A 144,179-nucleotide genomic window follows, 5' to 3' on the forward strand; every position below is an offset into this window, starting at 1 on the left:
CCAAGGGAGAGGCATGTTGAGTCCATGGAACATTTTATTTTTTGTCACAAATTTTTGAAAATTTTTTTGGTTTCCAAATGAGATGCAAAAGCTGCTCTCATCTGAAAAGAGGACTTTGGACCACTGAGCAACAGTGGTCCAACTTTTAGCCCAGGTAAGACGCTTCTGACGTTGTTTGTTGTTCAGGAGTGGCTTGACAAGAGGAATACGACATTTGAAGCCCATGTCCAGGATCCGTCTGTGTGTGGTGGCTCTTGATGCACTGACTCCAGCCTCAGTCCACTCCTTGTGAAAGTCCACAACACTTTTGAATGGCCTTTTCCTGACAATCCTCTCCAGGCTGCGGTCATCCCTGCTGCTTGTGCACGTTGGGAACATCAAACTTCTTTTGCAATTAGCTTTTGAGTCTTTCCCTCCTTATGAAGGGTGTTAATGATGGTTTTCTGCACAACTGTCAAGTCAGCAGTCTCCCATGATTGTGATTCCTACTGAACCAGACTAAGAGACCATTTAAAGGCTCAGGAACACTTTGCAGGTGTTATGGCTTAATTAGCTGATTAGAGTGGGACACTTTGAGCCTAGAATATTGCACCTTTTCACAATATTCTAATTTTCTGAGATTGTGGATTTGGGGTTTTCATGAGCTGTAAGCCATATTCATCACAATTATGACAAATCACGGCTTGAACTATCTTGCATGTAATGAGTCTATCTCATATATTAGTTTCACCTTTTAAGTTGCATTACTAAAATAAATTAACTTTTGCACGATATTCGAATTTTTCGAGTTTCACCTGTAGTTCTGTTCGTGATCAATATATTGATCTGTACAAATACTGACCCTGTACTAATGGCACTGGCTAGGTGATGGGGTGATCATAGGGTTAATAGGGTTGATCAAAGAGTTAAGTGTGCTAATCTAAAGTGTGTGTAAAATGTAGTGCTTTTACTCAGTGTAATGTTCGTTCTCTCCCTGGATGTCATAGAGGGCAGCGGGGGGCGCATGCATACCTGGAAATAGAAAGCAACATAATATTACATTGCCGTGCCCAGAGCCACCGCTTGCCCGCACATTGTTACCATAGTAATATTGTACTACTCTGGGGGGAGGGGGGGTGATCAGGGTTTTCTTTCTTCTTACACTTTGCATTACATGAGCAATGAAGAACTTTGCTATGCAATGTGTTACGTTCATGACAGTTCAATATAATAGTGATCTGTTACTGGCTCCAGCTGGTCATATGGTACAGGGTGCTGTGATTCGCCCCATGTGTCACATGAGAGCTGTGGACCAATAACAGCTCTTCAGGAGCAGAAGCAAAGCTTTTATGAATCAGATAAAAGCTTTGTTGTCATTGTGATCATGTGATCACATAGCGATCACATGATCACCGGATGACGTTTGCTGGGATACTCATTCCACTGTGTCCGGTGGGCACAGCGGATGTGGGAGAGGAGGGTTGCGCGCCTGCTGGGTCATGCAGTGACGTACGGGTACATCGTTGGCCCTGTAGCTGCAGTACATTGCGGATGGGCGGCATTAAAGTGGTTATAATTCAGTAATACACTGTCTCACCCTGCTCTGCACATGCTCAGTTGCTCTCTATTTTCAAACACTATGCTGAATTTGTAGAGAAGATCTGCTGGCAGTCTTAAAGCGTAATTAAACCCTCCTGTTCTTTACAGCCAAGGAAGTTGCTTCTGTTTGATCTGCAACTGCCATGATGCCACTCATGTGATCAGTTATGACACCAGCCATTTGATGGTTTCACAGTTTGGTTGAGGACACAAGCAAATGTGACAGTTAGCAATCCTGGCATTCCAAGAATGTTACTGTTTTTTGAAACCGTTAAACCGATGGCTTTAGTTTCCGCTTTATGGTTTACTGATGTTCAGGGGCTCTGGGCTTCAGCAAAATGGCAGCTTCCAGCAAGAAGAAACAGAAGCAATGCTGGAGGCTTTTTACAGTACACACTTATTTTGGTGGCATAATTATAATAATATTAATATATATTGTGGAATATATGTTGTACAATCCAACATTATTTTTATATCAAGTTGTTATGGGTAAAGTTCCACTTTAAAAAATATTATTATTATACAAGATTTATATAGCGCCAACAGTTTGCATGCGATTGTCAGCAAACACTGACGGGGAGGAAGGCTGCATTGTTTTCAATGCAGCTCTACTCCCTGTCAGTTTGATCACACTGTTCCGGGATCGCTGCAGACAATACCGCGGGTGTCAATCACCGGGTCCCAGCAGGTGATTACCCGCTGGAGCCTGGCGATTGTCAGCAAACACTGACAGGGAGGAAGGCTGCATTGTTTTCAGTGCAGCTCTCTTCCCTGTTAGTTTGAGCACACTGTTCCAGGATCGCTGAGCTCAGCCTTCCAGAACAGTGTGTAACAGAGAGGCACACACCCCTCGCCCCCTAGTGAAACATACCCCTCACACAGTTAACCCTTTGATTGCCTCCATATGTTAACCCCTTCCTCCCCAGTGCCATTAGTACAGTGTCAGTGTTTTTGTTTTTTTTTTGCACTGATCACTGTATTGGTGTCACTGAGGATGTCAGTGACCCCAAGTCAGTTCATAAATCGCTGATTGCCACCATAAGTCGCTGATTGCCGCCATAAGTCGCTGATCGCCACTATTATTAGTATACAAAATAAAAAAATCCCATTATCTGTACCGCCATTTGTAAACGCTATAACTTTCACGTAAACCAATTAATTTACACGTATTGGAATTTTTTTTAGCAAAGACATGTCGCAGAATACATTTTGGCCTAAATTTATGTCAAAATTTGATTTTTAAATTTTTTTACTGGACATGTTTTATAGCAAAAAGTCAAAAATATTATTTTTTTTCCTCAAAATTGTCAGTCTTTTTTTTTAAGGGCAAAAAATAAAAAATGCACAGGCTATCAAATACCACCAAAAGAAAGCCCAATTCCTGGGGAAAAAAGGCCGTAAATTTCATTTTGGTGCAGCGTTGCATGACCGTGCAATTGTCAGTTAAAATGACGCAGCGCCATAACACAAACCACTTATGTAACCGTTTCCTGACCGCCCTATAGCAGAAATACTGCTACATGGTGGGACAGGTGCACAAAATCACATATATATACGTAATTCATGATCCCGCGGTGTTCACGCCGCTCCCAGATGGCGTCAGATTGGCCGTCAGTATACCAGTAATCACATTTCACCCCTTGATTGCCAGGAACATGCTCAGACACAGTAAACCTCCATTGCTAGTATAGTGTCTGATCAGCACTATACCAGCATTCACAGAAGTATAGCGTCCCCAAAAATGCAGGGTTATCGGAATCAGTCCTGGCACCTGCCAGCACCTGTGTTTAGACCCTACGTTTACACCCCCCAGCAAGTGCAGTGTCAGTAGGTCACTGTCACTTGATACATTGCACACAAAACCACAGTGTTCGCAGAATCAGGCCTGATCTCTGTTAGCACTTGTGGGTAAATTTTGATGACTCTCATATGCAGCAGAGTGCCAGTACTAGTGCCGCACTACCTTTTGGTGAACTGGCGAATACCAGCGGCCTAGTACATCCTGGTCTTTCACATACCTCTTAGATTGTAAACTCCCAGGATCAAGCTGTATTGTCTCCCGTTATATTGTAAAGCACTGAGTAAACTGTTGGCACTATATAAATCCTGTATAATAATAATAATAGTAATACCAGCACTGCAGTATGACTTGGTGATGTGGCGAGTCCCATAAGTGCAGTACAAGCTGGTGCGGTGGCGAGCACAAGTATTGTCTGCAGCCACGAAGAATTCGCACACAGGCTCGTAGAGCCCCTAGTATCCTTTCAGATGTGCTTGCAAATCCTGATAGGCAGCCCACAAATTCTGCAGCACCCATATTTCCCACATTCACTGCCCAACCCTGAATTCAGGTGAAAACAGCAAATTTAACTACTCCCCTTTATTTTATGGAGCTGTTTTTCACGGAAGATCTGTATGCATTGTTTGTGGATCAAAGCAATTTATATGCACAACAATTTATCACCGCCAACCCAAATTCAAACCTTGCCAGAACATTCGCATGGAAACTCATTACGGTTTCTGAATTAAATTTTTTTTGGACCTAACCCTCAAAAACAAAATGAATTGCGGTTGTATTGGTCCGCAGACCCAATTCATAATATCACGTGTTCTCTGCTGCCATGCCCAGGCATAGATATGAGAGTATAATGTGTTTTATGCATTTCAACGACAAAGCACTCTGCCGTCCTCTGGGTGACCCTTAATTTGACCGGCTCCACAAAATTCAGGCCCTCGCAAATCACCTTAACCAAAAATTTGGAGATGTCTATACTCCCCAGCAAAACATCTGCATTGATGAGTCCCTCATTAATTTTTTCTGGCCGCCTTGCATTCAAACAATTTCTCCCCAGCAAGCGTGCCAGATATGGGGTCAAGATGTAGAAGACCTGTGAGAAGGCAACAGGCTATACATATAAGTTTCGGATTTACGAGGGAAAAGATAGTCACGTGGAGTAGTGCTCTGATCCCTTATTTAATATAATATTTTATTGAGGCTTTTTCTATTAAATTTATATGTCAGTCTTTTCCACTGTTATGAATGGCCATTATCGACGTGTCACCTGTACCATAGACAGGTTATGTTTTTAAAATATACGTTTGTGGCCAGGGCATATAAGGTGGCTAATGTGGGTAGATTGCCTGTTTGCTAGCCGAGTTGAACCTGGAACATAAGGGTATATATATCTGGTTTCCAGAATGTAAGATGGCCGCGGCTTGGGTTTTCGTTTCTCCAGTCAGTGGGTATTTATAGCGAGTTAGCACACACGTCCGTATCCCTGTTGAAAAAGTCCGGATGTGACGAAACGCGTCCGGGGCACGTGACGTGGTGACGTACTGACGTTTTTTCCGGAAGTATCGTGGCGGCCATTTTTGGGTTCCGAGACACGCCGCTGTTCTCACCCTGGAAACTTCCATCTACCACCTGGCTCTCCTTCAGAGTGGTATGGATTTGACCATATAGCTACCGCTGAGGAATCATGACATGTTGTGCTCATTATATGGAAGCTGTTCTCATCAAATTTTAATGTAAGTTGCTACAATAAAAATTATTGGTTATTTAATATATATATTGATCCCTGGTCTATCCATTGAGGTCTATGGGAAGTCTTTGGAGAAGAGGGTAGACTAAAGCTTGGAAGCCATTTCATCTGTATTATGGACCCTATGCTGATTTTGTCTATGTTAGGGTAATTATGCACTTCTTATATTGTGTACAGTGGATTCATTAATCGAGTTGTTGGAGTTCTGACATTTCACGATTGCTGTGGCACTTCAGTTTGTTGCATGTGACACGTGTGGCACTATATCATAATACCTTGGATAATACATTATGTCGAGAATTTTTTTTTTTTGTGGTATATGAAGATTTTCTGGAGTATTCCATCAATCTTATTCGGGGATATCAATGATTGTGAAATCACCTGCAAGAATTTTTCTTTGGACTTAAACTGACTTTAATTTGATTGTGGGTGTATTGATACTGTATATGGGTTTGTTTCAATTAAGTCTACTTATCACTATTTTTGTAACACTCAGGTGATCAAATACCACCAAAAGAAAGCTCTATTTGTGTGAAACAAAGGACGTAAATTTTGTTTGGATACAGCATTGCATGACTGCGCAATTATCAGTTGAATTAGTGCAGCGCCGAGTAGCAAAAAGAGGCCTGGTGGAAGGGGGGTAAATCCTCCAGAGGGCAAGTGGTTAATATCACTTTAACCGCTTCCCATCCACCCTATAGCAGAAGGACTGCTACAGGGTGGCACGGATGTGCAAAATCACACATATATATATATATATGTGTGTGATTTTGCAGTTCCATTTGTGGCCTGAGCTGTCAGTCACCGGGTCCCAGACAGTGATTACTCGCCGGCTCCCGGTGATTGCCGAGCATCTCCAACAGAGGGGAGAACTGTTTGTAAACAATACAGTTCTCTCCCCTGTCAGCTCCTGCACACTGCTTTGCATAGCTCTGCATAGCAGAGTCATATAAAGCAGTGTGCTTACAGTGAAGCACACACACAGCAGACTATGTAAAATGGCACAAAACACACAGTTAACCCTTTGATTGCCCCATATGTTAACCCCTTCCTGCCCAGTGCCATTAGTACAATGTCAGTACTTTTTATTAGAATGGCAGTGACACCAAGTCAATTCCCCCCAGTGTCAGAATGCCCATCACAGTTCCGCAATCCCGCTATAAGTCGCTGGTCGCTGCCATTACTAGTAAAAATAAAAAATAAAATAAAAAATTCCCAGTATATATACTGCCATTGCTACACTGCTATAACTTTCACATAAACAAATTAATTTACACATATTGGGATTTTTTTTAGCAAAAATAAATTTTGGCCTAAATTTATGCTGAAATTTGATTTTTAAAATTTTTTTATTGGACATGTTTAATAGCAAAAAGTCAAAAATATTGTTTTATTTTTCAAAATTGTCGGCCTTTTTTTTTATAGCGTAAAAAATAAAATAACACAGGTGATCATATACCACCGAAAGAAAGCTCTATTTGTGGGAAAAAAAGACATCAATTTCATTTGGGTGCAGAGTCCGAGTGGTATTTGATTGCCTGTGCATTTTTTATTTTTTGCGCTATAAACAAAAAAAGACTGACAATTTTGAAAAAAAAACAATATTTTTGACTTTTTGCTATAAACATATCCAGTAAAAACATTTTAAAAATCTAATTTCATCATAAATGTAGACCAAAATGTATTCTGCTACATGTCTTTGCTAAATGCGGTGGGCATTCTGACACTGGGGGGGGGGGGGGACTAACTGCAACTGACATCCCCAGTGATAAATATTAACTATATCAAATGTATAATTCGACACTTATATTAATGGCAAGCTTGCAAAATATTTGGTTTTTATGATAAATCATAATTAATATTAAAATGTGTGAATGGTCGCCTTAAGCCAGTGAGAGTGTTAATTTCTTCAGTAAAGCTGAGATAGGAGTTATAAGCTGAGCTAGCTAACCAGCTGAGAGCTGAGTATTCTATAATAGGGCATAGCTGGTTAGAAGACTCTAGTGTAGAATGTCATGGAGTAACCAAAATAGTATAAGTATTACATAATGTATTCTAACAATATCTGTGTGTATTTAGTTTGATTTATAAGTTGGTAATATTGTTACGTACGTAGATTTGTGGTTATACAACATTATTGAGATGTTGTAAAGATACATTCTTAATTTATATTATCATTTAAATATGAGCAAGCTGATGTTAGATCACCAGCTTATTATGGTCACTACATATGTGCCTGTCAATCAAAAGACCATATATGTAGCGTCCCCTCCATTCAATAAAATTGCTCTGCTAAGCAGCATTGTTTGTTTCATAAAATGGCTGTAAGGGACAGTCTCACAGACACACACTCACACACACTCACACACACACGTCTGTCCATACAGACACGCATAAGAACATTCTGAGAAGCTGGAACAGGTGCTGTAAGACAAGAATTAGTCACTTCCGTCTACTTCCGGCTTTTTCTCAAAGACCCTGAAGGACAAACTGAACATGGAAGAAGGACATGAGGTAATGGACATAAGGGTTACACATATTTAAACTTCCGCTATGATATTTCTGGTTTTATCTACATGAAACTGTTCATGATACGCTTTACATTGTTATTTTAAGCCATTGTGTGATAAAATAAAATCACACTTTATTTTTTACCTTTCCGGCTCTTTCATTTGCAAAATTGCCTATAGACACTAAAGAAGTACTATATGTGTCTCAGAAAATCCAACACTCAGTGACACTTATACAGTGATCAGTGCTAATAAAAAGCACTGACACTGTACTAATGACACTGGGCAGGAAGGGGTTAACATCTGGGGCAATCAAAGGCTTAACTGTGTGCTGTGTGTGTTTTACTGTGTGTGTTTTACTGTGTGCTGTTTTACTAGGTGTGCTGTGTGTGTTTTACTTGGGACACATACTGCTTTGTATTGCCCTGCTATGCAGAGCTATACAAAGTAGCATGTCGGTGCTGACAGAGGAGAGATCTGTGTTGTTTACACACTGTTTCACTGTTCCTCGGGGATCACTGGGTGCCGGTGGGGGATCTCCGGCTGGGACCCAGTGATTGACAGCTGTAGCCGCCAATGTGTGAGTGTATACATGATTTTGCGCAACCCTACCGCCCTGTAGCAGTAGTTCTGCTATATGGAGGCTGAACTGGTTAACACTCCAGCCCGGCCTCAACTTCCTAGGCGAGCACTCTTCTAAGGCCTCCTGGGATGTGCACATGAGATATTCCAGGAGGTCTCAGATTCTACACATTGGTGGAGGAGGATGGAGCTGGCAGTGTCTCAGGGGTAACTTTCTGAACCTGGAAGCAACATCAGTCTCTTGATGACATCAGAGATGAAGATGGTGATGCAGGACCCAGCATGTGGCAGTAGAGTGGCAGATCAAATCAGGACAACGCTAGTTTTGCTGTGCAGTTATATTAGTTCAGCACAACAGTTAACTAAAAAAAAAAAGAGATACTCTTGGGGACACAGGAGAGGGGAAGTTCCCGTTTAAACTTTGCATTGCCATAATAATATAAGAGGCACATGTAGGTGACTTTTAGATTATGAATTAAATCATGCACTGCTTCTTGCAGGAAAAAAATAAACATCTGATTTTCTAGCAGAAAAAAAAATGTACGAATGTTTGGAAATGTCAAGCAAATCCATCGCAAATATGTTTTTATAAGAACATGATCACAAAGAGTTACATGACCTCTGCATATAACCTCAGTTCTGAAAAGAACATCTGGACCTATGTCAGTTAAAATTCTTTCTTGTGGTCAGTGGAAAGGCTTGGTTGAAGAAAGCAGGAATGACCATTTTGGTGTTCCCAAAATGGAGCAATAAGTCAATATAAACATGTAACCTTTCACTCAGAGGTCTTTCAGCCATTGTAAAACACATCTTCCTACCAGGTGTACTACCCACATCTTCTGCTATTTAATCCCTTATAATAACAGAAGGGTCATTTTTAATAGCAGAGATTATATAGAGTTTGGAATTGACTTCATGGGTCACCAGCTATAATTACTGGTAGTGGATTAATGCTTTTCCTCTTTTTTTTTTGGAGGATACAAATATGTGTCAAAATATGTCATATGGTTAGAGCAATTTTGCTTCATAATAATGATATGATAATAAATCCTCTAAATGTGCATGCAGTTCATACAAAGCATACACCATGGAAAAAATGCACTCCAGTGAAGATCCTTGCATACAGTTTATTGTCAAAAGCAGTTAAAATCCAGTCCTAGTAAAGATGCTAACTTGCCAGTAAGACCTTAATCATAGTTCATATTGCATTGTTTCATTAAAAAGGCTCCTCAAAGAAAAAAAATAAACTATAAGTCAGGGGGGGACTGACAACTCATGGGGCCCCCGGCAGTAAGAGATAATCGGGCCCCCTGTGCCCCCGCCTACACTCAAGCCACACACAACACCCTACCTACATATTGCAGCTCAGCTCTATAGAAGGGGCATTTAAATATTTACTGCAGCAAAGACTGCATAAATGTGCCTGACTTCTTTCCGTAGAAGCCACTGGGCACTGCCAGGTTTAACTATGGCTGCCATGTGGGGGAAGTGAAAGAGAGAGGGGAGTGAGAGGGTGAAAAAGAGGAGGGGTGAGAGAGAGAGAGGAGGGGATGATAGAGGAGGGGTGTGTTTTAAATTGCGCTAAGAATTGGGCACGGCTTAAAAGGGGTGTGGTTAAATAGTGTCTGCAGAATAAGGTAATGTTAAATAGGAAATGTGTGTGGAGTGTATGACAGTGGATAGTATGTGTAGGATGGTGTCAGTAGTTTTTCATTTTTATTAGTATTATTTTTTTTTACAATTTTATGATTTTTTAAAAAAATGTATGTTTTATTATTTTTATCGTTTTTTTTTCAAAATGCTTTTGGGTGGCCAGTGGATGGTGTCAGTAGAGCAATGGTGTGGGTGTCAGAATTTTTTTTAATTTTTATTATCTAAATTTTTATTATCAGTGTCAGTAGGGAGTGAACAGGGAGCACTAGTATATGTTGGGCTGTCATTAGATTGGGATGAATAAACAGAACCTGTACCCCCTTATATCGGAAGGAAGGGAATAGATGGAGGGAAGAAAGAAAAGGGAGGGAGGGAATGGATGGAGGAAGGGAGGGGAGAGAAGGAAGGAGGGGTGGGAGGAAAGAATGAAGGGAGGGGATGGAGGAAGGAAGTTAATGAAGAAAAGGAAGGGAGAAAGTAAAGGAATGGAGGGAATAGATGGAGGAAGGAAGAAAGGGGAGGGAGTGAAGGGAGGGAGGAAGGAAGGAAAAAAAGAAGGAAAAAGGAGGGAGGAAAGGAAGGAGGGGTGGGAGGAAAGAATGAAGGGGGGGATGGAGGAAGGAAGTTAAAGAAGAAAAGGAAGGGAGGAAGAAAGGAATGAAGGAAGGAAAAGAAGAAAGGGAATAGATGGAGGGAGGAAGAAAGGGGAGGGAGGGAAGGGAGGGAGGGAGGAAGGAAGAAAGGAAGAAAAAAGGAGGGAGGGAAGGAGGGAGGGTGGGAGGAAAGAATGAAGGGAGGGGATGGAGAAAGGAAGGGAAGGAAGGAAGAAAAGGGAGGGAATAGATGGAGGAAGGAAGGAATGAAGGAAGGAAAGAAAATGGATGGACAAAGTAATGAAGGGGAAGGAAGGAAGGAAGGAAGGAAGGAAGGAAGGAAGGAAGGAAGGAAGGAAGGAAGGAAGGAAGGGGAGGGAATAGATGGAGGGAGGGAGGACGGAATGGTAGGGAGGGAGAGAGGAAGGAAGGGGAGGGAGGGAAAGAGAGAGGAAAGAAGGGGAGGGAAAGAGAGAGGAAAGAAGGGGAGGGAAGGAGGAAGGAAGGAAATTAAATGAAAGGAGGGGAGGGAGGAAAGGATGAAGGGAGGGGATGGAGGAAGGAAGAAAAGGGAGGGAGGGAGGGAATGGATGGAGGAAGGAAAGAAATGGATGGAGGAAGGAAAGAAGGAAGGAATGATTGAAGGACGAGGAAGGAGGGAGGAAAAAAATGAAGGGAGGGGATAGAGGAAGGAATGAAGGTAAGGAAGAAAAGGGAGGGAATGGAGGAAGGAAGGAAGACAATGAATGGAGGAAGGAAGGGGAGGGAAGGAAGGAGGGGAGGGAGGGAGGAAGGAAGGAAGGAAGGAAGGAAGGAAGGAAGGAAGGAAGGAAGGAAGGAAGGAAGAAAAAGGAGGGATGAAATGGATGAAGGAAGGAAGGAAGGAAGGAAGGAAAGAAGGGGATGGAGGGAGAGCGAAAGGACAGGAGGGAGAGTGAGGGAGGGAAGGAAGGAAAGAATGAAGGGAGGGGATGGATGAAGGAAGAAAAGGGAGGAAGGGAATGGATGGGGGAAGGAATGAAATGGATGGAGGAAGGAATGAAGGAAGGGGAGGGAAAGAAAGGGAGGAAGGAAGAAAAGGGAAGGAGAGAATGGATGAAGGAGGGGGCGGGAAGGAGGAAGGAAGAAATGAAGGAAGGGAGGAAGGAGGGGAGGGAGGAAAGAATGAAGGAAGAAAGGAAGGAGGAGAGGGAGGGAGAGGGGGAGGGGAGAGAGAGAGAGAGAGAGAGAGAGAGAGAGACAGGGGGAGGGAGAGAAAGAGAGAGGGGGGGGAGGGGGTAGAGAGAGGGGGGGAGAGAGGGGAGAGAGGGGGGAGAGGGAGGGAGGGGGAGGGAGAGAGAGAGAGGGTAAAGAGAGAGGGGGAGAGAGAGAGGGAAAGGGGGAAAGAGAGTGTACATTCAGAAGCATCATAGAGCTGCCGACTGATCTGGACAGGAGAGGCAGAGCAGATCCTCTCTCCTCTGCCATGGAGGATGGGGAGAGGGGCTGGACACTGTCAGAGAAGATGAGGTATGAGACCTGTGCTGGAGAAGGGGGGCTAAGGAGCAAGGGGGGGAGTGGAAGAAGGCAAATCCGATGGACAGTCAGGGATGATCGGTGCAGTGGAGGGACAGTGATAGCACCGATCTCTCTGCATGGATTTCAACGAGGCAGCTGGAAGCATCTCTCTCCCGCTTTTCAGATGCTTCTTTGAAATCCATGCAGGGAGATAGGTGCTGTCACTGTCCCTCCACTGCACCGATCACCTCCAACTTTGTTCCTGATACGTATCATCTATGGGGGGGGGGTGCAGGGTTTGTGCGGTAAACACCCCGCACCCAGCACAGTGTCCGGACCTGTCACCCGACTCACTCTGCCCCCACGTGAAGTGACAGGTGAGCTACTTCTGGGTTGGAATCTGAGGCTGCCTCCTCCTCCGCTCCCCACACTGTCACTGGACAGTGATCCTCTTACAGGCCCCCTATGGACCCCGGGCCCTCGGCAAATGCCCGAATGGTCAGTCCACCCCTGCTATAAGTAATGCTGACTGTTTAAGGGATGTAGTTGAGTGCACTTTTATTCACCATGTTCAGATGCAGGCATAGACCACTGTAACTACTTTTTCCACTACTCCCTGGGTTCATCGGCAGGCCTAGTGAGTATAAATTTTTCATATTCCTGAGTGAGGCAGAGGTAGCTGGGCAAGTTATCTATAACCAGGTGAGAGGCTCTCTGCTGCCAGCCAGAGGCTGTCCAACCAGCGTGCAGGTAGCCAAGCCAGAGCCTATTAGCTTTTAAAAAAGACCCAGCTACTATGGGGAGCCCCTCCCAAATTACAACCAGAGCAATCCAGCTCGAATGTGTTGAAACTTTGTCACCCTAGCTACCATAGAATTCACCAAGAAGGACACTGTTTATGAGGATGGCCACAAGTAGCTATGTTCTAAACTGTTTGACTTAAGTGGTGATTCTCAGACTTTCTGTTGTTAAAGAGTCTTACAAAGGCTGGTGCTAGACTGTTTTGTGCCCTAGGCAAGGCCAGCTACTTGCACTAACCCCCCGACAATAAATAAATAAATAAATAAAACACCTGTAGTTCTTCTTCCCCCCTCCTATCACACATCTGCTTTCTTCTCAAATTTTCAACCCAAGCACAAATCTTCTCTCCTAAATCCCCCCTCCTAGTCTAAATCCCCCCAATCCCGCTTCCTAGCACAAATTCCCCTAAATCCCTCCTTCTAGAAATTCCCCCTCTAAATTACCCTTCCCAGCACAAATCCTTCATCCCCACCCAAATCTCCCTTCCTAGCAAAATTCCTCCCAAGGCAAGCACTGTACTGCCCAGCTTTGCTTGAAATACAGTCAGCAAACAGATTTTGCTCTTCTGGTGATATAAGTGCAAGTCTACTGGAATTCTTTGGAATGCCTGGGGCCCATTAACACCAGGCTGATTACATTGTGATGGCACCACAACATACAGTTTGCGGTGCACTATGCTGAAAAAAAAATGCAGCAAGCCATATTTTTCTTGCATTGAAGTGCATTGCAGCCTATTAACCAGTTCCCTGCTGGCCAATAGCAAAATGTCAGCCAACCGGGACTCTTGTCGATCCAGGTGAACATCATATGATGTCCTCCCGGATATCCGCCATGCACCAATCACAGCAGGTCACATGACAATTGTAAACAATGGATGGCTTCCTTTCATGTCATCTATTGTATACAATTGTGTTGCTAGTTGTGATTGATCACAGTGATCACATGGTACAGACTAGGCCAATCACAGCCCATCTGTGACATATGATTAGCACATATTAGCCAATCACAGCTAATCACAACAAAAAACAGTGAATGAATCGATTTCATTCATTTAAATGATTGCCTACAGCAGTGAAATTCACTGCTATAGGCAATCATGTGTAAAAAAAAAAAATACTGATCATTTCCTCAAAGTAGTACAGTGTTACTATGGTAACATTTTATTAAGTGTTCTTGCATGGCATCTGTTATCTCACATATATATTCTTATTAATATAGCCAAATTTACCACCCTGACTCCTCCCACAGTTTTTACACTACATAGACAGTAACATACCGAAACGTGCGGATTGTTCCCGATTGGTGTGCTATTACTTTGTGGAACGTTTCGCCGAATGGTTCACGAAATATCGCCATTTTTGTGGGGAAATTGGACCCATAGGAATGAATGGGGGAATGTTCAAAACTAGAGTGGGAGCTGACAAAAGCTAGAGTGTGAGCTGAAAAATCAGGACATGATTTCTAAACTGCCATCACTCCCTCATTTTCAAGCCCACCTACACAAATCTTATATCAAAACGTTCAGCTATCCCTGCTGCCACTAAAAATGCCCACGGCTAAGTCATAGTCCTGATAGTTTTCACAATATGACCATTTGTTTGCAACTCACGCCGCCCATTGACATTCATTGAAACTCCACTCTAGCCACCTCAAATTTGAAGGACAATTTCTAAACTGCGACTGTGCCTTCATTTTTAATATTTCAGAGACATACTATGCATCAACATGTAGGTCTGGGTCTTGTGATTCTCACAATATAAAGCTCTTCGGTGTAGGATTTATCATTTTTAAACTAAAACTGTTTGAAGATGGCAATCGCCAGTGAAGTGAGCAAGTTGAAGCAGTTTGTTTTTAACTGCTCTTCTCTGCCCTTGCTGTAGAGTGAGTTGCCATAGGAACCAAGGTGTGTGAGCAGGCAGCAGAGTGACAAGCCACTCCACCCAGTTACTCCACCCACTCCAGTTGTAGACTACTGGTGGAGGCAAGAACACTTCACACAATTTCCCCAGAAATTGTAGCTTTTCTAGTTACTTATATTACTCTGGTCACAGTGCTTTCTAAAACAAAATCTAAAAAAAAGAATAAAAAATGCAATAAAAAATAAAAATACCATTTTTTTTCCATACTGTTACCAGTCAGTGTCCCTGATCACTGTTACACCAGTTATATGATGACGCTGTACTGCACTGGTAACACTATAAAAAAATAAAAAAAAAAAGGTGAAAAAATGTTTTTTTTAATTTCTTTATTTTCCAAATATTATGACAAAAAAATTACAACTTCAAAAAAACTTGCCATGCCTCTTACTAAATACCGCAGACTGTCTACTTTCCAAAAGGGGGTAATTTGGGGGATATCTGTACTGTCCTGACATTTTTGGGCCTCAGGAAATTAGATTGACTGTCAGTACAGCAGCATTGATTGATATACTGTACGTATACCAGTTTGTGGACTCTAGAACTTTCCTACCGACTAAATAATATACACTATCTTGGGTTATTTTCATCAAAGAAATGTAGCAGTATACATTTTGGCCTACATTTCTGAATTATTTATTTGCAAAATCTTATAACAGAAATGAGGAAAAACTTGTTTAACTGCCCCTAAACCCTGCTGCTGCTAAACTCTGATAAAAGCTTATGTGCGCATGGACACATAGGTTTTATAGAGTTGAATTTAAGGGTTTTGGCAAAAAATGCAAAAAGTTCCTAAATTCACGTTTAGGAGCAAAATTGTACATGGGGCCTAAATATAGATTTTCTGCCTTTATACAATTTGTCCGTTACATTCCAAGTACAAGTACAGCCTGTGAAGAATAGATAATGAAGCAAACAGTACACATTGGGTATTACCGATAAATCACCTTTAAAAACAGAATGTAGATAAAATTGCACTTTCAGTTAAAGGAGACGTACAGCCAAAGCTCTTTTGGCTGAAATTCTCCTGTGGATCACAGGAGTGCAGTTCTTTCTGCACTCCTGTGACTCGTTCTCAGCTGACAGTGGGCTGTTGGCTCATATCACTCAGCCGGTCCAAGCTAGGGAAAGATCCCGACTTTAAAGTCAGGATCCACCCCAGAGTCTGGAGCGGCACCTTGCTCAGCCTGTCAGCGATTTTCTGAGAGCCTGAGCTCGCCACTCCCTCCCTCCCCACAGCCCTGCGCTCCAGCGAGGGCAGGGGGCTGAGTTCTCACACTTAGAGCCGGTGGGGGACAGATGCAGCATTGGACCGATTCTGCATCCACCTAGGAAAATATAAGTTTGAGGAAAAAAAATCCCATTCTTCTCTTTTAAAATTACTTAATCAGAGCATATCACAGATGAAACAGCCACCATCAGGTCATGCATACAAGTACCGGGCTATCTCATTAATCAAGCTGGCAGAGGTATAGATAGAATACAGAGGTAGTACTGCTGTACTGAACACTTAATATACCAGAGGACGCTGTTCCAAAACTCATCCAGAAGTGGTAATCCTAAAGGTGACTGAGTTGGCAGCCTGTAAAGAAATTCACTTCCACTTACATGTTTCATTTCAGACCTGTCCCTTGATTTTGACATCTGCCAGCTTGCTTTATAAGATAACCTTGCACCTATATTCATGATCTGAAATTGGGCAAGAGTTGTGAAATGAGAAATGTTAATCCCGTGCTATGTGCAAAATTCTATGACTAATGTGCATCCAATAAAACAACCTGTGTATGTCTACAACAATGTAAGAGATCTAGAGCTGCTGCTGTCTAAAAAGACCCTTCAAATTCCATAACACAAATAATTTGACAGCACTGCTCTTATATATAGATTTTTTACATGAAATCAACTATCCAAGTGCTTAAAGATTCAATAAAGTGAAATAAGTGCAGTTCATAAATACGTTGCAATCCAATGACAAAAGTGCAACCATGCAAACAACTCTTTGTTGGTGCAGCAATTGTGCTGTGCTCCCCTTCTTTGTATCCCCACTCACTGACTGATGTGGACTCTCGATTGCCAAGGGTCAATACTGTTAGGATAAAAAACTTTTCTGGATGTGGATTCTCCTCTCTTCCATTTCTCCAGTACTCCACCAAATTCCCAGGTGTTAGTATGTAAAAGGCTCAGAAAGCATACATAGTGTAATTCCGTATTATTTTATTAAATGAATAAAAACAAATAACACTCACAAAGTAGAGTAATAATAAAGCCTGTATATAAGCCAGTGTGTTCTGATTGTTTCATCTTCCACTGTCAATTATTTTGCCTTCAGTTATACACGGAGGTGGCAAGGAGTAGTTTGCCTAGGCACTAGTGAAACATGCTACATTTGAAGATTTCAGCCCACAAAGAATGTACTACAACATGTATTGTATCTACAGCATAATTAAGATGGACTGTTACATACATTTAGTTGTCTTTATTTGTAAAAGCGTAAAAGACATGTGGTCTTGCTTGTTTGGCAATGTTTTCGAGACAGAGAAACTCATAAGAGCACATGTCCTGTTTGTTGGGAATAATAAAGAACATATCCTACAATCTGACAATGAGTTTATCCTCTAATTTATGCTGCAAATGTTTCCCTGGCTGCACACGAGATGGGTACTTGACATCCTGGGCTCAATGGAAGTGGGTTAAAAGAACCTTGGTGTAATTTAATCCAGAAGAGGGCTGGCATTGGACCATAGAGCATTGATTCTGTTGGGAACAGTGCTGGTAAGAAAATGGATATTTCAGTGAAAGCTGCATTTTTAATTTTAGTGCTTGGCTACCCACTGGAGTTGGGCATTAAGCCTCCTCATCTCTTACTCTTCAGAGTTTCTCTAACCATTTTCTCCATTTTAAGTGTGGATACCAGAGACCTGGCTTGATTGATTTACATACTCAATGACTCCTATTTGAGGGCTTCCAGGGCACTCAGGAAGATTTTCTCACTCTGCTAGGAAATCTCTTCCCTCCCAGGATTCTGTCCTAGAAGCATGAGACCTCACCAGTATCCATAAGAAAGGACTGTGTTTTCAGTAGACATATGCATGCCGGAAATTTTTCATTTTTTTCATTGAAGAATTTTGTTTCGTCATATTCAATATGTTGAACTAATTCATTTTTGGAGTTTGTTTCATGTCTTCAGAATTCGTTTCCTATATTCATTGGTCTGGTGGATTCAAAAAAATTTGCAGTTTTCCAGAATATTTCTATATATTAGATAAGTAATAAAATTGAACAGTTTAGAATCAGAAGGATTCAATATTTTTTGACGCTAGTCCAACCCACCAAGAAAAACGACATGAGCTGATTGAAAAATATCGACTGGCATTGTGTGCATCCAAATTTACAAATGGAATGAAATTCCATTCTTTATCTGAATCCAATTTATCAAACGGATTTGCCTGGGTCTGAACTACTATAGTATCATGTGACATCATCTGAATGAAATGAATGAAACAAATACATTCATTAACCACTTCTGCACTGCCGTATAGCAGAAATACTGCTACAGGGCAGCACGGGTGCACAAAATCACCTATACATACGTGATTTTGCAGTTCCAGGTAGGGGGGCGCCATTGGTGGGCTCTGCTGCCAATCACCAGGTTCCGGCCGGTGATTCCATCTCAGGCACCCAGCGATCTCCGACGGGGGGGAGCGTCCTGTATGTAAACAATATAGATCTCTCCCATGTCAGCTACTGCACACTGCGTTGTATGGCTCTGCATAGCAGAGCCATACAAAGCAGTGTGCGTATAGTGAAACACACACACAGCCCATGTTTGATCACCCCACATGTTAACCTCTTCCTGCCTAGTGCCATTAGTACAGTGCCATTGCTTTTGATTAGCACTGATTACTGTACTGGTGTCACTGGGGATGTCAGTGACACCAAGTCAGTTCCCCCCAGTGTCAGAATGCCTGCTGCAGTCCCTCTATAGTCGCTGATCACCGCCAATACTAGTAGAAAAAAAATTCCAGTATATATAATGTCATTTGTAAACGCTATAACTTTCACGTAAACCAATAGCAAAAAGTAAAAAATAGTTTTTTTTTCAAAATTGACAGTCTTTTTTTGTTTATAGTGCAAAAAATAAAAAATGCACAGGCGATCAAATACCACCAAAAGAAAGCTCTATTTTTAGGAAAAAAAGGACATAAATCTCATTTGGGTGCAGCGTTGCATGACCGCGCATTTGTCAGTTAAAGTAAAGCAGAGCCGTATCTCAAAAAATGGCCAGGTCAGCAAGGGGGGTATGTTCTCTGGAGGACAAGTGGTTAATTTTGGTATAACTTTATTTCGGATTCCTTGACATTCATTACTATGTCCATTAGGAGATTTACATCCGAAACATCTAGTTTCCAGGTGTTTTGACAAGCAAAAAGTTAGTACTTACTGATCCTTTACATTCTGTCCCCTCCACATTTCTTTGCCAGTGAAGAAACTCTTTGTAGCTAAAATTATTGTTTCAGATTTGATTGCCACACTAACATGACTGTATTAAAAAATATTTCATTTCATCCAATACATCTTATTCCTTTCATTTTCAAAGCAACTGAGAAATTGGGATGTCATTGCTACATTCTATCAGAATTTTGATGTGATTGCCTAAAGCCCAACTCCAGGATACTCCAGGTTGATCCTTAGCTCTTCTAAAGTTTGCTTCCTGGGGTCTTTCTTCAGGCGTCCACATCACTGCTTACATGATGTAGACACCTACTATTGGTGGAAACTACACTTTCAGTGACTGTGTCCTCTCTCATAGGCTCCAGAGACAGAAGAACTCATAGGAGCTATGAAGGAACCAGTGCCCAAGAAGAAAATGAAAAATTCCTGGTCCCCAGGGTGGGATATCAGCTTGACTCATAAAGGAAATTGTGATTTTGATCCATTACGCTTGCAGGATGACTTAGGAAGAGATGTTTGGATTCAAAACTGAGGAGTAAGGTAATTGATATACAATGTGCTATTTAAATTTCTTTTTTTCCTGAAGTTGGGCTTTAAAGTAAGGGAACCATTGGTGCAGTTACACGGGTTTCCCTGCCTCCAACCCCATCTGCAAGTCTTTAACCCATCAGCCATACAGCATGATATCTCTCACAAAGCGGCAGAGCCACTATGCAGTTTCTGTCTGTTTACTCATTTCTCATTGATGTGAGGCCTATAACAATTTAATCGGAGATATCCAGGATGTGTGACATGTCCTGGAAAACATTTTTAACCTTTTTTAGAAGGTTGTTCAGAAAATCAGGGAAACACATTTATACCTTTAAATACTACATTTATAATTTCTTTTCTACTTCTACTAATCCCTGCTCAGCAATCTTTATTGGTTAGCTCTTTAAATGTGCAAATATATTTTTGAACATTTGCAAAAATTCCAAATCTCTTTTGCTGTTATTCATTGCACTGTCTATGGTAAATTTTTTGATGATGCTTTAACCAGCAATGGATCCAAAATCTTCCTGCTACTCATTATATGCACTATCTACTGACACAGATAATATTTACTCTTCATTCTTTAGTAATCATTATTTAAACAAAATGGTTGGCTTGCAGTACTTCCTTTCTACTGTCATAGCACAGATAAAATTCCTAGAACACCACTTGAAATTTGTTGTACAAAAGGTGTATGATCCGTAATTATTAAACTATTAGTCCTGTATGGATTTCATTTTTTCTTTCTATTTTTTTTTCTTTGACCGGTATTAAGTGGCATGACCTGTCTTTTTATCCTTCTTTCATTATTGAGTATAATGATAACGTTTGACCTCTCTTTTTCCCTTTTTCCAAACCCTGCTGCTTTTTTTTCTTCCCACCCACACAAAGTTCAAAGCAAGTATCAAACAGATGTACTTTCTAACATATTCTATAGAGTGTAAATGAAGCAATGTAAGGATATTGTTTCAGCATTGTAGCTACTAGGAAAGAGATGATTTATGTTGGTTTTAGGAGTATTTCAAGATAAATGGCTACAAAGCAAAACTGTGTGAAACGCTTAATAAAATGTCAATCTCTATGTTAAACAAATTTTTGTATTATATTATCATTATTATAAAATATATTTATTCTCATCTTGTGCTTGCAATATACAACATTACTACTGGGATATTGATTATTACTTATATAAATAAATCTAAACAAGTTTATCCTTTTGAACTGTGAATAAAATTGTAAAATTAAACTGCACATTTAGAACATTCATGCATGCATGCCCATTTTTTATGGAGAGCTCATAGCATGCGATTTGGCAGCCCTTTCTGAATTATTATACAGGGTTTATATAGCGCCAACAGTTTGCTCAGTGCTTTACAATATAAATAAGTTATACCTAAAAATAACAAGTGTTACATTATTATTTAACTATTTAACAATATCAGTTTGTCCCAGTGCCAGTTTTGCCACCAGGAATGAATCAAGGGGAAATCCATCTTCTCTCCTTTCGTGTCACTTCATACCGAATTGCTCACACTGGCACACATTTGCTAATCATATTCATTACCATGAGGCTATTTTCCATCTATTGTGCTGCAACTCAGTATCTATTGTGAATTAATTTGCTCACAACTAGTGAACAGAACTAGTACATGCTGAGATATGGCAAAGAAAAGAAATATTATTTGGCAATCCAGAGGTAGAACTATGGGCAAAACATTTCTTCATTTTGGCTAGAGCAAGGAAAGGTTATAACCCCTGTCATATTTATTTTCACCATCTGTGTCCCATTGTGGTAAATTCCCTTCATTTTCTGTCCCATAGCCAAACAGGAAGTTGGAAGAAATTCCTACAAATTAATGGAATTCATTGGGGACCCCCACATCGCCAGAACTAGTGTCCCCATTGGAAGATTTCCCCTTTATTACTTTTATAGGGACAACCCAAAATTTGGGATTTTCTTTTACTTTCACTTTCAATGATAATGGTAAACAGGACAGATAAAGAGGGTGAATCTCCTTAACGGGGACACAGACTACAATAAAAACTACAGGTGTTCTAATCCCTCTCCACTCTACCCAAAACTAAAAAAAAAAGTTTTGCCTTTCCATCTGGATTTAATAATGTATTTAGAGTTTAAATGGCTTGAGAGCGACCTCTGTCAGTATTGTGGTTGGGTGATGCTTAGACCCGATGCACAATACTCTTGCAGTTTATGACTCGGTGCTCTATAGTCTGGTCTACGGCAAAACATGGCAGCTTGTCAGTGTGAACTGGCTGCCATCGCGACCGAACTGACAGTTATAAATAGTGTGATGCAGGTCACCAGCTGTACCCTTTGAGAAAACCTTGATGGTGCAACGTGTGAGTGTAGCATTGAGGTCATCGTGGTGAGCGAGTCTGGATGCCATGTATTGGAATATAGATGTGGCATGCCTTGTTTAATCTTCTTAAATGTGAGGGGTTTTTTTTCCATTTTCAATAAAAATTGTGAGCACAATCTGCACTATCAGTGTTTTTTTGCTTCCCACATATTATTTTGCTATTGAGAGACAGTCTGTGAGGAAAGAGGAAGACTGGAGAGGAGTTACGTTTGTACACATGTAAATAAAGTGCAGTTGGCCTCCTTTTATCAATAGGGGGTCCTACAATTAAAGTGAGCTGATACCCATGAGATGGGGTGAAGAGCACTATGGTGTGCATGGTGTGGAAACTGGAGCTTCTTTGCACTGTCCAAAGATCGACTTAATTGCTTAATTCAATAGGAGAATGCATGAAAATTGACTGGTGTGTGGGACTCACATTATTTACAGATTTTTTTTTTAATAGATTTTTTTCTACCACTGTTGCACTTTATATTGATTTTGGAATTAATATATTTAATATCACTGTGACATACTGTAGGCATTGATTATAATATTGTTTATTTAATGATTTACATGATTCAGTGCACATAATTTTCACGTTTTCATGGTTCCTTTTAGATGTATTGAGTTTTGATCCACTCATTGATTTATCATACTTTAACAGACATATATATATATATATATATATATATATATATACATACAGGTGAAACTCGAAAAATTAGAATATCGTGCAAAAGTTCATTTATTTCAGTAATGCAACTTAAAAGGTGAAAATAATATATGAGATAGACTCATTACATACAAAGCAAGATAGTTCAAGCTGTGATTTTTCATAATTGTGATGATTATGGCTTACAGCTCATGAAAACCCCAAATCCACAATCTCACAAAATTTGAATATTACATGCAATCAATAAAACAAGGATTGTACATATCGGACCTCTGAAAAGTATAAGCATGCATATGTACTCAGTACTTGGTTTGGGCCCCTTTTGCAGCAATTACTGCCTCAATGCGGCGTGGCATGAAAGCTATCAGCCTGTGGCACTGCTGAGGTGTTATGGAAGACCAGGATGCTTCAATAGCGGCCTTCAGCTCTTCTGCATTGTTCGGTCTCATGTCTCTCATCTTTCTCTTGGCAAACGCCCCATAGATTCTCTATGGGGTTCAGGTCAGGCGAGTTTGCTGGCCAATCAAGCACAGTAATCCCACGGTCATTGAACCAGGTTTTGGTGTTTTTGGCAGTGTGGGCAGGTGCCAAGTCCTGCTGGAAAATGAAGTCAGCATCCCCATAAAGCTCATCTGCATGAAGTGCTCCAAAATCTCCTGGTAGACGGCTGCGTTGACCCTGGACTTAATGAAGCACAGTGGACCAACACCAGCAGACGACATGGCTCCCCAAATCAACACAGACTGTGGAAACTTCACACTGGACTTCAAGCATCTTGCAGTGTGTGCCTCTCCATTCTTCCTCCATACTCTGGGTCCTTGGTTTCCAAATGAGATGCAAAAGCATCTCTCATCAGAAAAGAGGACTTTGGACCACTGAGCAACAGTGGTCCAACTTTTAGCCCAGGTAAGACGCTTCTGACGTTGTTTGTTGTTCAGGAGTGGCTTGACAAGAGGAATACGACTTTTGAAGCCCATGTCCAGTATCCGTCTGTGTGTGGTGGCTCTTGATGCACTGACTCCAGCCTCAGTCCACTCCTTGTGAAAGTCCCCAACACTTTGGAATGGCCTTTTCCTGACAATCCTCTCTCTTTCCTGACAATCATCCCTGCTGCTTGTGCACCATATTCTTCCACACTTTTCCCTTCCACATAACTTTCTATTAATGTGCTTTGATACAGCACTTTGGGAACATCCAACTTCTTTTGCAATTACCTTTTGAGGCTTTCCCTCCTTATGGAGGGTGTCAATGATGGTTTTCTGCACAACTGTCAAGTCAGCAGTCTTTCCCATGATTGTGATTCCTACTGAACCAGACTGAGAGACCATTTAAAGGCTCAGGAACCCTTTGCAGGTGTTATGACTTAATTAGCTGATTAGAGTGGGACACTTAGAGGCTAGAATATTGCGCCTTTTCACAATATTCTAATTTTCTGAGATTGTGGATTTGGGGTTTTCATGAGCTGTAAGCCATAATCATCACAATTATGACAAATCACGGCTTGAACTATCTTGCTTTGCATGCAATGAGTTGTTCTCATATATTAGTTTCACCTTTTGAGTTGCATTACTGAAATAAATGAACTTTTGCACGATAGTCTAATTTTTCGAGTTTCACCTGTATATAGTGAAGGAAATAAGTATTTGATCCCCTGCTGATTTTGAATGTTTGCCCACTCACAAAGAAATGATCAGTCTAAAAATCGAATGGTAGGTGTATTGTAACACTGAGAGACAGAATAGCAACAAGAAATTAAAAAGAAATGCATGTCTAACAAATTATGCACTGATTTTCATGTTAATGAGGGAAATAAGTATTTGATCCCCTTCACAAAACATGACTTAGTACTCGGTGACAAATCCCTTGCTAGCAATCACAGAGGTCAGATGTTTCCTGTAGTTGGCCACCAGGTTTGCACACATCTCAGGAGGGATTTTGGCCCACTCCTCTTGGCAGATCCTCTCCAAGTCGTTAAGGTTTGGTGGCTGACGTTTGGCAACTCGAACTTTCAGCTCTCTCCACAGATTTTCAATTGGATTAAGGTCTGAAGATTGGCTAGGCCACTCCAGGACCTTAATGTGCTTCTTCTTGAGCCACTCCTTTGTTGCCTTTGCCGTGTGTTTTGAGTCATATATATATATATATATATATATATATATACTGTATATATATACAGTGGGGCAAAAAAGTATTTAGTCAGCCACCAATTGTGCAAGTTCTCCCACTTAAAAAGATGAGAGAGGCCTGTAATTGGCATCATAGGTAGACCTCAACTATGAGAGACAAAATGAGAAAAAAAATCCAGACAATCACATTGTCTGATTTGGAAAGAATTTATTTGCAAATTATGGTGGAAAATAAGTATTTGGTCACCTACAAACAAGCAAGATTTCTGGCTCTCACAGACCTGTACCTTCTTCTTTAAGAGGCTCCTCTGTCCTGCACTCATTACCTGTATCAATGGCACCTGTTTGAACTTGTTATCAGTGTAAAAGACACCTGTCCACAACCTCAAACAGTCACACTCCAAACTCCACTACGGTGAAGACCAAACAGCTGTCGAAGGACACCAGAAACAAAATTGTAGACCTGCACCAGGCTGGGAAGACTGAATCTGCAATAGGCAAGCAGCTTGGTGTGAACAAATCAAATGTGGGAGCAATAATTAGAAAATGGAAGAAATACAAGACCACTGATAATCTCCCTTGATCTGGGGCTCCACGCGAGATCTCACCACGTGGGGTCAAAATGATCACAAGTATGGTGAGCAAAAATCCCAGGACCACACGGGGGGACCTAGTGAATGACCTGCAGAGAGCTGGGACCAACGTACAAAGGCTACCATCAGTACCACACTACGCCGCCAGGGACTCAGATCCTGCAGTGCCAGACGTGTTCCCCTGCTTAAGCCAGTACATGTCCGGGCCCGTCTGAAATTTGCTAGAGAGCATTTGGAAGATCCAAAAGAGGATTGGGAGAATGTCATATGGTCAGATGAAACCAAAATAGAACTGTTTGGTAGAATCACAACTCGTCGTGTTTGGAGGTAACAACTTTAGATTTACACAGGAGGTCTAGTGCTAGAATTACTGCCCTCAATCTGGCATTCGCAGTGATACCTCACATGCATGGTGCGATCTCTGTTTACATACCGCCACGGGACCGCCGCTTACATTTGCCTTTGCGCGCGAGCATGGGGGATGGGGGTAATTTTTTAAAATTATTATTTATTTTGCTTTTTTAATTATTTTTACACTGTCCCTTTCATTTTCTTTTTTTTCGATCACTATTATTGTTATCACAGGGAATGTAAATATCCACTGTGATAGCAATAGGCAGTGACAGGTATTCTTTTCTGAGAAATCTGGTGGCTATTAGACTCTAGATCTATCCTCTGCCCTTAAAGCATCTGATCACACCAAGGATGATGTGATCAGATGCTTTCACAATTTTAAAATGGCACTGTGTATATCTGGCAAAAGCTTCCGGTCTCTTAGACCAGGGGTCTCCAAAATTTCTGAACAAAGGGCTGGTTTACTGTCCTTCAGACTTTGAGGGGGCTGGACTGTGGCCAGTGTGAGTAGAAAATGTGCCAACGTCAATGGGAATAAACAATGTCTCATCATTGGTATTAGTGAGAAGATTAGTGATCCATTGTTGGTAATAAGGGAAAAAATAGTGCCCCATCATTGGGATCAGGGAAAGGGATAGTGCTCTGTAGTTGGTATCAAGGAAATAAATAGTGTCCTATCATTGGTGTCAGTGGAAAGAATAGTTCCATAATATTGGTGTCAGTGGTAGGAATAGTGCCCCATCATTGGTGTCAGTTGTAGGATTAGTGCCCTATTATTGGTATCAGTAACAGTAATTATACCCCTTTGTTGGTGTCATTAGAAGGAATACACCGTTCCAAATTATTATGCAAATTATATTTTTCTCATTTACCTAAATAATTGATGTAAATAACAGTCAGCATAATTCTCATGTTATCAACTATTAAGAGTACAATACAAATTTTATTGAACAAACCTCCTAATGATAACAGTATTTTTTTTAAACATAAAAAACTTACAATGCACTGTTCCAAATTATTACTCACAGTAAGTTTCAAAACACTTTATAGGTTGTAAAGAACTGAAAATTGTCATTTGTTGTGTTTGCAGCATATTTACTGAAATCAAAAGCTATTTCAATCAAACTTTTAACAACATTTTAACTTTGTAAACATTTTAACTGGTCACGTTACATTTTAACATAGGACCCCTTATTTGATAGCAGCTTCACAAGTCTTGCATCCATTGAACTTGTGAGTTTACGGACAGTTTCTGCTTGTTTGCAAGATGTCAGAATAGCCTCCCAGAGCTGCTGTTTGGATGTAAACTACCTCCCACCCTCATAGATCTTTTGCTTGAGGATGCTCCAAAGGTTCTCAATAGGATTGAGGTCAGGGGAGGATGGAGGCCACACCATGACTTTCTCTCCTTTTATCCCCATAGCAGCCATTGATGCAGAGGTATTCTTTGCAGCATGAGATGGTGCATTGTCATGCATGAAGATGATTTTATTACAGAAAGCATAGTTCTTCCTTTTGTACCAGGGAAGAAAGTGGTCAGTCATAAACTCCACAAACTTTGCAGAGGTCATCTTTACACCTTCGGGGACCCTAAAGGGGCCGACCTGCTATGTTCCCATGATTCCGGCCCAAAACATGACTCCACCACCGCCTTGCTGATGTCACAGCCTTGTTGGAACAGGGTGGCCGTCCACAAACCATCCACTACTCCATCCATCTGGACCATCCAGGGTTGCATGGCACTCATCAGTGAACAGGACTGTTTGAAAATGAGTCTTCATGTATTTTTCTGCCCAATGCAGCCGTTTCTGCTTGTGAGCATTGGTTAGTGGTGGCCGAATAGAAGGTTTATGCACAGTTGCAAGACTCTGGAGGACTCTACACCTTGATGTCCGTGGGACTCCAGAGGCACCAGCAGCTTCAAATATCTGATAAATATAAATAAACAGCGCAAACATAGACCTCTCTATCAAATCAAATATATAAAGTGCAAACATATATAGAAAATTATATTAGTAGTGAAAGTCCATCATGATAATAGACAACAAAAGTTCAGAAAATTCGTGCAAAAAGATCAAAAATTCTTCTAATGAAAAGAAAAACTTCCACCTTCCACCCGTGCAAACCAACATCAAATGCACTCACCAGATATAGGTGAATGAAACGCCTTTTAGGAATTTTTATGGGATCCTAAACCCTCTTTCGTGTCCACTCTATAGGAATCCTCACCTTCAGTATAGGCTCCACCATACAACCGGGGAGAGAAAATCTCAGATAGTGTGATATTGCAAACTACCGTTTTTAAATAAAATCAAGGATTAAGGCCACTCACATTTAAATCACTTTAAAAAGGCATATTTATTAGGACAAGCTTCTTCCAGATGGACAATGAATGTCAGACAACCTCCTCAGGAACGCGTCAACGCGTTTCGCCCCTCCCATCGGGCGTTCTCAAGGAACGCCCGATGGGAGGGGCGAAACGCGTTGACGCATTTCCGGTCTTTACCCCGTACGTCTGACGTCACTTCCGGTGAGTGGAGCGCACGCTGAGCGGTACGTTCCAGCGGCCATCTTTTGGGATCTGTGCATGTTTGGTCTCTGTGGAGCTTCTACTGTATCCTGGAGCTGTGATATGAGATTCCTGAGGAGGTTGTCTGACATTCATTGTCCATCTGGAAGAAGCTTGTCCTAATAAATATGCCTTTTTAAAGTGATTTAAATGTGAGTGGCCTTAATCCTTGATTTTATTTAAAAACGGTAGTTTGCAATATTACACTATCTGAGATTTTCTCTCCCCGGTTGTATGGTGGAGCCTATACTGAAGGTGAGGATTCCTATAGAGTGGACACGAAAGAGGGTTTAGGATCCCATAAAAATTCCTAAAAGGCGTTTCATTCACCTATATCTGGTGAGTGCATTTGATGTTGGTTTGCACGGGTGGAAGGTGGAAGTTTTTCTTTTCATTAGAAGAATTTTTGATCTTTTTGCACGAATTTTCTGAACTTTTGTTGTCTATTATCATGATGGACTTTCACTACTAATATAATTTCCTATATATGTTTGCACTTTATATATTTGATTTGATAGAGAGGTCTATGTTTGCGCTGTTTATTTATATTTATCACATTTTGTGTTCATCACATTGCACAGCAGCAGGATAGATCCTGTAGTAGTGTTTTTCACTTGGCGCAGGAAGAATTTTTAGCTTCAAATATCTGTTTGCTGCTATATAATGGTATTTTAGCAGCTGCCCTCTTGATCCGATGCATGGATCTGGCAGAAATCTTCCTCAATGTGCCTTTATCTGCATGAACCCATCTGTGCTCTGAATCAGCCACAAGTCTCTTAATAGTGCAATGATCACACTTAAGTTTTTGTGAAATATCTAATGTTTTCATACCTCGTCCAAGGCATTGAACTATTTCACTCTTTTCGGCAGCAGAGAGATCCTTTTTCTTCCCCATATTGCTTGAAAATGGTGCTCTGCTTAATAATGTGGAACACCCTCCTTTAGTAGTTTTTCCTTAAATTGGGCTCACCTGCCAATCTAATTATCACAGGTGTCCGAGATTGTTTTCAGTGATCAAAAGAGCCCTGAGACACAATGCCATCCATGAATTAAACTGAAAAACAAAATATTTAATCTTTGTGACACTTAAATGGAATTTGCATAATAATTTGGAACGGGGTGTGGTGCCTTGTATCAGTGGGTGGAATAGTGCACCAAGGGCCTGATAAAGGCAAGCAAAGTGCCACATCCAACCCCGAGCCGCAGTTTGGAGAACACTGTCTTAGACCATAGAGAGAATTGAAGGCATTCCAGTTTACAGTCAACTCTATTGTCAGCCAGCGGAACTCCAGGCTGCATTTTTGGGTTCCCCTGTGGGATGAGAGAGCCCAAGAAAACCTTGAAAGGCGGCGGGAGGGGTGGGGGAGTCCCTTCCCGCTGCTTTTAAAAGCAATCCAGCAGCTAATTAGTGGCTAGGCTTGTTTTTACATGAAAGCCAACCACCAGCTGAAAAAAACGATACCAAGATGATGCCTGTAGCTGCACTATAACCACTCAATCCCCAGCGACGTACCAGTACGTTACTGGTCCATGAAGGGCATACATGTAACAGCAGAGAACCATACGTCACTTTGCCCAGAGCTGCTGCTCACCCGCACATTGTTGGCAGGCGGGCGGAAAGTAGTCTAAAAAAAAAAAATTATCTCAATAATTTTTTAAACATTATTTATTTTTTTAAACACAATTTTTCTTTTTTTTACTATTTTTTAATAAAACTTTTATCAGAGTAATGCAATGTTACCGTAGTAACATTGTACTACTCTGGGGTGGGGGTGATTAGGGTTTTTTTTTTCACATTTTGCATTGCATGAGCAATGAAGATTTTTGCTCTGCAATGCAAACCTTTCTTTGAACTGTCATGAATGTGTTAAGTTCATATCAGTTCAATATAATAGTGATCTGTGATTGGCTCCAGCTGCTCACATGGTACAGAGTGCTGTGATTGGCCCCATGTGTCATGTGAGAGCTGTGGACCAATCACAGCTCTCAAGGAACAGAAGCAAAGCTTTTATGAATCCCCTGTGTTGGCAAAAGACCAGCGATGTACAGGTACGTCACTGATCCTGTAGCTGCCGCCTGTCCACAGTACATTGTGGGTGAGCGGCCTGAAAGTGGATAAAGGTGAACTTATCCTTTAAACATATGATGGGGTATTGTTTACTCTGATGCAGGGGCATTTTCTACTCCCACTGGGCACAATCCGGCCACCAGAAAGTCTGAAGGATGGTAAACTGTCCCTTTGTTTAGAAAGTTTGGAGACCCCTGCAGTAGATGATAGTTTCTGTCCTCCTCTCAGACCTTCATTGACAGGTAAGAGGGTAAATATGTCTGACAAATGTTTAATGTTCTCCACCATCACAACATAATGTTTACCTCTAGTCTAGTCAGCAATTTGGTATTTCTTTTTCTCTTTTCAGTAATCTAGAGTTTGGAAACATGCCATGCATGCCAGAGGTGCCCAAAAGACACTAACATATACTTTATGGATTACTCAGTGGATTGCTTTAAAAAAGGCCTGGATTGTTTCTTAGATACACAGAATATAACTGGATACTAACATTTATAGGTAAATTTGATCCAAGGAATACCCGATTGCCTCTCGGGGGATCAGGAAGGAATTTTTTCCCCTGCAGGAGCAAATTGGATGATGCTTTGCTGTTTTTTTTTGCCTTCCTCTGGATCAACTGTGGGTATAGGATTATAATTTTTTTTTTTTAATGGTTGAACTGGATGGACTTTTGTCTTTTTTCAGCCAGACTGACTATGTAATTTATGGAATGAAATGATGAGGACCAGAATGAAAGTGCGAGTAGCTTTTCCCTCCCAAGTTCTTATTCCAGAAACACTCTCTGCTGCTTCTGGATCATCACAAAGGGGTTAATTTACTAAAGGCAAATAGACTGTGCACTGCAATTGCACAGAAAGCGCAGTTGCTGTAGATCGTAGAGAAACATGCAAGGAGAATAAAAAGAGAGCATTTTTGCTTGCACAAGATTGGATGAAAGAAATCATCAGAACTTTGCCTCATTTCAGAGCTTCCCCTCGGATCTAAAGCAACTGCACTTGCAGGGGCACTTGTGGTGCTCTTGCAGTGCACAGTGTATTTTTCCTTAGTAAATCAACCCCATGGTGTTTCTTCACCAGCAGCATCTTCAAGTGAGGAAGTGTTGCAAACCACTGCCTCCCAACAATACACAGTCCCTTCATTTACAGAAAAAATTACACCTGAAATCAGGAAAACATTGATCAAGCTCTTGCAAGAGCAATATATGCATCTGAATCAGCATTGTCAATAACTGAAAATGTATATTGGTAGAAAGCTGGTAAATTGTTATGAGGGAGAGGGGGTGGTCATCTGTTCTCATGTATAGCTGAAATGTCCTTAACATATACTGTACAGTCCTTGTTATTCCATGTGTAATAACAAAATACAATTTTAAAAAGCAAGTTTGGTTTACTGAATAAGCTGTACATTTATTTCAAGCATAATTCTTTTATATACACTGTATTTCACCTTCCCAGTGTAACAAATTAACTTACAATTTGTAAAACTACTCCACACGGAATTTCTTTTTCACTTTTTCAGAAAATGTTAATTTTTTCCAGGAAAAAAAGGAGAATTTTTTTTTCCCCATGGCTTCACAATTTCCAGAAATGTTATATCTCTAAGCTAGACTGTCCCTGGCCCACCCCTTTCATTCTTTGAACTTCAGTTCTTTCAATCATGAAGGCTCAGCATTCAATATGGGTGTTACCTAGAGTGGTTGGCATGCAAATGCAGCCTGTCCAGGGGTGGACTGACAACTCATGGGGCCCCCGGGCAATAGGGGATCATGGGACCCCTGTGTCCTTGTGAACAGATGACAAGGCATATCTAAACCCAAAAACGAAAATGTGTTTTATTCAAGCTTTTTTTTTTGCTTTATTTTGACCCGCTTATCCGTGAATAACACTTTTCTCCTTTAAAGGCTGGCCAAGGACATTGACAAGGACACTGCAATTCTGGTAAAATCAATATATTTTTTGTACTTGCTTTAAAGGCATATTATATTTGCATATTTATTCATGGCAAATTAATGCCTAGAGTTTTCTGTAAGTCATTCCAGTATAACTACTAGCATGTGATGGCGCTGACCAATCAGAATCTATCTGGAAAGAGGAGAGGCAGCGGTGGGGAATTGCAATCCCCCAACCAGTTAGGCAGATGTAGGAGTCCTGACAGCTTAGGATTGCTGGCGGTAAGTACAGTAGGGATGGGGGGTGGGGTAAGGTGGAGAGGAGTTCCGTTGTTAGGTCACCTTTACAGTTTCTCTGCATATAAAGCTTATATTATGGTCGCAGTATATTTATTTATTATTTATTATATTTTTTTGTTAATGTGTACCAAGGGCTACTATCATTCATGTACGGGAGAAGATGGATATTTGGGTGCCCTTTTATTTTTAAAGGGCTTAAAGATTCAGATAAGTCCCCCCACAGACTACCACATCCATTGAGCCAGGGACCCCCGGGCAAGGTACCCTCCCAATAGTTAGAGCATGTGACCTGGTGTGATGCAGGAGAGTAGGTGCATGCTTACTGCCCCTACCTTTCTTAGCCAGCCAGGCTGCATACTTGGATAAGGGTCTAGTATAGATTTGGAGTGGGACCCAACACAATTTCTTTTTGTTTTTAAGGTTTTGTATATTTTGAGTGGTGCCCTTTGTATTGTAATAAGATACTTGCTCCCCACTGAATTACATTTTTTAAACATTTTTTGGCACATGCCTCCCATGGCAGACCTAGATACCCATCACTCTTTTTACAAAAAGCTGGCAAAATGGTCTTGAAAAAGGTCAACAAACAATGACAAGATTTGGCTACCATTGACTTCAATGGGTTCAGACACTATGGGGTAGATTTACTAAAACTGGAGCACTCAGAATTCCTTGGTGCAGTGCGTGGTAGCCAATCATCTTCTAACTTCAGTTTGTTCCATTAAGTGTTGGCAATAAAACATGAAAGCTGATTGGTTTTTATGCTGAGCTGCACCAGATTTAGCATTCTCCAGTTTTAGTATGTAACCCCTTGTGTTTGGGATTTGTGGATTTTCTGCTGGGTTTGGAGAACCAAACTTTGCTCTCTTCACTCTACCTGTTGACAACAGCTACCCTATCATCGGTCTTCACTACTGGAAGAGATGGCACATGAAACTGGATTTAAAAAATAGTTTTTATGTGTTTTTATTTTATTTTTGCCTGATGTTTAGCTTGAATTACAATGTGCTTCTGCTTCTTCATTGTCCAACCTGCAGACTGGTAGGTGTACTGAGCAAGTTTGTACTGTACTTTCCAGAAGCTAGCAATGCAGAAAAGTGTGTTTGATTAAACTGTTCACAAACATTACAATCCAGTTGTTCAATCTTCAATCTGCTTAAGGTTTTCCAGAAATGTTCTATGTAGTTGAAAACAATATCTGACAAATCCATTTAGTTTGTACCCAGTCAGCTAAGCCCTTACACGTAATTGTCAGTAATCATAAAGGAATTAGTACAATGTATTGTGTGTGATCAACGTTTGACCAAGTCAAATAAAATAATAATGCCTGTAATGCAGTCTTATTTTTCCCTATGCTGTTGCAGCATAATGTTGCAGTTAGAATAGTGGATCTAGGTGTCCTTTTATGAAACAGATCAGCGGCGATCCTGAGGTTCGTTGCTGATCTCCAATCATTAGTGGTTTAGGAAACAGAGATGATCAGTGGAGAACATGTTCTCCGCTGATCATCTCAGCACACAGACAGTGAGTGTATGAAGGTGCGATGTCAGCCCTTCACTGTCGATCTGTGTTCTCCCTCCAGATTCTCCATCCCAGAGCTGGAGAATCTGGGGAACCGCAAACGAAGCAGCGGTAATTTACCGTTGCTTAGTAAACAGTGTTTGACTGATCTCTTACTGTAATATCACGAGATTATAGTGAAAGCAGCCATTTTCCAGCATTCAAAGCGTTTGTAGATCTCTTCTCCCTTCATTCGGAGAAGCAATCTACACTGCTTCATAAAAAAGGCATTCAGAGGAGAACTATCTCCTCTGAGAATGCCAGAGAACTGAGCAGCTGTCATTTACTGCTGCATGATAAAAGGACACCTTAGTGGTGTACTGGTGTTCAAGACTTGAGAGTGACTAAGCTGCTTTGCTCCATAGTAGATAAAAGCACTTCTTACCCACAGGAACTAACCAGCTATCTACAGCCTTGATGTGAAATTATCAAATTGATTTGTTGGTAGAGATAGCAAGAACTTTTATGCCTAGTACACACAATGAGAAAATCGGATAATCCGATTATTAGTACACAGCTTTCTAGAGCCGATCATGACAGTTCATATGAAAATATCTAAATGGGCAAGCACAAAAATATTTCTTGTAAGGTAACAGAAGGAATGATTGTCATGTAATTAGTATAGTATTTGTACTAACGAAATTAAGTGACCGTGCATGCTTGGAAATGAAATTGGACATTACATTACATTATATCACTTCCGAAGTTGTATTCTGTCTTATGAGAATTTTCATAACTTTTGTAGCTTATTCAGTTTCAACATAAGACTGACATCCATAGAAAAAACGGACAATCATTCGTCCGATATTCTCATTGTGTGTACTAGGCTTTATTTTTTGTGCTATTTATGCATTCAACTGTATTTTCCCTTCCAAGACTAAAGCAGGCCACTCACATTACAATCTCATTGTTTAGATTGACCAACAGCTATGTAGAGCAAAGTCCTGCTTTAATAGTTACCAACTGAATGGATTGATTATGTAGTTCCTTACATTGCATGATTTTGGTATGTCCAAAGGGGGTTGTACAGCCATTGCCAGGTTAACCAGTTGAGCTCCTGTACCCATTTACCCCTTACAGATCAAAGCATTTCTTTTTTTACATTTCAGCAATGGGTTTGCTGATCCAGCAATAATTTTGTCATTACTTATAAAACCATGTATAACATATATTATTTGGGAGTGGGGGCAGACAATACTTTCTTTAGGCAGTATTATTTTACCAATATCTTATTTTCTATATATTCAAAAATTAAAAAGATAATTTTTTTTTCATTTTACCCAGTAAGTGTTACCAAACAGCTAGTGTAAAAATCATATTCAGTGATGCGTGTCTATTTTAATGACACTATAATTACATTGCTGATATGAAGCATGGCAACATTATTTCCATAAATTAAAAATATTTCTCAAAATATGTGTATTTTTTTTCAATGAAACACTTCAAAAACAAACAAGCAAATGGATAAAGTATGCACAATTGCATTTTTTTTATATAAATGGGGGATATTAGCCAATAGGAGTGTGCATGTTTATGCAAGTATCAATAGTGAGAGGGATCATTAGGTGGCCAGATTGGTGTAGTGACAATTCGTTTCTCAAGTAAAGTCCGCAGCCTGCTTTAGACTAGGTAAACTGTCCACTTCAATGACTTTATTCACCAACATCACTTTAGTAAGGGAGCATATAGCTAAGGATTCATACACACAGAATGACAGCTATTGGTAGGTACCTACACAGACACCCTGTGAACTGGGTGAAAACTTCTCTAAGATATACAGTATTTTATTATTAATTTGTATGTGGATTGTTTATTCTTGGTTTTAACATACACTTTGAGAAGCTGTCATACAGCTCAGGCATTCCACTGCTGTATATATCAGAGGTCATTTAGACCTAAATCTGATGAAGATGAGGTCACCAAAAATGTGGTCAAGCTGTCAGATCGTCTAATTATTTGTCACATTTGCTCATTCTAATAACTAAACTCATTTGACCTGGTTATAATTACTTAATATCTTCTCTTAGTCAAGGTTCAGACTAATGCAGTGTGGGAAACGTATACCATAGTAACACTGCACTACCCTAGGGAAGCTATTGGTATTTATTTTGTTTGCTCTGTGCTTGCTTATACAGCCATGATGGTTGTATAAATATGTTTCTGCTAGTACTCAGCTGCTTTCTTGCAGCCATTGAGAACACTGATGAGCTGTGATTGGCTACAGCTGTCACATGGTACAGGAAGGCTGTGCTTGGCACTGTACCATGTGATCACTGTAACCAATCATAGAGCTCACAGTAGTTCTGAATGGCTGCATGAATGACAGCCATCTTTACTGCTGGACGTGTGATCACTGTGATTGGTCACAGCAATCATATGGTCAATCCTATAGAGTGGTGGTGTTGTAGAGCCGATCCAGCGACGTTTGTGCAGGAAGGAGCCTAGTAACCAGCATGGAACACACCGGCAGGATGTGACATCACAGGAAGAGGCAGAGGGTCAGTAGGGAGGAAGAGCACAGATGTGGGAAAGTCAGGCTATGTGCTCAGAGCCTCTAGCTCCTTCTATTGGCCAATCGGCTCTACAACACCACCACTCTGTAGGATTGACCACTATAATGTCTCTCACCATCTCCATCAGCCCAGCTGCTATTGCAGCAACCACGGGTGGTGCCTGCACGATGTTTTGAGGAACGGTCATCTCTCATATACACAGATGAGCTTGTTTTATTACTTCCTTTGTGAGTGCTTTTAATCCTTTGCTTCTAAATACAGTGTTATTACTACACTTAGACGGGGGTCTCCTGTCTCTTTTCTTCTGTCCCTGCATACAGAGCTGGCTTGCACCGAGGATGGCTGCCATCTTTTTGTGCTAAAAAGATTCCAGGCAAATTGCCTGAAAGACACTTATAAGGACTTATTGTACACCAATGCATTTACATACTCTGTTTTAAGTACTTGTATGCCAATATTGCCATTATCATCTTTTACTTTATAAATTTTATAATTTTTATCCTTATCACCCTTACACTACTTTACTCCTGTGCGCCAGAGTTACTCGTTTTTATCATATAGTACCAAGGTGGTGCACCACAACTTGGTACCCTGATTGGTGCTTGTCCCACCCAGCCATTAATGTATAGTGGCCAGGTGGGAAGCTGTTCAAGTGAATCTTTAGTCAGGAAATTAAGTCCTAGTAGATCATTTCAAGCTGGCCCATTTTGCAGGTATAGCTATGTAAAACATTAATAGGTGCCTATACTGTTTAAAATCCAGTAATACTCTGTAGCACCCATGCTCTGCACTCTGGGCTTCAACAAAATGGCAGCCTCCAGCAAGAAGAAACAGGAGCAATGCTGGAGGCAATTTACAGCATTAATTTTGGTTGCATAATTATTAATTTTTATCAAGTTGCTAGGGTAAAATTCTGCTTTAAATGGTTTGGGTGCCTAATGTAGACAGGTGGCTCTCACTTGAGAAAGGGGTTTTACTCCAGAATGTTGTGATTCCCACCTCCACCAGATTCTGAGTAACCCCATGACAGCTGAAAGTTTTTTCTGGGATCTATCCATGTGTATTGATGTTTGTTAATTGCAATACTTTTAGCCTGGCTCTCCTCCATGTTCAAATGAAAATGTATTTTACATGATGGTTATAGCTAAGAATTTGCCTTTTGCCTAGATAGAGGGGCTGTGGGGAGATCTTGTCCATGTACTACAATTTAGTGTCTTTATATGATGTTTCCTTTCATAAATATATGAAACTTGAAAAGATAGCTGTTTGGAGGGCTGCCTATTATTTATTTAGAGTGTATTATTCCTGGGTCTTTCTTGAGAAAACTCAATCTACGATTTCAGCTCTCTCCTGGCAGCGTCTACTTACTGTCTGTGCTGGCCGAGCTCCACCACCGCTCCCCTCCGTACATTACATTTTTGAAGCTTCCAGGGGAGGAGCAAAGGAAAATACTCTAGAGAGTCACTTAAGGCAACACTAGACTCCATGGACTTTAAAAGTCAGCAGCTACAGCACTTGTTATTACTTACAGCAATACTTACTTAAGTATATACAGTACTTAAAGTGGAGTTCGGCTCCGCCCCCCCACCCCCCCCCAAAAAAAATCAGCAGCTACAGGTACTGTAGATACTGACTTTTAATATTAGGGCACTTACCTGTCCAGGCATCCAGCGGTATCCTCATCCCAAGCCAATTTTTCAATCGGCTGTCGGGTGCTGGAGCTGACTTCTTGACTAAGGGAAACTGGCAGTGAAGCTCTGCGTATTCACAGCTGGTTTCCTACTGTGTATGTGCAAAGTGTGGTGCACTTTGTGAATGGATGAACTGTTAAGTTTCCCAGAGAGCCGCAGGGAACTGTTCACTGTGGTGAAATGAGCCAGAAGTGGGAGCTGGTACCTGTCAAAACCAGGTACCTGCTCCCCTCTCCCCCCCAAAAGGTTCCAAATGTCACAGTGGAGGGAGGGAGTAGGCAGATAAGTGGAGCATCCATGTTTTGGTGGAACTCTGCTTTAAGTTATTACATACAGTGCTTCCAGACAGTATTCACAGCGCTTAACTTTTGCCACATTTTGTTGTTACAGCCTTATACCAAAATTGATTAAATTCATATTTTTCCTCAACATTCTACAAAAAAAGAAGTTCGTTTTGAAATCTTTACAATTTCTTAAAATTAAAAAACAAAAAAAACCCCCCACATGTACATAAGTATTCACAGCCTTTGCCATGACACTCAAAATTGAGCTCTGGTGCATCGTATTCCCACTGATCATCCTTGAGATGTTTCCACAACTTGATTGGAGTCCACCTGTGGTAAATTCAGTTGATTGGACATGATTAGGAAAGGCATAAACCTGTCTATATAAGGTCCCACAGTTAACAGTGCATGTCAGATCACAAACCAAACCATAAAGTCCAAGGAATTGTCTGTAGACCTCTGAGACAGGATTGTATCAAGGCACAGATCTGGGGAAGGGTACAGGAAAATTTCTGCAGCATTGAAGGTCCCAATGAGTGCAGTGGCCTCCATCATCCATAAATGGAAGAAGTTTGGAACCACCAGGAATCTTCCTAGAACGGGTCGCCCGGCAAAAATGAGTGATCGAGGGAGAAGAGCCTTAGCCAGGGATGTAACCAAGCAACCGATGGTCACTCTGAAAGAGCTCCAGCGTTTCTCTGTGGAGAGAGGAGAACCTTCCAGAAGAACAATCATTTCTACAGCACTCCACCAATCAGGCCTGTATGGTAGAGTGGCCAGACGGAAGCCACTCCTCAGTAAAAGGCAAATGGCAGCCCGCCTGGAGTTTGCCAAAAGGCACCTGAGGGACTCTCAGACCATGAGAAACAAAACTCTCTGGTCTGATGAAACAAAAATTTAACTGTTTGGCCTGAATGACAAGCATCATATCTGGAGGAAACCAGTCACCGCTCACCACATGGCCAATACCATCCCTACAGTGAAGCATGGTGGTGGCAGCATCATGCTGTGGGGATGTTTTTCAGTGGCAGGAACTGGGAGACTAATCAGGATTGAAGGAAAGATGAATGCAGCAGTGTACAGAGACATCCTTGATGAAAACCTGTTCCAGAGCGCTCTGGACCTTAGACTGGGGCGACGGTTCATCTTTCACCAGGACAACGACCCGAAGCACACAGCCCACATAACAAAGGAGTGGCTATGGGCCAACTCTGTGAATGTCCTGGAGTGGCTCAGACTTGAACCGGATTGAACATCTCTGGAGAGATCTAAAAATGGCTGAGCACCGACGCTCCCCATCCAACCTGATAGAGCTTGAGAGGTACTACAAAGAAGAATGGGAGAAATTGCCCAAAAATAGGTGTGCCAAGCTTGTAGCATCATACTCAAAACAACTTGAGGCTGTAATTGGTGCTAAAGGGGCTTCAACAAAGTATTGAGCAAAGGCTGTGAATACTTATGTACATGTGGTTTATTTTGTTTTTATTTTTAATAAATTGCAAAGATTTTAAAACACACTTCTGTCACGTTGTCATTATGGGGTATTATTTGTAGAATGTTGAGGTAAAAAATGAATTTAATCCATTTTGGAAAAAGGCTGTAACATAACAAAATGTGGCAAAAGTTAAGCTCTGTGAATAATTTCTGGATGTACTATATTTTTATTTCAATACCAAATAAATATTTCTCTTCAATATTCAATTAAAAAATATAAAAACAGCATAAATAATGGTATTATTTATTTTACATATTCAAAATATAAATGGCCAAACAGCCTGGTAATCACGCATTTGTACACAAATAGAAAATACAAAAAGAAAGAGACAACAATGAAAATATGAAATTATTTAAAACAAAATGACAACTGTACAAACAATACTCAAAAAGATCACTTCATGAATCAAAAATACACATCTGATGGCAAAACTGACAAGCACGTGATTTAAGACCTTACATCCACAAGCTTCTAAGGCAAGGAACATCTCTCCATGTCCATGTCATTATGCTGGCCATGTTGACATTCTGTATCTTTTCAGTCTTATATACAGCAAAAAAACAAAAAACAAAAAAAAAAAAAAAGGGAACAAGAGTTGTGTTGTAACTAGAGAATCAACTGACTATTAGATGAAAGCATTAATTCTAGGTAAAACTAGTTGTTGTATGCTACTGCATATTGTTACCCTTTACACACTCTTAATTAAAACACATCTTAAAGCCATAACTATTATGTATGTATAAAGATGTCCTTAATACTCATTTGAGCTAATCTCTTGTTGGGTGGGATTTTCACTGTAATATTCTCTTACTTTTGCAAATATAAGAAAACCCTGTATTCTATTGTCTTCAGGGCTGAACTACATGGGATATTTTAGTTACACCCAATGGTGATATCACCACATGTACAGGGCATTGGGACTATTATATAGTGCGGTGTGAACTGAATTGAGTTTGCAGTGCCTTGACTTGCCTTGCTAATATTGTTAGTGAAATTGCCCAGCATTTTCCCATGTAATTAGAAAGCAGCCATCTACAGACAGGTAAACTGGAAAAACAGGGAAGTGGCTTTCTTATAGGTTGATAAAAAAATCGCAATAGTCATACTCGATTTTTTCTCAAATTTGCCACCTTTATAAATTTTATTTCAGCAAAACAAAGAGAGGTAAAATATCAATAAAGGTTCATGAAGACTTTATAAATGGATCAACTTGCTGAATAAAAAAAATGCAGCAGAATGATTATGGAGAAGCTGTATCCACTTCAATCATCCAATCACGTGCAAGCAAAAATACTGATTTTTTTTTTTAATTGTAACATATTTAAAGGGAACTGAGCTTCAGTTTATTTACTAAGCTCAGTGAACATCCTTAACTTATTGTGCTCCATTAATTTAGTAAATCAACCCCAAGAGTTACAAAGGACATGATGGGCGACAAGAGGTTAAATTGTTGAGTAGCGTGACATTAAAATCCCCTGAGAAGTTTAGCCCGTAGGTATCATTCACCTGCATTATAATTTGTGCTGTGACTATGTGGCATCCACAACATTCTGCATCTCGCCTTGTATTTACACAACATCTGGCGAAATTATTTTTGTTGAGTGATAAAACGTTAACACTGACAAAAAAAGTCTGTCTCAATGCTGCCTTTACAAAGTATTACAATGCCTTCCATTAATAACATTTTGTCATCCTAACACCACCTTGAAAAAGCTGCAACTTTTCGTTTTGCTTGTGGATTAAACTACAAAGTACTGTCAGTTATTGTCTGTTTCATCTTTCCTTTAATGCTGCTGATTCACAATACTGGGTGGCCCTTTTTAAAGTCATTCACAAAAAGAGTGTCTGCTGGCTTATATGCTTTGTTTGTTCCTTACTTTACTACCCTTTCTTGCTACACAAATCTCCTTTAACTTTATACTGTAATTATATATATCTTTATATAACTATAATATATCTTATATATCTTTATATATTTTGCACACATAAAACACTAAAAACAAGTTAACAACTTGTTTACAGACAACAGTCACTCTTTCTGATATAGTATTTTAGACAACAAGTAAGCAAAAGAAATATATAATTTTATACTTTCAATTTTTTATGTACAGGAATATATGCTTGACAACTTTATACATACAATACATATTTAAAAAATAAACCAGTCTAGTAGGAATGTACAATAGGCAAAGAATTAAGAAGAATAAAGATAGGTCCAGTTAATACTTAGTATTTGATCTGTATTAGGTAAGGAATGATTTTGTAGTTTACATACAACATAAACATTTCAGACAAGACTTTATAAAATAATTTACACATAGTCTATCATTTCTAGATTGTATTGTGCGAGCATGAATGGAACCAGGGGACTTGCCTTGGCCATGTATTTAGTAAAATAATTTAGAGGCAGTTCATGCACTGTGTGACACTACCAAAGTTGTCCTTCGTACGTTTGTATCCTTTACCACTGTTACTTCATCTACCGTGTGTGTCTGATATCAGGTCTCAGACCTATAACAAGTATATACGTCTTTCAGTTCTGGAGAAGCAGCAGGATTACCATTTAGAAGCAACCACTTTGATATGTAAACAGAAGTATACGAGTTGATACCTTTCTACACTGTTACAGGTACTGTGTACAAGTCACAACCGCTTGACTGCACAAGTAGTTAGTAAGTATGCTCCTTGTAGGATATGTTTGTCATACAAGTTCACAGGAACTCTAACAGAACTTTCTTGTTTTTACGAGTTTGCTTTGATATTTGACTGAATGGCCTCCGTGACCCATGACATAGACATCCAGGACGTAAGACTTCCCAGCTTCAAGTCCTTTGATTGTCTCTGTGGTGACTGCTTTATGCAGGTTTTGACTGTGGAAATATTTGCAGAGAACTTTCTCTGATTTCTTTCTGATGTCAGGCCCCAAACATTGGTTTTGTTCTCGTTTCTTCTGGTCTTCGTTGTAGTCATCATCCACTTCTTTTTTGTAAACGCAATATTTATTTCTCTCCTGCGTTCCCAGCCATGCTATTGTAACAGAAGTGCATGTGCGCAGTTTGTCAAAGGCTTTGATTCTTGTGTCTTCTGGCAGTGAAGGGAAAGGCTGCTTGTTAAATTTCGATGTTGCCAGGATTTTGAGCATAGAGGCACCCTTTTTGCTTCCCTTTAGCCTGATCAGGTATTTAGCCTTTGGTTTTCCTCTCAGTTGAAACTGGCGCACACCTTCTACACTTTGTGACAGAAGAAGTTTGCCATCTCTTCTGACTTGGATTTGAATAGTGTCCAGGCAAGAGTGAACTGAAAAAGTGACTTTTTGATGGGAAGAGACTGGAGCAAATCTTAAAAACTTAGTGCCCTTCCTCTTTATGAACACATCAGTAACTTTTCCATCCTTCAACTCTACTGTTTTCTGCTTTGCTTCTTCTTTGGTTCGAGCAAATGTTCCGACATAAGCAGTGCTCATATTTGTGGCTGAGTTTATTGCAAACACATCAAAGTAGTACTGGGTGTCAGGCTTCAGATCAGAAACTGTAAATATGTTTTTGTTCCCAATGCATACCTTTTGAAGGTCAGGCTTTGGTTTGGCAGTTATTTGACGTACTATTTTAGAGGATAAGGTTTTTGACATGAAATTGCGATCTTTACCAGCATCATTTTCTGATGAAAATCCAAAGTGGGCAAAGTCAAAGGGGCTGAAGTCTAAACCAGGCTTAGGAGCTACCATAAAAGCATCATCTGCATTGATCTTGGCTTCGACTGCACACATGCTTTTAAAATTGTGTTCCTTGTTGATAACAACACAATATTGGATTGGTTGTTTTAAAACAGAGGATGTAGGAGTTGGTTTCCATGCTAATGTAACTGTTGTGCGTCCTAGAGATGTCACATCAACTCTTGGATCATATGGTAACTCTGGGTAAGGCTGGTCAGACTCAGGAGTTGTAGTAGCATAAACTTTAAAATGGGTGTCCTTTTCTGTTGAAATTAATTCCAGCTGGTACAAACCAGAAGGAGAGCTTGTAGACACAAAGTACTCCACATCATTCCCTTTATATGAAAACAGCTCGGTGCCCTCTTCATTCATAATCTGTTGTTTTTGCTGCTCCAAAGGTTCAGGCTCACCTGCAAAATCCAACATTAAAAAAAATACATCAACATGTGTGTTATTACAGCAGAAATGCAAGTCTGCACTTTGAGTACCTGACCTTGCTTAATTATCAGACCATTTGAGCTCAACATCTGCTTAGATGTGGGAATCAGCAGTGGAAACAAAAACAAGAACGCATGTTACGCAAATAGAAAAAAAAAATGTACAAAACGTACTAATAGATATATATGGGTGTCACTAAAAGTGAGGCAATGTCAAAAGAATTAATAGAGAAGAAGCATTTATTCTAAAATTTCAGATACTCCTGTTAAAATGAGAACTCAGTACAGCTGGCTCCACATTAACTTGGCAGACAAAATATGTTGCTATATATGTTAAATTTAACAAACTGTTATATTGAAAAAAAAACCTCTAAAAATCAGTTGCTGTTGTTTTGATATTATAGAGCTTTTTTGTGGCAGTTAGTCTGCAATTTACAAAGGGAGGTCATGATTTACAAATTTAAGCAGAAGCGATACAGTGGTGTGCAAGTATATTGGGAGCAGCTCCTTTAAAGAGCAATTCCAGATACTTAAAAGCATCAAGCCAGCTATCCAGGAACATAGCCACCATGTAAAATATTAAAGTACACAAACCACTATACAGAATCAGAGGCAGCAGTAGGAGTGTACTTCCAGAAGTTACAAGAGGGAATTGTGGTAGGTGCTAGAAATGACAGTAGAGATATTTAGAGATATTGATAAATAACATTGGAATTTTTTCTTCTTAAAGAATCACTTCACATTTATTTGTATTTTGTCACTTATTCAAGGTCATGTTTCACTTATACTTGTGGAATGAGATATTTATTTGTTTGCAATAATCTGTCACTGAGCACTAATGTGTGTGCACGGCTAGTAATATATTATATTTATCTTTATTTAATAGATAGGCTTTGATTTATAGCGCTTCACTATTTACAGTTATTTTACTTCCAGAAGTTGTTGCTGTGTAACCTTTTCTCTCGGCTTCCTACGTTGACAATCGCATTAAAATTTTCTAGGCAGGTTTGGTAATTTAGAAAATCTTTTTAGTACTAGCAAGTTTTTTTTAAAAACAAGCCTCCTCTGTGTGAGAGGCAGGAAGGAGAATTAGGTGAGTGTTCCAGCACCATGAGCTGCTGAGTTCCAGGATCACAAGGATATAGACAAAAGGGAATGCGATGGTCTGATGCATTACAGTTTTGTCTGGATGAAAATAGAGCTATTTGTAAAGCTATACTGGGCTCCCTGTATGTATCTTAGGGTGCCTTCACACTGATCCATTGTTCTTTGGCTGCAGTGCTGTGTTTTTTTGCAGGTTAGCTGAACTTTAGGGGGTACACTGCACAGCAGATCAGTGATAAGCTGCTCTTATAGTTTAAAGCCCATCTCTGGGCAAAAATTTTTTTTTTCCCAAGCGGTGGGTCTGTGCCTTCACTGCATGGGTCAACTGCTTGGTGTTGTCTAGGGGAGTGGAGAAATAAGATATACTTACCTAATCATCTGATCCTCCCAGCACAAGATCGGTCCCTGTGGCTCCTGTGTCCCCACCCCCTGCAGTCAAGAGGTCTTGTGTGGTGGACTGTTCCTGATATAATCAAGCCCAGAGCAGGTTCCATAGGCCAGGATCAGTCCACCATTGGACCGTGGGAGAGAGCTGTTTTATGGTGGAACAAAGGATCGGGTGAGTATAAGCTTTTTCTCACCCCTAGATGAATAGAGCAGTTGACATGTGCATTGTGGGCACAGCCCGCACTGCATGGGCAAACATTTTTTTGCCCTGAGTCAAGCTCTATTATCTATCTTGAATGCAACTGGCTTAACAGAACTAAACACCCTCTAGTGTGGACAGGTGACAGGTGCATTAAAAAATATTTCTAAAAAGGAGTAGTAATGGCTACATTAATGAAGGGGCAGAGCTTACACCTGAAATGCTGTCTTAGTCTGCAGGAAGGCGTGGAAAGCATACATCCAACTACTCCTGCCTGCCTACACAGTCTGACACATAGAAGTGTACTACTAATATTGTTTAAAAGCTTTTACCTGCTGTTGATTATTAGCGTTCTTAATATTTATAAGATTTATATCTGAGCCTATAGCACTTGCCTGATTGTTTATGTACACAGGTATTTCTGGGCTTCTCTTTGACTAGACACCTGACTTCCTGTTCCATTGTTCTTTTTGTGTGCAAAGCTGTTGGTTTGATTGTTCTATTTGTACTTCTGCAATCTTTTAATAAAAATATTGGTATATAAAAGCTGGTTCTCACTTTCATATTCTTTACACTGTCTAACTTATAAAATTGTGAAAATGGTTATAACTTAAGTGTATATTTTAATGGTGTACTCTGTTTAACCTCTTGGCACCGGCCGCATGCAAATGTGCAGCCTCCCAGCGTCTGGGCCTTGAAGCCGGGCGGCCTCAAATTTGCGTGCAATTAAAAAAAAAAAAAAAGGTGCAGAGAGCGCGTGCGCGCTCCCAGCACACATGTCTGGTACTCACAGAAAGGTCCCGATCTCCTCTTGCGATTAGGACCTTTCCCGATCATGTGATCGCCGTGACAGCAAATCACAGCAGTCACATGACCCTAAAACCCCGCCCCGCCTCCCGGCTTCTGAAACCCTTAAACGGCCGAGAGGCACCGGCGCCAAGGGGTTAAGCTGACACCAATATTTGAGACCTGTTGCTAGCCATATGGCCAAAGTTTATTGCTAACACATACAGCATACATGTGCAAACACTGTGTTGTATGATGGGGAGATATAATTTCCCCTGCAAGATAATACCAGATTCCTAAACTCCTAATTAAAAACCTGCTAAATGTTTCTATTGCACTCCAGTGGGACCAGTCAAGTCACCCCATAGCCATAGGGGTGATATTTACAACAACACAATGCACAGCTGATTTCACTAACTGCAACAAAAAGAAAACACATTCCCTTCTCTCAGTGCTGACCCTCATCTGTTAAAACATGGAGTGGCCTGGAGCACTTTTGTCCTCTAGTCCCCTGGATAGCATCCTGTGTATACAAGGCTTCTTTTTCAGCAAATAAATGTCTACTTGAACACACTTAACCAGAAGGTAAACGTCAGTTAAAATCGTCTCCAAAGTGAATAGTGTATAAGGCAAACCACAAGTAACTTTATTGAAAAAATAAAAGCATGGCATAATAAGGTTGATAGAGTTTATCAACCTTATTATACCATGTTTTTTTTTTATAAACTGTAATGTGGCTATTTATATCATGTAAACCCAAACTATGCACTTTAGGGGGTCAACTCTACCATATCATGTTGCTTGGTCTCAAGTAACTTAGAATGTTGTGAATAATTAAAAAAGTAGTTTGTACTGGACAGCTTACTGCTGATTTTGAGTGTATAAAAAAAAGGAAAAAATATGAATTAAATGTATCATTAAGTGTTTAGTGACTAGTTAGCCATTTGGCATAATACAAACCTTGTTCTTTTTCAAATCAAAAAAGAGGTTACAACTGTTTAAAATAAACATTTCAGAACAGAAATATGGTAAGTGAAGTGAAGTGAAAAAGCATAAAGCTGTTCATGCTGATTACCAAACATTTAGGCTCTGTCAACCACTTTGTAGTGCAGGAGACTGCCTGACTAGATGGCTTAGGATGTCCCTCATAATATAATGTTTTAAAAGGTTTAAAACAAATTATGTAGAAATGTCTACGAGTACTTTTAGTCTAGGAGTACTTTTTCATTGTATATGTTTTATGGCAGAAAGTAAACAATATTGTTATTTTTTGTTAATTTTTGATCTTTTTTCATTTATAGTGTAAAAAATAAAAAAAAAGCCAGTGGTGACCAATTACCACCAAAAGAAAGCTCTATTTGTGTGAAAAAAAAAAATAAATTTCAATTGTGTACAGCATTGCATGACTGTGCAATTGCCAGTTAAATAATGCAGTGGCAAAAAGCAAAAAATGGTCTGGTCATGAGGGGGGGGGGGGGGGGGGGAGTTTAATCTTCCGAAGATCAATTGGTTAAGAATGATACAACAGCATTGTCAGATACCCTTCTGTTTCTAGCCTGACACTTTATTCTATCTCTCCTTCCCAGTTTTAACATCTAATTCTCCTCCTAATTTTGTAAAGCACCATAGTTTTTCAGTGCTTTCCACTCCAGCAAGATATCTACATTGTTATGCAGGTCAAATCAAGGAGTTTGTGTGAATGCTGGACAGCTTATTTCTGGCTTAGTTTCACCTGCAGTAAAAAAAAATATTTTTTCAGCTTTTTTTACCCCATAACAAGAAGGGGCAAATTGAAGTTTGCACAAGAAAGTGCAACTGCAATTCAAGTAAGAGTCTATAAAATTTGCAGACGGTATGATATAATTTCAGGACACACAAATGTGCTCCCATAACCTATTTTCTAAATACTTCCGCTATATGGTTACCAGGAGTGAATCTATAGCATACTTTGGCACCACGTTTTGTGTAATGGACCCTAAATTGCTTAGCATCACAATCTTTGTCTTTAAGAAATTATTTAATTTATTCACCAGTAAGTGACCACTGTTATGGAACTGTCAAATTAGAAGAACTTTTAAGCACAGAAAATCGTACTGATGCAGATATAATTCATATGTAAAATATCCAGGAAGCATCAGAATAAATTCACCTTTCTTCAGGAGGTACCACCAACCTGCCCCTCATTAAATGACGAGACGTTGTAAGGTGTAGGTGACTCCTCTCTGTCAGTTGAAACCCAGACAATAAAGTAAACTAATAAGTAAACTAATAATGATTTAAAGTGTATTTATAAACCAATATAAAAAAAATCCCAATCGGCAGATCCTAATATATATCAATTATTATAGTACAACTGGTACTTTAGATTAACCCTACTAGTAGTGGTCATTAACAATAGACTTAACTTTCAAAAGGGCCAGGCTTCTGTCATCTTTATACATTGCATAAAATATAGAATATGGTTCAATATATAGGACTACATTATTACCTGATCCTTCCCCACTGGCTTCCTCAGGAAGTTCCTGTAAAGTCAGTTTCCATTCCAGAGGGGCATCACAGGGTGTAACAATAACAGACAGAGGTGTATTATCTTCTTCTACTACAAAGAAGTACCTGGAACGGAAATATTAACATTTGATGTGTTAATCACAATATTTACAATGCAGAACTCACAAAATAAAGTTCCTGGGGTTAAACTAAAATACACGCTCTTAAAATTGTAGCCTAAGTTTATGAGAGGGTCATGTCCACAATTTCAAGAAGAACACATCAGCCAGTCCCATACAAAAAACAGTTAACCACACTGACATGAACTTGAGAAAGGAGTTAAGTCCAATACATTGCTTAGGATAAGTCTCCACGGGAGCTGGATGCAGAGGCAGAGCACCCAGTGTCTGTCCTTGAATTGTGCTTTCCTATCTTCAGTATGCTTTCCTAATGGAGCAATCAATGTGAGTTAAAGTCAATCGAGTGGTGCAGCATGATTGTCAAATACAGTATTTGTTGGGAAGTGATTCAAAGCTTGACAAACAAGACATTATGTACTGAGCCAACTGCTCAGTGGACACTGTTACACCCATGATTTTGGGTGTTTACCAGTGATCAGGAATGCTCATTAAAATTGAGTGATTGTGTACAAGCCCTTAGAAAAAGCTTGGAACCTTGCAATAAGCTACTGCGTAACAGAAACCCACACGTGTACTGTATATGTAGACACCCATAGATCCTTATTTTTTATTTTTGTTTGCACATATTCACATATAAAATACCTTTTAGGATTGTCTCTGAACAGGTAGCCACCAATCTCTGCTCCATCAGGTACTATGGATGAATCGTGGAAAACTGATTTCTCTTTAATCTGCATTTGGAACAATTCTTCATCTCTAGTGGGCAGTTTCTGGGACTTTAAACAAACTGGTAATAGAACCAATATTGTGTACCAATGCGATAACATCCTGTAATCCTGTACAAGAAAAGAGACATTACAATAAAATTATACAATAAAGACACAAACATTTTGAATTAAGCATTTACATTAAAAATGGATGAAATTGCCTTAAAGAGATGTAGTAGTATAGAGAAAACATAGAGTAGTGGGCCATTTTTCTTTTTGAGCTGCTATTGTTTTATTTTTTTCTAAAGTCGTTAGTTCAACTACGTACATGAATTCATGGGCAATTTATAGATCAATCACACCTTTAAAATTGCTACCGATTAATTGCTAGTGATTAATCACTAAGAAGATGGAACAAATGGCTTCCTCTTGTATAAACTACATAAGCAGGATGCAGTAGCTCTTAATATCACATGAATGCACAGCGCTTCAATTGTATGCGATTGATTACTTCTCCAATACTAAAAGATGGTTCAAGCTTAAGGGATCTGCTTAGTCCATATGCCTATGCTTAGAAAATCTAAAGCTACACACATCTACACGTATCATCTGATAAAATGACTAGTATTCAGATGTCTGATTGCCATCTTATGTCTATGCCTATTTGGATACCTCAAATACCGAGTGCAGACAAAGTTGACACTGTGTGACCTGGCTGTAACTCAAGAACCTCATGACGGCTGCTTGAGTACCAGCAGCTTCTTGCACCCTTGGGCTACTTGAATTTAGGCAGGCAGCCTGCACAGATCCAGTTTGGCGAAGGCATTAATAAGAATATACATAATACTAATTTGTCTGGGTCTCATTCAGACAGAAGCTCAGATACTCAAACACACTCCTATCCCCTTTCATTATGCTAGGAATCTAAGAGGACTGTTGTAAAAGTCATTGATGAAAGCAGAAGGCTATCCCATATCTTATACCTATGTCCCAGTTACTTCTAATTTCCTCACCATTCCTACTATGACCGCTCAAACAAAGAGACTCCAAATCTGATCCTGCCGAAAATTAGCTGTATTAATGACCTTATAATCATAAACCACAAAGAAATCAGGAAAGGTGATATACAGTATTCGTTTCTCCAGCACTAACAGTTAATTAGCACATCAAATATTTGCCAGCAACTTTGCAGCTAAAAAGGGGTTAAAATAAAGAATGCAAGAGGGACTGCTGTTTGGCTGAGTTCTGATCATGGCAGTGATGATGAGTATGGCAATCAAAGACTTAATAAAGTCTTTAAGTAAAGTGTGTCACAGAGATCTCTCTGCTGATTGGTATTAGCTAACATGTGCTTCTGTGCTCTCAGGAGAAGCTGGGACACCTGCATGTCAACATGTGAAAGCTCTCTAGATGTCACCTAATATAATATGGTATGGAAGTATTGCAGTTGAGCACTACACCCCTCACCAAAAATTTGCAAATCTTCACTTCAAGTTGACTGGCATGAGCCAGGTCAAACCATAGCAGATTAGTTCGGTCTTCTCTATTTGTGATACTGTATATTTATTCTGTATCCAAAGCCATTTTTTTGGTATGAATAGAACAATAATGATTAGATGCCAGGTTTTTATTGGTGCCGTGTTCCAATTGGGGAGGTTAAAGCATTTGTAAATTCAAAATGTTTTTTTTTCTTTTAAAATAATAAACATGTCATACTTACCTTGTTCTGTGCAATGGTATTGCACAGAACAGCCCTGATCTTCCTTTGCTGTGGCGCCCCGCCGGAGCACCTGGCTCCTCCCTCAGTGTGCTACCATAGGCACCTGCTTCCTATTGTGGCACACCTGCAGGCTCACTCCTGAGCTGTGCTGCCTGTGTCTGTAGACATAGACAGCGAGGCTTGACCTCACCACCTCATCTGAGAGTGAGTTGCTGCAGATGGGCACTACAATGGATCGAGTGAGAACTTGGGTAAGTATCCTAGGACAGAGGGGGCAATACACACACTCAAACAGTTCTTTACCTTAACGCAGGGAATGCATTAAGGTAAAAAATGTTTAGGCTTTAACACCACTTTAATCCTCCTCATTTGGCCTGGTGACCATTGTCACTGGGACAAAGAGAGAGAGGGGAAATCAACCATTTTGAGTTGTCAGTAGACCAGGAACAGAGGTGAAGTTTTCCAATAGGGACAATTGTTTCTATGCAGCAAGAAGGAAAGTAAAAAAAAGTAGAAAAGCCTTTTAGGCATTTCATGCCAACTAATAACATATAGATTCTGTAGAGCAGTATTTCTTTCTGTTGATTTTATTCCTAATACACACGTATGAATACAGACTGTAACCCTTTGACATGCTAATATAACAAACAGTTGGGCTTTAAAGTGAATCTAAAGTTTTTTTTTTTTTTTTTATTTCTTTATGGCAAATTCACACATACAGTAAAATGACTGGCATTTTCCTGCATCGTAAAATGCCTGTAACTGCAGGGACACAGAAAACAATTGTTTTCTGTGCGTCCCATTCACACTGCAATGCAGCCCAGAGCAGTAATTAAATGCAGCATACTACAGAACTGTAAGGCACTGCACAGCAGAGAAGCTTGACATGAATGGAGTGTACTTCAGTACATTTCAAATAAAGTTTGTACAAAAAAAAGGGAGCTGTGTGATGCTCTGAATTGCACACCACACTGCCCCCTAGCGCAGTCGGGAATGGACAGCTGTCCGAGTGATAAGCTCTCCAGTTTGAATTCACCCTTAAACTGGCAATAGATTGATCAAATCTCAGCTGGTTCAGCAGGGTCCGGCCAAGATTCAATCCATCTATGGGGAGGCAGGTTGTACTGAAGTCGATTCATCCATTGACTTGGATACAACCAGCCTGTTGGATTTTTTACAATGCTGGTGGCTATAGCCGCTTGTCGTAATCATTGTGTTCTACCAACTGGAAAGGCTCCCTGCTGGCAGAACACAATAGCTCTATGGGATGCATTTACCCATGGGCTGCAAATCAAATCATCGATGACTTGCCTTAGATAGAATGAAGTGGCCGCAGCGGCCTGAGATCTTTTTGTCTAAGGCAGAGTGAGGTGCTGCTCAATTCCATGGTCACTTAGCCGCCCGTACGTGGGTTACATGTGAGAAGGAAGATTCACCCGTTCTGTCTGGCCTGGTGACCATAATCACTGGGGCACAAAGTTAGCATGTCATTTTCATTTTCTTTTAAAACAGAACTGCAATATTTGAACATGAAATGTCTTGCGGTCCTCTTCACTTCTCACCCAAAGAAGATTACATATTCCTACTTACTAGAAGCTGGTGGATCTTAACAGCACCAATGGGTGCTGCTGTATTCCCTAAAGCAAATTTGCCTTTTAAAATATGCCATAAGATTTATCGACACAATGTATTGTGTCATATTACTTAAAAGATGAAAGGATGCTTTCCCCTTATTATTATTTGAGCTCTGAACATTATGAAAATGGAAGCAGGTCATTTGTACTGTGGGAATATTTTAAGAGATAGATGAAGCAAAGCAAAGCTAATCCACTCACTCTTACTGTTCCTTTTAAATAATCAAAGACATATTTCAAGTACTGAAGCAGAACTGCATGACCGTAATAAAGCTTTCTCTTGTCATGCTGAAGTGACTCGTGATATTTCGTATAAAAACTTAAAACTTTGTGATTCGGCCATGATGTTCTTTATAGGCATTTCTTTCCACAGTGCGCCCTCTGCAATGTCATATGTCCTTAAAGTTAGCTTCTATATGACAACGTTCCATAATCCTCTTTCATGTGGGAGGACTAATTAATAGAATGAAGAAAAACACTCAGCGTCTGGCTGGTCATTATGTATTAGGAATTTTCTCTCAGTTTTTGATCCGGATTAAATAAAGGAGGAAAAACAGAAAGAAGATTTGAACAGGTCTCATCTACAAGACACAAAATTACTACTGACATGCCAGAACACACAAAATATAATCAAAGTTCTTATTTTTTCTATATTTGAAATGCCATGCTTTTGTTAGTGCTATGTAAAAATCTTACATACAGAGATATATGAAATATTTCAGCCTTAGGTGAACATGGATTAACAGAATATAACACATTATATGGTTATTTTTTAAATTATAGATCTATTTTTTCTCTGCACTTATTTATATTCGTAAAATATGCAATACATATTTTTAATAAAAAGTTCTCATTTTTTCTATATTTGAAATGCCATGCTTTTGTTAGTGCTATGTAAAAATCTTAGTGCTATGTAAAAATCTTACATACAGAGACATGAAATATTTCATGTCTCTGTATGTAAGATTTTTACATAGCACTAAGATTTTTACATAGCTCTAACAAAAGCATGGCATTTCAAATATAGAAAAAATGAGAACTTTTTATTAAAAATATGTATTGCATATTTTACGAATATAAATAAGTGCAGAGAAAAAATAGATCTATAATTTAAAAAATAACCATATAATGTGTTATATTCTGTTAATCCATGTTCACCTAAGGCTGAAATATTTCATATATCTCTGTATGTAAGAGATGGATTAACAGAATATAACAAATTCTGGTTATTTTTTAAATTATAGATCTATTTTTTCTCTGCACTTATTTATATTCCTAAAATATGCAATACATATTTTTAATAAAAAGTTCTCATTTTTTCTATATATGAAATGCCATGCTTTTGTTAGTGCTATGTAAAAATCTTACTTGCAGAGATATATGAAATATTTCAGCCTTAGGTGAACATGGATTAACAGAATATAACACATTATATGGTTATTTTTTGAATTATAGATCTATTTTTTCTCTGCACTTATTTATATTCCTAAAATATGCAATACATATTTTTAATAACTGGAATTTGGAACATTAATAGTGGAAATAAAATGTGTCTAATCAAAACATTTTCTCCATAAAACTATTTACAGTTTAATTTTTTGCTCTCAGAATGGAGACTATTGTAACAGTAGATGATGCAACGCATGCATTGTTTTCAATCTATATATTTACTGAATAAGAAAAAAAAAATTAAAGGAACCTGTTTTGATGGCCCAGGTGAGGCCCCCAACCAAGGCAGAAAGATACCACTGCCCAGTCCTGTAAGCAGTGCTATTACCAGGGGTGGACTGACCATTTGGAAACTCAGGCACTGCCCGAGGGCCCGGGGTCAGTAGGAGGCCCCATGAGATGCCCCTGGTACCTTTTTCATAGGCTTTTTTGAGTTTGGGCAAGGACACAGGGGCCCCATGATCCCCTGTTGCCCAGGGGCCCCATGAGTTGTCAGTCCGCCCCTGGCTATTTTTTTTTTTTTTAAGTCCGCAAACGTGCAAACTACAACGAAAAACCCATAAGTGATCACAAAAAAAGTGCAAGTGCGAACACCACACGAAAAAGTGCACTTAGGGGTGTGCTTTTGTCCTACCCCTAAAGGGGCTGGACCACTACCCTGATCCCCCGGGGCACGAAGCTCCTGACAGGGACAAGGTTCCCATTTGGTCCTCCTGGCCAAAAGGCCTGGTGGACCACCGTTTCTTGTGTCCAGCCGAAGCCAGACACCCAGTACTTGGTCAGGGGGCTCTCCCAAAGAGAAAACCCCCTAGGGATCAGGGGAGGAAGGAACCAAAAGGCCACACATCCTCCCCCTAGACTTCAGGGAAGGCCCGAGGACCCACACCCTCCATCCTGTGAAAAACACACACAAAAGCAGAAAAAAGTGACAAAACGTGGGAGTGATTAAATTAAATAGATAAAAAATAAAAAAGTGGTACCGTGCCAAATTGTGCACAGACCAGGCCCTGAGGCCTGTAGCAAAAATTGCCCTGAACTTAGCCAAAAGGCCTGGTCCTTAGGGCGCTGTGCAAAAAGAGTGTAAAAACAGTTACCTTGTGCCATCTTCACACAGTGGGGTCCCACACCCAGGTTTTACTAGTGGCACCCCTGAGGCGACTACTCAGGGGGCACTGAGTTTGCGGACTTTCTGCCTTCTCAGCCCCTGGCCAGACAAGGTAGATCCGTCCAAATCAGGAGGTACTGGGTCCTTCCGGTCTCCTCGGGGGAATTACTCCCAGGACCCCAGCTTAACTCGTGGCGCTCCCCGGTTTCTGTCCCCCCGGTACTAGCCGTCCAGACCCCCATCATACCAGTGAGGGTACTATACAACAGCCATCCCCGCAAAGCTAGAATGGCCGGGAGCACCCCCACTGGACACTGATAAGAACAGATACTACACTTGATCTTAGCCAAAAGGCCGAGAAGCCAGTCCGCCCCTGGCTATTACTGAAGTTGACATTTAACTATCAGTCAAGCTGTATGCTTTACCACAGAAATAGCACTGGTGGCCTCCAATACTGCCTGGGAGGTTCACTTATGGCATGTAAGAGCCATTGTAAAAGAATGATTCCTTTATAACGGTCTTTTACCTTTATTGATACAGTTGTACTCTTTCTGTTTAATGTAAAATGATTAGGCTCTGTTTGTTGAGTATTTCATTAGACTGTGACCTAGAACCCCATGGCACTGAATTGGCTGGTATTCTCCTGCCTAACTATACCTTTATTGGCACAGCTTATATTAATAAACATAACTAGAATGCAATCTACAGTCCTCGCTGTGTTACACTCATACCCAATGCTTTCTGCTCATTTATTTTCCTTTGTGTTGCAATACTGTAAGCTCAGCAGTCTTCACTGCCTAGCACATACTAAGAGTTTGGTCACAAAAAAACAAGAACTATTGAACGGATCATCTTACATAATAAAAGAAAGCCGAAGCACTATAATCCCTTTTATGGGTTCCTTTTGTATTTCTCCATAAATTTAAAGGATCCAGTATTCCTTGTTGCTCTCCCATCCATCTGCAGTTAAATTTAGTATTTTGAAGGATGCCAAAGCCATTGCTCCAATAATAAAAATCTAATGAAATTAAAGTTAACAAAATTATCCTCGCTGCCTTGATCTGGGTAAAACATTCACCTCAACGCTACACTGTCATCAAGTTAAAGAGTCATGATTGCAATTTACTGCCTCCAATTAATCTGGTATAGTTAAAACAATGCATCTGGAACAGATAAAATCCAGTGCATAATTACAGGGAGCGAAAGACCATGATTGGAAGTTAGCAAGCAGGAGTTAAGGAACGTTGTGTTCATTTTTGCTGGCACAAGCACGTGTGTGGGTCACGATTAAGTATGTATTTTGTCAGACATATTATACTCTAATCTTAAAGATTTATACTGTTGGGCTGCTTGTTTCTAGAGAAATTTAAAAGCTCATTTTACTGCCGCTACTACAGGGAAATAAATAAATGTTTTCAATTTAGAAAAAAAATTCTAGAGCTCTAGACAGTTTTTTAAAAGTGGCAAATAGTTGGAATAACTATTATCATTAGGGGTGTAACTACAGATCATGGGACCCCATAGCAAAATTTTGATGGGGCCCTACTGTCATTGATCTTAAAGTGTCAGTATAGCTCACATTTCTATTTAGCCGTAATCAGTTTATTTTTTTTGTTGTCTGTGTCCAATTGGGGAGATTTCGCTTAACTCCCTGAAACCTCCAGAAACACGAGAGGAAGTTAGAGGAAATCTCCAAAAGTGAATAATATTTCACTCCTATCCACTTTATCCAAAACTGAAAAAGAGAAACACTTTAACATAAAGTAATTCTAAGATTTTTATAGCCTGAGAAAGAGGGGTTCATTTCAGTGCTGGTGGGGATGACCAACAGCTCCAAGGGCTATGAATATACACTATTAACCACTTCCCGTCCGGCCTATGGTAAAATGATGGCTGGGCAAGCCTCTCGTTCCTCCGGGAGGGCGTCATATAACATCCTTCCTGGATTGCGCCTGGCATGTACCCGCAGGGCCGCGCTGTGGCGGGATCTGTCACTGGCTGTGTACCTTGGACATGACCAATGACAGATCTCTGTACCGGCCCCGTTGCCAGTACCAATCACAGCAGGTCACATGACAGTTGTAAACAGTGGATGGCTTCTTTTCATGCCATCCATTGCACACAAGTGTGTCTAGCTGTGAATGGTCACAGTGATCACATGCACAGGCTGGGCCAATCACAGCCCATCTGTGTCATGTGATTAGCCGTGGCCAATCACAGCTAATCACAACAAAAAAACTTGAATGAATCGATTTCATTCAGTTAAATGCTTCTTATAGCAAAGAAATTATTTGCTATAACGAATCAAATTGTGTAAAAAAAAAATAAAATACTGATCATTTCCCTAATGTTGTACAATGTTACTACTGTAACATCATACTACTTTGGTCATAGTGTAATATGAAAAAAAAATCTTAAAAAAGTGAAAAAAATGTAATACAAAACAAAAAAATAATAAAAAAAAAATTGAAAAAAAATTATGAATTTTTTTTTCCGTACTGTCACCAGTCAGTGTCCTTGATCACCGCCACACCAGTTATATGATGACACTGTACTGCACTGGTGACAGTATGTAAAAAAAAAATTGTGAAAATAATTTTTTAAATTTCTTAATTTTCCGAAAAATTAGGACAAAAAAATTACAACTTCAAATTAAAAAAACTTGCCATGCCTCTTATGAAATACGTCGGACTGTAAAAAGGAGTAATTTGGGGGAAATCTTTTCTATTCTGACATTTTTGGGCCTTAAGAAATTAGATTGGCTGTCAGTACTTCAGAATTGATAAATTTCACCAAAGAAATGTAGCAGAATACAAAACATCTTGGCCTAAATTTATGAAGAACAATTATTTATTTGCAAACTTTCGGTCTTTTTTGTTAATTTAGCAGAAAATAAGAAACCCCAGTGGTGATTAAATACCACCAAAAGAAAGCTCTAGTTGTGTGAACAAAATTATAAAAATTTTGTTTGGGAACAGTGTTGCATGACCGTGCAATTGTCATTTAAAGTGTGAGAGTGCTGAAACATGAAAATTGGCCTGGGCAGGAAGGGGGTAAAAGTGGCCGATATGGAAGTGGTTAAGACAATTAAACAAATACTCCTTACTGCACAGACTGTAGTGAGGAATCTGTGACTAGTGAATACTTTTCAATAGTTCCCTCATGTACATCTGACAACAGCTCTTCTTGATTGCAAATGTCACAGGGGATACAGGGTCATTTTCAACAACTTTAATAATGCAGTACTGGATTTGTGCAATCTTCACATAAACACAGATTTTCTATTTGCAAATTGCCTGAACAGCCCCACTAATGAGGCCTCTTCCCACCCCCAGGCACTAAAAGAGCCATAGGGGCTGCTATGGCTATTGTTATGTCAATGATTGTGATTTTTATTATTGCTTGTGACCCCTCCACAGAAATTTCCCTTCCTTTCCTTTGTGGCTTGGTAATGCAATAAAAGTACTTTGGCAAAGGGGTCAGCGTCTCTGTTTCAGTTTTGCAGTGCTGTTTGTGTCCACATTGGACAGATTTCCCTAATTTCCTGTGTAGAGTCTGGGACAGGAAGAAAGGGGAAATTTTACGAACCAGGACTCAATAATAAAAAAAACTGACAGAAATTCTAAGCCTTTCCCACTCTAATTAAAGCTTTTAAAAAGTTTCACTTGGTTTTTGGTAAAACCATGTTTTTCATAATTAAACAAAACCTTTTCTATTATACAGATATTTACAAAATCATTAATTCAGTTAGGGTTCAGTTAGAATTAAGCCTAAAGCCAGGTGTTATTTTCTACAAAGGTATTAAAAAAACACAGATTAAAGCAATATTTGCTGTTCAAATGTCTAAACATTCTCACAGCCATCACGAATAACCCTTGTAATGTGTCCAATATGTTTATTTCCTATGATCATTAACTCGATCAACTGGCCATAATGCTATACTTTCCTGATTGAGGCATTTCAGGTAAGTACCGTATTTTTCGCTCCATAAGATGCACCTGACCATAAGACGCACCTAGATTTTAGAGGCGGAAAACAAGAAAAAAATATTTTGAATCAATGGACTGCAGACATAGTACAGGAGATGACCAGAGACTGCAGACTTACTACAGGAGATGACCAGAGACTGCAGACATGGTACAGGAGATGACCAGAGACTGCAGACTTACTACAGGAGATGACCAGAGACTGCAGACATGGTACAGGAGATGACCAGAGACTGCGGACACGGTACAGGAGATACCAGAGACTGCAGACATAGTACAGGAGATGACCAGAGACTGCGGACACGGTACAGGAGATACCAGAGACTGCAGACATAGTACAGGAGATGACCAGAGACTGCAGACATGGTACAGGAGATGACCAGAGACTGCGGACATACTACAGGAGATGACCAGAGCCTGCGGACACAGTACAGGAGATGACCAGAGACTGCAGACACAGTACAGGGGATGACCAGAGACTGTGGACACAGTACAGGAGATGACCAGAGACTGCGGACACAGTACAGGGGATGACCAGAGACTGCGGACACAGTACAGGAGATGACCAGAGACTGCAGACATAGTACAGGAGATGACCAGAGACTGCAGACATGGTACAGGAGATGACCAGAGCCTGCGGACACAGTACAGGAGATGACCAGAGACTGCGGACACAGTACAGGAGATGACCAGAGACTGCGGACATAGTACAGGAGATGACCAGAGACTGCGGACACAGTAGAGGAGATGATCAGAGACTGTGGACATAGTATAGGACAGGGGTTAAAATTTCGAGTCCAGACCTACTAGCGGGTCACAAAACTTACTCTCCACCAGTTGCCCCACCCAACCTTGCCCAGGTCCACCCCCAACCCCACCCCCAGCCCGTATCCAAAGCCCACCCCCAGCCCGCCCCAACCACGCCCCCTTAAAACTTATTTAATTACATTTTTCTTTAGAATAAGTCCAAAATATAAAACTGTATACAGTAATGTATATCCCAGCTCCCCTGTACCCCATTATAGTGATATGACATGTATACAGTAATGTATATCCCAGCTCCCCTGTACTCCATTATAGTGATATGACATGTATACAGTAATGTATATCCCAGCTCCCCTGTACCCCATTATAGTGATATGACATGTATACAGCAATGTATATCCCAGCTCCCCTGTACTCCATTATAGTGATATGACATGTATACAGTAATGTATATCCCAGCTCCCCTGTACTCCATTATAGTGATATGACATGTATACAGCAATGTATATCCCAGCTCTCCTGTACTCCATTATAGTGATATGACATGTATACAGTAATGTATATCCCAGCTCCCCTGTACTCCATTATAGTGATATGACATGTATACAGTAATGTATATCCCCCCCTCCCCTGTACTCCATTATAGTGATATGACATGTATACAGTAATGTATATCCCAGCTCTCCTGTACTCCATTATAGTGATATGACATGTATACAGTAATGTATATCCCAGCTCCCCTGTACTCCATTATAGTAATATGACATGTATACAGTAATGTATATCCCAGCTCCCCTGTACCCCATTATAGTGATATGACATGTATACAGTAATGTATATCCCAGCTCCCCTGCACCCCATTATAGTGATATGACATGTATACAGCAATGTATATCCCAGCTCCCCTGTACTCCATTATAGTGATATGACATGTATACAGTAATGTATATCCCAGCTCCCCTGTACTCCATTATAGTGATATGACATGTATACAGCAATGTATATCCCAGCTCTCCTGTACTCCATTATAGTGATATGACATGTATACAGTAATGTATATCCCAGCTCTCCTGTACTCCATTATAGTGATATGACATGTATACAGCAATGTATATCCCAGCTCCCCTGTACTCCATTATAGTGATATGACATGTATACAGTAATGTATATCCCAGCTCCCCTGTACTCCATTATAGTGATATGACATGTATACAGTAATGTATATCCCCCCTCCCCTGTACTCCATTATAGTGATATGACATGTATACAGTAATGTATATCCCAGCTCTCCTGTACTCCATTATAGTGATATGACATGTATACAGTAATGTATATCCCAGCTCCCCTGTACTCCATTATAGTGATATGACATGTATACAGTAATGTATATCCCAGCTCCCCTGTACTCCATTATAGTGATATGACATGTATACAGTAATGTATATCCCAGCTCCCCTGTACTCCATTATAGTGATATGACATGTATACAGTATGTATATCCCAGCTCCCCTGTACTCCATTATAGTGATATGACATGTATACAGTAATGTATATCCCAGCTCCCCTGTACTCTATTATAGTGATATGACATGTATACAGTAATGTATATCCCAGCTCCCCTGTACTCCATTATAGTGATATGACATGTATACAGTATGTGTATCCCAGCTCCCCTGTACTCCAATTATAGTAATATGACATGTATACAGTATGCATATCCCAGCTCCCCTGTACTCCATTATAGTGATATGACATGTATACAGTAATGTATATCCCAGCTCCCCTGTACTCCATTATAGTGATATGACATGTATACAGTAATGTATATCCCAGCTCCCCTGTACTCCATTATAGTGATATGACATGTATACAGTATGTATATCCCAGCTCCCCTGTACTCCATTATAGTGATATGACATGTATACAGTATTTATATCCCAGCTCCCCTGTACTCCATTATAGTGATATGACATGTATACAGTATGTATATCCCCCTCCCCTGTACTCCATTATAGTGATATGACATGTATACAGTAATGTATATCCCAGCTCTCCTGTACTCCATTATAGTAATATGACATGTATACAGTAATGTATATCCCAGCTCCCCTGTACTCCATTATAGTGATATGGCATGTATACAGTATGTATATCCCAGCTCTCCTGTACTCCATTATAGTGATATGACATGTATACAGTAATGTATATCCCAGCTCCCCTGTACTCCATTATAGTGATATGACATGTATACAGTATGTATATCCCAGCTCCCCTGTACTCCATTATAGTGATATGACATGTATACAGTATGTATATCCCCCTCCCCTGTACTCCATTATAGTGATATGACATGTATACAGTAATGTATATCCCAGCTCTCCTGTACTCCATTATAGTGATATGACATGTATACAGTATGTATATCCCAGCTCCCCTGTACTCCATTATAGTGATATGACATGTATACAGTAATGTATATCCCAGCTCCCTGTACTCCATTATAGTGATATGACATGTATACAGTAATGTATATCCCAGCTCCCCTGTACTCCATTATAGTGATATGACATGTATACAGTATGTATATCCCAGCTCCCCTGTACTCCATTATAGTGATATGACATGTACACAGTAATGTATATCCCAGCTCCCCTGTACTCCATTATAGTGATATGACATGTATACAGTAATGTATATCCCAGCTCCCTGTACTCCATTATAGTGATATGACATGTATACAGTATGTATATCCCAGCTCCCCTGTACTCCATTATAGTGATATGACATGTATACAGTAATGTATATTCCAGCTCCCCTGTACCCCATTATAGTGATATGACATGTATACAGTAATGTATATCCCAGCTCCCCTGTACTCCATTATAGTGATATGACATGTATACAGTAATGTATATCCCAGCTCCCCTGTACTCCATTATAGTGATATGACATGTATACAGTATGTATATCCCCCTCCCCTGTACTCCATTAGTGATATGACATGTACACAGTAATGTATATCCCAGCTCCCCTGTACTCCATTATAGTGATATGACATGTATACAGTAATCATTACTGTATACATGTCATATCACTATAATGGAGTACAGGGGAGCTGGGATATACATTACGTGACAGGTGGCCATTCACAAAGTGTAGCGCTTCTCGCGCATGCACAGTGGGCACCCGGCTGTGAATCCGTAAGCTGTCACAGCCGGGTGCCCACACTGAAGATGCCAGCGCCAGGGAGAGAAGACGGCCAGTGAAAGCAGGACACCGCTAGACCGAGGAACAGGTAGGACCGAACAGTAGGTTCTTCTGCACAGTAGAGCCGAGTGGCTGGCCCAGTATTCTAACACGACAGCGGCGGGAATACAGGGCCGGCTGCTCCATATTTGCTCCATAAGATGCACTGACATTTCCCCCAATTTTTTGGAGGGAAAAAAGTGCGTCTTATGTTGTGAAAAATATGGTACTCATTAGGAATACTACATGAAACTGATCACAGGAAATAAACATATTGGACAGATTACTGGGACTATTCTAGACAGTTGTGTGAATGCTGGGACATTCCTACAGCAACATTTTTAATAAATAGACCCCTTTGTATTAGGGGTTACTTTTCAGTTGTAAGTTAAGTGTTAAGTTTGGGTGTTGGAAGAGAGGTCAAGTGTTAATGCTTAATTTCTGAAAGGGTTGCTGAAATTGTAACAATAAAGTGTGAGAGGGACAGGTTTAGGAAGTGATTATGTGCTAGTGATATGTGACAGTTTAGGAGGCATTGGGTAATTTTGTTCCCAGTGCCCAAACCTTCACACCCTAATCTGCATTAGATTTTGGCATCAAAAACAAGCATACTACTGTTTTGAAAGTTGCTACTATATTGACTTATCTAAATCCTGTTGGGTTAAGCTTTACTAAAATTAAGGAACACTAGTTTGTTTCATTACAGTTTATTTAATGTACTAGATTACATTTAGCTAAATAATTCAATATTCTTTATTATACTTATTTTTTTTAGTAGATTACTACAAATTTTCCCTGATACCCATTGGCAAGCTGCAAAGCACTACTACCATATACTGTAGCTTAAAACTTGTTAGTGTAAGATATGGCATCATGATTTTTTATCAAATAAGGCTTTGATTTCTGTCTTGTGCTGGTAAAAGCTAACAAACAAAACAGCAGTATGTAAGTGCCAAGTATGACTCTCTGAGGCCATATCTCTGCTATAAACCACCAGTTCTGGACACAAAGCTGGGACAAAGGCATAAAGGCTATACCTGGCAATTTTACCCACTGTTTTCTACACTACTGTATACTTTCTGCAGATGATTTTTATTGCCCTGCCATGGAGTTGGTTGAACGTTCACAAGAAAACATGAAAACACTGCAGTCAACTTTTAAGAAGAGTTTTTCTCCAAAGTCCTGCCAAGCAAGATGTACAATATTTTCAGCATGATAAGGCCACAAAACACTGCCTAGCTGGACATAGTTGAAAATTTCCAGTATAGAGTATTTAAAAACTGTTAGATCTAACTTCACCGTTTAAAGGATAAACACCAAGAACCAGAAGTTATGTCTGGTAGCTTAGTCAAATTCAAATAACAGAAAAATAACAAACATGTCTATATTTACCTGTTGTGTGCAGTGCTTTTGCACAGAGCAGCCTGGATCCTCCTCTTCTCGGGTTCCCCGCCATCGCTTCTGGCCCCTACCTCCTGTCAGGTGCCCCTACAGTAAGCTGCTTGCTATGGGGGCACCAGCTGCTTCATGTGTCCAATCACACACAGAGCTGTGGCTTGGTCCCACCCCCTCTCTCTTCTCATTGGCTCACTGGCTGTGATTGACAGCAGTGGGAGCCAATGGATCCCGCTTCTGTCTCAGCCAATGAGGAGAGGGAGTCCTGGGATAGCCAAGACAGTGCACTTCGCTGGATCGAGAGGGAGCTTAGGTGAGTTTTAGGGGGGGCTGGGGGGATGCTGCACAGAGAAGGTTTTTTTATCTACATGCATAGAATGCATGAAGGTAAAAAGACCTTGAGCCTTTATAACCACTTTACGGCAGTAAGTTATAGCAGCCCCTACCAGCACGCACTACTGTTGTTAAGACCCGTTCTCTAACCAAATATGGTCTTGGCTGTTGTATGCAATAGGGACACTAATGAAATTGTACCAAAATGCAGCTTTTGCATCTTTTTCCTGTTTCCTTAGAGTCTATTGCAACAGCAAGCATCCACAACCCTGCAAGGCAAGGTGAGGACTTTCACACATGGCTCCCCCAACAGAGCCACTGTTCTATTAAAAAAATGGCCCTACTCCACACAATCTTTACAATAGTTGAACTGTCAATGTAAGTTCAGATATGTATTCGCTTCTAAGCATTCAGTCCCAATATATGTAAATGCTATCAAACGCATTCGCACTTTTCTTAATCATTGAACATGTTTTGGCTATACAGAAGTTTTCTTTCCCAAAGCTGATTCTGGCACTTTTTGAATGGATGGTAGTTTAGCTATCTGGGTATTAAAAATGCATTATTTGTGCTTTTTTGAAGCTCATATTTCACATCATCAGGGACTACAATAATGTATTTCAGGACTGATTGTGAAGGTTAGTATTCTACAAAAACTCCTTTATTTTAAAAGATGCAACACCCTTTCATCTCACAAAGGCAATGGATATGAAAGCCACTAGCAACTACTTTCATGTAAGAACTTAAAAGACAACAAGAATTTTGTTACCATAGTTCACAATGGTTTTCACAATGATTTACTAACATGGGGGGAAAAACCCAAGACAACTAGCCACAGGTAGAATAGAAATACATAGACAAGTGATTGACTTACTATTAAATGTGCCTAATTAATATGAATGTATAATTACACAAAACATTAACTGATAATTGTTATTGGTTTAAATAACTTCTAAACAGACTGCAATGGACTAACGGAGTGGACAGTAGTTAATTTAATATGCTTTGTCATATACATTTTTTTAAGACTGCAAACCTAGTGATACTGTGATTTAAAGAAATAAAATTAACCTAGTTTCGAAGTTTAGGTGCACTTTATAATATGTTGAGGCAGTTGGGAAGGTGTAAATTGAAGGCACTTACTTTCTCATGAGGTAAGTGCTCACTCTGCAGAGCTGTTGAAGGTCATATTACATAATGCTGGCTTTAAGTCAGGTGACCCTTTGCTGGAGCGCCAAAGTACTGGGCAGTAGGCATGATCTGATTTATACAGTATACATTTGTGAATGCCATGAGATCAAGACGTCAATAAAAAAAAACACACTTTATGAAAGTAAAATATGATAGTTACAGGAACCAATCAGTTCACCAGTTCTAGCAAGCCTTAGAAAAACTACAGCTTGAAATAAATGGTTATCAACAGGTTTTTAGCAAAAGCCCCTAAAAGGCCCTTTTAAACAAATAACCTAAATTATGTACAAAAACCCAATTCAAATTTGAAAAACATATATCAACTGTGGCCAAACAGGTAGTTGCTTGTGTGTTGAAAACTCATTCTGTTTCCCTGATGGAAGTCAAGCACCGGGTTATATTCTTTGAAAAACTTACTGCTGATGATAATATGGAGAAACTCAAGAAGTTATGGGAATCATGGATGAAGTTCTATTTTTCTTCTCTTGTTAGCTTAGACTCCCTGACCCTGTCAACATTGATACTCCATGACAGCAAGACAGCCTAGATCATTCTGCACACCTTTTTTTTTTTGTCTGTTCTTTGTCACTCGAGTCAGTGTTGGAGTGCCCTGGGTTTGGGGCAATGCCCTGGCACAATGGTACCTCCTAGGCCCTTTACTCCGCTTCCCTACCTCCTTCTCTTTTCCCTCTCCTGGGGGTTTTGGTGGTCCATAGCCAATATTTGTACATCCCCCTCTCATTTTTTTTTACACTTTCAAGTTGCTGCAGTTGCAGACTTTGGTTGCTCTTGCTCCCACTGAATGTTTGTGTTACTGTAGTTGCTATAGTTATGTGTCTGTATCTGTTTGTTAACGACATATGCTGTACATTATCAAGCACCTTCTGCTTTATGAAATAACTTATTCAGTGCTTGAATACTCTGTATGCGGTAATTTTTTCTGAAACTATACATAGATACCTATTACCAAAGATAACTAATAAAATTTGGCAAATGATAAAAATTACACCTTGAACCTCCTGGTTGCTAGAGGCTACACTTCCAATTGTCATTCAGTTTTTATATATAAAACAAAAGTACTGAAGCAGGTCATATACAGGCCATCCCTGAAAATTCCCAACTTGACCACACACATAGGAGAGAATGCCCCTGTTGCTTCTAACATGACTACAGATTGGAAGGGTCAATAGGTGAACGCACATGGAGGACAATAGTGGTCATTTGTGGCCAATAATTCTGGCCCTTTGTGAGGAAAACAGGCCTTTGCAATGACCAACACAGTCGATAATGGTCACATCAGTCTTGCTGATTGCCAGGAAATCAGCCAACCTTGAACAAATAATTCTCTGTAATGGTGCTGTTATTGGTGATAAATTTGCAGCACGTGTATACTAAATCAATCATATATTTAGAGGATGAACTTGTAAGATCTAAGATGTATCCTTATTCTAAGCACTGAATTGTTAAAGTATAACTAAAAGCAAAACTTTTTTTCAGTTTTGAAGTGGAGATGGATTATAACACCTATTAGATTATTATTGCTACATGCCCCTGTTAGGGAGATTCACCCTCTCTATTTGTCCTGTTTACCATTGTCATTGAAAGTCAAAGTGAAAGAAATTCCCAAATTTTGGGTTGTTCCCAGAAGAGTAATAGAGGAGAAATCTTCCAATGGGGACACTCGTTTTGGTGACCTGGGGAGCCCCAAGGGATTCCCTAAATTTGCAGGGATTTATTCCCACTTCCTCTTTTGACTATGGGATGGGAAGTGACAGTATTTCACCCCAAGGAGGCAGAGTAACCCTCCCTTACTCTTTCTAAACTGAAAAAAAAATTGCCTTTGGTTCTACTTTAAAACTAATAACCACAGTATACATAGAGTATACACACAATTAACCCACCAAGCATACACAAATATGCAATTCCACTGGACTGGGCTTTTTTCTGTGGGGCCACATATTTGCGTATCTGTCTTTGTGCTGGGAGCGCGCCGTGCAGCGAAACCCCAGCACAGAGACCGGGATCTCACTGAAAGCCCTGGGTCCCGTACTAATGATTGGCACCCCGAACTCCCAATTGTGGGTCACCTGTTCGCTGTGGTAACCTTATTTTGGCTATCATAATGATCAGTCACTGTGAAGCCTGCCCTCGTGTTTGTCTATCTCTCTTTCTCTCTCTCTCTCTTTCTCTCACAATGTGTTAAAAAATAAAATAATAATAATTAAAAAAAAAAAAAAATTGAAAAAATACCTAGATCAAGATCAGTGCCAGGGTTAGTGTTTGGGTCAAGTTCAGGGTCAAAGGCCAAGGTCAGGGTCAAAGGCCAGCGTTAGTATTTTTTGGGCAGGATTTTTTTTAAAAATTTGTATCAGTGTATTTTAGGTAGGGTAAAAAAAAAAGAAGCAAAATGAGCACTGTTGGTTCTGGGCTATACTACGGGTAGAGACAACTAACATACACATATGTGGTATTGTTGAGATTGTCAGGAGCAGAATTTATTTTGGGTTGTTCTTTGGAGGTAGGCTATGGTAGTAGCAAGAAATATACAGCTATATTTAAAAAAATTGTTTTTTTTTTTTTACTTTTTTTGGGCCAGTTTTCCTTTGATAAGAAAAAAAAATCAGGAGATACTCATTACCAATGACCACCAAATGAAAGTCCATATTATCCTGAAAAAAACAAGGTATAATCCACCTGGATGCACAAAGCAGTTATAATATGTACGGTTTTACTAACACATGTCAAAGTTGCAAAAGTGTGCTTAGGCATTAACATTTGTTTTACCCTTACATGTGGAGTTAATCAATAATCAAATCCATTAATTTCTTCCCTGGCTTTTAAAACAGCAGTAAACTGCAGTAAAGGAAACAAAAAAAGTCCCCTGCAAGGTAATGTCATAATGTGCTAGTATGCATCGCATACTAGCACATTATGTAAAACGTACCTTACAACAAAGTCCTCCAACGGCGCTCTGTCACCGCTGCAGAGGCATCCATCTTCATCCAGTCTTCCTTCCGGGTTCACAAGCTCATGCGAATGCACACGGGAGTCCCGGTCCATGGCACACAGCTCTGAAGGAATGGTACTGTTCCTTCAGAGCATATGCGCCAGCTTTAAAAAAGAGAAAATATCTCCTAAAGAGTGCACGTTTGGGAGATATTAATTTTACCTACAGGTAAGCTTTATTATAAGTTTACCTGTAGATAAAATAAAAAATAAATAAACGAGTTTACTACCACTTTAAAGTGAATTTCATATTTCAGCAAAAATAAATATAATTGGTGTTGTTTTCAATTTTATACAGATAATGAAAATGTAATTATAGATGAACTAAATCATTTTTAAGTCAGCTAATTTTTTTCAGTTAACTATTTAAAATGAAAATGCATATTCCCAAAGCACACTTTCCTGCAAGAAATGGCTGTATGAATAGGTGGGTGTTGCAACAACCGTCGGCTGGAACTTGCCTGATGAAGGGCTCCTACGAGACTCCGAACCGTTGCCTTGCTGTAACTATGTAAACCTTCATTAAACCCCATTTGGACCCATGTTGGAGATCCTAGGTGTGCCGGTGACATTTCTCTCTGTTAACTATTTAAAAGATGCAAATTCAGCCACGCACTTCAATAATACTGTTGGACACTTTCTAAATTGTGTACCCTCTGAAATGTTTCTTGTATCTTGTTCTGTTACAGTGTTCTGTGTTTTAACTGTGGTGATGGCCTTCCTGTACTTGCTTGTATCCGCATGAACTGACACCCTCAGTTTAGTTAGCAGTGTCTGTAAAAGTTAGTGTTCTGGAGAGCACAGATCTATGCTCTCCACAGACTTGGCACTCTACAAATCAAATCAGGCTTTTGATGTCAGTTCATTTATGTAGCAGGCTGGAAATGAGCTGTACTCCATTAAAGACATAATTCCTCCAAATACGACAGCTGTAGAGGTTACCGAAAAGCAAAAGCACTCAGCCATGGAGCTGTTTATTTATGGATTTCAGTGTTTCTCTCACTATTGATAGAGAACAGTTGAAGATAGTCCTCAAACTGCAACAAGCTCAACAATCAACTATTGTAAAAGGCACAAAAATTGTATTTTAACAAGTTAAAAGTTTCAAGAGAAAAACCCCTCCATGTATTTGTAAGTACCAGATGTATATTTTATAAAATAAGTAAAAATTATATTAAATATTCACATTGGGTATGATAATCTTTTGTTAAGCAATCTTCTGCAGGAATTCTTCAATATAGTACTTTGGCTATGTAGCTATGTTCATCACGTCAGTCACTCCTGAATTGCATTGGCCATGGTGCACAGCACACATTGGGGTTGATTTACTAAAACTGGGGAGTGCAAAATCTGGTGCAGCTGTCCACAGAAACCAATCACCTTCCAGTTTTTATTATCAAAGCGTAATTGAAGAATCTGAAGTTAGAAGCAGACTGCCTTCCATGCACAGCAGCACCAGATTGTTCACTCTCCCGCTTTAGTAAATCAACCCCATGTATTGCTTTCTGATTTTAAAGGGTTCCCCATTTTCACTGAAAAAGCAGAAAACCCATTCAGTCCCGTAGCCATATGTATTTTAAATACGGGTTAGAATTTCACTTTCAGTTTTGTTTATTGGCTATTCTTTCTGAAATAATCAGGATCAATATCTAAGCACAGAAGGAAATGTAATCTGATCCTACTATGGATCTTACATTATTGGGCCATATGTTTCATATGGTGTCTGCTTCAAAAAGTGGTGATCAAAGAAAATAGTGATAAGGAATTTTCAGATTCAGAGCCCTAGTCTGGCCATTTTTTTAGTTTTGGTTAATGTAAGGAAAGGCTTATGATCTCTTTCAGGTTTTTATTGCCATTTGGATCCTTTTTGGGAGATTTTTCTGTGTCCTTAAAATTATATTAACCTCCCTGGCGGTATGATTATTTCAGATTTTTGGTGCTGAAAGCGGTACCATTATTTTGCATGGAAATTTGGCGTTTTATATTGTAGGCCTGTAATCCTTAGGAATAACTCACTGAAATCTGTCTGAACAAGAGTTTAGTAAACATCCCGGGTATGATAAAACTTGAAACACAAAATCATAAATTATAATTTAATAAATAATCATAAAAAATAATAAAATAATAATAATAAATTTACTTCAATAATATAATCAAACCAAAAACAGTGAAATTTGAAATATAGCGCCAAGTTCGCGCATCGCTGAACTCAGTCCCAAAATCGTTTTCAGTGTCTGATGACGAATTTCCCCACGAATCATTATCACTCAATTCTGCAAGTAGTTCTAATTTACTATTGCTGTTCTCTAGCTGGTCTAAAACCGCTTTTGACCTAAAGGGACGCTTTTTGGATGCCATGGACTTTTCTCAGTTTCCAGGCAGAAAGAACAGTAAAAATGAAGGCAGGGCACAGGACAAAGCACTAGGGACAAAATGTATGTGAAATGGTTTTGTACAGTAATGTTTTACTATGTGATTTTAGTGATTTTTGTGAATGTCACTTTTTGTCATTTTCAAATTTCCCGCCGTTCCGTCCCCGTACGTCCCGATGCTTGCAGAGGACGGAACCCAGATGACAGATGCCGGCAGCTGCCGGATTACATTGCCAGGGACACTGCAGGAGGGACATCGCGGGAGCACAGGACAAGGTAAGTGACCGAGGGATCGCGGAGCAGCTCCGCATGGAGTGTAGCTCGGGGTTACCGCTTGTGGTGCTGAAACTTTACCCCAAGCTACACTCGGGAATACCGCCAGGGAGGCTACAGGTCATATTTACCTGCTCTGTGCAATGGTTTTTGCACAAAGTAGCCTCAATCCTTCTCTTTTGGGTCCCCTCTGATGCTTCTGCCTCCTCCTCTCCACAGTACGCCCACCATAGGAAGCCGCTTCCTATGGAGGCACGCGTACAGGCTAGACACACAGCCGTGCCTAGCCTTGCCCCCCGTGCTCATTTTTTGACTGACAGCAGCAGGAGCGAATGGCTCTCAGCCAAGCCAATGAGAGACGTGATAGCAGAGAAGGGCTGCTGCAGAGTGCACAGCACTGGACCAAGATTGGGGGGAGGGGCTCGCAGGGGGGAGCTGCACTTAAAAGGTTTTTTAACTTAATGCATTCTATGCATTAAAAACCTTTTACCTTTACAACCACTATATTACTGAGACAAGAAACGAAGGCAAGTTTCTTGAACTGAGACACAACAGCAATAAAATAACCATTTTTAGTAAAGGGTGTTTCACATTATAAATGAGACAAACAGTAAGAGGAGGTCTCTTTAATGAATACACGGACAGCAGTAAAACCCAACAGATGTTCTACCTCTCTTCTACTCTATCCAAAACAAAAAAAAAGAAAAACCAATGGTGGCCATAGATGGATCAAAAATCAGCCAGTACAGCAAGGACTGGACACATTTTGATCCAACTATGACCATTCCCACTACAGAGAACTTGGTCTAAAGATCTTCTTCTCTTGAATGGGACTGTTGGAAAATTCTCGTGCTATCAGTGCTGATCAGTGTATTCTGAAAGAGGAGGAGTCTCTGCTGTCAAAATTCAATAGCGCAGCATGGAGGATTCCTCCATCCACCTTGATTGTGTGGATAGGGAAAACTGTTTGTTTTTTTCTATCACTCCGCCAGCTGATTAAAAAAAATAAACAAAACAAAAAAAAAAGCAATCCATCTATGGCAAGCTTAGGAACATTTTGCCTGGAGTTAGTAATAATTGTAACAATGCTAACAATTTTTATGGTCACTTCATTTTCCACACCACTACTTCCATTAAAAAAAGGTTTGGTAAATTTTGAAGGCTTTCCCGAAATACTCTGGATGACTCTGTTCTTTTTGCACTTTTTGACTCTGTTCTATATTAGTGTATCATTGCTATTGCTGATAAGAATGATGGCATCTGAACAAGCTGACTATAGGTCAGCAGACTGATGGAGCCAGTTGATTGCTCTTATTTTATTTAATACAATGGAGTCCCTGAGAGATGTGAGAAACCATTAGGTGATTTAACTCTACAGAATGCACCCAAAACTATTGAGAGGGATGACCCTAACCTCTAGTAATTTCATGAAAACTTTTTTTTTTTGTTTGTAAAACCCATTAAGTTGGTTGGATGTTGCAGATTATGATATAATTGAAGCTGAATTGTAGGCAGATAAAAAACACATGCAAGGAGGTTGGTTTACTAGAGATTATTCAATTGAATTGGGTCTTTCACTTTAAAAGCATTTTTCCTTAGTTAAGTGAATGTGGTGAAAATTCACTTTGGAAAGAATACTCAATTAGACGCAAGGAAAAAAAAAAGAAAGTTTTTTTGCAGACACATAATTGGATGATTGATATCAGAGATCTTCACCTCATTCGCTAAACTAAGAGAAAATCCCCTTGCAAATTTGCCTTTAGTAAATCAACCCCAGTTCTGTGTTTATTAATATATAATTTTTTTTTTTATACAATCAGTGTAAGTACCTCAATTTGTCTTGATATCAGTGTGCTGCAGTCCATGTAGAAGAAAGTTTGAAGTGGTAGAGGAAGAAAAAGAACAATGAGTCAAACATTTCATGCTGGTAGGAGGAGACAGCAGGATGACAAAAAGATGTGCTTGCCACTGATCTGCTCCTTCTTCACTGTCCTATTGCAGACACTTGGTGGGTTCAGAACACCCTGGAAGAGGGTATAATGATGATGGCTGAGGGCATCTAGTGGCTCAAAAGAGGTACTGTGTAGAACAGTCCAGATTGAAGCAAAAACTGCTTTTAATTTTTTTATTTGTGACTAGAAATCTGCTTTAAAGTATAGCTAAAGCCAACACTTTATTTTTTAGATTTGGATAGAGTGGAGGGGGATTAGAACACCTGTCAGGTTTTTATTGCTTCCTGTGCCCCTGTTAGGAAGAAGCACTCTTTCTATTAGTCCTCTTAACCATTATCTTAGAGTGAAAGTAAAAAAATCCCAAACTTTGAGTTGTCCCCAGAACAGAAAGAGTGAGGATATTTTCCAATGGGGATACAAATTTTGAGGACCTTGATGACAACTAGGGATTCCATCACTTTAGAGGGATTTTCTCTCACTTCCTGTTTTGGGTATTGGACAGAAAGAGAAGGGAAATCTCTTCAATGGGACACAGATGGCAAAGTGAAAAATTGCCTCCTGGGATTGTCATTGTTCTCTACATACACTATATTGCCAAAAGTATTGGGACACCTCCCTTTACACGCACATGAACTTTAGTGGCATCCCAGTCTTAGTATGCAGGGTTTAATACTGAGTTGACCCACCCTTTGCAGCTTTAACAGCTTTAACTATTCTGGGAAGTCTGTCCACAAAGTTTAGGAGTGTGTCTATGGAAATGCTTGACCATTCTTCCACAAACGCATTTGTGAAGTCAGGCACTGATATCGGACTGGCTCGCAGTCTCCACTCTAATTCATCCCAAAGGTGTTCTACTGGGTTGAGGTCAGGACTCTGTGCAGGCCAGTCAAGTACCTCCACCCCAGACTCGCTCATTCATGTCTTCCCCTCCACCAAACTTTACACTTGGCACAATGCAAGGCAAGTACTGTTCTCCTGGCAACCACCAAACCCAGACACATCGATTGGATTACCAAACAGAGAAGTGTGATTAATCACTCCAGAGAACACGTCTCCATTGCTCTAGAGTCCAGTGGCGGCGTGCTTCACACCACTGCATATGACACTTTGCATTGCACTTGGTGATGTAAGGCTTGGATGCAGCTGCTCAGCCATGGAAACCCATTCCATGAAGCTCTCTATGCTCTCTGTTGTTGTGTTAATTTGAAGGCCACATGAAGTTTGCAGATCTTTAGCTATTGACTCTGCTGACAATTGCCGACTTCTGCGCACTGTGTGCTTCAGCATGCGCTGACCCTGTTCTGTCATTTTACATGGCCTACCACTTCCCGGATGAGTTGCTGTTGTTCCCAGTTGCTTCCACTTTGTTATAATACCACTAACAGGGGACCGTGGAATATTTAGTAGCAAGGAAATTTCACGGATGGACTTATTGCACAGTTGGCAACCTATCACGGTACCACGCTTGAATTCACTGAGCTCCTGAGAGCGACCCATTCTTTCACAAATGTTTGTAGAAGCAGTCTGCATGCCTGGGACCTCAGGGATGTTTAATTTGAATCGCCCAACACCCAGGACATGTAGTTCTGGGCATCAGGCAGGTAGCTTTTCTCAACCTTTAGCCCTGCTGTGGGCAAGCAGCAGGGTTCACCTGTCAGGTGGAAGCATTCGGGTGGCAGCGCGCTGCCGCCCGATTGCTTCCACACAGTCCACAATGCCAGCCTCCACCCCCCCCCCCACGTGTGAACTTCCCTTGGGCCCAGGACTGGCTCAGTGTGTGCCAGCATCTAGAGGGTAGGGAGGAAAGAGAACACGTTCGTTCCCCTTCCCTTCTTGTCCTGACCCGGAAGTGACATCATCATTTCCAGTTTCCCTTTCACAGATTCACGGCCTTACTCATGAAAACATTGATTGCGATACACACGTTACATATCGTCGCACACGCCAGAATGAGAGCAATAATTATAGCACCAGATCTCCTCCATAATGCTAAACTGATGACCTATAAGGGTCTTTAAAAGGGTCGCCTATAAAAAAATATAGGGTACTGAAGTTTGTCTCCATTTCACGAGCGCACACAAATTTAAGGTTTGACATGTTGGATATATATTTACTCAGTGGGACCTCAACTTTTATATTTTACAAAAAAATAGGGCAACGAATTGATTTTTTGTGCCCTACAATTAATTTTGTGAATTTTTTACTGAAATTTTGTGTTTTCTAGACTTTTGCGGTAATATCATGCAACATAAAAAATTTTAACTACCACTATTTTATTCTCTAGGTTCTCTGATTTAAGAAAATATATAATGTTTGGGGATTTTGTGTAATCTTCAAGCCCAAAATAATTTTTTAAACGTATGCAAAAAATGCAAAAATGGCTCTGGCAGCAAAAAGGATGCAGGATAAGCCCGGCACTCCCCTTTCCTGACAAGCACCCAATCAGCTCATCACACTGCAAGGTCTCTCTCCCCCCTGCTAGTTCCTGGGGGCGGTCCTGGAGATAGGCAGGGAGTGGAGGAGGAGATAAAGCGGCGTGATGTTAAAAAAAATTATACGTTTAAGTCGGCATAAAGCCCCTTTTGATTTTAAAAGCCAGACATTCCTAACAGCACCAAATTGATTTTTTTTTTTTGATCAGGACAAGTAGATTGTCATGAAGAACAAGTAGACTGGGACACCGATTTAGTCCCTGGAGAAGTAGTTTTTTCAAAAATGTCCACACCCCTGTAGGTGCTTGATTTTATACACCTGTGGCCATGGAGGTGATTGGAACACCTGAGTCCAATGATTTGGAAGGGTGTTCCAACACTTTTGGCAATATAGTGTAGTTACAAGTTCTGCAGTAAATAAACTTGTTTATATCCCAGTCATAGAATAAATTACACAGGAGATTTTTCATTTTTGAGCAGCTTGACCTTTACTTCCTATTTATGACAGATTGGCTATAAAGTGCTGCAGATTAAATATTTGACAGTAAGGCCTTAATCTCAAGCTGTTTAGTAACACTTTAAATATATTATGTGTAGTTTTTTTTAATGACTTTGAGTTTGTTGCTTCCATACAGCAAAGAAGAACTTCATATGAGCTTACTTCCTGCAATGCAAAAAACACATCAAATCTCTGTTTTTTTCTTTGGCTGATTATTACCAAGTGTGAAAGTGAAATACAGCTAATAGATCTCCACTTTCTAGCTCTGCTCTGCAGATTGTGGCAGATGGGGACATAGAGTGAATCCATCTATCACAGGTTGTATCTAGCTCAGAAACATATCACAGCTGCTCTGAAAACATATGAAATGCAACCACCGAAACTGTTGACAAAAAATCATGATGACAATATTATTTAAAACATTTTAGGTGTTTACTTTGGTTTAATGTGCACCCACAGACTGTTCCTAACTTGAACAATTCCAAGTAATGGGCTGTGTGGTCTGGGAAATATCAGCTAATTAAAAGGTTAACAAAAATAAGCACATGGTACAAACCACTGAACATTCTAATTCTGTTTATTTAGCATACAAAGTTCATTTGATCTGTCGGTAATGTCCCATGTCTAATTGGGTGAGGCCAACTCGTCTATTTATAGTCATAATAGACGAAAATTACACTAACTACTTACATTTCTTAATACAGTTCAGTTTACTACTATCATATATTAAATACAATATAATATTTGTATCAGAAGCTTCTATAAATCACATTTTATTATCAAATCTAGGTTTAGAATAAACAATATCAAATCTAGGTTTAGAATAAACAATATATTACTTTTACATTTTACTTAAAAAGAACTGTTATTTTAAAAAAAAAACAATGTTATTTTTAATAACTATTAAGTACTTCTTATAGCCTATTAAGAATAATATTATAATGATGATGATTATGATTATTCATAATACATATTTTATAATAAAAATAAAAGTGTACTTACAATACAAACATTATTACTAAGAAGACACCAGACTCACAATGATTAGGCATAAAAAGAGAATTTAAAAATCTTCTATATGTGTTTAAAGAAAAAACATTGAAGGACACTGAAGGAGTGTGATTTTATAAATACTAATCACAACTCAAAAACATTGTATACACTTTGTAGGTTTGGCTTGTAACATTGTTTATCAGACCTTTTTTCTCTCTATAAAATATAATAATTTTTGCAGCACTTATGAACAATCAGAGATTGTGTGATAATACTACTTCCAAACAAATAATAATAATAATAATCATCATCATTATCATATTCATCATCATCCACATTGACAGTTGCTGACAAACCAAATAAACCCGAAAGGGCTGACACAAATATTTCTTGAATGTGGTGATAATGTTCTAAGCAGAGCACGAAGGAATTTAAGCACAGTTCATCTAAAGAATTCCTTTTACTAAATAATCCGCTTAAGAACTGAATTTTGTTAAGTTTGAAACGCCTTAACATCCCAGCTCAAACGAACGTTTTAAACTGTGCAGAACACTGTCTGTAATGCCGGCATTCCTCACATGCAAGCAGCACATGGGACATGTCTTGTATGTGCAGTACACATGAATTAAGTAGATGATCCATAACCAAGCGCTATAGCAGCCGTTGCTCCCACTCCACACCAGTAAAAGTCTAAAAAAGATCAAGAGAAAGGAACCAATCTGCAAAAAAAACTAAAATATTCTTTTCAAAACAATATCCACACCTGTTATTTTACTAAGATATGTTGGTTTTCTCAGTGCAGCTTCTCTGTATGTTGAATATTGAAGGTTACAAAATTGCTGTCTGCACTGCATGACTTCAGGGGCAATGAGGGGCATGAGAGATCTAGTACAAATGTAAGCATCCAATCATGATGTTTCATTAGTTCAGTTTGGATGCTTATTGACTGACTGCTATTGCGTCTCAAAGTTTCCCATGTAAAGAATGTTTTTTTAATGTTCCTTTATGAATGAGAAGACCTATGATAAACAAAATCTGTTTTATGATGCAGTCTATTAATTATAAAGTCACTATTGCGACAGTCAAAATTGAGAATTGATTTTGTAAGCTGTCTGACTATATACTTGTTTGTGCTTTATAGAAGCTATGAGTGTAACCATAGCATGTATGACACTAAATTATTTAGTAAGTCACTACAGTGAACAGCGACTGAGTGTAAAGTGCACTTACCTCTTATCTCAAACAAACAGGTTTCAGGTTAGAGCACTCAACTCTATGTTTCAGATTAGAGCACTGAACTTTGCATTTGAACTACATTTTTTTCATTAAAAAAGAAATATATATATAGTTATTACAGGTACTTATATAGCGCCGTCAATTTACACAGCGCTTTGCATATACATATTTTGTACATTCACATCAGTCCCTAACCCTCAAGGGCATTCAGTCTAAGGTCCCTAACCTACATTCATACACACACATGCTAGGGCCAATTTAGACAGGATCCAATTAACCTACTAGCATGTCTTTGGAGTATATATTCTTTAAAAAGTTTCTGCACATTTTTTAACACACACACACACATATATATATATATATATATATATAAATAAGTACGACAGTGTGTAAACTTTTTGAAGGCCCCTCATATATATACAAACCCCAGGAACCGTGAAAATGCTTCCTTCCAAGTTGGCCTGTACCTGCACTACAAAGGTTATCTGCTCCTTTCTGTCTCTGGGACATAGAAGAGCAGATTTACTTACCTGATCCTCTGCTTCTGCTGGCTCCTCCATGCTGCTGGATCAATGCCTCTTCTTCACTATGCTCTGGTGGTCTAAGGTCCTAATGTTGTCAAGACTGATGCAGAGTTCATAGCCCTGCACCAGACATGGGAACCTGAGGGACAGTCCACCACTGCAGCTTGGGGAAGTACTATCTTGCTTTTACCATCCCATAGAAAACTTGGGAAACCCCCACTATATGTTTGTTATGTATTCACATTTGTTCAGCATTCCCAAAAATTATTTTTACAAAAGTATCTCCCTTGTAGGTATTTCTTTGGGGCCAGTTCCTACATAGGGCTCTGTAGGCAGCTTGAAAGTAGTCAGATATGCCTGTAGTGTGCAATCATGGGACAGACTGAGGTACAGTTTTTTTATAATGTGTGCTAGCGTACCAACCAAGCCTTGAGATCTCTTACCTTTTGTTAGGACAGACAGCGTGCACATCTAGTTTACAACTGATAATGAAGATATATCAGCACAGTACAGACAGGGTTAATATAGTAAAAATTACTCTTCAGGCCCCCTCCTTGTTATTTAGATGGAAAAAGCTAGGTAGACTTTTGAAGCAAGTAAAATGTAATTAGCGATTTTATTTTATTTTTTTTTTTTTAAGTTATGCTTTGGAATGCAAACGCATAATAAATAAGTAATAAAGAAGGTGTTATCTCAATCTGGCTGCAAAAGTGGAAATATACTTTAAATATGATACATGGAATAAACACGTGCTTTTTGGCTCTTCAAAGTCCTGCTTCCTGCATGTTATATTGTTAGAAATATTTTGTTTTGGGTGTTCCCAGCTCAATTAATAGTTCAGAGCAGTTGTAGAACACAATACCAGCATCATCTCCTAATCCACACAATTATAGATGAGTATCTGAAACCCAGAAGGGCAGCTATAGAAAAGGTCCTTTAATGTAACAGCACTGACTGCACTAGGAAATTTTTCAAAAGCAAAGGTTTTGATTTTTGTCTTTTGTTTTTTGTTTTTTTCTTCTTCTTCTTCAATGAACACATGTAGATTTTTTAGGGAAGAAAACAAATCACTGCAAGGTTTCAGTTTTGTTAAAGAGGGGGTATATTTTAGTCTGCAGAGCATGTCATGACTCCTCCGTTCTGTGCTCTCTTAGATTCAGAGTTGTGAAAAGTGTTTTTGCCTTGAGCAGTGTTACTTTACGCAGTATTATTATTTCCATAGGTGTTTTAATTTTAACCTCATGAACAGATTTGAACATTTTGAAACCAGCAGCCTTCTGGTATTAAAAGGATATTGTTTCACAGTCCAAACATAAACCTGGCTTTCTGCATTTCATCAAATGCTGATTCTAATGATTTGCACTTTATGAAATAAAGATTTCACAAGTGACTCACCTGTGGTTTTCAGGAGACTACATGTCTCTATTTTGTGTAATAAAAAATATATACTTCATAATGAAATAAATGTGTTATGAGAGAAATACAGGGGCTATCACTGATGGTCTCTTTCTGAGAATGCTAGATGCCTGGCTGTGTCTGGCTTCCATAAGTCATGGACCTCATGGCAGGTGTACATCAAAGAGGTCCTGAACTGTGGAGGCTGTTCTAAAAAAAAGGCAAAAAAAATAGTCATCAGTATTGATTGTCGTTTCTTTGCAGATGATCTTTACCCCTTTACTGACTTACCCTGCTCTGTTATGTATTGTGTCTCTTTATGAAAATGACCATCTTGGTCAATAGGCAGGGCAGGGCTTTGCTTCCTCATATCAATATCAGAGCTGTCCCCTGATGACTGAAGGAAAAATATTAGGTCCCTTTCAGATGGGACAGACTCCATCCAAATCAGTGGGGGATCCACTCACAGATCCCCTGCTGATAGGAGCAAAGAGGGTGAATGACACATTAGCGTCCGCTAAGCTTCTGCAGGGCGGACATGGACAGAGCCTGCTCTGCTCTATGGGCAGCCAGGTGTAAACGGATGCCAATGTCCATTTCTATCCAAGTACCTTGCATCCAATCCACCCCTTCCGTTCTTGATAGCTGAACAGAATGGACCTGGAGGTAGGTGGGTGGAAACAGACACAAAATCCATTTACACTAGCCTGTCTGTAGGGGTAAATGGACCATCCGATCAGGTTCCTCTGGAAAAATGACAGGTGGACCTGATCAGACCTAACGTGTGAAAGAGGCCTTAAGGAAATACAGAAGAACAGGAGGAAGAACAGATCCAAAGAATGAATGAAGCAGAACCAGGGGGATCCTTGCACTGCAGCTTTTAAGGAGAACAATGAGCAGCACAGTAGTGATATCAACAAATCCAGGGCTTTTTTTCCTAAATAGGTACAGGAACTCATCAATAACCCCCCAAAACCTCCATCCCCCGCCCCCCTCAAACCTTCCAAACCACATCATATAGTGGGTGTGGTCAAATTTCACTAATAGTGGGAAGGTCCTAAAGGGGCATGAAATGCATTACGTACAGAGTGCAGAGTTCTGGGGGGGTTTACACGCAGAGTGCAGAGTTTAGGGGTGCACTACAACCAGAATTCGGGGGTGCGCCATGTACATAGTGCAGAGTTCAGGGATGCACTTCTTCAGCCTTCTTCCTCAGCTGCTTACCTCTGCATCCCCCATCCACATCTCACTTTCAACCCTCCTCAGCTCTGACCTCTGCATGCAACCCCCCTTCCACTGCCCCTGTCTTTTCCCCCACTCCTTAATAGCTCCACCATTTCCCATATGTCTTCCTTGTGTTGCTGTTAAGCTGAGGCACCCAGCCGCCTCTAGTACCATCGAACACACTGTATGTGGCTCTGCCTCTGTCACATTCAGTAGGCATCTGCATCTCCCTTGTCTCCATCCTGCACTCAGTGGGAGTCATTCAAGAGATCAGATCTGTGGGAGCCGTAGGGAGACAAGCTGTCACTTGTAAACAAATAATAATACATAATGGTGAGCAGGGAGCTAGAGGTGGTGGTTCCACCAAATTCCAGCTGAAAAAAAGCCCTGAAGAAGTCTCATTTCAGATCTCGTGAGATTTGCAATCAGTGCAGTGCAGATATACAGCTATGAGGTTGTAGGTGAAGAACATGCTCTGCTATTTTTTTTAAGAATTTCTAGGCAAAATGTACATTTTCAGGGTACTGTTTAGACATATTTAGATGTTCCCTATAACTTATGATTTATTCACATTAGAAATCAGGTCTAATTGAAGGGAATAGCTCTAAGTCACTAAAGAACCAATAGATACGACCACTGTTTCTAAGGCCATTATAAGTTAAATTTGTTCTTCTCTTTGAGAACAGATCTCAGTGGTAAGAGATTATAGGGTTCATCCAAGCATCATATAACATATATACCTCAATAGATTTTTAACTATTAATGGATGAACTCTGAAACCTTATTTTACAGGCAGTCCTATACTTAAGTAATAGAAGAAACGGAATGATGCATGTATCACCCTATATGAAGCATGGTAAAAGTTGGCAGAAGATAAAGAGGACTCTGTCCAATCTTCTTCTGTTCCTGAGTATGCTGCCAGATGCATTAAACTCATGGTTCAGAGGTTCTAAATCCATATTCCACATGCTAAAACAATTCTACAAAAGGGAAGTCTATAGTTATTTTTACCAAAATGATCTTTCCACTTTGCATGGATGCTGGCCCTGGTAGATTAAATCACATATTATTAAATTCAATCTTCTTACACTTTACCTCTTGGGTAATCCATTGTCAACCCAACCCCATCAGAATCCTCAAATGATGGTGTCACCTTCTTCACAAATTCTACAAGAAAGTCAATAAACAAATATCTGAGGAGTCCATCTCTGACACATCGATACTTAGCTATGAAGTTTTGGGAAAAGGTATCCAAATTAGTTGCTGTAAAGTTGTTATTTGTCTTTTGTGGTGCTGACTTGTTTGTGCATGGGCCATCCATGACAGATCTTTGAGGAAGCCTTTGCTTGGCTGAGGTGAAATTCAAGCAGAGATAAGGAGGTCTTATGCATGGGATACTGCTTGGATAATCTGTGTGGGCAGGTGGCCAGTAGGTTTAGAAAATTGGAAGCCTACGTTTACAATAATTATTAAAAAAATATCTAGCTCTAAATTTCACTAAAAATCATAAAAATAAAGTTACTTGAAATAAAATACCCCTGCATACATATAGGGTTATTAGGGTTATTTGATTATGCCTCCTTCTATTAACTTTTGGATGCTAAGACCAAAGGAGGATGATTAGTGAACTCTTTACTCAAAATTCCAGCTGTCCTTTCAGTGCATAAAGAAAACCTATGAAGAGAGAATCACGGAGGCTGCCAATGCTGACCATTCAGAAAGATGATCAGTAATGGCAGCCATGCTTGTTGCCTGGTTGTCATGATGATTCATTGGTTCGATGCTTCCAGGGTCAATGACCTGAAAGAAGTAAAGAGACAGGAATTTTATTTTTGAGACACTTATTTCCAGCATGCTTGTTCCGGATCTATGACTCAAGATATGTTGATGACAGACACAGACTTGGAACAAGCATTTTTAGAAGGAGGTCAACAAAGGTTGCCTTCATACTTCTCCCATGACAATGTCACTTTAAGAGTTTGTGTACATGAAAATAAGCAAGTATGCTTTTGTGTTTCTTTGGGTTGCTTCTGAATTACACATGATTGCCTTGTAACTTACTTCAAGCTGTTTTTTTTGTTTTTTAATTCAAATTGGTAAGTGGTGAAAAGCAGTTTGTACACAAACAAATGCACTTGTATACAAGAGTTAAACAGTTATCGTATTACTGATTTGTATACTCTGCCTTAGTATTTATGTACTTTATTGTACTTTCTGCTAGTTCATGACTATGTGACACTCATTTAACAAAAGGTGAGATGGCACAGTTCTACCCCCAGCTCACAATTAATGCTAACTTATTCTAGAGCAATGCCCATTGACTTGGACAGGTGTTTTGAAAGGCTGGTGTTAACAACTCAGGGGAGCTGTAAGCCATGGGTAAATTTATATTTTATGCTTTATAACTAGTCCCTTCATTAACATCTGCTGTGCAGGAGACTGGGATCAGATAATATGAACATAGATTTTGGGCAGTTATACTAGCAGTATTTTACAATACATTCAGGGGCCAGTTTATAACAGAGAACAGATACCGCTTTCCACTGGACACTACAGTATGGCCTGCATGTTAAATCTTATTCATAAATGGTAGGCTATGGTACAGAGCAAGTCCTACAAAATTCTCTCTTGTAAATGCTGCAGAGAACTCCATGACTGGAGGAAAGATCACATGCACTTCTCATCCCAGCCTTATTTTCTTCCATTATTCTAAATGGTGCTCTGCTTCCTCTACGACTCTCTCTTTATTTGTTTTTAAAGTGGTGGTATGTCCATGGTAAGCCCATACAACTGGTTTATAAGTGGGCCCCTTAGTGGTTTTTTTATCAGTACATGGCTTTGCTATTCCTTCCAGGACTTACAGTGTCTTCTACACTGTCAGAAACAGACGATCAAGAGCAGTACTCTTTAGTAGTCTGTATTATGTGGCTGTTGCATCCCACTTCTGGCTTAGCATACCTCTTGCTTTCAAGGGGTTTTGTGGCGAGAGCTGCATTGCACTAAATATGGTTAATCAGCTGTGACCAAATTAGAAGTTTATACTGTGCAAAAGCTGACTGATCGAGGTTTAAGGAGATGACCTCTATCAATGGCACAACATTGGTGGGTTTCCCACTTTCTTACTGGGAGCAAAAACCCTTTCTGGTAAATTGTGCAGGACCAATGATGTGTGGTAACCCATGCTAATCAATCCTAATATAACAGAAAGCGCTAGGCATAGCAGTCAAAAGTTGATTTCTTATTGCCATAGACCAGCCACTGTCAACCACAGTTCTATGGAACTCTAAGGTTCCTCCAGAGGTTGCTAGGTTTTCCATGAGCTGTGGTTGACTGGCCTCCCACTTTATAATACTGGCATCATTATGGGGCCAATGCCACTTGACAAAGTCAGCTGTATGACACCAGTAATCATTTTAGCTCTTTGTAAAGGATGCATTCTGACCACAGCTGTACAAGAGTACCGTGGACATTCTCCCCATCGGCCATAAATGTAAGGGACATTTTTCCCATTGACTACCAAAATAAATGTTTTTTAACAAGAGTTGCCCAAGACCTGAAAAGAGTTTCAAGGGTTCCTCTGAAGTCAAAAGGCTGCTATAGACTGAATGCCATTGTCACTTGCACGATGTTTTCAAGTAAGCCTATAAATATGACCTCTGCTTCTGGGGCAAAGCAAAAGCTGTGCTGGAATTTGCTATTACTTTGTATTAAGCGCTCATAGAATATGTCTGACTGAACTGGTATGCAAGTAATACAAACAGATTAAGTAATAGCAATGAAATGCTACTGTCCACACAGTGATTTGTAAAGGGCATGTCATCCTTTTTTTCATTCCTCGCCATGTCCCCAGGACAAACAAGCCTCAGGCTGAGCTTAAAGGAAGCACTTTTGCATGCCTTCGCTTTCTGAGTGTTTTGAAAAGGAACTGATGTGAGACAGGCAAAATGCACACCGACGTCTATTTCTAGCTGTTAGTGACATCACGCCCTACGTCGGTCTAATGGACGCTATTCCAAAAATGTACCTAGCAAACAATGAAGTGTAAGCCAACACAATAGGGACTAACCTTTTAATCATGAGCTGGCGCTTTTCCTCTGCATGATAGATGTCACTGTTATAATGTACTGAATACATAGGTTGGTAAAAAATGATGTAGATTAAAGAAAAGGTGTCCCATCAGTCTTATGAATGTGACGGGTCAGTCGCTATTTTTTTTAGCTCATGAATTTACATCTCTTCTTATGAACTTAAGGTACAAGGGTTCGTGTATATGGGTGTCACCCTCAGAAACATATGAAATGCAGCATGCTTTTAAATGCTGAGTTGGTTTGACTTTCTTCTAGAGTTACTGGGGTTGATTTACATAATAGGCTGTTCACTTTGCAAAGGAAGTTGCGCTTTGCAAGAGAATATTCTCCAGAGATCAGCGAATGCGGTAAAATGTAACTTTGCGAAGAATACCTAATCACGCACAATAAATAAATAAATACAGCATTTTTGCTTGCACATGCTTGGGTGATGGAAGTCAGCAGAGCTTTACCTCATTCACTATGCTCTGGGGGAAAACTGCCTTGCAAAGTGCAACTTCCTCTGCAAAGTGAACAGTCTTTTTGCCTTCTGTAAATCAACCCCACTGTCAATGGCTTTGGCGTTCCTGTAGGAGCTTCAGTCTGATTTTAAAGTGTTACTAAAACCACAACAGCAAAATCAGTCTGTATAATCAGAAAAGCATGCTTGTTATACTCACTGTGGAACCAAAGGGGTTAATCCTCTGCATTGTGTAAAAAGGCCGTTTGATCTTTCTTTCCTGTTCCTCCCCTGTGCAAGCGACCACCTCTTACTTCCTGATATGATAGACTGAACCGTATTCTTGCACATGCTCAGTTTGGTGTGTACTGCTAGAGGGTTTTTTTTTTTTCTTGAGTGCATGTGATCAGCACAGGGCCAATCAGCACTGGCCAGACAGAGGTCAGAGGTCCTGCATCCTCCTCGAGCAGAAAGAAAACTCCTCCTACCAGCTTTAGCTGGTGCTGGGCTAGACACAGATAGAAGTCACAAAACTGCTCTAACTGCTGATGTAAAAAGGTATTTCGCAGTTTATATTTACTAAAATAATTTCACTTCCATATTCTGTGTACTGTGGGAGACCAGATATAGTGGATGCAGGGTCCTGGGTTTAGTAACACTTTAATTGCTTTAAGTTGATTTGGAAGCCTCAGTGGGGTGGATTTACTAAAGGCAATAATGCACTAATATTCCCCAGAGCTTAGTAAATGTGGTAAGACCCTGCTGATTTCCATTATCCAATCACACGCAAGCAAAAAAACTGGGTTTTATATTTTTTTGCACCTGATTGGGTATTCTTTACAAACTGACACTTTGCTAAATTTACTAAGTTCTGGGGAAAATGAGTTCAACTGCACTTGCAAAGTGCACAGTCTATTTGCTTTTAGTAAATCCACCCCATTGACTTGTGTTGGACAAGATACGCCCAGATGCAAAGAAAAGTCAGTATAGATGAGCCATACAGATAACCGTATTTAGTGTCAGTGCTCTTTTTTACATCCTTCTATATTGTTTATGCCATTGCATCAAAACGTTTCAGATTACACAGCTTGTCAACAAGTGTTAACATTCTAAACCAGTTCTGTATTTTTAATGTATTATTTCATTAAATATTCATTTTTCCCCTATTTTTTTCACAATTTTTTGGTAACCAGTAAGAATAGGGCTATATATTAACAAAGCAGTGAATCTGACATTCACCAAACATTGAATGCAGGTGAATCTTCTAGGTGTGTGATTTATCGTGATTCGCTTTGGCTTTTTAAATTAACCCCTTTACACCGGCCACACACAAATGTGCGGCCTCCCGGCGTCTGGGCCTAGACGCTGAGCGGCCGCACATTTGCGTTCATGTAACAAAAAACATATGTGCTGAGAGTGCGCGCCCTGCGCCCTCCCAGCACACAAGTGCGGTATTCACAGAAAGGTCCCGGTCCGCTCTTTCGATCGGGACCTTTCCCAATCATGTGACCGCCGTGACACAGCGTCACGGCGGTCAGATGATCCCTAAACTACGCCCCACCCGCCCCGCCTCCCGGCATCTGAAATTCTTAAAGGGCCGTGAGGCGCCGGCGGGAAGGGGTTAAGCAATGATTAGCTAAGGTGTAACGTTTGTTATCTTAGTTAGTAAATCATGCATATACTGCCTTCTTTAAAGTGTTTGCAATGGTTTTGCACAGAGCAACCCCAATTCTCCTCTTCTAGGATCCCTTGTTGGCACTCCTGGCTCCTCCTCTTCTTGGTGTGCCACCATAGGAAGTCACTTCCTATGGTGACACACCTGCAGGCTCAATCCCGAGCTGCGCTGCCTGTGCGTATAGACACAGACAGCGCGACCCAGCTCTGCCCCCTACAGGATTGCTTACCTCTGTCCTGTGAGGAAGGAGAGAGCAGAGGGAGCCACTACAGATGAGCACAGCACTGGACAGAGTGAGGACTCAGGTAAGTATTTGGGGGTTGGGGAGCATTTACCTTAACGCAGAATAAGGTAAAAGCTTTCTGCCTTTAGAACTGCTTTCTGAAGAACTTTTATTAGCTGCTAATTCTTAGGTGCAGTAACTCAAAGCAACCAGTCAGAATTCACTCTACTTAACGTGTTACTAAATCCACAAAAGTATAATCAGTCTGTATATGCAGTAAAGCATGCTTGTTATACTCACTGTGGAACCTAAGGGGTTAATCCTCTGCATTGTGTAAAAGGATGTTTGATTCTGTCTTCTCTGAGCCTTCCCTTCTTCTACTGTCCCCAATCCATCTGCAGATAGAACAGAGCCTTGGGGGCAAGCTGCACATGCTCAGTTTGGTGTGTATTTCTAGATAGTTTTTTTTTTTTTTTGCATGTGATCAGCACAGGGCCACTCAGTGCTGCCCAGACAGAGAGTCACGGGTTATGCAGCCTCATAAGACAATCAGGGGAGAATGAAAACTCATACTACAAGCTTTAACCAGTGCTCTTCTGGACACTGATTGAAGTCAGAAGACTGCTCTAACTGCTGATGAGAAATTTATTTAGCAGTTTATATTTAATGAAATAATTGTATTTCCATGTTCTGTGTACTGGGGGAGACCAGATATAGTGAATGCAGGGTCCTGGGTTTAGTATGTAACACTTTAAATCACAACACAATGGATTCTGTTTGCTTACTATTGGCTATCACAGTTAAGTAGCACTTAGGGTCTATTCACACCAGCCACCACTTTATAATGCAACGGCGGTGCCGTCCAGCAGGGATCACTACTCTGTACTGCACTTTTTTTTTATTAAACAAACTTTATTGAAATGTCACACAGACAGTACAAGTTCAATTGGCCGCTGTGCGGTTGCAAAGCGGAGCCACGCGCAGCGCTGAAAAAAAACAGTGCACTCTTTTTTCAGCGCACCATTCCCACACACCACGGCAATGTAGTGGTGTGAATCGGATACACAGTAGACAGGGCATTTTGCCTCATCATGCGGTGGGACTGAGCTGGAATAACTGCTCAGCGCTGTCCCACCGCATCTGGTGTGAATGGACCCTTAAAGTAAATCTAAGTCAAAACACTATTTTTTAGTTTTGTATTGAATAAGAAAGAGTTTAACCCCTGTATTGTTTTTTGTTGTGTTTTTTTTTTTTGGGGGGGGGGCGGTTTTTGACCCATTAGGAAGATTTCCATTTACTTACTGTTATGTAGACACTGCAGGAGACCAAGAGAAATCTTTCTGAATTGAGGAAAATCCTCAATGGTTGTCACCACTAACAAGTATCACCATTGAACAATTTTCTCTCTATTCCTGTTTCTAATTAAGAGGTATAAAACCCCCAAACCAAAAATGAATTATATTGCAGCTTACCAACCATTAGATGTGGTGACTGCATTAGTTTTTTATTTAGGCTTTGTTTCTTTTATTTGCGCCTGGTGATCTGGCCAGTAACACACCTCCTGTATTACAGTACCTCCATTCTGGATGAAGGAGTACAATGGGCACCTTTGGAAAACAGCAGCATTGTCAATCTGGGGGGAGGGGAGTGTTAGATGTACTAGCATGTTTAAACACACTAACAAATTGAAGCCAAAGCTAACACTTTATAAGTTGTTTACCTGTTGATCCTGCTAGTAAGTTTGTTTTCGACATAGCAAGCTGTCAAGCAAAAATGACAGTTGAAGGGTTGAGACAACCCATTTACCAGTGACATGCAGGGGATATTTACCACAAGGCATTTGCCTACGGCGGCAATTTTCAGGGGGGCAGCGCTGCCCCCTGGAAGAAGGGGCTGAAGAAGGGACACATGCGGCATGGGGATCAGGTGGGAGAGGGAGAGGCTGCCTGCTGATTGATGGTAAATCCAGAGCCAGACTCTCATTCCTGAGGATGTCCGGAGCTGTGAAGGTGAGTGTCTTTCTCTCTCTCGCCGGGTGGGGAACGCAGTGCACGGGGGCAGGGGTAGGCTCTCTAGGGTGGAGGGGCAAGGGTGTTGTTGGTCAATGTCTCAAGCTCTCTCTTCCACAGGGGTGGGGGGGTGGCCGATTTTTATGTTGCCTAGGGCAGCACAAAACCTACATACATCACTGCTGACATGGGGCACTTACAATAATCAGCTGATATTTATTTATGTAAAACCTTTATCCCAAAAGGAAAAAATTATATTTCTGTAACCACTTAAAAATTGTTAGCTGGAGTTTGGCTTTAAATTGTTAATGAAGTCCATTTACCGGTAGATCTGCCAGTACTTCTCACATTAGACCCTCACAAGATTGGCAAAGCTGCTGTCCAAAGGTCCTTCAGTGGAGTGGAGACACCCTAAGACAGGAAGTGTGTTACTAACCAGGTTGTCAGAATAAAATAAAGGAAAAAAAGCCTAGCAAAAAAAATCAAACAATGTAGCCACCACATCAAGGACCGCTAAGCTGCAATATATTACATTTTTGTTTTTGGGTTAATACTGCTTTAAAACCAGCAGACGTTTAAGCGGTGTTCAACCCAAAACAAAAAATGTAATATATTGTAGCTTACCAACCATTAGATGTGGTGACTGCATTAGTTTTTTTATTTAGGCTTTGTTTCCTTTATTTGCACCTGGTGATCTGGCCAGTAACACACCTCCTGTATTACAGTACCTCCATTCTGGATGAAGGAGTACAATGGGCACCTTTGGAAAACAGCAGCATTGTCAATCTGGGGGGAGGGGAGTGTTAGATGTACTAACATGTTTAAACACACTAACAAATTGAAGCCAAAACTAACACTTTATAAGTTGTTACAGTAACTGTTTTTTTTTTTCTTTTGGGATAAAGATTTTACATAAATACATTTTTTAAAAAGCTGATCATTGTAAGCACCACTGTCAATTCTAAATGGTTTGTCTCATCCCTAACTGCAACATCTGCAAGAGAGCTTGTTCTATTGAAAAACAACAGACTTACTGTCTGGATTACTAGGTGAAAATAAAGGAAAGAAAGCATAAAAAAGAAAACTAATACAGCCATCACATCTAAGAATTGGTAAGCTGCAGTACAATAAATGTTTGCTTTTAGGATTTATACTTCTTTCACTAGGTGAAGTTAAAAAAAAAACCTCTTTTGTATACTATGTTTTGTATATAAACTCCTTTGTATAATATGTGTCCCAGTTTTTGATTCAATCAAATTTTCAGAACCAACGCGATCGATCAAACAGGAATTTCTGTTAAAAAAATAATTTAAAAATCATACTAGGACCTCTAATCAGTGCCGTGCTCGCCGTGTATTCTGTAGAAGTGTTCTATGAACTATGTGATTACTTTGTGAAGGTGCTTTTAGCGCATTTTTTGCTCTTTCTACTTCCAATTTCAAGCCAAGGAGTTAAATAACAGCTGTGATTATCCCACTTGGTATATACAAGCCGTTTCAACTAAACCACATTTTTCTGGCTAGTCTTCTAGGCTACACATAAAACAGATAATATGTATGTTGAAAGTTGAAATGCGGTTTCTACGAGTACAGTACTTCTTTATATAACCTGCTGTTGGTGCAGATTTTATTTATTTTCCAACAAATGGATTTGTCTTGCACTGAGCCCTTATTAGTCTATTAATGGAATCATGGTTAGAAAGCATCGCTGGATCTGCTTAACTTCCTACTCCTCGCTCACCCTCAACAAACTCCACCACTTCACTGTGCCAGATTGTACCGACCAGCAGCTGTTTGAAAGGTTTCCCTAGAGTGACCCACAGTGGTGGTGATTAGGCACAGCATGGCACTGCGATGGGGTTCCCAAGCAACATCCTCACACTATGACCTATTTTTTCAACCGCTAGAATGGATATTTATGATCCGCAACATTATTTGTGATAACGTCAGCTGTAATATAACAGGGATAACATTTGCTTGCAGCTATGATGTTCTGAATATCAAATAGTATACTCAAACAACAAAACATTTTACTGTGAAAATAAACAAATAATAAAACATCATTTTGAACTGAAACAAATACATCTTCTTTTCTTCTGATGTCCCATACTGTAATTTAAACAGCACACGGGTGCCTAAAATGCAACAGATTTTTTCTTCCTTAATGATCTGAATTCAGCCTATTGTTTTCTATGGGTCTGTACACACAGCCGTGTGAATGTCAGTAAATTAGTGCTGTATTCACATCAGTGCAAAAAAAAAAAAAAATTCTGTCACCAGTCATATTTTACACGTATATATGCATACGTAAATTATGGGAGCTTGAATTTTAATGCGCATATAAACATACGGACGTTTACGCAGCTATACACAAGCACTCATATGGAATATACTTACTGCCAGCGAGATCTGGTGTAAATATATTAGTACCGTGTGCAAAGAGCTATAATAAGAGTCTTGTGTTTTCTCTGTACTTTTAACTGGTGTAAAATAGATAAACTTAAGCCATATGAAGTAATGCAATCAAGATGCAGTAGAAAGAAATAATAGAATGTCGAAAAATTAGGTCTAATGTGTAGAAATTAGGTGTAATGAATGTCTGCACTTGTTCTTTACACATTCATATGGAAGGAGTGGTATGGTGAATGCAAGCACAGCAACCTCAAAGTATTTTAATTCCTTGCAGTGTCCTCGGTCTTACCCCATTCCCACTGGATGATAATCGCTATACAGCAGAACATGCAAAATACTAAGACGCAAAATACTAAACGCAAAAAATGTTAGCCAGAAAAAGTTTTCAAAACATGGAATTCACATAAAAACAACCTCTATAGAAGACATAATTCTGACCCCCCCTTGATATCTGATATAAAAACAACCTCTATACAGGGCAGATATAATTCTGACCCCCTTAATATCTGATATAAAAACAACCTACTATATAGGACAGACATAATTCTGACCCCCTTGATATCTGATATAAAAACAACCTACTATATAGGACAGACATTATTCTGACCCCCTTGATACTGGATATAAAAACAACCTACTATATAGGACAGACATTATTCTGACTCCCTTGATACTGGATATAAAAGGAACCTACTATATAGGACAGACATAATTCTGACCCCCTTGATATCGGATATTAAAACAACCTACTATATAGGACAGACATTATTCTGACTCCCTTGATACTGGATATAAAAGGAACCTACTATATAGGACAGACATAATTCTGACCCCTTTGATATTTGATAAAAAACAAAGGACAGACATAATTCTGACCCCTTGATATCTGATATAAAACAATCTCTAAATAAGACAGACATAATTCTGAACCCTTGATATCTGATATAAAAACAACCTCCTATATAGGACAGATGTAATTATGACCCCCTTGATATCTGATATAAAAACAATCTCCTATATAGGACAGACATAATTCTGACCCTTGATATCTGATATGAAAACAACCTCCTATATAGGACAGACATAATTTTGACCCTTGATATCTGATATAAAAACAACCTCCTATATAGGACAGACATAATTCTGACCCTTGATATCTGATATAAAAACAACCTCCTATATAGGACAGACATAATTCTGACCCTTGATATCTGATATAAAAACAACCTCCTATTTAGGACAGACATAATTCTGACCCCTTGATATCTGATATAAAAACCTCCTATATAGGACAGACATAATTCTGACCCCCTTGATATCTGATAAAAAAACATCCTATTGTATAGGACAGATATAATTCTGACCCCCTTGATATCTGATATAAAAACAACCTCTATATAAGACAGACAATTCTGACCCCATTGATAGCTGATATAAAAAAAAAACCTCTATATCAGTCAGACATAATTCTGAACCCCTTGATATCTGATATAAAACAAATGCTAATATAATTAAACAATGACATAACTGCGCCATTGTACACTGATGCAATCAGTTTCTGAAAACTTTGCAAACTACAGATGACTTTTTTTTTTTTATCTGACGTCGGCTACATCTGCTTCCACATACAAATATTAGATGTCATTGTTAATTATATCAGAGTTCAGTGGCACCTTTTGTAAAAAGAGTAAATGTATTACCAAGTTTATTTCTAACAGCAGTTCTACAAATTAAGGAGAAAATTATTTTGTAAGTAAATTTGGTACAATAGCCCCTTAGCCTGTGAATTAGAAGTCTTAGTTTGCTCTTGATTGGCTTTAGCAGGGAGACTCAGAGTCTCCATAGAGGAGTATATGTGTCCTGCCAGTAAATAGACCTCATAGGGTATCATCTTCATAATTCCCCTGATCACTTTACCAATCAATGCATTCTATGGGGCGGTAATGACCCCCTGCATTGATCTGCCCCTGGAATCCAGCACGCCAATGCATAAGGTCATCTCTATATGTAAGGGATATGCTATGAAAACAAGGCAGCCATATGTTCCATGCTCAGTGACATGTGTGTACCAAGAGATTATTTGTCTTCTAATCCATCCCATTTGATCAGACCGTACCTTTAGCATCCTGCTGATTCATCCCTAACAAACAAATCTCCTTAGTATGAGCTTAGGCTCAGTGTAAAGCCGAATTATTAAAACAAACAAGGCACAGAAAGGGCAGCCACAACAATGCCATCATCTCAAACAGGGATGGTCCCTGCCAAGTTTACCCTACAAGTCAGATGCCTCCTCCAGTTACAAGTCATGTCATAAAGCGGCGCTGATTGTGCGCTGGCAGCGATATCAAAGCTGTAATTTCCTGGGTCTGCTCTGCAAGGAACTTTTCAAAGCTCTTGGAACTGAGAGGGACCAATTAACTCGTTCAACTGATTGCCAGACAGTCCTTCCTTCGCTTGTATGGCAGCCCTGGTTCAGAGAGGGGGAAGCGGCAGTCCTCTTTCCTTGTTAAAGCCCAGAGGTCTGATGCTAAATGAAGGGCGATCGTGCCATTAAATCGCCTGCGATCGTTCGCTAGCAATCGATCGCTACACAAGAACGAATAATCGCTAATGATCCAAATGACTGTAATACAATTATTACAAATATTTAGGTAGTGCTGATGCAGCGCTTTCCATATATTATACATTCACATCCATTCCTGCCCTCAAGGAGCTGCATATGTACCAAATATTTGCAATGTTTAGTAGCGCAAAAATCACCCGTGTGCAGCCAGAACAAGGTAAATGGTGAAAGCTCTCAAAGATCAAACATGCTCAGCCTATCATCACCTAATTTTAGAATCATCAAATGGTTAATAGGGACCATGCATGCTAAAAAGAAATGATCAATTTCTTCTCTGCTCAATCTTTCCTGATAGGAACAATCGATCGACAATCGATAACCTGTTCAATAGAATAGCCAAATGCAGGGAAGTGATTCTTGCTTGATAGTTAGGACACAGTCATAACTTACGATCCTAAGGTTGGCTATACATCATACAATTTTCCTTTAGATTTCCAAAAACCATATAATAAGAGGTCAACCCTGAGCACTTTCAATTTGTATAGAGCCAGGCAGGCCCTTGGACTACATAATTGAAGGTAAACTGAATAAAAAAATTGTATAATGTATGGCCAGCCCAAGTCATTGATCTTTGTTTCTATCATGTCATTTCATGATCTGATTGAGCCAAATACAATCATCGTATTCGCGAAGAATGTATCCCTGTGCTCATGATCAATGCGAAGCGATCAATAATTTTCCACCCTGGCCAATCGACTCAGTTTGATCGAATCTGATCTGAATCAATCGGAAGGAAAGCTATGGCTTTGGATTGTTTGTGATTGGATAAAAAATTGAAGTGTGTATGGCCAGTATTACAAAGACAGAATTAACCCATGACTTACCTTTCTGCTACCCTTGCAAGCTGGAGCCCCTGGTGCCAGTCACTTGTTACCAATCAGATCGCAGTCACAGCTTCCTTCCTTCAGTCCTGATCAAAGTTGGAGGAAAGTGACAAGCAAAGCATCAGAAATGTCACCCACACACCAGAGATGGAGGCTGCTGTGCCCTGGAATCCTAGATCCTCACCAGTCCGCCCTACACAAGTTCTTGGCATGTATGTGTCTGGCTGGGCAGACTGCACAAAACTTTCCGTGTCCCCGAGTGTCGGCTCTGTGCTGGCCGAGCTGATCTCACTCTGATACTACACAGCATTGGTCTGCGGGATGTCACAGCCTCCCCTCCCCTCCGCACAGCCACCAACCAACCAACGAGCGAGGCCACCGAGTCTTCCGCCAATCGACGCCCGACATTCTCCAGGCTGACTTTCTGAATGGTACCAAACCCCGCCCACCTTCACTATAAAAACAAAGGCAGGGGCACAGGCAGGCATCAGAGCCTGGGATGACAATAGATGGAGAGGAGCTGGGTACAGCAAAGGGTTACTGGCTGACAGCCTGTCTAGGAGCTTATGGAGCTGGAGGAAACAAAATACTGCTGCTGCTGGGAGCATCCAAGATCTATCATATACACATATATCATCTCTATATCTATGGTCTATCTATATACATCTACCATCTCTATATCTATATACTGTACATCTATTATCTACCTGTACACATCTACTATCTGTCTATATACATCTATGATCTATCTATATACATCTACCATATGTATGATCTATCTATATACTGTACATCTATTATCTACCTATACACATCTACTATCTGTCTATATACATCTATGATCCGTCTATATACATCTACCATATGTATGATCTATCTATATACTGTACATCTATTTATCTATATACATCTACTCTCTGTCTATATACATCTACGATCTATCTATATACATCTACCATATGTATGATCTATCTATATATTGTACATCTATTTATCTATATACATCTACTCTCTGTCTATATACATCTATTATCTATCTATATACATGTACCATATGTAGGAACTATCTATATACATCTACCATCTCTATATCTTTCTATAAACTGTACATCTATTATCTATCTATACACATCTACTATCTGTCTATATACATCTATTACCTATCTATACACATCATCTGTCTATATACATCTATTGTCTATCTATACACATCTACTATCTGTCTATATACATCTATTATCTATACACATCTACTATCTGTCTATATACATCTATTATCTATCTATATACATCTATGATCTATCTATATTTATCTATACACATCTATCATCTCTATATCTATGATCTATATATATACATATATTATCTGTCTATATACATCTATTATCTGTATATATCTGTCTATACACATCTATCTTCTCTATATCTATATCTGTCTATATACTGTACATCTATTATATATCTATACACACCTATCATCTCTATATCTATATACTGTACATCTATTATATATCTATACACATCTATCATCTCTATATCTATGATCTATCTATATACATCTATTATCTGTCTATATCGATCTATACACATCTATTATCTGTCTATTTCTATCTATACACATCTATTATCTATCTATACACATCTACTATCTATCTATATACATATATGATCTATCTATATACATCTATTATCTGTCTATATCTATCTATACACATCTATTATCTGTCTATTTCTATCTATACACATCTACTATCTATCTATACACATCTATTATCTGTCTATATCTATCTATATAATATTATACAGTATTTATATAGCGCCAAAAGGTTTTCTCAGTGCTGTATACATCTATTATCTGTCTATATCTATCTATACACATCTAATATCTATCTATATACATCTATTATCTGTCTATATCTATCTATACACATCTAATATCTATCTATATACATCTATTATCTGTCTATATCTATCTATACACATCTATTATCTATCTATATACATCTATTATCTGTCTATATCTATCTATACACATCTATTATCTATCTATATACATCTATTATCTGTCTATATCTATCTATACACATCTATTATCTCTCTATATACATCTATTATCTGTCTATATCTATCTATACACATCTATTATCTATCTATATACATCTATTATCTGTCTATATCTATCTATACACATCTAATATCTATCTATATACATCTATTATCTGTCTATATCTATCTATATACATCTATTATCTATCTATACACATCTATTATCTGTCTATATCTATCTATATACATCTATTATCTATCTATATACATCTATTATCTGTCTATATCTATATATACACATCTATCATCTGTCTATATCTCTCTTTATACATTTATTATCTGTCTATATCTAGCTATACACATCTATTATCTATCTATATACATCTATTATCTGTCTATATCTATATATACACATCTATCATCTGTCTATATCTCTCTTTATACATTTATTATCTGTCTATATCTAGCTATACACATCTATTATCTCTCTCTATCTATATACATCTATTATCTGTCTATATCTATATTTATCTATATACATCTATTATCTGTCTATATTTATCTATATACATCTATTATCTGTCTATATCTATCTATATACATCTATTATCTGTCTATATCTATCTATATACATCTATTATCTGTCTATATCTATCAATATACATCTATTATCTGTCTATATCTATATACATCTATTATTTGTCTATATCTATCTATATACATCTATTATCTGTCTATATCTATCTATATACATTTATTATCTGTCTATATCTATCTTTATACATCTATTATTTGTCTATATCTATCTAGACACATCTATTATCTGTCTATATCTATCTATATACATCTATTATCTGTCTATATCTATCTATCGTTCTCACTGCGGGATTGTATTCTGACAGCGGGAAGCCTTACCTGCTACAAGAATACAGTGATCAATGTTACCGGCTATAGCCAGCGGCACTGATTGTTCAAGAAAAACCCAACAGGTTGGTTGTACACAAGTCAATCGATAGATCAACTTGTGCATAACCAGGCTGCACATACATGGATTGAAATGCAGCTGGTCCCTGCTGAACCAGGCAAATTTTGATCTATGTATGGCCGCCTTAAGTCTGTCTATCAATTATCTATCTATCTATCTATCTATCTATCTATCTATCTATCTATCTGTCTATCTGTCTATCTATCTATATATCTCTCTGCTAATTGTGTATATTGATATTTTATATATTTCTTTTTCCCATGTCATAAAAACTGTAAATGTATTTTATATTTTTTCGTAGCAAATGTGGGGTCATAATAGTAGAAATTATGTAATATACTATATCTATCTATCTATCTATCTAAATTATAATTTTACAGTAGCAAATCTGTATTTGGTGAGACTATTGGCGAAGTTATGTAAAAAAGTATGTCATGTCCATTAAAAAATAAATAAATTTTATATATATATATATATATATATATTACATTTTGGTAATATATCAGCAAAGATTTGGTAGTTTGACAAAAGGTAGAAATTACGTTTAAAAAACGGTAACAAACATGCAAACCTCTGCCTATCTACAACTATATATATATATATATATATATATATATATATATATATATATATATATATATATAGATAGATAGATAGACAACATGTGGCATTTTGTTGATTGGCCAAAATTATGTAAAAAAACAAAGATAGATAAAAAGATATGCCATAGCCTTATCCATCTGTAACAAGTGAAAAACATTTTTATTCTATATTAGCAAACATGTTGCAGTTTGATGATTGGAAGACATTACATATAAAAAAAAAAGTATGTGCATCTGTAATAAGTTTATAGTAATTTAAAAACCAATACCTCACTTTAATTTTCGCAGCGTAGTTGAAGCTAGAAAAATGTAGTTTTTTTGTGAAAAAGAAGCAGTTTGAAGTTGGGAGAGGAAAAGAAAACAAGCTTATTTTTTGAATAAATAGTCCAAGCCGTGGAGTTTCCAGACACCATACCAAATGCAAACTGTTTCATAAACCTGCTGCCAAACCAAATCTGTGGTCACACTGCTTTTATTAAAATATGCAGGCATGTATAAAATGCCAAGAGAAAAAAAAATCTAAAAAACATAACACTTTATCCAAGGCCTTATCGGGACTAAATTGGAATTAGGCTGTAAATTACAAGGATGTCTCAAATACACACGCAGGTCACTTCCAAGCTATTATACAACCAGCACTGCAGTGTTTTTCCTTTAAATAAAACACAAATTAAATTTGTTTAACTTTCTAATGTATTGGCTCAACCTGGGAATGGGGGCATTAAAACTACCGCCTTTATTTTTATTTTGAATCATAAACATAAATTTTATATTATCCGCAATAGATTGTTTAACTCTAGAAAATCGGATTATATTGTTATAAAAGTGGATGAAAGATGTGTTGCTGTACTGTAAAGTCTCCCAGCTTTGACTTGCATGTATGAGATAATGAGAAACAGCACGCTGGTACCCTGGCTTCTTCCAGACGATCAATCACATGAAGCGAATATAGTGCGATTCAGATCAGATGTAAGCACTTACTCCCTAATGGAAATTGCTACTTACTTCTTACACCTACTCGGTTTGTGTATTTTAAGTAGACGTTCCTCTAGATAGGTTAATAGCAATAATAAATGCCACCTGTGTATAGATTCTGGAGTCAAAATAATTGAAGTCAAAAGTTTCCAAAGGCTCGTTCACACGTACGGCTATACTGCGGCCCCTCTGAAAAGTGATCTTTGCATAGGGTATTTGACAGGCCGTGAGGAGGCAATATGTCACTCCACATGAAATATGTCACTTCCACTAGAAATGTTAACTTACTGCATTGCACTTTGAATGGGTCGCATTCGTAGGGGATAACGTCCACCAACAACATGACATTTCATTTTATCCCTGAGGAGATACATGTTCTAGTTTTAGTGAGCAGTTGGGGGGGGGGGGGGTGGCAAAACCATGGTCCAAACACCTGCTGTTACAATCCTTTGGACACCCATGTGAATGAGCCCTTAGGCTAAATTCACGCTTGAGCTTCTTCAGCCACTGTGGAGCCTTTTTTCTAAGGCATCTTTAGGTTTACATCTGATCTACATGTTTTAGTGAACTTGAAATCCTTCATTTGAATCAAGCCGGTCTAAACAAACTATTTATGTCAGTAACAGATGCGCCTGCAGGGAGCGCAGCTACATACAGTATACGACGCTGTGTTCCTGCAGCAGGACAAGAACTTCTCGGCCTTCTCCTGGAACAAAATCAAGGAGGGTGGAAAACTGCTCAGTCCTTCACCAGGAGATTTGTATTCTAAGAATGAACACAAAACTTCCTTTGATTGATAGAGGTGGAGATTGTGACATCATGCACTTGCCTCACCGACTCAGCCAATCAGAGGAAGTTTTGTATCCATTCATAGAATACAAAGCTCCCTCTAAAGGGATGACCAGCTTGGTTCAAACAAACTGAAACCTGGAGTTCTGCTTTAAAGTACAACTGACCATTATCATCAGATTTTGAGTGGTCACCAGAACAGGAAAATAGGGCAAATATTCCAGTGAGGATACTAGTTCTGGTACCTACAAGGGATTTCCCGCACTTTGGAAGGATTTCCTCTCACTTTCTGTTGTGGCTATGGGATCGGGCAGTGAAGGGAAATCTCAATGGGACACAACAGCCAAAAAAAAATGACCAGTTTTATAAACCTCCTTTAGGCCCCGTTTAGGCATCATGGATTGTTCACGCTTGCAATTTTCAAAGTGCTATTTACACAGGTTTCCACGTGTCATGCATAGAGATGCCCATTTACTTCAATGGTCAACAGCATCCCCCAACTTCTTTGTTACATGTGGCTGCAAGAAAGGGAATTCCACGGCCGCAGTTGATTGACGTGACCGTTTCTAGCGGGTTTTCAGTTCAAACAGAGCTATCCCTATACTTGCAGACCTCTGACAGGAAAGACGTTATCTTCTCCTGCACAAAAGCTCTTCCTGCCCCTCCCCTCTGCTGTCCATTCACACAAAGCTTTGTATTTTGTGAATGGGTTCACATAATATAAATTATGCCCTATGATTGGGCAAGAGGAGGGGAGGGGCAGGCAGAGCAGCTGCATGCCCTGGAGCTGAGACCAGAAGGTCCAGAATTGGAGCATTGAAAGTATAGCGGTAGCTGTACTCCCGGTGCTCAGTAAAAATTAAAATTGTAAATTAAAGAAATAGGTCCACAAGGTAACATACACCTCACTGGACTTACAATCTTAGAATGTGTCTGAATTCCTGGAGTTCATCTTTAATTCGTTTTGCATCAATTAAAGCTATCTAAGGGCTTCTGATCATTCCATCATAAATAATCAGACCCTCAAACAACTGTTTTTTCATATGATGTTGGTGTTTATTTATTGAAGGCATAAAGGCTGTTCACTTATCAAAAACAATGTCCATTTTTCTAAGTAATTGTTCTTTAAAGCTGAACTCCATCTTTACCTTACAGTTGTGCAAGCCTGTACTGAAGTAGCTTACTCTGATTTCACTGCACACCCCGAGCTTCTCACAGTGTGCATTAGAAGTGACAGCAAGTCAGACAGAGCTTACCTAAGTTCCTGGCTGAAGCATATCCTGCATCATCTAGCCCTTTACTTCCCATCCTTGCTGCCCCTGTCCCCCTGCACCCCCCCCCCTTTTCATTAATTTCAGTTCAGGGAGGCTCAAGATCACACATGGACATTACCACAGCTTCCTGTTTTCAGGCAATTATGTCCAGCACCCTGCCAGCCCCTCTCATCGGCTAAGACATGTCTGCATTGCATTAAAAAGCACAAAGGCCTAATGATGATGTAACTGGGTCTAAAATAAGGTATGTAATGAAAACAGAAACTTGTTATGTAAAAATGTCATTAGCATATTGATGAAGGGGGAAAGAGAGACCAGACAAGACAGTATTAAAGAATACCAAATCACATACAGGAAAAGAAGAAAAAAAAAACAGCATTTTTTCTTGCACATGATGGATGTCAGCAGTGCTTCACCTCATTCACTAAGCTCTGGGAAAAATTATCTTGCAAAAAGCAATTTCCCTTGTAAAATGAACAACCTATTTGCTTTTAGTAAATTTACCCCAGAAACGCTACAAAGTGAAGTGAACTCTCCTCTAAGACAATGGTCATTGGGAAAGGTGTCTTCACTAGCACTAGGGTTGTTGGTTTGAATCCCAACCATTGCACTACCTGCATGGAGTTTTCATGTTCTCCGTATGCTTGTATTGGTTTCCTCTGGGTACTCCAGTTCCCTCCCACACTCCAAATACATGCTGGTAGGTTACTTGACTCCTGTCCAAAGTGGCCCTAGTATATGTAAGAATGTGAGTTAGGGACCATATATATATATATATATATATATATATATATATATATATATATACACTATATTGCCAAAAGTATTAGAACACCCCTCCAAACCATTGGATTCAGGTGCTCCAATCACTTCCATGGCCATAGGTGTATAAAATAAAGCACCTAGGTATGCAGACTGCTTCTACAAACATTTGTGAAAGAATTGGCCGCTGTCAGGAGCTCAGTGAATTCAAACGAGGTACCGTGATAGGTTGTCACCTGTGCAATAAGTAACTTCCTTACTGCTAAATATTCCACGGTCAACTGTTAGTGGTATTATAATAAAGTGGAAGCAACTGGGAACAACAGCAACTCAGCCACAAAGTGGTAGGTCATGTAAAATGACAGAGTGGGGTCAGTGCATGCTGAAGTGCATAGTGTGTAGAAGTCGCCCACTGCAGAGTCAATAGCTAAAGACCTCCAAACTTCATGTGGCCTTCAGATTAGCACAACAACGGAGAGCATAGAGAGCTTCATGGAATGGGTTTCCATGGCCGAGCAGCTGCATCCAAGCTTTACATCACCAAGTGCAATGCAAAGCATCGGATGCAGTGGTGTGAATCATACCACCACTGGACTCTGTAGCACAGAAGACGTGTTCTCTGGAGTGACAAATCATGCTTCTCTGTCTGGCAATCCGATGGACGTGTCTAGGTTTGGCGGTTGCCAAGAGAACTGTACTTGTCTGAGGCATTGTGCCAAGTGTAAAGTTTGGTGGAGGGGGGATTATGGTGTGGGGTTGTTTATCAGGGGTTGGGCTTGGTCCCTTAGTTCTAGTGAAGGGAACTCTTAAGGCTTCAGAATACCAAGACATTTTGGACAATTTCATGCTCCCAACTTTGTGGGAACAGTTTGGGGATGGCCCCTTCCTGTTCCAACATGACTGCGCACCAGTGCACAAAGCAAGGTCCATAAAGACATGGATGAGAGAGTTTAGGGTGGAGGAACTTGACTGACCTGCACAGAGTCCTGACCTCAACCCGACAGAACACCTTTGGGATGAATTAGAGTGGAGACTGCGAGCCAGGCCTTCTCATCCACCATCAGTGCCTGACCTCAGAAATGCACTTCTGGAAGAATGGTCAAACATTCCCATAGACACACTCCTAAACCTTGTGGACATCCTTCCCAGGAGAGATGATGCTGTTATACCTGCAAAGGGTGGGCCAACTCAATAATGAACCCTATGGACTAAGACTGGGATGCCATTAAAGTTCATGTGCGTGTAAAGGCAGGAGCCACAATACGTTTGGCAATATAGTGTATATATACTGTATATATATATATATATATATATATATACAGTATATACACTGTGTATATATATATATATACATATATATATATAATAAATTAGTGGAAATACAGATAGCAATATAAAGAAGTGAGCATTTGCCGTATTACCTATTGTTTCCGTTCACACCAACATGCTGCATTTGTGTATGCCAAAACAAAGTAGGACAGGTTGCATTTTTACGCAGTGCGCTGTGATGCACTACAACGCATTGCAACTCCCTGGGATGCATAGAGTTGAATGCAATGTACGCAGGACATAGAGCATACTACACACCAACTGGTGTGAACGCATCCTTAAACAGTTTTTCAAACAGTAACGTAAAAAAAGAATGTTTCTTGAGTTTGTCAAGTTCTGTATTCAGTGCAAGCTGAGTAACGTATTACAATGCCTAAGGCAGTACTACATTTCAATGGCCCTGTTTCTTATAACTGTTCAAAAGTGCCTTCATGAAAATAAAGATGACTCCGCTTAGCAGTTCATCCTCAAGGCCTGGTGGTGACAGTCTTGCTAGCCACATACATATAGCTGATGACAGATCCCACCCAGACCAGCAAACACAACCTGTCTATAGCAAACAAAGACACACGTTCCTTGTACTCTAAACATCTCACTACATGTGTGGTTACTGCTCTGAATCCAGATGTGCTCTTTTATTTCATTTCTTAATGTTTAAATCATCAAAGGTTGTTCAGTTCTGAACTTATACTTTGATACTGAAAGCTTACATAAACATTTAGTTTTAGTGGAAGGGTTAGACCCCCTGACAATTTTTTTTATTGCTGTCTGTGTCCCTCCTGTGAAGGTAGATTCACTTTCGCTTCGTCCCGTCCCTGTGGCCATTATCGCCAAAGCAGACAGTGTTGGGAAATCCCACATTTTACAGTTGCCACCAGAACCTGAGGTAAGGGGGAAGTTCTTCAATGAGGAGACCGATTCTGCTGAGAACTGTAAGGTGCAGTTCAGATCTGTAGCAGGTTTTTCAGCGATTTGCATGTTTCCACATCTCACACACATGGCAGCCCTTTCACTTCAATAGGCTGCCCTATGCGCGTCTGTTCCTTTTTATAGTGACAAGCTTTGCATGATTTGCTGCGATTCCACATGTTTCTGTTGCATGACAATCATGGCAAAATTGCACAGTGTTTGGGGTGACATTAAGAATAATGTCCCAAACGGGCATCAAGTGTTTTGCGATGATTTGGTATCACGGACACAATCGCAGTGATTCTGCTGCCGATTCCAAATTGCCAAATGTGAACATGGCCTAAGAGTTGCACTTTAACCTCCATTTACATCTGTGCGGAGTATAGTGATTTTGAAGCATTTTGCAAACTTTGTGCAAGTGTTTGTAGACGTGTATCAATCTGCAGAAGTTTGTTTCCTGGGCTGGGCATGGGGGAGAAGCAGTTCTAGAAGAGGAGAGGAGTTCTCCTGGCATTAAAACATGCTCAAACACATGTATCGCTTGTTTACAAGCGCAGTCTAATGCTTGAACATGCAAAAAACAAAAGCTCATGTGCTTGGTTGAGTGTAGGGTGATTGGGCGTACAAGTGTGAACAGAGACAACTGGAAAGAATTGGATTCTGCATGTTCAGTAGTTATGCACCAATACCTTTTTGTTTATCGACCAGTACGAGTACCGATACCTTCAGTCAAGTGCTCGCCGATACCGAGAACTGATACATTGCGTTGCGTTTTATGTCCAAAATGAATGGGCACAGATCACACCTCAAAGAATGATATGTGACTTGAACAGGAATGCAGTGCCAGAGTCGCATGCATTTTCCCCTTTACTCCTGTGTGAACCCTTGCTTGTCATAGCCTGAGTTCACACAAGAGTGGTGCTGGAAATCTCCATGTATCGATCCCATGCTGTCACACAACTAAAAGCCTCTTTACAGGTCTGGGGATTTGAAATCCCCGCTGCTTTCTCTCCTCTCTTTGCTGTGGGATAGACGGCTTCTGATTGGTCAGAACTGTCACAGTGCTGACCAATCAGAAGTCGTCTAGTCCATACTGTCATCCCTGCAAGGAGAAGAGAGAAAGCCACTTCACAGGTCTGGGGATTTGAAATACCCATGGATTTCTCTCCTCTCGTTGCAGAAATGACAGTATAGGCTGACTAATCAGAAGCCGTCTAGCCTGCTGCAAGGAAAGGAGAGAAAACCATGGAGATTTAAAATCCCCAGACCTGTGAAGTTGCTTTTAGTTGTGGGACAGCATGGGGCAAGCTCAGGGGTGGACTGACAACTCATGGGGCCCCCGGGCAATAGGGGATCATGGGGCCCCTGTGTCCTTGCCCAAACTCAAAAAAGCCTATGAAAAAGGTACCAGGGGCATCTCATGGGGCCCCCTACTGACCCCGGGCCCTCAGGCAGTGCCTGAGTTTCCAAATGGTCAGTCCGCCCCTGGGCAAGCTTGAGTTCACACAAGAGCGGTGGGGAAACCGCATGTGATTTGGACAGGAATGGCACTGCATTCCAGGTCAAATTATATGCCATTCTTTGCAGTGTGATTTGCATCAATTCATTTCTATGGACACAAATTGCATAGTCAAGCATAAGAAAACAAACAGAAAAACACTTAAGGTGTTACTAAACCCAGGACCCTGGAACATGGAAATGCAAGCAGTTAGAGCAGTCTTGTGACTTCTCTCAGTGTCCAGCCGAGTACTGGTTAAAGCTTGTAGGAGGAGTTTTCTTTCTGCTCTAGAAGGATACAGAACTCCTGACCTCTGTCTGGACAGTGCTGATTGGCCCTGTACTGATCACATGCACTTTCCCAAGAAAAAAAATAACCTCTCCAGCAATACCTACCAAACTGAGCATGTGCAGAGTGACTCCATACAATATGCCTTATCAGAAGATAGGAGGGGGAGACTGGAAGAAGGGGAGGATCAGAGAAGTCATGATCAAACAGCCTATTTACACAATGCAGAGGATGAACCCCTTAGGTTCCACAGTGAGTCAAACAAGCATGCTTTACTGCATATACAGAATGATTTTACCATTGTGGGTTTAGTAACACTTTAAGCAGGAACAGGGGCTTAGAAAGATTTCCTATAACTAGCTGTAATGTCTCCAGGACTCCAGGATAGGAAGTGAAGGGAAACTTCAACAACGAGGGATAAACAGCAAAGGTAAACTGTCAGAGGTGGTGGCAATGACCTAACATCATATCTACAGCTTCTCCTACTTGTATCTTTAGTATTAACTTATTATGACCACTGATGTTCATTGTGGGCATATGCTCAAAGTGGATCTTTCTGTAACTTTACGAGAACAAATTCATAACTAATCACAATATACAGTCACAGTATTTTCCCCCCAAAAATGTACATTTTATCATTAAAAGGTACAGTATATCTTGAGTTCTAGACTAGTCAATTGACTGCCTAGGTTGGGACTAAGCCATACATGTGCTGTAGGCAGGAAGAAGGATTTCCTCAATCTGTTCTAGGGGTGAACCAAACATACCCGGAAGTCTATGTGAACAAATTCCTAACTAATCACAATACATGGCATCATATTTTTTTTAAAAAGCTGTACATTTTATCATTAAGAGGCGTACCTTAAGTTCCAGCATTAAGAGGTATTCCTTGATCCAGTCAACTGACTTTGCCGAGGTTGAGACTATGCCATCTGTGTAATGTAGGCAGGTGACTCCTCAGTCACCTCTATGGCTGAACCAAACATACCTAGGTTAAGTAGGTTTGGCAAACATTACTAAAGTTTGGGTGCCAAACTGAACCCCCTTTGAAGCTACTAGTAGTTGAAAGTTAAAAAACAGTAAATTACCATTTTGTAGGCTAAGGTCAAACAAATGGCATGGGGGGCTGGGCACTACCATGGGGAACATGTACCAAAGCAAAAAAATAAAAATGTAATCATTTCATTTTAACCACTTCCCGACTGCCTTACAGCAGAACTACTGCTACAGGGCGGCAGGTCTGCGCAAAATCACGTATATATACGTGACTTTGTATTTCCGGGTAAGGGGGCATGCACGCGTGTGAGGCGCCCTATCCACACTGTTATTGGCGGCTACAGCTGTCGATCACTGGGTCCCTGCCAGAGATTCCCCTCTGGCACCTGGCGATTGCTGAGGAACACTGACAGGGGAGAGGTCTGTATGTAAACAATTCAAATCTCTCCCCTAGCTGTCAGCACCAGCATGCTGCATAGCAGAGCAATACAAAGCAGCATGCTTACACAGTAAGCACAGTTTGTAAAACAGCACACAGCACACAGTTAGCCCTTTGATCACCCCAGATGCTAACCCCTTCCTGTCCAGTGTCATTAGTACAGTGTCAATGCTTTTTATTAGCACTGATCACTGTATAAGTGTCACTAGGGATGTCAGTGGCAGTTAGTCATTTCCCCCCCCCTGTGTCAGAATGTCAGTCCCGCAGTCCCTCTATAATTCGCTGATAGCTGCCATTACTAGTATAAAAAAAATTAAAATTCCAATATACAGTATGTACCGCCATTTGTTGACACTATAAACCAATTAATGTACACGTATTGGAATTTATTTTAGCAAAGACATGTAGCAGACTACATTTTGGCCTAAATTAATGACGAAATTAGATTTTTTAATTTTTTTTACTGGATATGTTTTATAGCAAAAAGTAAAAAATTTTTTTTTGTTTTTTTAAATTGTTGGTAATTTTTTTTGTTTATAGTGCAAAAAATAAAAAACACAGAGGTGATCAAATACCACCAAAAGAAAGCTCCATTTGTGGGGAAAAAAAGGACATGAATCTCATTTGGGTGCAGAGTTGCATGACTGTGCAATTATCAGTTAAAGTGATGCAGTGCCGTGTCACAAAAAATTGTGGTTGGTCTGTGAGCAGGGGGCTCAGATTCTGGAAGCCCTATTGAACAATAACAGCATCTCCCTCAATGTGAATGAGCAGGGACAACAGTGTACTCTTACTCATTCACTCAAAAAAGGGAAAAGTAAAAAACACACATAGTTATTAACCTCTATTGAAAAAAAAGTTGTACAATGTAAATCTACTGTCATTAAAAGAGTAAAATGTCCATCCTTAAGAGGAATACCCATACAGACAGTTCTGTCTAAATCAAGCTGAAAGGTCAATCCTAGCCCTCTCTACCCACTGATTTATTTATTTCAGGTACTTATATAGTGCTGTCAATTTACACAGCGCTTGTATATATATATTGTACATTCACATCAGTCCCTAACCCTCAAGGGGTGTACAATCTAAAGTCCCTAACTTACATTCATACATACACATATTAGGAACAATTTAGACAGGATTCAATTAACCTACCAGCATGTCTTTGGAGTGTAGGAGGAAACCTACACAAGCATATGGACAACATGCAAACTCCAGGCAGGAGGTGCTGTGGCTGGGATTTGAACCAACAACCCCAGAACTGCCAGGTGGAAGTGCTGACCATTTAGCCACTGTGCTGCCCTATCACCCTAATTATACATTGAAACTTTGTATCAAGTCACAGCATGAGAGACTAGGGCAGAGAGGATGAGCTATGACAGACAATTGTGGACACGTCAAGATAGTGGCCAAGATATTGTCACTATGAGTGAGTTCCTCAATCCTCAATCCAGAGAAGGGGATGCTGACATACTAAAGAGTAATAAATGCTGGTAAGTATTACATTTACACATCACATCAAGTGTGTATGTAGATAAAACCTTTTTTTTCTTAGTTTTTTTTTGTTTTGAGTAGGGAAGGATTACAAATTGTCAGGTTTTATTTCTACAGACTGAGGATATGAGACTCTGCTGCTTATTTCCACCGTTATTGGATAAAATCTAATTCATGGCGCACAATGTTCTGGCTAATGCAGCACATTAGAGGCTTTGGGAAGCACCATAATGAAAAATAAAGTGATTGGCAGACCCATTGTTAACCACTAGCCTACAGGGCACTTATGCCCCCTTCCTGCCCAGGCCAATTTCCAGCTTTCAGCGCTGTTGCACTTTGAATTACAATTGTGCGGTTATGCAACACTGTACCCATATGAAATTTTTATCATTTTTTTGAGACAGATAGAGCTTTATTTTGGTGGTATTTAATCACCTCTGGGTTTTTATTTTTTCTTAAACAAACCAAAAACCACTGAAAATTTTGAAGAAAAAAAGTTTTTTCTTAGTTTTTGTTATAAAATTTTGTAAATAAGTGCTTTTTCTCCTTCACTGATGTGTGCTAATGGGGCTGCAGTGATGGGCACTGATAGGCTGCACTAATGGACAATGATAGGTGGCACTGATGGGCACTGATGAGGAGGCACTGGTAGGTGGCACTGATGGGCATTGACAGGCATCACTGATGGGCACTGATAGGCAGCACTGATATATGGCACTGATAGGCGGCACTGATAGGTGGCACTGATAGGCGGCACTTACTGGCACTGATAGGCGGCACTTACTGGCACTGTTAGTTGGCACTGACTGACACTGTTAGGCGGCACTGATAGGCAGCACTGACATGCACTGATAGGCGGTACTGACTGGCAGCACTGATAGGTGGCACTGACTGGCACTGATGGGTGACACTGAAAGGCAGCTCAGATGGGCACTGAAATGTGGCACTGATGTGGCACTGATGGGCACTGATAGGTGGCATGGATGAGCACTGAGAGCTGGCACTGATGGGCACTGACAGGTGGCGCTGCTGGGGCTACACAGATCATCAGGGTACACTGATCATCAGTGCTGATGATCTGTGTACATGTCCCCTCCAAAGAATGCCGATTACCGGCTCTCCTCTCCTCACGAGCTGTCAGCGTGACAGTTCGTGGGGAGAGAAATGCCGATAACCGGCATTTCCCTGTTTACGTGTGATCAGCTGTGATTGGACACAGCTGATCACATGACCGAGCCGACATCTTCGGTTCTTTCCGTGGATCGGTGATCCGCTGTGTCTGAGGGACACAGCATACCGCCGACCGCCGCGCTGTGCGCTCCGGAAGCCGCGCATGCACGTTTAGAATGGGAGGACATCATATGACGTCCTCCCAGAACGAGAGAACCACATTGTGTCCGTCATATTACTATATGGCGGGCGGGAGGCGGTTAAAGAGTCTAATCTAAATGTATTAGTCCTTATTCGGGATAACATAATATATTACCTCCAATGAATTTGGGGTGTTGGTAAAGTCCTCCTTGATCAGGGATTTAAAATCAACATGAAAGGGAAGTAATGCTATGGAAAAGGGTTCAGGGACTTATTATTCTATGTGATAAAGAAGGGCTGCCACAATTAAGCTCACTATTTGACTGTCACAGCACTTCTATGTCACACAGACTAATAAATCCCTGAACCCTGAGTCCCACTTTCCAGTCGTATACAGCTTTTAACCGCTTGCCCTCCAGAGGATTTACCCCCCTTCCTGACCAGGCCATTTTTTGCGATACGACACTGCGTTACTTTAACTGACAATCGCGTGCTCATGCAATGCTGTACATAAATAAAAATTTGTGTCCTTTTTCCCATAAATAGAGTTTTCTTGTGGTGATATTTGATCACCTCTGCATTTTGTATTTTTTGTGCTATAAACAAAAACAGACTGACAATTTTGAAAAAAAAACAAAACAATATTTTTGACTTTTTGTTATAAAACATATCCAGTAAAAAATTTAACAAATCAAATTTCTAAAAAAAAATCCCAAAACATGTAAATTAATTGGTTTGTGTGACCGTTATAGCATCTACAAAAGGCGGTATATATACTGGAATTTAAATGTAAAAATTTTTTATACTAGTAATGGCGGCAATCAGCGACTGCGGTGGGCATTCTGACACTGGGTGGGAACTGACTAACTGCCACTGACATCCCAATGACACTAATACAGTGATCAGTGCTAATAAAAAGCAAAGACATTGTACTAATGACACTGGGCAGAAAGGGGTTAACATCTGTGACGATCAAAGGGTTAACTGTGTGTTTTTTTTCATTATTTGCTATGTGTGTTTTACTTGGGAAACATTTTGCTTTGTATTTCTCTGCTGTGTAGAGAAACACAAAGCAGCATGTCCTTGGCAGGAGAGAGACCTGTGTTGTTTACACAGAGGTCTCTCCCCTGTCAGCTTTTCCCAACGATCGCCTGGTGCCGGCTGGGAATCTCTGGCTGGGACCTGGTGATTGACATCCCTAGCCACCAATGGGGGTAGGGTGGTGCGCACACTTCCCCCCTTCCTGGAAACACAAATCACACATATATATATATATATATATATGTGATTTTGCGCAGCCCTGCAGCCCTGTAGCAGTAGTTCTACTATAGGGCAGCGTGAAAGCGGTTAAATCCTTGATAAAGGGGAACTTTAGCAACCCTCGAAATGCATTGGCTGTATCATCTGTCTTCCTAACTAAGGGCTAATACATTTAGATTTCTGGACATTAGATTTTTATTAGTGTCTGTGTACATGCAGGGTAGATTTGCCCCACCTATCTGTCCTGGTCACTGAAAAAGAAAGTAATATAAAATCTAACATTTTACAGTTGTCACCAGGCATTGCCAGGAGGTGAAGGACAATCTTCCAATGAGGACATTTATTCCAGTGGCAACTATCTATTGGCAACCATATGCTTTTTGGTTTTATTAACCAATCAATGTGTGATTCAATTAAAATGTTCCTTCTGATTGATTTAGACTTGATGTACATAGATCAGATTTGATCAAACTGAGCCAATTAGCCAGGGTAGAAAATTATAGATTGTTTTACATAGGCAGTATGGAGATGCTTTGTTAATGAATTTGGTTGTATTTAAATTGATCCAATTATAAGATTGCATAATTAAAACAGAGATGCAATTGAAAACTTATGATTGTATCTTCCAACTAGTGATCAAAATCTCCTTCCCTGTATGTGGCATCTCAATTCAGCTATAGATCGATTATTCCTATGAGAGAGATTGATTGGAAAGCGAATTAATTATTTATCAAAGCATGTATGGCAACCATAAGAAGGGAAGTCTGATCACTTTAGGAGATATCCTCTAATTCATGCTGTGTCCCCAGGACAAGAAGCGAAGGGTCTACTCCCCAGGTAAAAAAAATATTGGCAGGGTTTTAAACCACTCTATCCTTAAAAATGTTTTGGTAATATAAATACAACAGTTGGAAAAAATATATCTGAAACATTCAACAGCACAAAAAAAGTTTAGGAAGAATACACATTTGTTTTAAGAGGTAGAACTGAGACTCTCTAGAGCAGCCTTTTTGCAACCAGGGTGCCCAGGCACCCTGGGATGCCTTCAGATTTCTTCAGGGGTGCCTTGGCAAAATGTCTACAAATTGGCCAAAAGTTGTATACAAGCCAGCAGATGGATCAATCCTGCTTGAATTACACAAAGCCACAGGTTTTCATTATGCAATGTTACAACTTTTTAGCCCTTGGTGACATAACAACCAATGATGTCATCAGTTGATAAGAAGCACCTGCACAGCACCCTTGCTTGCCCCTGTCAGTCAGCACTGGGGTCACATTAGCTGAGTGAAAGAGAGAAACTGAGGGAGAAGAGAAACAATGGAATACTAGGCAGTACCAATATGCAAAGGTGTATTTGCTTTGAAAGAATAAATCACCTCTAATGTTAGGTGTCCTACATGTGCAGATGTTGCTGCATCCTGTAAAACTATTAGTTTGCTTTTACATTTTGTAATGGTTGCAAAATTTTAAAAAGTTCCTCAAAATTGTGCAGAATATAAAGGGTGCCTTGACTGAAAAAAGGTTGAGAAAAACTGCTCTAGAGCAGACTTTCTCAACATTTATAGCACAAAGGAACCCTTGAATAACTTTCCAGTCTCAGGGACCCCCCTGCTAAAATGCTTCATTAGTGTGATGGTCAGTGGGAAGAATGTTCCTTGCACTTGTGTTCATTGGGAAGAATTGCCCTCTTATAGATAGCTAAAAAGATCAGTGGTGTCCAGGGGTGGGTGGGCAACTCATGGGCCCCTGGGCAATAGTGGATAATGAGGCCCCTGTGTCTTCGCCCACACTCAAACCACACCCAAAAAAGCCTATGAAAGGTACCAGGGGCATCTCATGGGGCCTCCTACTGTCCCTGGGCCCTCGGGCAGTGCCCGAGTGTCCGAATGGTCAGTCCACCCCTGGTGGTATCAGTGAGAACTTATCTGAGAAGCAGAAATTCCTCATTGCTCAAGGAACCCCTAGCAAACTCTGGAGGAAACCTGGGGTTCCATTGAACCCTGGTTGAGAAACCCTGCTCTAGAGAAATTAATGTAGGCTTATAGAATGAGAGTCAAAGTTTATGGTAAAGTGACTATTGTGCACGTGTTAAAAGATTGTATTTTTTGGGGGGTTTAAAGATAAGCAGTTGCCACAATAACTTGTATGTTTCTAATTTTCTATTCTAATCCAGCTTTAGAAGATCTCATCCTATTCTTATTGCAGGACTTTCAGTTACAGGGTGTCTGTTGCCTCTGGTTTGGTGGAACTTTTCCCTGTCCTTATGAAGCCTCTCTCTTTCCTCTGGGATCTTGACCAATGGGGCATGTGCCCCATACTTCTCCCTTTGAGTACAAAGGTCCAGCATGGAATCTGGCAGGCTGGTCCTTGCCTCTTCCATATGAGGAACCTTTCAACCTCTGTGGAAATCATGAAATTCCTGCTACGTGTACCAATTTTCCCAGTGCTTCTGCACTTCTTGTATCTCCTTGTTGGAAACTTTTTCTCAGTGTGGCCCTTCTTTGTGTCTGTCCTCTGCTCCTCAGTTCTTACCATAGCACTTATCCCTGTTTTTGCTCTACTTCGGCTGTTTGATGTTAGACTACCCTCTTCTGAAGGTGCGATAAACTTAGACTCAGTCAGTCAATGTTCTTGAGACCGTTCAAACCCTACTGAAATCCTGGAGGATCCTAATTCTCCAGAACTCAGAATCAACTCATTGCTTAAAATATTTGACCCTGACTCTAGTCTCAGCCCTGTTTAAGGTTTTTTCCTTTTCCTAGACAAGCTGCAGTCTATTTGCTCACACGTTCAGACTCTGCAGTCCAGGGCCAATGACTGTACACCGTGGTATGAATTCTAGCTTCTCCAGTTGGTAGGATCACCGTGGGGCCTTGAAGAGCATTAAGCGCCCTGGCAATTCCTTCTGGAGGCCACATGCTGAAGTCACAAGACTGCTCTAACTGCTGATGAGAAAAGGTATTTAGCAGTTTATATTTACTGAAATAATTGCATTTCCATGTTGTGTGTACTGTGGGAGACCAGATATAGGGAATGCAGGGTCCTGGGTTTAGTATCACTTTTTTTCTTCTTTCTTCACCTTAACTAGAACAATGTTTCAAGTCTTCTCAGTCTTGCTTTTGTACATCCTCTGGAAGTTTCCTATCCATTAGTTCGCTGGGGTACGTGCTATTCGAGGTATTTCTCAGCTGCTACCCTTCTGTTTTTTTTACTCTCTGAGACTAGTTTTGCATATAAGGTGCATTGGGTTGCTCTCTGAGTTCTTTTGAGCCTTTCCCTGACCCATTTACACATGGGCCTTGTAGCCTTTAGTAAAAAAGAAGATTTTAGAGTCAACTTATAATAAAAAGCGATAACTGAAAAAGTAACAGTAACCACACAAGGCAAAATTAATGTCTTTTTAAAAGCGGTCATGTGTTGGTTCAGATGAAAATGTATTCACTATGCATTATATATGGAACATTACAAAGTTAAGCCACCCTGAAAAGTGTCTAGGTTTTCCCATGCATACAGGCCTTCTTTGCTGTTTAGACAAGTGGCAGTGGATACTAAAGGTCAAAGAGAAAGTGCAGAAAAATGTGCATGTGTCAATTTCCATTGTTTTTCTTCCATCTGTGTCTATCACTGCCACTTGTGTGAACAACAAAGTATTGCATGAACAGGAAACACCCTGTATGTAACTGCCAGCTTGGCACAGTGTAGTACACAGCAGCCTTAGAAGCGATTGGGTGCTGCAGGGAAATGTGAATATTTAACTTCACAGTCAAAAATTCATTTTAAATAGGACCAAACAGACAGTGTCTTTGATTTGATATATTCATTGCTGTTGTAGGTTTCGTCAAGAATCTTGTGACAATCCCAGCAGATGTACCCCAGATAAGTGTCTATTAACTAAATTGTATTTTCCCAGCTGTCAAACTGGTGTTCACCTTAGACAGTATTTCATCAGAAATAATCAGAAATGTCTGTTTGAGACAAAAAGATATTTACATGTGAGTGATCTTTTCCTAGTATCTGATCCCCATCTATATGTATGTTTTCATATACAGAAGTTCAGAAAGCTGTTGAACAGTATGCAGAATTCCAGTGGCCAGTCTAGATAGCGGAAGTCCAGTTTAAAACTTTATAAACATATTAATTGCATATGCCCCAAATTTTATGTCAAGTTTTTATAATTACTGCCAATATGGAGTACTGATGAAACCCACATCTGCCTTTTTGCAGCTTGTGAAGGCTCATACACTCACCCAGTGGTGGATCTTTTAGTAGAATAGTTGTGTTGTAATGGAAAATCCAGGATTCTTTATTCAAAGTATCTAATTTCAAACCCCTACCACTCAATAAATTAAATATCTGCCTCAATACTTAGATTGTAAGCTCCAAGGAGCAGGGCCCTGCTAACCCTCTTGTATTGAACTGTCTTGTTGCTGTATTGTCTCCCGTTATATTGTAAAGTGCTGAGCAAACTGTTGGTGCTATATAAATCCTATATAATTATTATTATTATTATTATACAGGATTTATATAGCCCCAACAGTTTGCTCAGAGCTTTACAAAATGAAGGTAGCCGTTACAGTTAAAATACAATTTGGTACAAGAGGAAACAGAGGGCCCTGCTCGTTAGAGCTTATAATCTAGGAGGAAGGGTTGAGTGATACAAAAGGTAATAGCTGTGTGGGGGATGAGCTGATGGAGGAAATAAATGGTGGTTTACTAGGTAGAAGCAGTAAAGACTTCTTTAAAGAGAAAGGTTTTCAGGGATCGTCTAAAGGTAGATAGATTAGGAGACAGCCAGACAGATTGGGGTAGAGAGTTTCATAGGATGGGAGAAGCTTGGGAGAAGTCCTGGAGGTGAGCATGGGAGGAGGTGACACAGGAACTAGAGAGCCGAAGGTCTTGGGTGGATCGAAGAGAGCGGTTTGGTTGATATTTTGAGACCAGGTTGGTGATGTAGCTGGGGGCAGAGTTGTGGCTGGCTTTGTAAGTTGTTAGTATTTTGAATTTATAATAATAACTATATTATGTCCAAAACTGGATTTATCACTAGACACAGTAGGCTTGTCTCTATAGGCGGCAGAGGGGAAGAACAACTTTTCTCTGTACTGTTATTGGCTACACATTCTTTACCATCATCAGTAAAAATACAGCCAGCTACAGTCAGCTTATGTACATACTACCATTAAACACTAAGTAAGGCTAGGACCGGTGAAACAAAAAAATATTCTGTAAATGTGGAGTTCTTAGCACAAGGGAGTTGCTTACAGACTTTAGTGATAGAAATCCAGCATTGCCTATGTCCTGTGTATATGTCCCCTATTTCTATTTCTATTTCATATAACAATTGATCTATGCCTAGCATCAGTGCTGGGACAAGGTCATCTAGCACTCAGGGCGAAGATGTCAAACAGTGCCCCCCTCAATGTATGAGCATTATGTATCAGCAAAAATCCCCTCCTTCCCCCTCCCCCCCAAAATAATTGAAGCACTACAGGGGGCTATAGAGGGATATAAGATCGCAGTGTGGAGGCCCCACACTATAAATGTCATTGGCTGTCAGATTGCCACTGTACAGTGTTTGCTTACCTGTCCCCTACCCATGTTCTTTGCTGGAAGGAGTTGTTGGAAGATAAAACACTGCACAGTGGCGATCCAGCAGTCCCAATCCAGGAGAGCCAGGGGAGGACTAACAACTCATGCGGCCCCCGGGCAATAGGGGATCATGGGGCTCCTGTATCCTTGCCCACACTCAAACCACACCCAAAAAAGCCTATTAAAGGTACCAGGGGCATCTCATAGGGCCCACTACTGACCCTGGGCCCTGGGGCAGTGTCCAAATTCCTGAATGGTCAGTCCGTCCCTGAGGAGAGCTGCAGTGGCAGGAGCAGGAACTGGAGAGGAGAAGGAGCACAACCTGTCCCTTCTCCCGGCTCTCTCCTCCTCTCCAGATCTGACTTGTCTCCTCCAGTGCTAAGCTGACAAAAATAGTGAAGCTGGCATCACTACTCCTCTCAGCTTGAAGGTAGGAACTATCCATGCAGTGCCCCCCCCACCTCACATAATACCACCGCACCCAGGGCAGTCGGCCCTGCTGCTACCCCTTGTCCAGGCCCTACCTAGCATCAGCCATTCTCTAGCCTGATACATCTACATGCAACCATGTATGGCCATGACCAGGTAACCTGCATTCACTGTCTTAGGAGTACTCTATTAGTAAATGTATGCGGAAATTCAGTTTGGATTCATTTGTTTATTTTTAATGTTTGAAGCCTTATTTTTATTTATTTTTCCTTTAATGATAATTTTATGGACCCTTTTAACAAACCCAGAGACCCATAACGTGCTATTCCAGACTACCAATTGTGGAAAGCAGACAGCGCATATGTGTGATCCTTGGTATCTTTCCTATTCTCAGTTCATGTCCGATCATGCTACTCTTTAAACTAACCATACTAACTGAATTCAAAAAAGGGAATGCTTACAAGTGCTGGCCATTTGATGACAGCTGTTAAATAATACATTTTTCAAAGTTGCTTAGAGTCTCTGGGTTTCATTCATTTTTTAATATATTTATTTGTTTTTTTTTATGTATTTTAAAATATATTGAATATGGCCAAAATTGTAGCATTTCAAATTTATGTCAATATATTTGGGAAGAATATTTTTAAAATATATTTCAAATATATTTTTCTTCCATATGGACTGTCAGGAAGAATGCACCTGTTTGCATGAGTCCTAAAGATCACCCTCCTTTATTCATCCTGTTCAGTACACCCTACCAGTCCTCTTTCTGTTTCAACATTTTTTTTATTGTGGTTCAGCAAAAAAAGAACAAGACATACCCATAAGTCGCCCAAACAGTGGCCAGTATTTCAGTTAGAAAAACCAGAGAAAATATATACTGCATTTACATGATAGCCATTACCAGGCAACATTAAGCCATACGGCTGGTAAGTAGTTACAAACAATAGAAAATAATCATGTCCCCCAAGGTGGGGGTCGTCATATTGTAGAGGGGTCACCTCCAATTGGATTGCCCCCTCCCACAAATTAGAATTCTGAAGACATAAATGGAAAAGAATGGGAAAAAGAGAGAAGGGGAAAATAGAAGAAGTAGACAGATTGAGAGAGAGTGAGGTAGAGAAGAGAATGGACTCCTCGGACTTGGAAGCGCCACAGGTAGCAATCATAGGTGGCTGGAGCAGGCCGGGTGCGGCATGGGGAATACATACTATATCCAAGGCTCCCAGACTTTAAGGAGTTTCGAATGTGAGTCATTCTCGATATTTGCTCATTAAGCATCAGAGTAGTCATCCGTTCCTCCAACTCCCTGGAGGGCAACCCCTGGAGTCTTTCAAGCCTGGCTGAGATAAAGAGATAGATGGCTAACCTTTCTTGAGAGGCATATAGGCCATGTATGGGGCAGTGCAGGAGGACCAATATGGCATCTACCAGTCCTCTTTCAGTCAAATGTTTCTGTGGTTGGATGTGGCTACACTAACCTCCCTTCAGCACAACTTCCTTTTGACACCATCAATTAAAGTGATTCTAAAGTTTCCCTTTTTTCATTAACACATGTGTTATACTTACCTGCTTTGTGCAATGGTTTTGTACAGAGCAGCCCTGATCCTCCTTTTCTTGGATCCCCGTCTCCCGGCTCTTCCCCACACCTATAGAGGCACTTGTGTGGGCTCCCTCCTGAGTGAGGCTGTTTGCATCTATACAGACACACAGCCCGGCTCAGCCCAGCCCCCCACTCTGCTCACAGGTTTTGACTGACAGCAGCAGGAGCCAATGGCTTCCACTGCTTTCAGCCAAGCCTGTGAGAGCTGGGAGATGTGCACAGCGCTAGATCGAGCTCAGTTGAGTAGTTAAGGGGGAGCTACATGTAGAAGGTTTTTTTTACCCTAGTGCAGATAAAGCATTAAAGCGGAGTTCCACCCAAAAGGGGAGGTTCCGCTTTAATGCTCTGTCCCCCACTCCCTATTAAGGATTGGCACCTTTGGGAACCTGGGAGGAAGGTACCCGAATTTGACAGGTACCCACTCCCACTTCCGTTGTGATCGCCTAGGCGATCAGAAGCGGAAGTTGTCCTCCTTCCTCATAGTCTTCTGGGACATGTGACAGGTCCCACAAGACTACAGGGCCATTCACAAAGCACAGCACTTCTCGCGCATGTGCAGTGGGCACCCGACTGTGAAGCCGCAAGCTGTCACAGCCGGGTGCCCACACTGAAGATGCCGGCACTGGGGAGAGAAGACGGCTGATGAAACCAACGGTGGTGAGGACACTGCTAGGTCCTAGGACAGGTAGGTGGTTGTATTTTGAAAGTCAGCAGCTACAGTTTTTGTAGCTGCTGACTTTTTTTTTTTCAGGTGGAACTCCGCTTTAAAGTAAAAAAAACCTTTTACCTTTACAGCTACTTTAAAACCCAAAAGCAGGCAAAAAAATAAGATGAAATAGTACATTGTCCATTAACCTCCCTAGCGGTCTGATTATGTCCATATTTCTGTGCTCAAAGTGGTAAATTTTTTTGCATGGAAATATGTAGTTTTTTTATTGTGGGCCTGTAATTTTTAGGAATAACTCACTGAAATCTGTCCGAACAAGACTCTAGGAAACAACCCAGGTATGATAAAATTTGAAACACGAAATCATAAATTATAATTTAATAAATAATCATAAAAAATAATAATATAATAATAAATTTAATTCAATAATATAATCAAACCAAAAACACTGAAATGTGAAATATAGCGCCAAGTTCGCACATCACTGAGCAAAGTCGTAAAATCGTTTTCAGTGGCTGATGACGAATTTCCCCACAAATCATTATCACTCAATTCTGCAAGTGGTTCTGATTTACTATCGCTGTTCTCTAGCTGGTCTAAAACCGCTTTTGACCTAAAGGGACGCTTTTTGGACGCCATGGATGTTTCTCAGTTTCCAGGCAGAAAGAACAGTAAAAATGCAGGCTGGGTACAGGACAAAGCACTAGGGACAAAATGTATGTGAAATGGTTTGATACAGTAATGTTTTACTATGTGATTTTAGTGTATTTAGTGAATGTCACTTTTTGTCATTTTCAAATTTCCCGCCGTTCCGTCCCCGTACGTCCCGACGCTCGCAGGGAACGGAACCCAGATAACAGATGCCGGTATCCGCCGGAGGACATTACAGGGGACACTGCAGGAGGGACATCGCGGGAACGCAGGACAAGGTAAGTGAAGAACAGATCCCGGAGCAGCGCCGCATGGTAAGCCTGAGTGTAGCTCGGGGTTACTGCTTGTGGTACTGAAACTTTACCCCAAGCTACACTCGGGAATACCTCCAGGGAGGTTAATAACCTCACTCCTGAGTTCCCAAACACCTTTTCCTAAGTCATCCCGCAGTGTAATGAGTCAAAGTCACAGTTTCCTCTATGAGCAAAGCTAATTTCCTGTCCTGGGGACCAGATATTTTTCCCTACTCATTATCTTCTTGGGCACTGGTCCCCTCACCACCCCTTTGAGTTTTCCTGCTTTTGGAGCCTTTCAGAGAGGACCCAGCCACTGAAATTGTCACCTCCACTCATAGGAGGATGTGGACACCCAAAGAAGGATCCCAGGAAGTAAACATAGAGGGTTGTCATGGGACAGCAGCTTCAGTTAAAGAATATGTAAATTCAACATTTCATGATTGATATGTGTTTACTGTGCAAAGTACTTGTATGAAAAAGTATCCTGTTCTCTTTGTGTTTGCCTTGGCCTTTGTCTGAAAATCCCTGGCGTTCCTATCAGTCCCTCTTCTTTCCTATTAAGAACTGAACATACTAAGCAGTAGAACACAACGTGGTCAGTGCTCTAGCTATGCTTGGAGCTCAGCCTGCTCGCCTCCAATGAACAGTCATGTTCTCACACACCCTTCCACCGCAGCCATTCACTGGGAAGATCAGTGTTCTGCTGTTTCTCCTCCCTCAACTCTTATGCAGCTGAGAACAGAGGGAATGTGATCACTTATAAAAACAGAAAAGGTATTTATAATTTTTTTTATATATATACATAAATGCTTTGCCTTTCATTTCTCTTTTACAATGAATGGGTTGTTTTAAAAGTATATGTGCACATATATTTTAAGAAAAATGGACATTTGGTTAGTTTTTTTTACATTTTGCACCAGCTGACAGGAGAGGGGATGCGATAATCCTGGAGTTGAGTTTTAAGGAATATTATTTATTTCAGGTATTTATGCAACACAATGGCTAAATGGTTACCACTTCCAAAAAATGAAAACAGGGCAAACCAATTGTAAAGAAAAAAAACAGAAGAAACAAAAGTTCAAATTCTTCTGTGTTTTTTCTTTACAATTGGTTTGCGCTGTTTTAATTTTTGTTTGTATTTTGATTTTTTTTCATCTTTTGAGCAGCAGCATTCTTTGATTGTGTGTTATTTCTTTGGCGCGGGTTATTTTACTTTTTTTTGGTTACCACTTCTGGCTGGCAGTGCTAGGGTCATTGGTTCAAACCCCAACCATGGCACCACCTGCCTGGAGTTTGCATGTTCTCCCTGTGCCTGCGTAGATTTCCTCTGGGTACTCCTGTTTCCTCCCACACTCCAAAGACATGCTGGTAGGTTAATTGGATCTTGTCTAAATTAGCCCTAGTATGTGTATGTATGAATGTGAGTTAGGGACCTTAGATTGTACGCCCCTTGATGGTTAGGGACTGATGTGAATGTACAATATATATGGTTACCACTTCCGCTTGGCAGCACTAGGGTCATTGGTTCAAACCCCAACCACGGCACCACCTGCCTGGAGTTTGCATGTTCTCCCTGTGCCTGTGTGGGTTTCCTCTGGGTACTCTGGTTTCCTTTCATACTCCAAAGACATGCTGGTAGGTTAATTGGATCCTGTCTAAATTGTCCCTAGTATGTGTATGTATGAATGTGAGTTAGGGACCTTAGATTGTACGCCCCTTGAGGGTTAGGGACTGATGTGAATGTAGAATATGTATGTAACACAGGCACAGGGAGAACATGCAAACTCCAGGCAGGAGGTGCTGTGGCTGGGATTTGAACCAACAACCCCAGAACTGCCAGATGGAAGTGCTGACCGTTTAGCCACTGTGCTGCCCTATCACTCTAATTATACATTGAAACTTTGTAGCAAGTCACAGCATGAGAGACTAGGGCAGAGAGGATGAGCTATGACAGACAATTGTGGACACGTCAAGATAGTGGCCAAGATATTGTCACTATGAGTGAGTTCCTCAATCCAGAGAAGGGGATGCTGACATACTAAAGAGTAATAAATGCTGGTAAGTATTACATTTACACATCACATCAAGTGTGTATGTAGATAAAACCTTTTTTTTTCTTAGTTTTTTTTTTGTTTTGAGTAGGGAAGGATTACAAATTGTCAGGTTTTATTTCTAAAGACTGAGGATATGAGACTCTGCTGCTTATTTCCACCGTTATTGGATAAAATCTAATTCATGGTGCACAATGTTCTGGCTAATGCAGCACATTAGGGGCTTTGGGAAGCACCATAATGAAAAATAAAGTGATTGGCAGACCCATTGTTAAAAAGTCCAATCTAAATGTATTAGTCCCAGGGGCGGACTGACAACTCATGGGGCCCCTGGGCAGTAGGGGATCATGGGGCCCCTGTGTCCTTGCCCAAACTCAAAAAAGCCTATGAAAAAGGTACCAGTGGCATCTCATGGGGCCCCCTACTGACCCCGGGCCCTCGGGCAGTGCCTGAGTTTCCAAATGGTCAGTCCTTATTCGGGATAACATAAAATATTACCTTCAATGAATTTGGGGTGTTGCTAAAGTCCTCCTTGATCAGGGATTTAAAATCAACATGAAAGGGAAGTAATGCTATGGAAAAGGGTTCAGGGACTTATTATTCTATGTGATAAAGAAGGGCTGCCACAATTAAGCTCACTATTTGACTGTCACAGCACTTCTATGTCACACAGACTAATAAATCCCTGAACCCTGAGTCCCACTTTCCAGTCTTATACAGCTTTTAACCAGTTGCCCTCCAGAAGTTTCCCACAGTGTGGGAGGAAACCAGAGTACCCGGTGGAAACCCACACAGGCACAGGGAGAACATGCAAACTCTAGGCAGGTGGTGCCATGGCTGGGATTGGAACCAACAATCCTAGTACTGCCAGGCAGAAGTGCTAACCATTTAGCCACAAGTGCTGCCTGATATATATGCTTTGCGTGTTGCACATTTGAAATATTGACCAGTTTTCTGTTCACCTATCTCCCACCCCGACGGGCCCATAGTGTGCAGACTTGTAATACTGCAGTGTAAGCCTGCCAATTACCACCCATGTAGAAGACAGAGTTCAGCCTGTCTCATGTGGTTAATAAACATGCTCCTCACTTCTCCCTGAATAAACTCCCTATCTGTTTGATGTCTCTGATCAGAGCTGAGCCTCTAACAAACACTTGGTCAGGTCACCCTCCAAGCAGGGAGTGCACACCATTCTTAGCATGCTGCCTGCACCGGAGAAGCACAGTAATCCTTCAAAGCGGCTGACAAGGCCTGCACAGCAGATCCTCACACCTCATCTCTGCTTTCTTTGCCACATGTGATGATTTTATTAGGCCCATTCTAGGACACAGAAAGCTCAGTTTGTCACTATCAGTACTCCCTTTCGGAGACATTAGCCAATTCCTTAGGGCAAATCTGCCTTTTCTAAGCAGCTTAAAAACCGTTTGTTCTTGTCTATTTAGGAAATGACTGTCTTAATTCATAGGCAGAGACTTGGTGCATTTTATGGACACATGAAAAATCATTGCACTGCTCTTTCCAGTGCATAAAAATAACACAACAACTTGTTAAGCAATAAACTTGTGTTCTGGATGGAAGGGAATTTTACGGCTATGTCAGAGACTTCCTAGAGGGAGAATTCTCTGTAGAACATTCTCAAGTTGGAGTTCTGCTTGCGAATTCTGCAGTTGGGGTTTGTATTCAGATGTGATGTAATGGCGCCACCTGCAGGATAAAGTTGAGCGCTGCAACCTGAATTAGTAGCTGAGGAAAGATAAATTAGTGTTTTTTCTCCCATAAACAGGCCTGCATTTCTTAAATAATATGTTAAGTACACATTCTCATCCATGCCAAAGCAACCTAAATCGACAGAGACTTCCTGTTTTTTACCCCTCAAATCTTCCTTAATTCTTCTCATTTACCAAAGCCCAGGCTTTCCCCCTGCATAGTTACCAGGCATCACATTTTTTGCAATGCCCAAATGTGTAAATAACAAAGTTTATTTTTCCATCTTGGATACTGTTTGTAAAATGTTGACAACATTCAAATATGGACATTTCATGGTACTATTTATGCTGCTATCAGGGGCGGACTGACCATTTGGAAACTCGGGCACTGCCCGAGGGCCCGGGGTCAGTAGTGGGCCCCATGAGATGCCCCTGGTACCTTTTTCATAGGCTTTTTTAAGTTTGGGCAAGGACACAGGGGCCCCATGATCCCCTATTGCCAGGGGGCCCCATGAGTTTTCAGTCTGCCCCTGGCTGCTATACACGCTGCTGTGATTGTGTCACAGTACTGCCTATACCCAAAGAACTAGAAGTAAGTGTAGACATTGGCTTGGGCAAGGAACACGTGGTGGCCAGGAGAAGGGCCATCAGCCTGCCTGGCATTGGTGACAGATCCTCTCTCTGTACCACATGTTGGGAAAACCCGTGACCCTGTTGCATGTGAGCTGGGTGGGTGGCACAGCCTCTGATGGACCTGGCCTAGAACCACTATGCAGTGGTCAATGTCAACTCTTTTGTTAAAGAATATGTTACCCCAACATTTCATATTCTTGATATGTGCCTGCCGTACCATGTATTTGTATGAAAAAGTATCCTGTTCTCTTTGTATTGCTTTCTTTGTGTGAAATCCCTGGTGTTCTTTCCAGTCCCTCTGCTTTTCTATTTTAAACTGACCACACTAGGTATGAGAAACACATCCATCATAGTGTGGTCAGTTTTCTGGCTGTACTGGAAGAACAACATGCCTGTCCTCCAATGATTAGACCTATGCTGACAGGCCTTTCTTGCACAGCCATTCACCAGTGTGTTGGTGTTTTTCCACCTCTCTAAGCTTGAGAACAGAGGGTACGTGATCCTAAAAAATGATGTTTTTTATATGTATAAACAAATGCTTTTCCTTTCACTTCTAACATAAACTGAATGGGTTCTTTTCCAAGGTGAGGGTTCACATATACATTGCAGGTCATTATAGGTATTATTTAATGACAGAAGAAATGTTAAAGGTATTAAAACGACTTTTGAAATTACATGAATGTGTTAAAAATTATGTAAGATTTTAGTGATTGAATATATAGACAGTGTGTGTGTATATATATATATATATATATATATATATAAGAAGATTGGATTGCTGCACATAAAAAAATTTTATTGTTGAAAAATCACCATACAAGAGGGTGATCCAAAAAATGGGCAAAGCCATACATCATTATTTTGGATCACCCTTTTGTATGGTGATTTTTCAACAATAAACGTTTTTTATGTGCAACAATCCAATCTTCTTTTTTCTATATATGGCCTTTGGGAGGGCCTGATTGCTATGCTCTGTGATTGATCACCCTTGTGCACTTCACCTATATTACTGATATATATATATATTGTATATATTTATTTATTTATTTTTAGCAACTATTGAACACCTTTGATATGGGTGTTACACTACTGGTTGCCACAAAACATAAAGAGACTATTATATAAAACAATCAAGTTTTATTCCAAATTTACCAAAATTTACTAAAAAACCATAATTAGCCCAATCATCTTACTAGATAAGAGAATTTAAAAAAGAGCAAAATGCATATATGTCCTTGAAATAGGTCAATGCACTTCATGCGTTTTTCCCGCTTCTTCAGGACTGACAAGGAGATTACAACGTATAATGGGGTTTTGCAGAATAGTAGAATGATCTCTAAAAAAGAGAATAAAACATTAACATAATTTTATTATCCATAACAATATACCAAAGTTAAACCACGTATGAGTGGTGGAAAACAAAATGATGAAATGCAAATGAATGTCTCAGCGTAGATACATATGAAATATATGTGTTTATGTTGGTCTAGCTTTGTGAAAACATATGTGTCACTTAAAAGTTTGTATCTTACCCCTATAAAAGAATATGTTTAAGGGTGTAAGACAATGAAATATATTTTTTTAATGTGAGATGCTACACAAATCATTTTCATGTGACTGAGAGATTGGCCCTCCACAATGTCAGCAATGATTTGTGTAGCAGAATGTGTTAGCTATTAATCTTTTTCTTCTCTCCCCTGTAGACTTTAATGAGAGTAGGAGAATCATTTTTAGGAGATTGCTGGGTGATGTGTTTCCTATTAAATTATACTCCTGAGAGGTTCATTTTATTACAATAATTACTTCACCCACATTTTTACTTCAGCAGTACAAGCAGTTTTGTCTCTATGAGATATTTTTAACCTGTGGGTTTAAAATGCTTCCACAACATAATGCTACCAGAGCTATATGCAAACAGTTAAAGCTGAACTCCAGGCAAACATCTAAATCCACAGATGAAATACATATGGGATAAAGGTTTACCTGCCAAAGGATTTTCATTTCCATTCTATCCTGAGATTTACACAGCCTCATAACAAATTGGAGCCAGGAGGATGACACAACTTTCTCTGTTACAATTAAAGTGATTGTAAAAGCTCAAGCTTTTTTACCTTCATGCATTCTATGCATGAAGGTAAAAAACCTTCTGTGTGCAGCAGACCCCCCCAACCCCCTAATACTCACCTAAGCCCCCTCTTGATCTAGCAATGTGCACTTCAGTCTTGGCTATCCCGGGACTCCCTCTTCTCATTGGCTGAGACAGAAGCAGGAGCCATTGGCTCCCACTGCTCTCAATCACAGCCAGTAAGCCAATGAGAAGAGAGAGAGGGCGTCACTGAGCTGCGTGCAGCATCCCCCCAGAACCCCCTAATACTCACCTAAGCCCCCTCTCAATCCAGCGATGTGCACTGGAGTTTCGGCTATGCCGAAACTCCCTCTCCTCATTGGCTGATACAGAAGCAGGAGCCATTGGCTCCCACTGCTGTCAATCACAGACAGTGAGTCAGTGAGAAGAGAGAGGGGGTGGGGCCGAGCTGCGGCTTTGTGTGTGAATGATCACAGAGAGCAGTGGGTGCCCCTCTAGCAAGCTGTTTGCTGTGGGGCCACCTAACAGGAGGAAGGGGCCAGGAGAGCCTGCAGAGGACCCGAGAAGAGGAGGATCCAGGCGGCGCTGTGCAAAACCACTGCACACAGAAGATAAGTATAGACATGTTTGTTATTTTTCTTTTGAAAAGAAAAAAAAAGCCTTTAGAATCACTTTAAGGGAGTGGGAGACTGAAGATATCATCTCTCTCCTCACTGTACTCTTTCGTCTGAAAAGCTTGTTCCTTATCATCACATTTGCATGAATCTTACATGCCTGGCTTAAAGTGCTACCTCTCACGCTTACAGTCTGAGCTCAGTGTACAGGAGATTGTTTCCGCTAGCTGTATGCATGTATGCAGCCTCTTGGTGGATGGGGTTTAACTGCTTCCCAACCGCCCTATAGCAGAACTACTGCTACAATGCTGCACAAAATCACCGCTCCGTCATTGGTGGCTACAGCTGTCGATCACCAGGTCTCGGCTGGAGATTCCCCACCGGCACCCGGCAATCGCCGAGGAACAGTGACAGGGGAGCAGCATGCTGCTTTGCATTGCTCTGCATAGCAGAGCAATACAAAGCACCATGCTTACATAGTAAAACACACACAGGCCACATAGTAAAAGAGCACACAGTTAACCCTTTGATCGCCCCATATGTTAACCCCTTCCTGCCCAGTATCATTAGTACAGTGTCAGTGCTTTCTATTAGCACTGATCACTGTATAAGTGTCACTGGGGATGTCAGTGGCAGTTAGTCAGTTTCCACCCCCCCGGTCAGAATGCCCACCACAGTCCCGCTATAATTCACTGATCGCCTGTGATCAAATACCACAGAAAGAAGGCTCTATTTGTGGGGAAAAAAAGACATACATTTAATTTGGGTGCAGTGTTTCATGACAGCGCAATTGTCAGTTAAAGTAACACAGCGCCGTATTGCCATATGGCTTGGTCAGGAAGGGGGCTAAATACCTGGAGGGCAAGTGGCTAATGCCAAAAAGCCACCTATGTCCCAAATTTAAATGTTTCTGTGCTGATAGTGTGTACCCTGCATGCTCCCCGCACAGTTACCAGTGGGAACCAGAAAGCTCCCGATGCCTACTTGCAATTGTCAGCTTTCCGATCATGTGAATGCTGTGACAGCCAATCACAGCAGTCACATGGCCGGAATGGCTGCCTCCGTCTCCCAGCATTTAGAAGCTCTTAAAGGGCCAGGCGTACCCAGGTTTACAAATTTAATTTGTTCTGCAGAACGTTTCATATTACGAAAAAATCATAAACTGCGATTTCCCATAGGAATGCATTGAAAACCAATTAATTCATTCTGGAGGTCAGAAAATGGTAAAAAAAAGTCTTATATGTTCAAAACTCTTTATAAAGTGCACTACTTCAGTAAAATCCTCATAAATAGTTTCTCTCTCAGTGAAGTCTAAGATCATTCTGATAACACAGGTGAACAGCTTGTGGGTGCCAAACATACGTATCCTGCCAGCTGTGGCAAATTATGGGCAGAGTGATTTCGCCCCAGAATGTAAGGGTACCTATTTCCTGTGTGAGTGCTCATCAATGCCCTGGACCAGGCAGAGCCACATTCATATAGTTACATAGTTAATCTGGCTGAAAAAAGACGAAAGTCCATCCAGTTCAACCCCCCTTAATCTCCTCTTCTCAAGAGAGAATACATTCAGTTCCTCTAATCTTTCCTCATAGATGAGCTCCTCCATGCCTCTTATTAGTTTGGTTGCCCTTCTATTCCACATTTTTACAGTTCTCACAGTGAAGAAGCTTTTCTGTATTTGGAGATTAAATCTTTTGTCTTCCAGATGTAAAGAGTGCCCTTTTGTCTTCTGGGATGACCTAAAGTGAATAATCTCCTCTTCTCAAGAGAGAACAATTCAGTTCAGCTAATCTTTCCTCATGCCTCTTATCAGTTTGGTTGCCCTTCTCTGTACTTTCTCCAGTTCCCCAATGTTCTTTTTGTGAATTGGTTCCCAAAACTGAACTGCATATTCCAGATGAGGTCTTACTAATGATTTGTACAGGGGTACAGTGATATCTCTCTCTCTGGAGTCTATACCTCTTTTAATACAAGAGAGAATTTTGCTCGCTTTAGAAACCACATCTTGGCATTACATGCCATTATTAAAACAGAGCTCCTCCCAGAAGGGGAATTTCCACTTAAAAGACTGGTCCCCCGCTCCCCATTAAGGATTGGCACCTTTGAGCAGTGGGTACCCGAAATTGACAGGTACCCGCTCCCACTTCCGCTGCGATCGCCTAGGTGATCGGAAGCTGTCCTCCTACCCTCCCTCCCCATAGTCTTGTGGGACACGTGACAGGTCCCAGAAGACTACGGGGCCATTCAGGAAGCGCAGCACTACTCACGCATGTCTAGTGGGCACACGGCTTTGAAGCCCACACTGAAGATGCCGGCACCTGGAACACCAGACGGCTGGTGAAACGGGCTTCGGGGAGGATCATGGGACGGCTGAGTGGCTGTTTTTAAAAGTCAGCAGCTACAGTTTTTGTAGCTGCTGACTTTTATTTTTTCACTGGAGACTGGAACTCTGCTTTAAGCTTATGATCTACCAGAACTCTCAGATCCTTCTTCATGTGACATCAACATTATGGCTGTACCCCAGCTTAGAGATGAGCCGCACACTGTGTGCAGCTGTGCGACCTACAGAGTTCCTCTGTGCAGCATTATTTCCCGTGTCACTACACACCCTTCTCTGTGTATGCTGTACTTAGAAGGGATTCTGCTGAGCTTATGCCCTCTCCACTTCTCCAATTTACCTCTGTCACCTCAATCCCAATGACAGAATGGGGTCCCACGGTGCACCCAGAACGGACCTCATGCTTCTCCCTCATACCAATGCTGCCAGGTTGTCGGTCTCTATAATGTGTGTCTGCTCTCGGTACTTTCGGGGAATTGACTGCTGGGAGTCAGAGCACCTACTCCCTCGCTACTGGAGGACCTGTTGCCATGCCAGGTACTATACTTCATGACAGGTCACTATTCACTTTACACCATTCTTTGGTTACCCATGGCAATTGTTCACTTCCTCCACATCTTCTGCCACGTTAACCCTCTGTAGTGACCTTCTTCTGTACCCCATGTGTGCTTTACAGGCCCTATTCTTCTGCTACCCCATATACCACAATGCACCGCTTTCAATAACGTCAGACCAGGCTTAAAACAGTTAACAGCTTTACTGCAGATTCACCAACACAGTTCAAGCAGCTCAGTTCAACAGCACACTGTAAATGAAACAGTCCAGCCCTAACTATCTAATGCAGGTTGACAGGTTCTTACCTTCCCCAGTAGCAAAGTGCATTCAGCAAAAGTCCAGTATTTGTAGGTTCCTAGTCCTGAAAGAGTGACCCAGAAGGGGGCCACCAGGGGCGGACTGACAACTCATGGGGCCCCCGGGCAATAGGGGATCATGAGGCCCCTGTGTCCTTGCCCAAACTCAAAAAAGCCTATGAAAAAGGTACCAGGGGCATCTCATGGGGCCCCCTACTGACCCAGGGCCCTCGGGCAGTGCCCGAGTTTCCAAATGGTCAGTCCGCCCCTGGGAGCCACACAGTCCAGTAGGACTACATGTTACAGCAGATCTTCCTCTGTAGAGTGCTTGCTCTAAAGCCTCCCCTTGATGTTAATGTGGCTTTCATCAGGGGACAGGACTCAGAAAGCCTGGGAAAATAGTATAGATACAGTTAACCCCTTCCAATCCTGGGCACCCTGTAACTGTCTGTATAACGGTACAACAGCAGAAATACATATAAATGATGCCCCACAAGCACCTGCTTAGAATCTGGAGGGATTCAAGGACAAAGGACGACTCTATTGAAATTATAGTATGGTATAGTATGGTATTGGGGAGAGGCTCCCCACAGTAGCTGGGCCTTTTGGAGAAGGTGCATGCTATTAGGCTCTGACCCAGCTGCCAGCATGCAGATTGTGACAGTGGAGGGCCTCTCATCTGGCTATAGCTCACATGCCTAGTTACTGCTGCCTCATCAGGTATGGCCTCTCTGAGCTGCTGAGGGAAATAAGCTGAGGGAGTTATACTCCCTGGTTGTATCCAAGAACCCACAGAGTTATAGGAAATGGAGTTAAAAGGGCTGTGTCTGCATCTGAGCATAGTGAGCAAATGGCTACTACAATACAGCCTTATAGCTGTATACAGTGGTGTATTTAGGTTATGTGCTGTCCTAGGCAACACAAAAATCATCCCCAGGAATCACAGTTGGACTCTGCATACACCATCAAGCAGCCCACAGCCTCTCTCGGATCCCACCTGGTCCCCATGCCACATATGTCCCTTCTTCCAGTGGGCAGTTCTCCTCCCTAAAAAATGCAGCCCTAGGCAAATTCCTTGTTTGCCTTGTAATAAATACACCCCAGGCTGTATATCTGCAGTGTGAGATCACCTAAGGCACCTCCTTTTACTGCTAGTATCACAAGATTTGGAGTGAGATTTAGGGATGTCACTACTGCTCACTGTTCTCCCTGCTGTAGATGAGCCTGCAATCTTTGATGCAAGGATCCCCCTTTTTTACTTCATTAATGTTGTGGATCTATTCTACCTCCCACTCTTCTGCTGCTTCTTAAATATTATTCAACTAGTCATCAGGCTACAGTCAGTCAGACATCAGTCATCAAGAGGACAGCTGATAGATGAGGAAGAAAAACTTGGCACCTCTGACTATGTTTACACAAAGTCCTCATGTAAACAAGGCATTATAAGTCAGAAATGGGGAAAAGATCAGGGGCATGGAGCCTACAAACAATGCTGGCTAGCCTTTTGTCCATTGCTTGATCTTTTTGGCCACATCCTCCATGGTACACTACTCATGCTTTTCTTCAAAGTGTGAGTTCATCTTTTCAGAAAAAATGAAAAGGTAAAACTAAAACCATACACCTTCCCCACGCTGCACTTGCCTCTGTAGATGATACAGTTTCACCATCCATGTAGCCCAGTACAGTGGTCCTGGGGTGTGAAACCACACTGTTCTTCGTCTCCTCTTCTTAAGGATGCGAGGGCCAGTATGTGATCTCACTGACCAATCAGAACTGCTCTGATCCATCCCTGCATCCCTAGGAAAAGAAGAGGAAAAACAGTGCAGTTTTCAAACCCCAGGCCCGTTGCACCAGTCTGCATGGATGGTGAAACTGTATCACGCTCAAAGGTAAGTGGTACAGGGACTGGAGGGGGTAGGGAGGGTTTAGGGTGCTAGTTTGCCTTTTCAACTTTTCTTAAAAGGTATAATAACCCTATAGGTAGAAATGTCAGCTAACAAATAAAATAAAATGTATAGCTGTCACCTATCTAATTTTCTTTTGGGTTGACTAGTTTCTTCTCATATACACAGTATGTGCCACTCATTAACGGCCCTTTTTCAAAATGCCCTTTAACTGCCTTTTAACTGTCCCTTAAATTCTTTTGTTGATTTCGATTTGAAAAAATCCAAGTTAAAAGGCAGAGAACTGAATTAATCCTGGAGACATGCTAAGAAAGTTTAGTGAATGAGGAAAGAACTCTGAGGGCTCTGAGGAAGAGGCAAGTCCTCGAAACGCGTCAGCCTACTGGATGTCTACACTCCCTATTGCGGACTGTTACTCAGCGTGGTGTTGACCCATCTGTTCTTTTATGATGTGCCTTGACTTTATTGTCGTTTGTGAGTACAACTTTATTTCTTATTAAACATTTTTTATGGTAATGCACTAGGCCTGTGCGCCCTCTGTTTGTTCTTTCGTCATTCAGTATATTTGGATTTCCCCGGTCCATTTGAGGGCAGCAAGGTGTGCATGTTCCAGGACATTCCTTATGTGGTTGTAGCCTGCATCGAGTCCATCCCCAAGCGCAGGAGCATTTGTGTTTGCTGGTTTTTTAAAAAAGTTTAGTACCTGGTTAAATAAAAAATGTTATTGCCAAAGGTACTGTATGTATTTGTGAAACCGTGGACATAATAGTAATCCCAGAATATCAGGGTTGTGCGCTGCTTTGAAATGTGATATATTTGTAGTTTAATGTTTCTTTTATCAGGTTGCCATAAAATGATACATATACTGAAGAACTGTGCTGTGCATGAGACGTCAGACCACACAGGACCTCGCTGTAGATGTATGCATGAATCCCCAGCCTTCCTCCCATTGTTTACAGTAGAAGGGGAAGTTCATCAATCTGGAACTTATATGACAATGCTGTCATGCATCACCATGCCTTTCTCTAGGAAAAAATCATAATCAAAACAGTCCCTGTTCTTTGCCTGTCATGTTTGCTAAGAAAACATGTAACATGTGCTTATTATTTTGTAATTATAGACATTATACAGTGACAAATATGATATGCTCATTTGTATTTCAACACTGTACATTTTTGTTTCTGTTGTGCGATTGAGCTAAAGGCAAACCAGATTTAGGCAGCCAAATGTAAAAAAAAAAAGGTCTTAATTTACCCATATGTGTATTACCATTGTTTAACAAAGCTGGGTGCCCAGTCAAGCAAAGCTGACCTTCTAGCGTTCATTTTTAATCTAATTTTTACATTTCTTGAGAACACCTGCCATGCAACCTGCTCCCAATCAGCTCCCAATGTTTGTAAGGATATCTTTCATTATAAAGGTCCTTGCCCTCACCCAGCATGTCCCATACTTTGGTTGAGAGACTTGTACAGCAAGTGTGCTCCAGACCTGTAAACAGACCAATTTGTAGAGTCCTACCTTTTCAGCAGTATTATATTTTGCTTCATTTTCTTTCTATCCAGGCTATAGCGTGTTTCCCATTCTTCAGCAGCTAACACAAGATACAAGGCCATTTATAGAGGTGACTATGTGTTCCTTCATCAGCAGACGTGATCACTTTTAAAAGTTAAGGAAACAATTATATATGTACAGTAGTAGTCCATAATAATATTTAGAATGTTAGAAATACGAAAAATTCAACTCACCTGTTTGTTCTAGTTATACAAGTTTCCAAACACATGCTGGTAGGTTAGTTGGATCCTGTCTAAATTGTCCCTAGTATTTGTATGTATGAATGTGAGTTAGGGACCTTAGATTGATTGAGGGTCAGGGACTGATGTGAATGTACAATATATATGTAAAGCGCTGACAGCGCTATATAAGTACCTGTAATAAATAATAAATAAATATGGTCCCTTCACTTTCCACAGCCTTTTTCTAAATCACAGTGGCTAAATGGTTAGCACCTCTGCCTGGTAGTACTAGGGTTGTCTGTTCGAATCCTAACCACGGCACCACCTGCCTGGAGTTTGCATGTTCTCCCTGTGACTGCGTAGGTTTCCTCTGGGTACTCCGGTTTCCTCCCACACTCCAAAGACATGCTGGTAGGTTAATTGGCTCCTGTCTAAAATTGGCCCTAGTCGGTATATGTATGAATGTAAGTTAGGGACTTTATAGTTGTACACCCCTTGAGGGTTAGGGACTGATATGAATGTACAATATATATGTAAAGCGCTTCGTAAAATTGACGGTGCTATATAAGTACCTGTAATAAAAAAATAAAATAAATAAATAACAGTAAAAACATACTGTGTGTCTAAGGTTCTGTATCTGTGCTCATCAAATCCATCAAGGTTGACACCTGCTAAAATCCTTCCTGTTTAGACAGCAGTCAGCAACTGTGAGCAGGGAACCTCCACTCCATGCTTTCATGATCAATAGAGATCGTATTACACACACGTTGCAAGTCTGACCAAGACTGAAGTGCTGACAGTTGGAAATCAGGAATGATTGTCCAAAAAATGTTATTTTTTTTCTAGACAGGCTGGAAATGTTTAAAATTGCTTGAAATCAACAAACTCAACTATAATTGATCTGAGTTTAGTAAAGAGAAGTGAGGAAAAGAATATGACACCATTCCTTGGCCTAAGGTAAACTTCAACTGTCATTATTTCATTGGCCATAAAACTTAAAGCAGATCTAAAGGCAGAAGGTTTTTCACCTTAATGCATTCTATACATTCGTGTAAGAACTAATACTTACCTGAGCCCAATCTCAATACAGCAAGATGCAAAAGAGCAGAGACGGCTCTCTCCTTCTTCACTGACTCAGAGACAGCATTGGCCATTGGCTCCTGCTGCTGTCGCTCATAGCCAGTGAGGAGGGAGTGGGGGGTGGAACCGAACTGCACTCTATGTATCCATGGACACATGGAGCAGGCTCTGGAGTGAGCATGCACAAGTGCCCCCATATCAAGAAGCCAGAGAAGGGGAGGATCAGGGCTGTTCTGTGCAATACCGTTGTGTGGAGCAGGTAAGCATAACATATTTGATATCCGATTGTTGTTGCGCTATTGATACAAAATATACTAATAGTGAGTCACTTATACTTTAAATGTGCTCCTACCAAAAGTATACGTGACTCACTATCAGTATATTTTTTATTAGTAGCGCAACAACGACTGGATATCATTTATTGGGTATTTGTATTGGTATTTTTAAGTGCAGCTATTGTTTCACTGTTTCTTTTATTTTATAATTCACAATTTGTTTGGATTTTTTTTAGCACTTAGCGCAGTTACATAACTTTCACATTATAAGTATAACATGTTTGTTTATTTAAAAAAAACTAAAAAGTTTGCTTTTAGGATCACTTTAACAGACAGACCTCTCAATATTGATGTCAGAAAGTGCTTAATCTAACACACCAGAATACACCCAAAACCATTTTGGAAGACATTGCCCTTTAACTTATGCAGTCAATCTAGATATATTAATATGATGCAGTGGCTATTTCCTATTAGTCATGACTAAATGTGTCATCAATAGCTGGAAACCCTTTGATGAATTAAGTTATTTTCTTGTCCCCAGCTGCATACCAGTCCTACCGTTGAATAATTAACGGATTCATGCATAGTGGGCTTTACAAGCATTTTATTTGTAATTTCTCAGCACTTTCCCACGTGTGTTGGACATTGCTTCATTACTTCAATTAAACAGTTCAATACACAAACAGCCACTTGCTGTTATCCTCATAAACAGCATCCCTCACAGTGAAGACCAAGGTAGCTCTGTTAACATGGGCAAAAAGCTAAAGGGATCCAAGGACAAAGGACAAAGGGCCACCCCAATGGAATTAGAGTCCTATGGTAGCAAGTGTAGAGGGACCCTTCACAGTAGCTAGATCTTCTGGAGAAGATGTATACTCCAGTTTTGACAGGGAAGAGCAGCTCACCTTGCCGCAGCTTGCTTGCCCATGGTAAAGTAAATTAAGAGGCCTGCACAACTTTAACTCCAGGCACTTTTTTACAGTACCTGGTAAATGGGCACTCTGCTACAGTACCTCTTACTGTGACTAGCCATGATTTAGGTTGTGGCCTAGTGGTCAAAGAGTACTGAACATGTTAAGTAGATTTCCTTTAAAGTCATGTGTCACTGCATGCAACAAATTTATTTTTTCTTTCTTCTGACATGGAGGAAGTTATTGGAAAATGGCAACGTTGGTATTTGGACATTTTCAAGAGAACTATAAAGTCTGACATTTTGTTGATCTATGAAGTTGCTCTGATCATTTTTCACAAATTGTTTCCATATTCAAAAGAAACACCATAATCACATCTATTTGTACATGTTTAGGACAGTACATTGTTTAGCCACTAGATGTCCCTTAGATAGGAACGAAGTTTAACTTGGATTGTGGTGCTGGTGTAGTTACAGAGATGACCATTGGAGGTCCTAAAACTTAGGCACGAACAGTGACTTTAGATGACACCAGGGGTTAATGGCAGCTTTGCCCTAACACCACAGGGGCACCATGGGTAACAGGCAGGTTGCATAAATAGTTGCGAGGGGAGGGGATTTATTATTGGAGTACTACTGAACTGCAGTAGAATGGAGTCAGGGAGAATTCTACTGCAGCAGGGGAAGAAGATGCAGAACCTTTTGGGACTGCATGGGATGCTGAACTCAGGGCAACCTTTCCTGGAGTTATGGGCTACCTCTTGACTCTTCTCCTTATCAACTCTATCTTGTTTGCAAAATGGAAAGAATGTGGAATCCCCTGTTTAGGATGACTGGAGTATATACATATGTAGTTACAATAACTGCATTCAGTAAATAATTAAAAAGCTTTCATTGTGTTCTACACCTAACCTCAAGATAGGAAGGTTCTCTGGAAATGGAAGGTGCTGGCAAAGGCTGCAATTGCTGTCAGTTGCCATAAGGCTTGAAGCAGGTATGTGGCAGACTTCTGAGGATTCTGGTCAGGTCAAGGACTTCCGGGGTGACCCTTAGATGGGTGAGGTATGGGAATTCTGCCTGGTAGAGTGGGCTCATCCCAATAATATCTAAGTAGGTCTTGTGAACCAACCCTTGAACCTATGTGCTTTACTGTGCTGCAATTACTTAGCAATTTCCATAGGCTTCATGCACACTGGGCATTTTTATGTAGGTGTTAGGCACAGATGCACTATCCACCATCTCTGGCAGCAACTTGTAAAATTCCAAGGGAGGCTGAAAGCTGCTGCATCTGAATGATTCACTGAGTGGTACTAATGTTTAGGGCAATATGTGCCAAGGAAAGAATAACTGGAATGCAAGAAGTTTGTATTCTTGGCATTTGTCCCTGGGTACATAATGTCCTAAATGTTAGTACTAATTGGTACACCATCCAGCCGCAGAAATGTCAACCTTCATAGTTTCCTTGGTGCACGTTTGTGCATGAAACCAAGTGAAAAGCCTGCTCCCCTTGTTTCAGGGCTGGGAAAGTCAACTTCCACAATTACAGGGTTCCGACCAGTTGCAAGTGACCAAAGGCTTTCTCCTGCAACTCACAAAATACACTGTAGGACAGGCACGCCTACTGATGCAGAACTTCTTCCCCCAGGACAAGCATCTGCAGTCTATAGACTGGCGACTCTGGAAAACATGAATTCTTTGTCACAATTACCCAGGTTCATGAGGCTGGAATACAGCACATATTGTACCTTTTACTGAGACAGATTAGACACAGGCCCTCGCTGCCTAAACAGATCCCACTCAGATGCTAGGCATCACTTTTCCTCTTTATCTTTCCCACACACAGTAGAAGAATGTCTGGTTATGTTCAGTTGAAGAACATTCCTATAGCAAATGGTAATGCAATTGATAACTTCTCCAACACAATAGTAACATAGTCTATCTAAATGAAGATTATTTTTCTTTAGGGTAAATTGATGCTCAGTTAGTTCCTCTCCACTTTCAAAATCTTAGGGTGCTTTCTCCTTATTCTATCTAGCTCTTCGATACTAAGGGTATTACCCTAAGGGTATTCCCAAAGGAGTATTCACAGTCAACTGCTAAGTATACATTCTGGCCCGTTTTACCAGGGAATTTCTATCCGCACCCACTGCAACTTGCTCCACCGACCTCTTTATGTATAACCTATCTTTAAGGGAACCTAACACTCTTGCAGAAAAAAACCAGAAGGGTATGATAGTCTCAGACAAGATATCCCCAGTAAAGGATTCAGTAAAGAATAGTTCTGTCTATCATTGAATATGTTGTGACTGAAGCAACTCTCTGCAATACTCAGTCAAGGGTGGCAGCAGTCCACTTCTGGTACTATGTTACCCTATATGCCACCATTTGATGTGTGTGTGTATACATTACCCCTATTTATACTGTTTTGTGTTACATAAAATGTGACTTGAGCTCCAGCACTCATCGTAGAGAGAAAAGGTTTGTGAACTATGATGTAAGATTATTTTCAGAAGAGTTGAATTCTAATCATTTCTTCTGCTTGGGTAATCTAGAGGATTCCGTTTCTCATACAAGTCTAATGCTGTTTTATTTAGCATCTCCATAGTGACAGATACCAGGGCTGTGAAGTTATTGGAAGACTCATCTGTTTTCCCAGGCTATTCTATTAAGAGCTGATACTGTAGGTATTTCCTCTCTTGCAAAGTCATAATGTCATTTCCGGTAGACTTTATGCATCTGAACGTTTGTCCAGCGCATATATTTTGCTTTTTTAGTTTTGATGCTTTTAACAAAGAAAGTATAGAAGAAAATCTTCCTGGTTTTACTGGTTATTGTAGGATATTCATATGTTATTTTTGCAAAAATAATAAAAACATTCCAACCATTCCAGTATTCACAGCCACAGCCAACATATGAAATAGTGTCTGACAAGGTGTAATATGCTAAAAGAAACTTCTACTGTTATAAGTGTATGCCTGATAGCATGATAGATATATCTCTTTGTAAGTCAACACTGATACTTTGAATGGGGGGTGGGGGGAGTCCTCAAAGGGTTAGGCATAGATAAACAGGAACACCAATGAAAAGTCCCAAGATTGAACAGTGAAACCTTTAATGATGGCTGCAGATTCAATGGGGTATAGCCCATCTTTTCCAGTATAAAGGTATAATGCACTCATCTTTGCTTATGTTTAAGCTCACTGTTAATAGCCTGGCAAGTAAATACATTTAATGTAAAATGCAAGTTGTTGCATAACCAGGGATGTGGATAATGGGGTACCAGTAGCCCTCCTGTATGGGGCCCAGCCAGCAAGGGGGCCCAGGCAGCTGGTTGGCCTAGGCAGCTTGGTGAATCAGATGTGGGCAGGGAGGGTGCTCGGCCCGGTGGGGACACAATTACTGGAACCAATCCCCTGCATAGCTCTTTCTGCAGCAGCTGAAAGCTGGCTTCTTCTCTTCTCCTTCCCACTGGCTTTCAGCTGCTGTAGAGAGAGTCATACAGGGGATCGGTTCCAGTAATTGCCCTCCTGTCGCACCTTATCACCCTCCCTGTGCACCATACGTTTCCCCCTGCTGCCCAGGCCCCATGTGTGCCCCCACCCCTCCAGTGCTGCCAGCTATCCTCCCCTCCTTCCTACCAGAAGTTGCAAGCACACAATAGGATCCTTCCGGATGGAGAGTCTGGGAAGGGGTTTGGTAAATATGTTCCTGTGAGCTGTGTGAAGGGTGGGGGTCTCCCCCCCCTCCCAATTATATCTCAGAGCTCCCCTTACTGAGCTCTGCAGTGTGTAAATTCAGCTCTCCTCCCCATTTTCTGAAACAAGCTTTATAAATTCTGCACTTTGAACAGATGTAAAGAAGAGAAGATTACAGATAGACAGGTACAACTTATATAGGAAGATTTGTTTCATCTCTGTGTATCACTTCACTGGGTGTATGTAAGGGTTTACAACCACTTCAAGATGATAATAAAATGGTTTCAGTCACTATTTCATATCTGGCTTGCCTGAAGTGATGTCATAGTGTATGTCACTGCCTGTTTCCGGTTTTTGGGCGTGCGTGTTTGCGCCTTCTGCTGATTTGTGCTGTGATTGGACACAGTAAAGTTGTAAGCAGGTTTCAGCTCACAGCTCAGATTAGGCTCTATACCTGCTGATTGGCTGTGGCCAACCTCATCACAAAGTTCTGAACACAGACAGTGATCTTGCTGTTTCTGCTCCCTGAAATCAACTCTGACTTCAGGGAGAAAAAGCAGCCAGATCTGTGAGTAAAAGCAGCACGCATTACACACATTACACTTGTTAGGCACACATTTAACCCCATAATTACCCTTTGATTTTACATAGTTACATGGTTGGTAAGGTTGAATAAAGACACCAGTCCTTCCAGTTCAACCTGTGTGGGGGTGTGGGTGTGTTCATGTTAACTCATTCTCAGCCAGTGTCATTAGTACAGTGTACAGTATTATCAATGATCACTGTATTATTGATGATAGTGATGTCAATGTCAGTTAGTGTCCCTCCCAGCCGGTGTTTGTTAGCACCAGATTTCCTGCCACACTATCACAGTCACACTATAAGTCACTGATCACCTCCATTACTAGTAGTGGAGGTGTGTCCAGAAAGTAAAAAGAATGACATTTTAAAAATTATTTTATTGAAAAAATTTGCAATTGAACATTGTCTTCTTCAAA

The 144,179-nt window shown here is 40.4% G+C and overlaps 1 protein-coding gene and 1 pseudogene across 1 annotated transcript; both read right to left on the reverse strand.

Moving 5' to 3' along the window:
• Positions 1-40,359: 40,359 nt before the first annotated feature.
• Positions 40,360-97,406, reverse strand: NDNF (neuron derived neurotrophic factor). The gene is made up of 4 exons (XM_089684315.1): positions 97,114-97,406; positions 50,027-50,220; positions 49,246-49,370; positions 40,360-44,254 (listed from the first exon to the last, which is right to left on the reverse strand). Exons 2-4 carry the CDS (start codon positions 50,209-50,211, stop codon positions 42,855-42,857), a joined length of 1,710 nt encoding a protein of 569 aa, XP_089540441.1. The 5' UTR covers positions 50,212-50,220; positions 97,114-97,406; the 3' UTR covers positions 40,360-42,854.
• LOC149456898 (U2 spliceosomal RNA) lies at positions 56,223-56,365 on the reverse strand (annotated as a pseudogene).
• Positions 97,407-144,179: the final 46,773 nt, after the last annotated feature.

The sequence above is a fragment of the Staurois parvus genome, unplaced genomic scaffold (assembly GCF_062004578.1).
Source record: "Staurois parvus isolate SC_StPar_1 unplaced genomic scaffold, SC_StPar_1.0 ptg000344l, whole genome shotgun sequence".
Classification (NCBI taxonomy): Eukaryota; Metazoa; Chordata; class Amphibia; order Anura; family Ranidae; genus Staurois; species Staurois parvus.

What these genes read in the sequence shown, in the direction of transcription:
- NDNF (XM_089684315.1), bottom strand. Translation starts at nt 50,211, where the DNA reads ATGTTATCGCATTGGTACACAATATTGGTTCTATTACCAGTTTGTTTA. An exon ending in TTCAGAGACAATCCTAAAAG is followed by an intron (nt 49,371 to 50,026) that starts GTATTTTATATG and finishes TTTCCGTTCCAG; the next exon opens with GTACTTCTTTGTAGTAGAAG. An exon ending in AGCCAGTGGGGAAGGATCAG is followed by an intron (nt 44,255 to 49,245) that starts GTAATAATGTAG and finishes TGGATTTTGCAG; the next exon opens with GTGAGCCTGAACCTTTGGAG.